At 42.0% G+C, this 144,179-nt stretch overlaps 2 protein-coding genes and 1 long non-coding RNA gene across 7 annotated transcripts; all 3 read left to right on the forward strand.

The window, feature by feature from the left end:
* The first annotated feature begins 2,858 nt into the window (after positions 1-2,858).
* Positions 2,859-52,646, forward strand: Zcchc4 (zinc finger CCHC-type containing 4). 4 transcript variants are annotated; one of them, XM_027939057.2, is made up of 13 exons: positions 2,859-2,990; positions 3,756-3,874; positions 5,161-5,243; positions 20,570-20,845; positions 21,343-21,423; positions 32,045-32,117; positions 35,067-35,217; positions 36,238-36,338; positions 43,236-43,357; positions 43,597-43,672; positions 46,434-46,485; positions 47,029-47,173; positions 51,294-52,646. In XM_027939057.2, exons 1-13 carry the CDS (start codon positions 2,864-2,866, stop codon positions 51,427-51,429), a joined length of 1,542 nt encoding a protein of 513 aa, XP_027794858.2. In that variant the 5' UTR covers positions 2,859-2,863; the 3' UTR covers positions 51,430-52,646. The 4 variants fall into 4 exon arrangements, with proteins under 4 accessions (XP_027794858.2, XP_071470297.1, XP_071470299.1 ...); XM_071614196.1 differs by lacking the exon at positions 47,029-47,173 and having other exon boundaries at positions 51,294-51,383; XM_071614198.1 differs by lacking the exons at positions 43,597-43,672; positions 47,029-47,173 and having other exon boundaries at positions 51,294-51,383.
* A 6,650-nt stretch (positions 52,647-59,296) lies between these two features.
* Positions 59,297-91,898, forward strand: Anapc4 (anaphase promoting complex subunit 4). Of its 2 annotated transcripts, XM_027939034.3 has the most exons (28): positions 59,297-59,575; positions 62,331-62,436; positions 64,499-64,631; positions 66,414-66,488; positions 66,641-66,667; positions 66,760-66,804; positions 67,309-67,393; positions 70,376-70,480; positions 72,093-72,176; positions 73,718-73,804; positions 74,527-74,591; positions 75,301-75,343; positions 75,454-75,530; positions 77,298-77,398; positions 77,479-77,530; positions 79,660-79,715; positions 81,802-81,848; positions 83,509-83,565; positions 83,883-83,939; positions 85,131-85,224; positions 86,853-86,950; positions 87,621-87,682; positions 87,762-87,800; positions 87,901-88,002; positions 88,782-88,856; positions 89,811-89,984; positions 91,038-91,161; positions 91,560-91,898. In XM_027939034.3, the coding sequence occupies exons 1-28, from the start codon at positions 59,447-59,449 to the stop codon at positions 91,785-91,787; spliced, it is 2,427 nt and encodes an 808-aa protein (XP_027794835.1). In that variant the 5' UTR covers positions 59,297-59,446; the 3' UTR covers positions 91,788-91,898. The 2 variants fall into 2 exon arrangements, with proteins under 2 accessions (XP_027794835.1, XP_027794846.1); XM_027939045.3 differs by lacking the exon at positions 91,038-91,161 and having other exon boundaries at positions 91,560-91,648.
* A 1,557-nt stretch (positions 91,899-93,455) lies between these two features.
* LOC139706493 (uncharacterized) lies at positions 93,456-94,810 on the forward strand. The gene is made up of 2 exons (XR_011708118.1): positions 93,456-93,757; positions 94,455-94,810. It is a non-coding gene; the product is annotated as an uncharacterized lncRNA (long non-coding RNA).
* Positions 94,811-144,179: the final 49,369 nt, after the last annotated feature.

Below are 144,179 nucleotides of genomic sequence, written 5' to 3' on the forward strand. Positions count from 1 at the left end.
CTTTCTAGGGTAGACTGACCTTTCTAGGGCACACCCCAGGGACCCACCTCCTCCAGCCACAACCCACCTGCCTACAGTTTCCAACCAGTTAGTCCATTCAAAGGACTGAAGAGGCTACAGCTCCTGCAATCCAGTCCTTTCACCTCTGAACACTCCTGCAACAGCACAGGAGTGCTCAGGGGACACCCTGTGTCCCAACCGTAACAATCATGGTGTAGTCTGGGCTGCGGACACTGCAGAGCCGCACCCCTCAGATGCGTCATGGATGTCCCTGAACTGATAAACCCTCGAGACATCACAGGTCTCTCTCTCTCTCTCTCAAAGCCATTTCGGCCCTGGCCCAGACCCAAGCAGTCCGGGTTGTTCTTGGTACCTCTCATACTGCATGGGCTAGAATTGGGGTGGGCTGGCTTCCCAAAGGACAACTGTCGTCCTGGGGGTCCTGGTACGAGAAGACAGAGAAGATGGTCAGGCACCAACTACAAAATGCTCCTCTGTCTTCAACCATTTTATCGGAGGAAGATTTGGGAGTTGGCAGTTTTCAAAACACACGTCTCTATTCTCTTAATAAAGTCAAGGGGTGAGACTTCCTGACCTCCACTGGAAGTTCACCAGATGGTCCCCAGCCTCTGCTGGAGGAGCTGCTGGATCCCACGCTGTGTGACGGGAGGGGTGGTTGGTGTTCACGTGTGCTCAGACCTCAAAGGCCTATTTTCAGCTGTGCCTCTAGTTTCCTTCTGGAACCCTGCTGAGTCTCTGGTGTGTCTCTGCTCCCGGATTTTCCCCATATGAACTAAAACCACTATTAGGCAGCAAAAGGAAACATTTACAACTAATTGCTCATCTCTATGACCTCCTTAGCCAGTAGCCAACCTTGACTATTGACCACAGATAGTCAGCCACCCCCAAAGGACCTCTCCATCATCCATGGGCCACATACATGACAATGGTCCCCCAAATCTATATCCCTAGTGATGGCATGACTTTCCCAGTTTGTGGAAGTACCCTCTATGATGTTTGCACAATAAAATCACTGAAGGATGTGTTTCTTAGAACATATCACTGTTTTTAAGCAATATGATGATGTATCTAAATATGATGTGAGGTTTTTCTTTTTTCTCTTCAAAGTTTTCCCTCAAAAAAGAGATAATTGCCTTATTTTTGTAAACTTTACTATCTCTGACTACTCTGTCATTTACTTGTATGGATTAACTTTGTGTGTGTGTGTGTCTGTGCCACACCGAGAATGGAAACCCAGGCCTTGCCCATACCAGGCAAGTGCTCCACCACTGAGCACCAGCCTCAGACCTGTTGGGATTTTTGCTTAGTAAGTTTACCACACTTGTTTCAACTGCTTACAGAGGCCACCTCACAGAATCAGCGTGATTTAAACAAGCAAATGAAATTTAGAAATTCAGAAACTAATTTTGTTGGTAGGATTTCATGAGTTCAATGGAAAATTTTGTAAACAAGTCTTTTGCAGATCACAAAATGTATACATAAGACATTTAAAATAAATAATGATGTGACTGGGTAGTTAAGTCTTGAGATAAAATTCCCCCAAGTGGCATCATGCTTGGGACCAGAAAGTTCCTTATCTCTCAGATGTAGAAGTACAAATAACGATGTCTGGAAACTTGTGCTGATACCTCAGAAAAACGTTACATCACAGACACAGATGTTACTGGCGCATGTGCAGAGTGAGAATGACAAAGAGCAATAGTTTTAAAATAATATGTTATAGTAATGGGTCATGTTAAATTTGTATGTGTATCAATTCTTTAAATAATATAGGCGACATTTGACTATTTCATTTATAGTCACACATGTGCACACATGCGGTGTGTCTTCATTACAGCAGCTGTAAGCCTTGAAATTAGGTAGATTGATTCCTCCTGCTTTATTCTTTTGCAAAATTATTGTAGCTATTCTCTCGTCTTTCCATATAAATTTCAGCATAAAATTGTTTTTATTTGGCTGGAATTTTGAGAGAAATTGCACCAAACCTGCATGCCCTAAACCTAGGAAGAATAACATATTTATAATGTTGAGTCTTCCAAATAAAGAGCACAGTATCTATCCCTCTACATTTATTTCTGTCATCCCTGATTTCTTCATCAGCATTTTGTAGTTTTCTGCTCATGACTTCTGTATATACTATGTTAGAGTCATACACATTTCCTTTATTTGAGCAATTGTAAATGATATTCTTAGTGTTAGTATATAGAACTACAATTGATGTTTATATGTTTATCTCATATCCTGAAACCTTGCAAAACTCACTTTTAACTGGAAGTTGTAAAAACTGTACATTCTTTGGCATTTTCTAGGTAGACAATTTTATGTATCATTGGCACATGGGGACAGTTTCTTTCTTTCTGATGTGCCAATGTCAGTGTGCATGCAATTATAATGGACATCTATAAATATCATCAGAGACTGAGGAGACGACACAGTCACTTGGTAAAAACAGAAGTCTCCATCAAGTGCAGCTGCTGCAGCTGTTTCAGCTTTTGGTTAGCTGCTCTTGGTGGGGACGCTGCCTTTTGGGCCTACAATCTGAGCCAATCTTTGTTCCAAAGATTCATCTCACCTCCTGGCTATGTTCTTATGGAAGAAGGTGCTTAAGACAAGGCAGATAGAGGGGAGCTCTTGTCACAGGTCCAACAAGGAGCAGGCGGCTGGGGACCCCTTAGGGACAGCCCAGGGAGGGCGGGGACGGAGTGTCGGGGCGTGGCCTCCGCGCGGCGGCCCCCAGCTCCTCCCAGACGCGCGGGGGCGCTGTGCGTAGCTGCGAGTCAGGGCGGCGCTCCTTCTCAGCCTCCTTGGTGCAGACTGAGGCTTTCGGGACGGCGGTGGGAAGATGGCGGCCCCCAGGAAGCGGTCCGTCGTCTTGGAGGCTGAGGCGGACGCCAGGCGGCAGGGAGACTCCGGAGTGGAGTTGGCGCTCCCTTCCGACACTGCCGCGGCTGCCCCGCTCTGCCCTCACGGTGGGTCGGCGTCCGGGCTCGGCCCCGCGGCCCGGCGCTGGGGTCGCGGGGCGGCTTGGACGTGCTGTGGGCTTTTAGCACTATTCTTTGGAAGAGATTTTGTCCTCTGCCATGTGTGATGCCGAGAAACGCCCTTTTTTCAGGACCTCGTGTTTGTCCACTTATTTGGGAAGCCCTCCCAAGTCCCCGCTGCAGTGGTTTTGGCTTCAGGGCTCTTAGGTCTTTGTAGGCAGTGAAGAGGGCCCAGGGTGGGCGGAGGGCTGCGTGGTGTTGGGTGACTCCCGGGGACAAGTACTTGGTGGCATGTTTGTGGATTGCTGTCTTAAGAAGAAAGTTAGGGAGAAGGGCAGAATGAACCTGGAAACCAGTTTTCCTCTCACTCGTACAGAGAGGGTGTGTCCAACCTTAAAAGCTCAGTAAAGCTCTGGAGGTGGCAGGTTCTCGATCCTTGGGGATTTTATTCTCAAGACCCGAAAGTTTGTAACGTTGACAACATAGGCAGCAGCTGTACAGGCCATGGCATGTTCTGTCTCGGAGAGACCACTTTTTAAAAATGATTTCTACTGAGTAGTCCGTGCCTGGAAAAAGAAAGTTTATTAAAGAGAGCAGACTACAACTAAAAAAATAAATATTAAAAAAAGAGCAGAGGACTTAGTTATGATAAATTGTGCATACAGCCTAAATAAGTTTTTATTTAAGGCAATGAAAACTAAGAACTTTGTAGATGACTGTCCTTTGACTTGTTTTTCCCTATTCTGGAATTAGGACCCACTCTTCTGTTTGTCAAGGTGAACCGAGGGAAGGAAGAAGCCCGAAGGTTTTATGCCTGCTCAGCCTGTAGAGATAGAAAAGACTGTAATTTTTTTCAATGGGAAGATGAAAAGGTATGACAATTTTCTGAGTATAAACTTTTTAGTTTTAGTGAATGTCAGTTTTACTGAGAATGTCTAAACCAATGGAAATACAGTTTGAACATTTAGTGAGTTGAATCCCTCTCAACCCCCAGTACTAGGGGACTGAACCAGGGCTTCATGTGTGCTAGGCAAGCATCCTACCACTAAGATGTAGCCACCAGTCATTTTTATATATTTTATTTTGAGTAATGGTCTCTCTAAATTGCCCAGGCTGACCTCCAACTTGTGATCCCTCTGCCTCAGCCTGCCTAGAAGTGGGGATTATAGACATGCATCACCACACCTCAAGATTTGCTGAGGTGTTAGTATTGGGTGACTGATTCTCTGTGTCTTAGCTTGGGCTTCTGTAACAAGAATGCTATAGATGGTGTGTTTAAACAACAAATACTTCCTTCTCAGAGCTCTGGAGGCCAGGAAGTCCAAGATGAAGGCCTGGTAGATCCAGTGTCTGGTGAGGGCCCACTTCCTGGTGTGCAGATGACTGTCTTCTCATAGCAGAAAGGGTGGGAGATGGATGAATATGAATATGAGATCATGTGCATGCTAGAGTGAGCAAGCTGTCTTTCAAAGGGTACTACTCCAATCCATGAAGGCTCAGCTCTCATGACCTAATTACTTCCCCAAACCCCTGCTCTAGATATGTATTGAATATCCAAATTAGGGATGCTCAACCAGTACCTCATTGAGGGCTAGGCTTCAAAATGTGAATTTTGGGGGGCGCACAAATATTCAATTCCAAGCATTCCATTTGCAAATACTGTGTAGATTTCTCCCAGAAGACTCTAGGTTATCATTCCTAGAATTAGGAATACATTTAAAAAAAATTTTTTTTTTAAATTTTTGCATTAAATATCCTTTATATCTACTAGGTGACTGAGGAAGGCACTTGGAGAAATAGTTATAAGTTTGGTATCCTCTTGGACTCAGTTCCCATTAAAGTTTCTGAAAGCTCTGACTAGAGAATTTTCAGCCTTTTTAGTTTTATGGGAAGATGCTCTCTTTACCACTCTTCTGGAGACCTGTTAAGATCACTTTGTAAGAACGAATTTCTCAGTGCTTTAATATATCGGGTGTTGCTTCAGACTGTCATAGAATCTTCCTAGTTTTATGTGATTTGTTTTCCCTAAAATGAATGCTGTTTATAACATTCTGCTGCTAAAATTTCTTGCTCCTGGATTGCAGAATGTGATACCAGTTTTTCTAGAGTGGTAACATGTTTGATAATTTGTTCAGTGGGTCTTATATTTGTCTTTCAGTTGTCAGGAGCTAGACTTGCTGCGCGAGAAGCTCATAACCAAAGATGTCAGCCTCCTCTATCCCGAACACAATGTGTGGAAAGGTACTGCTATGGCATCATCTTTCTTTATTATTTTGGCTGTTTATGTATATCTTTTTTATTTTTTTCTCTTCTTTTAAATTACTTTCCTTTTTTTTTACTGTGGAGATACACACACACATCATGGTAATATATATATATATATATATATAATCTCATAAATCTTATCATTTCAATGATGTTTAAGTGTACAGTTCAGTGACATTAATTATATTCACAATGTTGTGCAACCATTACCACTATATATTTCCCAAACTTTTCCATCACTTCAAACAGAAACTTTTTCACATTAATCAGTAAGCAGTCTGCTTTTTGTTGCCATGACTGTGACGGTTCTAGGTGTCTCATGTAAGTGAATCATACAATGTTTTCTTTTGGCTTATTTCACGCAGCATAACGTGTTCAAGGCACATCCATGTTGTAGTGTATGATAGAACATCATTTCTTTTTATGGTTGAATAATATTTCATTATATGTATATACCACATTTTTTTTTTTATCCATTCATCTGTTAACAAACACTGGGTTTGTTTCCACCTTTTGACAGTTGTGACAGTTGGCATACAAATGTCTATTTGAATCTGTTTTTTAATTCTCTTGATAGATAGATAGATACTTTAGGGCATTGCCTGGTTATGTGATAATTCTGTTTAGATTTTTGAGGACCTGACAAACATTTCCATAGTGGCTGCACCTTTTTAATATTCCTATAGCAATGTATGGGTATTTCTCCACATCCCTGCCAATGCTGGAAGTTTTTTTTTTGATGATAGCCATCCTATCATCCTAGTAGTTGTGAATTGGTATGTTATGATTTTGATTTTTTTCACTTTCTTTCTTTTTTTTCCCTTGTGGTACTGGGATTTGAACCTGGGGGCACTATACAACTGAGCTATATCCCTAACCCCTTTTGATTTCTATTTTGAGACAAAGCATTGCTTGGTTGCCTAGATTGGCCTCAAAATTATGATCTTTTTGCTTCAATCTCCCAAAAGCTGGGATTACAGAAGTTTTTTGATTTTAAAAATATTTCCCTAATTACTAATGTTCCTGATCATTTCATGTGTGCATTGTTCACTTTTATATCTTTTTTGGAAAAATGTATGTTCAAGTCTTTTGTCCATTTTTAACTGGATTGTGGTAACTTTTTTTTATTGAATCACAGAAATTCTTCATATGTTTTGGATGTTATATCCTTATCAGACATGGGATTTGCAAATATTTTTGCCCATTTTGGAGGTTTCTTTTGATGCGTAAGAGATGTTAATTTTGATGAAGTTCAGTTTATTAATTTTTTTCTTTTGTTGCTTACACTTTTGATATCAGAGTTGTGAATCTATTGGCAAGGACTGGGGATACAGCTCAGTGGTACAGTACTTGCTCAACAGGTGCCAGGTCTGGCTTCAATCTCCAGTGCTGCAAAACAAACAAAAAACAAAGAGACCTGCCCTTTGCAAAGTCATTGCCAAATCCAGTATCATGAAGATTTACTGTAATGTTTCTTTCTTGAAATACTAAACCAAAATAATTTTTTAAAGTTATATATATCTGTTTTTAAGAATCTGCTTTGTTCAGATGTTTCACTGGGTAAATTAGAGTTGAGTCATAGATTTAATTTCTTAGCAAATCTGTGAGTACAGTTCATTACTCTCCTGTGTCAAAGGCATGGTGTTCTATATGCTGAAAGAAGCTCCTTAAGAAGCCTGTGGTCTGAGCCAGGTTTGGTGGCATACACCTGTTATACCAGTGACTGGGGAGGCTGAGACTGGAGGATCCCAAGTTTGAGGCCAGCCTGGGCAACTTAGTGAGACCCTGTCTCAAAATAAAATAAGAAAGACTTGTGGTGTACTCAAAGGTGGAGCGCTCCTGGGTTCAGTCCTCAGTACTGCAAATGATGATGATGATGATGATGATGATGATGATGATAAAAATAGATCTGGGTTGCTAATGACAAAAGATTTTGCAGTTTCATGACAGTTCCTCCTGCTACCCAGGCTGCTTATATTCAGGGTTGTGGGGTCTCATTCTGGCTAAGTGCAAAGGAGTACTGAGATCTGCTTGAAATAATTTTCCTGAGCTTCTTTTTCTTTTTTGCTGTATTTGTTTTTGATACTGGGGATTGAACCCAGAGGTATTTTACCTCTCAGCTACATCTCCATTCCATTTTCTAAAATTTTGAGACAACTTAAGTTGCTTAGGGCCTTGCTCAGTTGCTGAGGCTGTACTTGAATTTATGATCCTTCTGCCTCAGCCTCCCAAGTCCCTAGGATTACATGCATGTGCTACCATGCTAGCCTTGAGCTTCTTAGCTTTTAAAGCCCTCTTAAGGACAAAGCTTTTCTTAAGATAATGTGGTCGCCTCTTAACTGCTATACTTAATCAGAGATGTCTTCTTACTGCATGGGAATTCAGTCAACAACAAAAACTGTTGAGAAGGAAATTAATGTAAAGTGAGCATTCTTGTGAGGTTGGCACTGTGCTTGATGTTTCATATGAGATGATATTTAATCCTGCCAAGGCAGTTTACTTAGATGAGAAAATTGAGACTTGCAGAAGTTAAATAACTTGAAGTTCATGCTGCAAGAATGACTGAGTTGTGACTCTGTGACTCTAAAGCATCATTTTAAAACATAAAAGCAGATAGTGATTAGTAAATGTTGTATAATGATTTCATGTTAGGAGATACAGAGAGATAAAAGATAAGGAGTGGTATAGTATTATACCATGATGAGATTATCATGAGAGAAAATAGAATATTGAAGATGTAGGAAAGAGGAAAAACACTGTGTACACCCCTGAACCTATTGCTTTGTTCATTTTGTAGAAATTCCGGCTGGCGAGTTTTGCTGTGCCAAGTTTTCTTTGTTTTACAAGGTTGTAGTCATAATGTAAACAGAGTCTTGTACTTTGCCCTTATCCCCTACTTTTATCTGATAAGCATGTTTTTCATGTTATTACAAAAGGATATTAGTGATTCAATTAAATTCAAAAAAATTTAGGTGTTCTTATTTCCCTATATGATAAAATTTTAGTCCAGAGCTAAACCACTGTTCTTATCTTTATCCTGTCAGAATGTGTTTTTTTGATAATAAAGATTTTTTTTTTTTTTTTTCCAGAGCTGGGGATCAAACCCAGCATGCTAGGCAAGTCTTCTATCAGCAAGCCATGTTCCCAGCTGTGATAATAAAGAATTTTTGAAATACATATATTAATTAAAACATAAATCACTTGCTAAATTATGAAGTTTTAGAGGATTTCCAAAAAATTATTTATTGGGGACCATAATTTAATGTATCTTGTGTTGATCCTTGAAAGCTTGTCTTAATAAAATTGTTTTCAACATCTTAAACCATTTTTTCTTTCATGGTGCTGGGGATTCAACCCAGGGTCTTGTACCTAGGGCCTTGTGCATGCAAAGCAGGGTACCTAGTGAGCTATATCCCCAGCCCTGAAACCATTTGTGACCTTGGCTTTTGTTTCTAGAAGCTTCCATCCATCCATCCAATCATCTGTTCATCAGGTATTGTTGAAGTCTCAATAAAGAACTTAAAATGCTAGTAATGGGTTGAGACATATATACATATTATATGTACATATACATATATATATATACACATATTCATATATATACATATATATACACATATTCATATATATACATATATATACACACATATTCATATATATATATATAAAGATTATACAGAATGAGGAAGGTTATGTTAAACATCAACAGTATTCATAGAAAAGACTACATGCTCTGGAAATTGAGGAACTTGTAAATTAGTTGATCGATACAGCTTAAGGACACAGTACTCAAACAGGTGCTGGAAGATGAGTAGAAGTTGAAGGTTTTTGAAATGTGCTGTCATTGATTTCACTGCGACACTTTCTAAGTGATTCTTCTGGGCTTTCTTACATGCTTTATGTGGGGTACAAGTTTGAAATCAGTCATTCTGAAATTTTGTGGTGCTTTAAGATAAATCCTACTGAAAATTGGCTTTTTAAAGTCAAATTCTTAATTAATTACCTATTAAAAGTGTCTTCAGTTTGAGACTAGCAGTTTATTCTTGTATGTAAAAGGACCCAAGTATGATGTATTCCTACTTGAGATTATTTTCTAATGTGTATAATTTAATTTCATACAACTCATTTATAAATTTAGCTTATTCAAGAGCTACTATATTTGAAAGTTCTAAACTGCATTTAAACTTTGTACCTATTAATGTAACACAAACTTCATCTCTTTTTGGGCACTAACGAGCTTTTTATTGACTATTTTTGAAATTTTTAGAAAGGCACGATGGTAACTGACAAGATAAGTTGACTTTTGTTACTATTTTTTTTAAATCATGGAATTTGCAGTGCTGCACAGGTTTCTAGTTTGCAGAATAGGATTTGATATTTATTTTTCTAATCTCAACTCCTTGAATCATGCTTTTTTTTTTTTTTGCCAGTGGGCGGGTGTGGAACCCACGGCTTGGTCTATGCTAGGTAATCACTCTACCATTGAGCTATATCTCCAGCCCTCTTTTAACATTTTGAGACAGGGTCTTGCTAAGTTGCTGAGGCTAGCCTAAAACTTGGAATCCTCCTGCCTCTGCTTCTGGAATCACTGGGATTATAGACATGTGCCACCAGGCCCAGCTTCATGCTTTATGTTTTATAGGAGTTCAATTGATAGATGTAAATCTTCTGTCTGAGATTTGCTTTTCCTTTTTTTTTTTTAAGCTTTTAAGCTGCCTGTTATGCTCTGAAATGTGTTAATATTCTATTATGTAGTATGTTTGCACCCTTATTGTGACCTATGAAGTCTTAGGAAAGACAAATTCGAATGCTAAAATCAGTGTTAATTTATGTGCATCCAGATAATTTTGTTTAGTTGGTATTTCATTTGGTTATTTTTTTTCCAGAGCTCATTTAACTTAGATTTTCAAGGTTTGCTATTAGAGAAATGCCATAAACATAATTTGTGTACTCCAGGAAAGGCAAATGGAACATCAAATGGAGATCAATAAAAATGACATTTCAAAATGCTAGCCTGCAATTTGTGATCATGCTGAGCCATTCGCAGAATGAATTTCCTCTCCCCCCAGGGCATGTGCTGTAAATACGAATAAGATGGGGGTGAGCACTGAGTAATCCTTAGTGCTTAACAGTCTCATGTTTTTCTACCAAACTTCAAAAGCCTTGTGTCTGAATATTAAATTTAAAGTAGTATAGTTGAGTGATGATGCTGTGAATTTTGAAGGGAGATATATGCCCAAGATCCCAGTTTATTTTTTGTCAAGAAAAGTTTAATAAATTAGCAGTAAAGCTTTCCTAAGGGCAATTTGGAAGTAACTGAAGGAGGTATCAACAAGGTCCAAAGATGCATCATGTAAGTGGAGGTTCGCTTAGCAGTGTTGCACTCTTCCTTCTTTTGAAAATAAACTTAGGTTCCTATGGTGGGTGAATCTTTCTACCTCGGGACTTTCTTTCCTCTTCTCCTAGTGTTTTTGCAGCTTCTGCCTTCATCTGGTGTTACAGTGTGTGCTGGCTAGTCCTTTTGCCCATGTTCGAGTATCAGAATCTGATGTAACTTCATCTGCGTCACCTGTGGGTGGGATCTTCCTACTTTTCTCAGGTCCTGCAAAGCCTGGTAGCTCCAGCTCCACGATGAGCACGTACTTCTCCAGCCAGATGCACGACCTGCTGCTCTGTCTGGATACTCAGAGCATGCGCAGTCATGTGTTTGGTACTGACAAGGTGGCCATGGCAGGCTTTGCAGGACCTGTGATTCTGGGGTTGCCCAGAGCTATCTGGAAACAGCGCAGTGTCAGGAGCCAGGACTAAGTTTGCATGTGGGCATACAGTCGAACTGCACCATCCCCTCTGCCTAGCTGATGGCAATTATCAACCATACCCAATATCATGCACGTGAAAAAGTGAAAAAATATACATCTTAGAAGTGATGAAATTGGGTGGTTAAATCTTGCTTTGTGACCCAGTCTGACAGGCTTTAGTGGATGTGTAATCTTAGTTTTGCTACAATGCTTATGTTCTCTATTTGTTTCTTTTTGCTCAAGTTAACTATGTGATCTGTGTTTTCTTTTTTCATGAGGTTTCTTCTGTGTTTTCTAGTTTTGCCTTCCTAACTTTCTATACTATGTTTAATCCTTTTCTTTTTTGTCTCCGTTCCTCTAAAAACTGAGAAATGATGGATGTAGTACATCTCTGCTTCCTGTCTTCCCTTCTCCATAACTACTGCTGATTTTAATTATTTATTTTCAGAGTTAACTTTTATGTCTTCAAAATTGCTTTTAACTTTTTTTTTTTTTTTTTAAGAAAGAGAGACAGAGAGAGAGAGAATTTTTTTTTTAATATTTATTTTTTAGTTTTCGGCGGACATAACATCTTTGTTTGTATGTGGTGCTGAGGATCGAACCCGGGCCTCACGCATGCCATGCGAGCGCGCTACCGCTTGAGCCACATCCCTAGCCCTTAACTGTTTTTAACTTGATTTTCAGCTTTCAATTTTATGTTTTGGCCCATGACCCATTTTACAACATGAGAAAATCACTGTGCTTACACTGGCTCCTGCCTTCTCTTCTCCTTTCATCTGGATTTGTCTTATCCACATTTTGTATTGCAGCTGTAGCTCCCTCATTTGCCCAGTCTGAATCTGGCTAAGTGGATTCAGGGCCCACTGATGCCTTTTGGCTGTAGTGTCTTCATTCATCTTCTGTTTGGCTAAGATTCAAAGCAGTTTTTACTTTTTTAAATACACATTCTTTTTTTTTTTTTTTTTTTTTAGAGAGAGAGAGAGAGAGAGAGAATTTTTAATATTTATTTATTTTTTTTAGTTCTCGGCCGACACAACATCTTTGTTTGTATGTGGTGCTGAGGATTGAACCCGGGCCGCACGCATGACAGGCGAGCGTGCTACTGCTTGAGCCACATCCCCAGCCCTGCAGTTTTTACTTTTTAAATAAAAAGTCTTTTATTAATCCGAAAGTTCTAGATAAAAATCTATATGTGGCTACTGTGTAACTCAATTTATGTGAAACATCCAGAGTGAAAATGTGTAGAGACAGAAAGTGAATTAGTGCTGCTAAGGGCTGGGGTGGGGCAGTGGGAACAGCTACTGATAGGAGGAGGTTTCTTTTTGTGGTAATGAAGATGTTCTGGAATTAGACTGTGGTGACCCAGCACAACGTTTTGAGTGTGCTAAACACCACTGAGTTGTATAGTGTGTAAATTATGTCTCAATAAAAATCAGTCTGTTGCAGTTCTGCTGTGAGGCTGGATAAAGAGTAACCAAGATCTCTTGTCTCCACGCCTGCTTTTTCCCACCAGAGGCAGCTGTGGTCAGCTCTCTGGCTTAGGCTTTTAGAATTCACCATCTAATCTTTACTTCTTTTTATATAACATGAAAATCTCTAATTGTTCACATTTGTGACCTTTTTTCCCTTTTATTTATTTATTTTGATACGGGGGGACTGAACCTAAGGGCAACTTATCACTATGCTACATCCCCAGTTCTTTTAAAAAACTTTTATTTTGAGATATGGTCTTGCTAAGTTACTTAGAGCCTCACTAAGTTGCTGAGGATGCCTTCGAACTTGTGATCCTACTGCCTCAGCCTCCCGAGTTGCTGGGATTACAGATGGGCCACCACACTGGGCTGTTCTTTGTGTTACTGGGATTGATTGATCATGTGTTCAGATATCAGCCAACCTACACCAGCCATTATACAGTTCATCATCAGCCTTTCTCCTAGTGATTTTTGAGGTAATTGATGATCAGTGCCTAGAGACTTATGCATTATGAGCTGTAATTCTTTTTGTGGTAGGGTACCAGGGATTGAACTCAGAGCCACTCAACCACTGAGCTACATCCCCAGCCCCTTTTGGTATTTTATTTAGAAACAGGGTCTCACTGAGTTGCTTAACCCTTTACCTTTGAACTCTTGATCCTCCTGCCTCAGTCTCCTGAGCCACTAGGATTACAGGCATGTGCCATCATGCCTGGCTATAATTCTTTTATAAAGAAACCTTATCTCATGAATTCTTAGCTTTCCATGTTACAGGTTATGTGGGAAAATACAAAATAAATGTCTAATTTCTGTTCTTTTTGTTGTTATTTTGCAGTGCTGGGGATTAATCTCAGGGTCTTGTGCATGCCAAGCATATACTTGACCACTGAGCTATATCCCCAGTCCTTTTCTTGTTCTTTTTAACCAGTTCTCAGAATAATGATTTGGTATTTCATCCACTTCCCATCAGGGCTGTTGTTCTGAGAGAACATGTATTTTAAAAATTTGGTACATTTTAAGTTCATTGAAACATTCTTTTTGATATAGCACTTTTCAAATTTGACTGAACTTTCACAAGATGATGGGGGTCCTATGCAGGATGACTGTATAATTTTAATCCAAATCTGGACTCTTTGAAAGTGAAAGGGGCACTAACCAGATAGAACTCCAGGATGGCAGATGTAAGCTGGAAATGACCTGGAAAAGCAGGGATTTCTGGTCACTAGTGATTTGTGGGTTGTTAGGGCTTTTTTCTACAAAAAGCCTTGTTGGGGTTGCGATTGAGACATCTTAATAATATTGAGTTTTCTGCATGGTTTATCTGTCTGATTACTATCTCATTTTTAATTTTCCTCCATAAATAACTTTTTATTTTTATCTCTTCAGCTTTTCTGGGGTATAATAATTTGTGTAAAATAAATTTCATATATTTAAATGTACAGTTTGATGAATTTTGACATATGCATTCACTTGTGACACCATCACCATGGCCAGGATAGTGAACATAACCATTATATCCCCAATTTCTTCCTGCTCTATTGTCCCTTATCCCTTCACCTTCAGGGTTTCCATCAACTACTGATTTACATGTTGTCATTACAGAATAGTTTGCATTTTCTTGAAATTTATATAAGTGAGATTGTAACAGTTTGTACCATTTTTTTTTAATGGGGGTTGTGTTCCTTAACTTAGAATCATTTTTTTCTTTTTAAGTTTATCTATGTTGATGTATTTGTCAATTGTTTATTCCTTTTATTCCCCAGTAAGATTTTATTGTATAGACATGTCTGTTCACCTGTTGAAGACATTTAATTTTCCTCCAGTGATTGATTTCTACATATAAAGCTCTGGTGAACTTTCATTTATAAATCTTTGTATGGACTCACACTTTTCTTTCTCTTGAGTAAATAGCTGGGAGTTGCATAGCTGGATCATATGATGTTCAGCTTTTTACAAATGGCCAGACTTCCCATGTGGTTGCCATTTTACATTCCCAATAGCTGTGTATGAGGATTCCAGTTTTGGACGTCTACAACATGTATTATTACCTATTTTTAAAGTTGTAGCCATTGTGAAGTGATATAATTTTGTGGTTTTACTTTGTATTTATGATGTTGAGCATCTTTTCGTTGTATTTATTAACTGTATTTTCTTTGGAGAAGTGTCTATTTAGTTCCTTGCTGTTTTTAATTGGACTAATTGTCTTTTTATTACTGAGTTTTGTTCTTTATATGTTGTAATGTCATTCTTTTACTCAATATATAATCTGCAAATATCTCTCCCATTTTTTAATTGCCTTTTCACTTTCTTGATGCTGTTCTTAGATGCACAAAAGTTTTAAATTTCAATTTATTTTTCCTTTGCTGCTTATGAGGTGTGTGTATGTGTGTGTGTGTTTGTTTATTGTGCTTGGAATTGAACCAGGGCTTCATGCATGCTAAGCATACACTATACCCAAAGCCCCATATATTATCTGTTGAAGAAGTTTAGGTCATTGATTCTTTTATACTTTGTGCCCAAGTCCTATTTAAGAAGTCTTTTCATGTTCACCTGTGTAATCCCAGCAACTCAGGAAACTAAGGGAGGAAGATTGCAAATTTAAGGCCGGCCTTGGCAAATTAGTGAGAGCATGTCTCAAAAAATAAGAAGGACTGGGGATTAGCTTAGTGGTAGAGCACCCAGGTTTAATTCTCAGTACCATAAAAACAAAAACAAAAACAAACCAAACAACAAAATACCCTGCCAAATCTAAGTCATTGTTATTTTCTCCTAGAAAGTTTGTGGTTTTAGGTTTTAGTCTTGGGTCTATGACTTAATCATATATACAAAGTCCCTTTTGTCATATAAGATATTTGTAAGTTCTCTGTGAGGATGTAGACATCTTTAATGGGCGGTGAGGGATGAGCATGATTCAGCTGGTTACAGTAGCTTTGTAAAACACCAGTTGACTATATGTGTGTGGCTTTTTCTGGACGCTATTCTGTTCTTTTGACAAAAGTCAAAGATCGTATTTGATTGGGTGCTGGCAAGGTGAATTTTATCTTGTTGCACATTGGATATTTTTTTCTTTTTATGTGAAAAGTGTAAGTGTATGTTTTCACATAAATACCATATTGTTTTGATTACTGTGACTTCATCATAACCTTCTTGAATTCAGGTAGTTTAAATCTTCCTAACTGTCGTATGTTTACAGAGTAGTTTGGGCTATTCTAGTTCCTTTTCATTTTTATATTAATTTTAGAATGAGTTTTTTGGTTTCTACAAAAAGCCTTGTTGGGATTGCGATTGAGACATCTTAAAATACTGAGTTTTCTCCATGGTTTATCTTTCTGTTTACTATCTCATCTTTAATTTTCCTCCATAATGTTTTTAAATTTTCATTGTGCTGGAGTTGTACATCTTTTGTCCGTTTTGTCCTTAATAAAAGGGCTACAATCATAGGCCTTTTTATTTTAATTTGAGACGGGGTCTCTTTGAGTAGCCCAGGCTGGCCTCAAATTTGCTATCCGTCTGCCTCCTATGTAGTAGAATTTTAGGTGTGTGCTACCACCCCTAGCCTTCATATATTTTAATGCTGTTTTAGATAGTATTCTTTTCAAATGTCAGTTTCTGATTGTCTGTTGCTGATCTGTAACAGTACAGTTGATTTTGTGTATCTTTTGTTCTGCAACCTTGCATATTAGTTTTAGCAGGTGTCTTGAAGATTTCCTTAGGACTTTCTACATGTCTGTGAATAAAGATGTTTTAATATTTCCTTTCCAATCTATGCCTTTTATTTTTTTATCTTGTTTCACTAGATGGTGAGAAACTCTATTGAGTGGGAGGTGAGAGCAGACCTTCATCAGTATGATGCTAGTTGTGAATTTTTCTTGGATGATCTTTATTAGACTGTAGAAGTTCTCTTTGATTCCTTTTTTTTTTTTTTTTTTTTTTAAGAATTCTTACAACTTTTATTGGGTAAAGGGGAGGGAAGGGAGGGGAGGGTGCACGGGGACAGGAAAGATGGTGGAATGTGTGACTACACATGGTGTGATGCTACATCAACCCAGAAATGTAAAGTTGGCCTGCAGTTGTATACAGTGACAGCATTCTGCTGTCATATATACCTAATTAAAATAAATAAAAAATTCTTACTGTCATAGGATACTTGATTTTTCAAGGGGTATTTTCTGTATCTGGTGTATTGGTTTTTCTTTTTTTTAGACTGTTAATATGGTGACTCCATTGATTGAATTTATTCATTAAAGCAACCTTGCATTCCAACCTTACATTCCTACCTTATGTTCTGAGATTAACTATATTTAGTCATGATTTATTACTTACTAGTACATTGCTGGTTTTGATCTGTAATATTTGTTAATTGTTGGGAGTTTGTGTTCATGAGGTATATTGGTCTATAGTTTCTTTTCTTTCTGGTTCTGGTGTTGGAATAATGGTGGCCTCATGGAATGCATTGGGAAGAGGCTCCTTCTCTTTAGGTTTCTGGGAGACTGTGTGTAGACTTGGTGTTTCTCCACTTCCCTTTGTTTGCATTGTTTTCAGTGGGGAACCTGATGTCATTCTTTGTTCCTCTGTACGTGAGGTATCTTCAAGATTTTTTGTTTATTGTTGAGTTTGAATAATTTTTTAATGTATATTGTAGTAGTTTCCTTTGTGTTTCTGTTGTGGTTGTCTGAGTTTGTTGGATCTTTTGAGAAGTTTTGAAAATTTTCATCCATAATATTTTCCAAAACTTCTGTTCTGCCCCATTTGGGGACTCCATTTATTCTTTTTTTTTTTTTAATTGTCAGTGCCTCACGCATGCTAGGCAAGCACTCTACCACTGAGCCACGACCCCAGCCCTCCATTTATTCTTATTGAGGCCCGTTGATGTTCTGTTTTGGATAGTTTTTGACAGCATTCCTTCACTACAGATCTTTTCTTCTGTAGGCCCTAAATTTCTGTTTATTTTTATTTTATCTAGAGCTTATTTTTTTTCCATTTCAGACAGTTAAAAAAATTTATAGGTTTGATATGGTCCTTTGCTATATTTCCGTGCATGTATTATTTTATTTACTTGTAATTTTTTTGGTGCTGCGGATGGCACCTGGGGCCTGGTGGGTGCTGAGCACTTGCTCTGCCACTGAGCTGCAGCCCCGCCTGTCAGGGTCAGGCCCTTGCTTTCCTGAACACATGGAATGTAGTTACGGTAAGGGCCTCTGTTTCTGATTATATCACCTGTCATTTATAGTTTGATTTGGATTGATTTATTTTTTCCCCATAGTCATAGTCATGTTTTCCTGTTTGCCTACCTGATAATATTTATTTATTTATTTGGCATAGAGGTTTATTTAGGAAGATAGATAACATTCAAGGGAGAATGCAGGCTCTCTTGAGAGTGAGAAGCAGCTTTACCTGGTCGTATTTGATTGGGTGCTGGCAACGTGAATTTTACCTTGTTGCACATTGGATATTTTTTTCTTTATTTCTTTATTTATTTTTTAAATTTGTGGTGCTGGGGATTGAACTCAAGGCCTCAACCGTGCTAGGCAACTGCTTTATCACTGAGTCACATCCCCAGCTCTCCTTTACATATTTTTGACCTTTGTTTTGGAACACTGTTAAAATACTTTTTGGTAGTTCGATATTCTTGAATAGGATCTCCCGAACTTTGTACAGGGTCCAGAATAGTTTGTCCACTGTCAAGCCAAGGCTGTAGGCCAGCCCCAGCCAGGTCTATTCATTTGCATTTACTTTGTGGTTGCTTTGTGCTAAAACAACAAAATTTCTCTGTTTTGACAGAGAAAATATATGGCTTGTCAAGCTCAAAATATTTACTGTCATCCTTTACAGACAAAGTATGCTTTTATTTAATTAAACAAATATTTTAATTTTGGACACAATACTTTTATTTATTTTATTTTTATGTGGTGCTGAGGATTGAACCCAGTGCCTCACATGTGCAAGGCAAGTGCTCTCCCATGGAGCTAGAACTGCCACTGGCCTGCTTTTGAAAATTTGTTTTTAAGCTTTTTAGGCAGGACAGAGCAGTTCCGGGACTGTTTTTTTTTTTTTTTTTCCTTTTCTGTGCAGTACTGGATATTAAACCTAGTAGTGCTCTACCACTGAGCTCTATCCCCAGCCCTTTTAATTATTAATTTTGAGACTGGGTCTCACTAAATTGCCTGGGCTGGCCTTGAACTTGTGACCTGACTACCTCAGCTTCTCAGGTTACTGGGATCACAGGGGTGCACCAGGGTACCTGCGGGGATGTTTTTCCACATCACTGAGGCAGGACCTGTCTGAGCACTTGACCCACTGCTTGTGCATTTTGAGGGTTTTGCACTCTGGCTTTTTGGTGGACAAACTATTTTGGGCCCCGTGTGAGTGTTCTGGCAATTTTTTCACTTGCTCCTTTCCAGTGGTTCTCTCCTTAGCCTTGGGTATTTCTCCACTGCCACATTCTCTACTCTGTCACATCAGTTCATTGAGCGTTACTTTGGGCTATCAGTTGTCCAATATTTTAAAACGGTTGTTTCATATATTTTGTCTGCTTAAAAATTTTTTGAAAATGAAAAAAAAAATTTTTTTTGAGGGCTAGGATGGTAAATCTAGCCTTAGCTACTCTGTCAAGGCTGAATGTGGAAATCTTCAATAGGTACCATTTAGTGTTGAAGGGGAGTACCAGTAAATGAAGTGTGTTTGTTGTTGAGGAGGGGCTTCTGATGCTTTCCATTTGCATTTCATGTCTTGGGGGCCCTTTCCTACTGACATTCTTACTTTGAATTACTAAGAAGTTTCTTTTAATATCCATCTCTTTTTCTTTCTAGTCATGGATAAATCTGTCAAAAGAACACTTATCATAGAAATCGAAACATTTAAATTGCTGGCACGGTAGCTGATTTCTCGCTGTAGCCATTCAGAATATCTATTTATCACTGCCGTGGGTGCTTTGAAATGAAATTGCTTGGGTGGAAAAAGTTTTAATACTCACTCAATTCCTTATTAAGTTTACAGGTTCTACATTATAGTCCCCAAATTTAGTTCCATTCAAACTGTTGGACTCTTGTGAAACTGTAGAATCCTTTAGTGCACTGTTTAAAAACATGCCTAAATTTAGATATTTCTCATCCTCTGTAGTCACCAATAATCTTATTTATATTCCTTTTGTGTTTTTATTCTGTTTTCACAGCTGGTATCAGATATGCAAAATCAGCATTTTTTAAAATATTTTTTTTTTTAGTTGTAGATGGACATAATATCTTTATTTATTTATTTTTTATGTAGTGCTGAGGATCAAACCCAGTGCCTCATACATGTGAGACAGGCAGTCTACCACTGAGCTACAGTCCCAGCCCCCCAAATCAGCAGTTTTTAAAACATTCTGACTTTGATTATCATTTTCTCTCTTAGGTGGTCTCTAATAAAATGAAGGGAAAAATAAAAAAAGAAATGGTAACTTTGAAATCAAGTATCAGAGTGACTTTTGAGAAAACACGTGGGACATCAGTCAGGTTCTTTTTAAGGCTTTACATATTGTCTTGCTGTTAGGGTTTGTGCTTGCTTCAGCCTCCATCAGTACTGCTGAGAGCAGAAGAGAACATCTTTTCTTTTAGGAGGTAATTTTTCTTGCTAAGTATGCTGTAAGAACTTGAAGAATGATCTTAATTTCTCATTTTAAAATGACTGTCAACTTGAGCCAGACTGTTTAACACTTCAAAGTTAGAACACATGGATTTGTCAATAAATTTAAACATGATAGTAGTTGCCATTACTACTAAGTTGTTTGAGTAATATATTATATTCACATTTTAAATGGATATTGATCTTCATTCAGTGACTAAATTGGAGCATCTCAATTCTTATGAAATTGCTGATTCGTTTCCACTTTGTAGCTATATAGCTAGACATAAATTCTAGCCATCATTCTACAGATTTTTCTTACCTTTGCTTCTTTATGCAGTATTCTTTAGGATAAAAATAAGAATACTTTTATTGTCTTTATAGCAACAAACCTAAAATATACTACTCTGTGTTTCATTGTGTCTTGAAGGTATTTGAGGTTTATTGAGTTGCCCTTGAGTCAGAGAAAGTTCTGTCGGAGCTGTCAGCAGTTGCTGTTACCAGATGACTGGGGGGATCATCGTGAGCATCAGATGGTGGGTGATGTCTCTGTCACCCAGTTAAGAAGGCCCAGTCAACTCCTTTATCCGTTGGAAAACAAGAAGACGAATGCCCAGTACCTGTTTGCTGATCGGACTTGTCAATTCCTAGTAGACCTCCTTTCTGCCCTGGGATTCAGAAGAGTACTGTGTGTTGGAACACCAAGGTATGTTCTGTGATTGTTAAAAACTTTTTTCTATCACTATTATTTAAACTGTAGGGAGATGCATGGAGTTGTTATTTGCCTGTGTAGGGTAGGGCATGAAGCTTTTGAGTATTCAAAGGAGGTGGAAAACAGGGTCCCTCTCTTTGAGTTTGCCACCTGTATTCCATTTGAGAGAAATCTTTGTAAATTTCTTTTTGATATACTTGATAGGAGACACTTCCTTATAAATAACACATACTCCTATAGGAGACGCTTTCTGATTTGAGATTAAAGTTGTTTAAAACATGAAATTATGAAACATCTCTGTTTCAAAAGAGTTCAGCCCTTTTAAAAGTATTTGCAAAACTAAAACCTTGGTTATGCCTGCCAGATTCTCCTTGGAGTTTCATTGAAATATCAGAGAGATGAGAGAAAGTTGATGGATTTTGTTGTTTGTTTGCTTATTAACTATGACATTTGTAATTTCTTACTGAATTTGCTTTTGCTAATTGCTTTAGGTTGCATGAGCTGATCAGGTTGACAGAACCAGGTGATAAGAAACCTCATATTAAAAGCCTTTTATTGGACATTGATTTTCGGTAGGTTTACAAAATGTAATATTTATTCTCCTTTATTGTCTCCTGTTTCTTTTTATGTTTTTCTCCTCTTAATTGTTATAATCTGACACAAGTCTTTTTTTTTTTTTCTGTTTTATTTTCAGCACTGGGATTGAACCCAGGGGTACCACTGAGCTACATCCCTGGTCCTTTTTAATTTTTACTTTTGAAACAAGGATCTTGCTATGTTGCTGAAACTGGTCTCAAACTTGCAGTCCTTCTGCTGGGATTACAGGTGTATGCCACCACACTTGGCCTGACACAACTTTTAATTAACAATTAAAAGTAGTAGTTGGTTATGAAGAACCTTTTTAATCATGTAAGCTCAACATGTGATCTTCCATATTTCAGTAGGGAAGCAGTTGATTTCTCTCTTTGCTAGTGTACTTCCTAGATATTTTTCTATGAATGTGTTTAGTTGTGACATAGAGGTGAATTTCCTTTTTTTTTTTTTTTTTAATATTTATCTTGTAGTTTTTTTTAATATTTATCTTGTAGTTTTAATAAAAAACATCTTTTTATTTATGTGGTGCTGAGGATCGAACCCAGTGCCTCATGCATGCTAGGTGAAGGCTCTGCCACTGAGCCACAACTCCAGCCCCTAGAGGTGAATTTCTGTTGAAGGAAGTTTCTTCTCATGTACTTAATTAAGGTCAAAGATAAACTGAACTTCCTCATTTAATCACATTTCTAGGATTTTGCTGGGTATGGTGGTGTACACCTGTAATCCCAGTGATTTGGAAGGCTGAGGCAGGAGGATTATAAATTCCAGGCCAGCCTCAGTAATTTACAGAGACCTTATATAATTTAGTGAGACCCTGTCTCAAAATTAAGATAAACAGTGGCTGGAGTTGTGGTTCAGTGGTAAGGGTGCTGACCTGGCATGTGTGAGGCCCTGGGTTCGATCCTCATCACCACATATAAATAAATGAAAAAAGATTCATTGACAACTAAAAAATAATTTTAAAAAAATTAAGGTGAACAGGACAAATAACCAATAAATAAAGATTTCTAGTACTTTGTTTTATCAGCAGATCTTTGAAGTGGGGTCAGACATTTTTAAATATATTTTACCAGATAATGTCATACTGGCTCACTGGCTACTCCTGATGTGAAGGGAATGGACAGGTCCCAAGGCAGAGGACTGGCTAGCATCTGAATCCTGTGGAAGAATGTGAGAATTAAGTCGCCTCTGATGTGTTGGGTCATACACGATGAGGCAGAGCGAGAAACATGCCAAGGTGCCCCGCTGGTGGGTGTTTCCAGGAAGCCGACCTTTGGTTGCTAACACACGGTACCTGTGTCCACCTCCTGTTCCTGTGTTCTGCAGAACTGAACATACTCCTCCTGGTTTCTATAATTGTTTGAATCCCAGGAGTTCATGGTGGCTATATATATACAATGTGCTCTTAGCGTCTTATAATCTTTCACAAGATTCGAGAACAAGAACATGTTCTTAATGCATTATCACACATGGTATATCTTTTTATTTAGATCCAATTGGAGCATATTTGGCCAATATTCTAGTATTTGTTGGCGAGAATCTATGAAATCAGATATCCTTTCTCTCCCTAAAAACAGGGCAGGCAGATTTTTAAAGTGTAAAATGTTACATTAAACAGTATAACTTTTGTAATTTATTTTTCTTTAGCTTTCTAAGTCATTGTTTTCTGCTTCTTTCTTCCCTCCCCCCCTTCCTTCCTTCCTTCCATCTTTCCTTTTTTTTGGGGGGGGGGAGTCCATACATGCTAGGAAAGTACTCTACCACTGAACTACATCCCCAGTCCCTAAATCAATTTTATGTTGCTTGAAATAAGCAACTGCATTTTTTAGACCTTACCTATACTATCTCATTCCTTATTAACAGCGTTTACCTGTTATCTATTGATTTCTTGTTAACAGGACTAGCACAGTTAGCTAAAGTCTGCTCAACACAAGTGATCCTTGGCAAAATGATAATACAGATTTCTTTATAAAGACAACTTATAGTTTTTTAAAGTTGAAATAGGATTCATATCATGTTCTCCATTTTTAAGTGGGTTTTGTGTGTATTCACTGTATGTGGAATCATTATCACTCTCTACTTCCAGAATATTTCCATCACACTGGAAATAAACCCTGTCTTCACTTACCTTGGTAACCACTTTTGTCTCCATGGCTTGTCCGTTATGGACATTTGGTATGGAATCACTCATTAGTGACCTTTGTGTCTGACTTCTTTCAATACTCATATGTATCTTAGTGCGTAACAACCTCATTACTTTTATAGCTGTAAAATATTCCACCCTATGGGTATATCAATTTTTCTAAAAATTCTATATTTGTTCCCTAAGGTTACTATAAATGCATTGTTTTAAAGGTAGAAGTTTGACTACTGGGTTCTTATCATGTCGGTATTAATGGTAGCTGGTATTTTCTAAATTGCGTGTCCCACGCGTCAGGCCTATTCTAACTCATTCCTCATAATGTATAAGATGGAGGCTGTTATCATCTTTGCTTTCCAGATGAGTAAACCGAGGTACAAAGAAGTAAAATAAACAAAGTCACAGTTTGTAAATGGCTAAGCCGGGATTCAAACCCAGGTAGTCTGGCTCTAAAAATTAGGTTATCCTCTGGGGATAACTTTACTTTTGAACTTGTATATAAGCCTCTCTTATGTAGTCCATCATCTCTGTCTCGTGATCCCCCTCTCTTTTTCTCCCTTTGCCCTCCCCTCTTGTGCCACAAAGGTTTTCAGATAAATTGAAAACTGTTTCCAGGTTATTTATATATTTAGAATAAGGTATTCATACAAGTTGGAAATCTTTGGTTGGTTCCAGAAATCTAATCATGTGCAGGAACTATTGGTTTTCATTCCTGGGGTCTAGGCCCAGCAGGCCTCAGTCCAGGTGAGAGCCCGAGCCTCACATTGTGTCGTTAGTGCTCTTTCTCTCCTGTTCTTTTTCTGTGTAGACAGTTTTCCTTTGTATGCTGGCACTTTGTTGACAACACTGTTAAACGTGTATAGTCTCAGCTTGCCAGTGTGATGGTGGAAAGAAGCCGTTTTTCCCAGGGTCTGCAGCAGCAGAACTCAGGGAGTAAAGTCAGCTTGCCTGGGTCACAGCCATCACTGTGACCGGGTCAGCCCTGGACCAGCCACATAGAGTAGGTTTTCCATAGGTAAGAGGTGCTTGACTGATAGAGGGGAGATTCAATTGCTAGAGAGAAGAAAAAAATAAATAAAACAAACCAGATGTCCATAATCAAATAATTCAGGACAAAATATACAGTTTTCAAGAACACTCTCCTACCTTTGGCACCTTCAGTGAAAAGCATACAGTGTTATCTTTCTAATAGTATATAGTTCTTTGAGTTACATTAAAAGTCATGTAATGATTTTGATTTCTGTAAAGGCAAGATTTCTTCAAGAGAGTTGTGATGGATTTGGGCATTATGCTACAGGCCTGTAATCACAGTACTCTGGAGGCCAAGGCAGGAGAATTGCAAGTTCAAGCCCAGCCAGGGCAACTCAGAAAGACAAAGTTTAAAAAATAAGGAAAAAAAAAAAAAAAAAGGCTGGAGAGCACCCCAAGGTGCAATTTCTAGTACCCCCAACTACCACAAAATAGTTGTGGTGGAATGATTTATGCAAAAAGAAACTAAGAAAATGCCTGACATGTGTCAAACCCTGGGTTCAATCCCCCATACCATACCTGTCCCCACCAAATGTATATATGTGTGTGTTTGTTTATATTTACATATGTAAGTATATAACATATATATATAAATTTATTCTCTACACACACACAGGCAGAGTCAAGGAAATTGTTCAAATTGCAGGACTGTCTGGTTTATATTATCTTAGTTTTTAAAGGAGAACGATCTTTAATTCACCCAAAACATTCTGGATTTGGGTTTTTACATTTTTTTAAGCATATAAACATTTTAAAAAGTAGATTCATATAGTATTTTTTTCCACTTGCTATATTTTAGGCATATTTCTTCTTTTTTTTAATATATTTATTTTCCAGTTTTCAGCGGACATAACGTCTTTGTTTGTATGTGGTGCTGAGGATCGAACCCGGGCCGCACGCATGCCAGGCGAGCGTGCTACCGCTTGAGCCACATCCCCAGCCTGGGCATATTTCTTTATTTTTTAAAAATGCAGATGTATTTCAACACTGACAAAACAGTAGTTTTCAGTATCTCGACAAGGTTGTAGAACCATCATCACTAATTCCAGAATATTTTTATCACCTTTGAAAGAAATGCTCTCCCAGTGATCAGTCTCTTCCCATCCCTCAACCCCTAGCCTTGGGTAGCCGTGGTCTAATTTCTGTCTTTACAGATTTGCCTCTTCTGAGTATTTCATATGAGTAGAATCATACAGTAGATGATTTTTTGAGTTTGGCTTCTTTCACTTAGCATAATATTTTCAAGGTTCATCCATGTATCAGTACTACATTTTTCTTTTATGGGTAAATAATATTCCACTGTATGGATATAGGGAATTTTGTTTACCCGTTGCTGTGGTTAGGGTGTTAAACATATCCAGAGGTCCATATGTTAAAGGCTTAGGCTCCAGGGTGGTGCTAGGGGAAGTTGGAGGAGTGGCCTTGTGGGAGTCCTTGGTCAGGGTTTGCCCTTGGAAGGCAGGTTTTGTGAGACTCCTTGGCAGTTCTCACAGAGGATTGTTATAAAAGCCTGAATTTGCCTTCCCACCCCCGCTTCTGTTTTGATATAGTCAAATTGCTACATTGCTCTGCACATGCAACCACCATTTCCATCTCTTTTAGGACATGATGTAACTAAGAGATGGCCACCAAATTACTTTCATCCTGCAAAACTATGAGTTAAATAAACCTTTTCTCAGTGTAAAGTTAGCTACCTAGGTATTTCATTGTAGTGACACAAAGCTGACTAATCATCCATTCATTAGTTGATGGATATTTTGGTTGCTTCTACTTTTTGACATAGTAATACTACTATGAACATTTGTATGAGTTTTATATTTGTATAAAATAGACATGTTGTCTGATCTCTTGTGTATTGTATTAGTTTGTAAGAGCTGCCAAAACAAAATACCACAGTCTGTGGCTTCAGCAACAGACGTTTGTTCTCTCGCAGTTCTGGATGCTGGGAGTCCATGAGGAAGGTGTCAGCACATTTGGTTTCTCTCAATCCCCTCTCCTTGGCTTGCCTTACCACCGTCTCCTCACGTGGTCTTTAGTGCACACTCATCTCTGGTGTCTTTGTGTCCAAATTTTTTCTAAAGGCCTTATTTAACCTTAATCATCTTTCAAAGGTTCTGTCACCCATAGTCAGATTTCAAAGTATTGGTGATTAGGACTTAACATAAGAATTTTGAGAAGACACAAACCAGCCCATAACAGGCATACCTAGAGGTAAAATTGCCTGGGGTCATATGGTAACTTAACTCTATTGAACCTTTTTTTTTTTTTTTTTTTTGTGATACTTGAGGTTGAACCCATAGATGAAATTTGAAATTTAACTACTGAGCTATACCCATAGCCCTTTTAATTTTATTTTGAGACAGGGTCTTGCTAAGTTGCCCAGGCTGGCCTCAAACTTGGAATCCTCATGTCTCTGGGATTGTAAGTGGGTGCCAATGTGCCAGGCTAGGTTTAACTTCTGCCAAACTGTTTCCCAAGGTGGCCATGCTACATTCTGTTCCCACCAGGATGTATGAGGGTTCTAATTTCTCATGTCCTTGTCAATGCTTACTATTCATCTTTTTGAATTACAGCTCTTTATGGTTTTGATTAGCAATCACTGATGACTGGTGATGTTGAGTGTATCTCCTCATTGCCATTTGTTTACCTGTTGGAGAAATATTTATTCAATTCTACCCATTTTTAAGTGTTTACCTTTTTATTGTTGAATTCAGAGAGTTCATAATATATTCTGGATATTAGACCTTTATCAGATTTACGATTTGCAGGTATGTTCTTCCTTTTTTGTGGGTTGTCTTTTCACTTTGGTGAAGTCCAGATTTCCTCCTTGTGTTTTAGGTGTCATGTGTAAGACATGATTCCTAAATCCAGCCATAATATTTATATCTATGTTTAATCCTAAGGGTTTTACAATTTTTGCTCTTATGTTTAGGTCTTAGATCTGTTTTTAGCCAGTTTTTATTCGTGTTTTGAGGTAGGAGTTCATCTTCTTTCTTTTGCATGTGACTCCTCATTGTTCTTTTCCCATTGAATTGTTGTGACACCCTACTAAAAACTAAGTGACCAGGCTGAGGAGTGTAGCTCAGTGGTAGAACACTTGCCTGGTATGTGCAAGACTGTGGGTTCAATCCCCAGCACCACAAACAAACAGAAAATAACTGAATGAATGAATGAATAAAATGACCTACATATCTTAAGCAAAACTAATGATCATAAGTATATGGATTTATTTTTGGACTCTATTCCACTAATCTGTTTCTATTTTTATGCCAGTCCGACATAGTTTTTATTTATATATTTTGCTTTATAGTAGATTTTGAAATTGGAAAATGTGAGTCTTTCAACTTTGTTTTTTTTCAAGGTAGTTTTAATTATTCTGGGTTTTTTGCATTTCCATGTGGATTTTAGGATCAGCCTGTCAATATCTACAATTTTTTTTTTTTTTTTGTGGTACTAGGGATTGAACCCAGGGGTGCTCAACCATTGAGCTATGGCCCCAACCCTTTTTATATTTTATTTTGAAAAGGGGGCTGGAGATATAGCTCAGTTGGTAGAGTGCTTGACTTGCATGCACAAGGCCCTGGGTTTGATCCCCAGCACCACACACACACACACAAAATGAATAAAACCAGGGTCTTGCTAAGCTTTGCAGAGGCTGGCCTCAAATTTGTGATCCTTCTATCTTAGCCTCCCAAGTTAACTGGAATTACAAGCAAGTGCTACTGTGGCCACCCTACTGAGATTTTTTTGCATGTGGTTTAAGATTAATTTGGAGATTATTGCCATTTTAATATTGTCTTCCAGCTAGGTGTGGTGGCACATGCCTTTAATTCCAGTGACGTAGGAGTCAGAGGCAGGAGAATTGCAAGTTAGTGGCCAGCCTGGGCAACTTTGTGTTTCAAAATAAAAAAAAAAGGCTTGGTGGAAGGGAGGGGATGTGGTTCTGTGGTAGAGTATTATCAGGTTCAATTCCCTGTACTGCACCCCTCAAAAAAAAAAAAAAGAAAGAAAGAAAGAAAAAGGTCTTTTAGTCCTTGAACATGAGATATTCCCACTTACTAGGTCTTTTATAATATCTGGGGGCATGGAGTATACCCCGTGTGTGGTCTGTGTTTACAGTATGATGGAGCTGTGGTTGGTTCAGATTTCTCTCAAAGACCACACACAGTTAAATCAGGAAAAGAATCTGGTGAGTATGAGTGGCAATGAATAATCACTTTGGATACTTTGGTTCTGGTTTCTCGTTGCCTGATGTAAGGTCTGTCCCAGGCTGCAGGACTGCCTCAATTCCAGCCTTCTCCATGTGGACTATAAATAGCCTTTTCAGGGGTTGTTAGATAAGAAGTTAACATTTGCTAAGATGGATTTCTATGTGCTCTAATTTTAGCATGAAAGATGTGAAACTCTATTTGGCAAACTATTATCCAAATAAAGTTATATCAAAAAATGAATTTCTTAGGTTCATTTTATGAACTAATTTTAGTCAGCTCTTGATTACATTTCCTGTGGGTAGAGCATGTTTCACACTTGGTAACTGACTCTCATTTAAAGAGAATGAATGGCCAAATTAAATGAATGTCCTTTTGAGCTGTTTCAAGTGCATGCTTTTCTGATTGGTTTTGTTTGCTTTATTCAGTGGAGAGAGTAATTCTTTGTGACCAATTTCATTTTAAGAGGGCAATGTTGAGTGATTTTTTTTTTATAATTTAAAATATGAATAATTATGCTCCCTCATTTGTACTTGATGGAAACTGAGAACTGAAGTCTCTTGGCTTTTTTTTTTTCCTCTTTCTGGCTCTGCACACTGCTGCCCAGAATGTTTTGGACAGGTGTGCTGTACTGAATTTTAGGCAAATCAAATTTTCTCTTTTAATTTTCAAAAACAACTCTTGTATCTCTGTCAAGAAATGAAAAAAATGAGATTAAATTAGAAGGGGATTGTATTTTCCTTTGCTCTTACTCCCAAGGCAGTGTAAGAAACAAGAACATCCTTGAATAATAGTTGACCCATAGCTGTGCTAGTATTGAAGTACTTTTTAAAAAAATCGGTATTTAAAATTTAGTTAAATAGGAAGATATATTTGTTTACTGGTGATTATTAACATTGCTTTACATATTCTGGAATGTTTATTAGGTTACAGTATGTGGTTTAAATATTTTTCAGTTATCCAAGCCTTTTGTTTATTCAGTGCAAATTAATGTTTTATGAAATTAGCAGATGTGCTTACAGTATCATAAATGACATTACAGTATATTTTACAGAGAATAGTGAACAGCTGTTACTCTATCTCTGCAAATTAGGAAGAAAAAAAAGTTTAGGTTGTATTTTGTTGAACATAAACGTAATTCTCTAACACAAGATACATTAAGACATAAATCTTCATGGCTGATATTTACTAAAAAAAATACTATTTAGCATTTTAGTATATGCTATGTAGCCAGTATGGAACACTTTACATACATTATCTCATTTATTCTGTGAAGTCCTCTGAGGTAAAAACTTATTTTCCCCATGTTTCAGATGAAGAAGCTGGAGCTCACAGAGGTTCACTAACTTCTTGTGGTTGCCCAATGTGTAAGGGAACTGCTCAGAGATTGAAACCAGGGGTCTGACTGTAGAACCTGTGCTCTTGACCTCAGTGGAACAGGAAGGGGATAAGCCTGGGCTGTCTGTCCTAAGTGTTCATGGTGGACACTCAGTTGGTAATGGGCGGGGCAGGTGACTGAGAGTAACCATACAAGCAGAGAAATGCCACTCTCATGGTTTGGAAGGAAGTCAAATGAAAAAGAATGTGGCTCTGATTTTTTCATTCTTTCCAATGGTTTATGAATTCCCAAGGAAGATGGTGTGATTCATCTATGAATTACTTAAAACAGACAACATTCAAAATTCTTTTATGATAACAAAGTTTTCTATATTGTATGAAAAACTTGGAAATCAGCACAAAAGACCATAAGACCTGTCTGCATAAATGGGGAAAACAATACAGATATAACTAAGAGATATAGAAAACTCAGCTTTGTAAGTAATCAGATAAGTGCAAATTTAAACCATAATTGGTAAGAGTTTAAGCCCGGTAAATTAGCAAAAATTTATAAAATGTTAATCCCCAAAGCTGTTATTCTCATTCATTGATGATGGCATTTTAAAGTAGTACATTAGAAAAATAAAATAGTTCATTCAGTAAATAAATGTCCCTCTTTTCTGGTACTAATTCAATAAACATGAATGCCCATACTTCTTTTTCTCTGATATTGAGAAGCATATTTTATTAAACTAATCTGCATTAACAAGAAAAACTGCATTATTTCTTTTTTTTTTTATTAACCACAGAAGAAAATAATTAACAGCTGGAACACAGAAATGTTGATTTAGTGTTTTCCTTAAAATTATTAACCATGAGAGATATATTTTAATTGCCAACCAACTGAAAGTTTAAATTGTATTATAATCTGTCAGTAATCCAGTTGCTTATATATAGTCTCCTGGTCCACAGGAACATGTGTGTTTCATGTATGAGGAGTCTATACTTTTGTCACTGGTTTATTAAACTTGGGAAAATAATTTCTGTTCATTATTCATTGTTAAGAGTCCCTGAAACTTTTAGAAAGTGTTATTTATTTCAACAAACTAAAAATCATGAAGTTCATTTTATGAAAGTGATTTGTAGTTTAAAAGTGTAGTTTAGGTGGAATTGCAAGTTGGTGCAACCAATATGGAAAACAGTATGGAGATTCCTTGGAAAACTTGGAATGGAACCACCATTTGACCCAGCTATCCCATTCCTTAGTTTATACCCAAAGGACTTAAAAACGTCATACTATAGTGATGCAGCCACAGCAATGTTTATAGCAGCTCAGTTCACAGTAGCTAAACTGTGGAACCAATCTAGATGCCCTTCAGTAGATGAATGGATAAAGAAGCTGTGGTATTATACACAATGGAATATTACTTGGCATTAAAAGAGAATAAAATCATGGCATTTGCAGGTAAATGGATGGAAACGGAGTATGTTATGCTAAATAAGCCAATCCCAAAAAACCAAAGGCTGAATGTTTTCTCTGATATGTGGATGCTGATCTATAGTGGGGATGGCAGGGAGCATGGGGGGAATGGAGAAAATTTAGATAGGGCAAAGGGGAGTGAGGGGAAGGGAGGGGGAATGTGGGTAGGAAAGGTGGTGGAATGAGATGGACATCATTACCTTCCAAGTACATGTATGAAAACACAATATGTTGTGACTCTACTTTGTATACAACCATGAAAAATTGTGCTCTGTATGTGTACTATGAATTGAAATTCATTCTGCTGTCATATATAACAAATTAGGATAAATAAATTAATTAAATAAAAAATGTAGTTTAGTTAATATTTACTTACTGTGTGGCTGTGGCTGGACAAGTAATTCCAATAATAAATTATTTTACAGGTATTCACAGTTTTATATGGAAGATAGCTTTTGCTATTATAACATGTTTAACCATCATTTCTTTGATGGAAAGGTAAGGATTATTACCCTTATTTCTTGCTTTTCTTATTTCAGAAAAACAAATTCAGGAGTATCTCCTTTGTTATCTTTCTATCAAGGCCCTAGGTTCAATGAAAACAAAAACTATATTATTGGTTGGGATTGAAAAATGAGTCTCCTGATTTAATAAATACAGCACTCTTTTCATTTGAAACAATTTAGCTTTGGGACACATTATTTTTCAGCCACGATAGCCATTAAAATAAAGTATTGAAATAAATAACATTTAGAATTAGATGTGTTTCATTGTTTCCCAGAGTTTATGTGGTTGGTGATAACTGGGATTTGAGAACTGATCAGATGAGTGTGAAGGAGGGTGGGGAGTTTAAAATTGCTTGACCTTGTACCACAAGGGACTCCTCAGCAAGGGCTGTGGCAGTGGGAAAGGGGGGACAAGGAGGGCACTGTGCAGGCATTGCCCCAGTGGAAACAGGACTTGCTGCGAGGACCGAGAGGGAGGAGCTAAAGCTGCCTTATGCACGGCCTGCAGTCATTTCTATCCCATCCTCCAAAACAGAGCAGGGAGGCTTGGAAGGGATGTCTGGAAACGTGGCTATTGTGGAGCTGGTGGGATATTGCTGTGGGGGAGTCCAGATGGCCATTTTCAAACTGCAGCCAGGAGGACAGGTCATGACAGTGATGGGAAAGTAGGCAGAGTGGTTTAGGGTGTTTCGTTATTTGTTTTTAATACCAAACTATGATTTTCCTTTTTATTTTGAATAGTAAATACAAATAAGGGTAAAATTACATTTAAAAAACTGTTGGCTAGAAATTTCACATATTTTCAAAAAGTATCATGTTGTTAGCCTTTTTCTAGGAAACTCTGCAACTTACTATTGAAAATTTATAGAATTACCTTGTAATAAATTTTTGAAATAATGAGTTGGATAAACTGCTATGGCTGAGCCCCAGTTTATCTTTGCTCAAAGAATATAGTGGCCCACCTCATCTTTCCTTACTCTGTATTTTAGCAGCAGCCTCTAGCTAGCCCTGCGACTGTAGAGATTGATCTACAGAAGACTGTTCATCAGTCTTTTCCATGGAGATTTGCCATCCCTTGGCAAAATAACTGCCTGTCCACCAGCATCTCTGTGGCTCACAGGGGACTCAGGCGCTGTACCTCAGCACTTTTTGGTCCAGTTGCTTAAAAAGCAGGAGTTCCCCTCACAGGGATTTATCATAGCAACCCAGTGTAAAAGATGTTATATGCCTTAATGTAAGGGGGCTTCAAGGCTGCCAAACTAATTAAGATGCCAGGCATGCCCTGTAGTAACTGAGGTGAAGGCAAGAGCCCAGTTGCTGTGGACCTTAGCTTAAGCAACTTCTGTCTCCTAGAGGTAGCCAACACTAGAACTCTCAGAACTCATGAAGGCCATGATTCTTGATTCTTACCTGCAAAAAAAATATTTTTTTATGTTTTCTAATAAGCTAGGAGTTTAGGCATTGCTAGCTTGTGTGTTAGTTAACTGTTTTGTCAGCCTAAGAACTGACAAGAACAATTAGAGGTGGAAGTTTATTTAGAGCTCACAGTTTCAGAGGGCTCCGTCCATAGACTGTCAGCTCCGTTGCTCTGGATCTAACATGATGCAGAACATCATGGCAGAAAGGTATGGAGGAGGAGGCAGCTCAGGACCTTGTCACCAGGAAGTGGAGACTCTCACTCAGCATGGACAATGTATAAACCCAAGGGCATGCGCCCAGGTACCCACCTCCTCCAGCCACACCCCACCTACTTTCAGTCCCCACTCAGTTAATCCCTTCAGGATTGATGTGCTGGTTTGGTTAGGGTTCTTGTAACCCAGTCATTTCCCCTTTAAACCTTGCATCGTCTCACACATGAGCTTTTGTGGGGGTACCTCACATCCAAAATAAAACAGCTTGTTTTATTTTCTTTCCTTCTATTTTTAACTCTAAGGAATTTAGAGGGTTTCAATTTCATCTGTGTCTTATGTCCTTGCTCATGTTAGTGAGGAAGTAAGTGCTGGGCAGGGGCTGAAAATGGCTATCCTTTGACGTGCGTCCTCTGCTTTAGGAGTTCTACCAGGAGGTCATCCTTGTCCCTTGAATCAGTTGGATCTTCTTTTGATTTAGTAGTAGAACAATATATATTTTATTAGAACGTACATGTAGTCATTGAAGTTTAAAATGCCATTATACTTTAAAGTCCTGTGCCAATTTACTTCTGTAAATGAGTACTTGAAAAGGGCTTCCAAGTGGACTGGAGATGATATGATAGGTGTAGCTCTTATTAACTTCACCCAGAGCAAAAGATGATAAAAATCCTAGCTAATGTTGGCTTTGCATTTACGGAACACTTACATCATCCTGTTGGGAAGGTGCATTTCCAGCCTGACTTTGTGTTGAGAACTTGTTTGTTTACTTACTGTGCATGTTCAAATAAGCCTGTCATTTACCTGATTCTCAAAAACATTTTTGACTGGTAATTTGTGGCTGTTATTGAACTGAACTCATGGTGGTGGACAAGTCAGATAGGAGAAAAACTTGTCTTATTCTTCTTTGTGTCCCCAGGGTTTAGCACTGTCCCTGCTCCTGTTTGTTGAATTGAATTGAACATTTTAGATAGTTTTCATGGGTAATGAGTTTCTCTCTTTTAGGTTACTAAATTTAGTTTTTTAATTTAACCATTTGAAATGTGTAGTTGTCTGATAGTGATGGTATTTGAATTTGCAATTTAAAAACCTGCTTATCAAGGAACCCAAAGATAAAATCTGAAAGGTGGGGAGGGCGGGGCAGGCTAAGACAGGCTTTGGATGTCACTGAGGGACTTTGCAGTGGCAGGGTGACTTGCTTAAGTTTCCAGGACTAAGAGTGAGACTGAGTCTAATGCATTCTCCTCCAAATAGGATAAAGTGCCTCTCTCCAGTCCTAATTTAGAAATGAATTTTTATTTTATTTGTTGCAGGCTGCCCTTGAAGTATGCAGAGCATTTTTACAGGAAGATAAAGGTGAAGGAGTCATTCTGGTGACAGACCCTCCTTTTGGTGGCTTGGTTGAACCTCTGGCTAATACATTCAAGAAGTTAATTGCTATGTGGAAAGAAGGTCAAAGCCAAGGTGTGTAATTTTTTACTGACTACAAAATAAACAAGTATCTACTTTCTGTCAAATTTTAGCCAAGCTCAGTGAATCAGAGCACTGATAGAAAATGCATGTCTCGGGCTATTCTCTTTTTAAAAAAACACTTGCTTGATGATGGGGCAGACTTCATTATCGTAGTACACTTTGTATTATCCTAATCATATGTTTTTAAAATGGCTTTTAGGTAAAATACCTTTGGAAGAACATCAGTGGCTTGTCATTTGTTCAATAAATGTTTACTGAGTGGCTGTTGTGTGCCAGATACTGTTTAGGTATTAGAAATACATAAGTGAATAAAGTAGACATATGTCTGCCCTACAGGCCTTACATTCCCTGTTCCTAAAGTCTTGCCCAGAGCTCTTGAGAGGCCACCCAATCTCAGGCCCAGATCTCTGAACTTTGTCAAGAGATGTGTGGAAATAGGACATTCAGTAGGCTAGTAGTAGTGGTTATTGAGGACACATAGATTCTTGCCCTAGAGATGGGTTAATGAATGGGGACAATTATTCAGTTTAGAGTGGATTAGGACTTCAAAATGCTTTGAAGTATTATCTAATTAGGTAGTACATTCATATTTTTAAGATACAGCTTCTAGCTTGTGAAATGATAAATGTGAGAAAGTCAGGAGTTGTGTGATCAATCTTCTACATTAATTGTGCTACACAACTATTGTGTTTTGGGGACACAGTACAAGCAAAATCTGAAACACTGTCAGACAACTACGCATTTCAATATTTGCTGTTCCTAAGACCATTAATCAGAGTGGATAAAGTCAGTGTTTTGTTTTAGATATAAAAGAATATTTCCATTAACCTTTGGGAAAGGTTAAGTTATAAATGGCATAGTAGTAAACATTCTCTTTTATGTATGAGAGAGAAATGTGTTGCATGATTGAAATTTCTACCAATACCAAAAGTTTTTCAATTAAAGTTGTTGGTTTTGTTTTTTCTTTAATATTGCTATCTTCTTTTCTTTTTCTTTTTTGTGATCCATTAGATGAGAGTCACAAAGAGCTGCCCATTTTCTGGATTTTCCCTTACTTTTTTGAGTCCCGAATTTGTCAGTTTTTTCCCAGCTTTTGTATGCTGGATTACCAGGTACAGTAAATATTTTGTCTTCTGGAATGGTTGGGGAATGGATATTCTGCTTAAATAAATATCCTGACAAAGACTGTCCATGATTTTAGTAATTTAAAATATTTTGAGCTGTGTCATACATTAAAATTATTGCCATGTATAACTTGTCCTGTGGTTCCTAATGTCTATAATCCCTAGGTGCTTGTTAAAAATACAGATTTTAATAATTTTAGATTATTTCATTAACAGGCTGTGTTATCATTCCATTTTTTTGGACTACAGGTTGCTTCTCTACCTTTAAGGTGCTATAAATAACACTGCTGTAAATAACTTTAATGCATATAATTTTTTCTAGTTTTTATATAACTTCCTTGAAATAGATTTCTAAAACCGAGATTACTTTCTCAAATTTAATAGGCATTTTTTATAGCTATTGAGCCATTCATATTAACAGGTTTCTTTCCAAAAATGCATAGCATAAGCCATTTTAACCTTGACTTTTTGAGCTCTGCTTCAGGCAAAAACCACATCATAATTCCTCTCAAAGCTGCTTACTCTCCTTTTTAGGGCATCCAGTTTTCTGTTTCTTGTCTTAGTTTCTGTTTCTAGAGTTGACATTTGTGATACAGAGATAGCTGATGTATCCTGGAGATGTTAACTAAGTAACTCCTTCCAGCTTCCAGTAGCACCTGCTGCCTCTGGCAGTAAGTCACCATCTAGTGCAATGCTTGGCACTTGGTAGGTGTCCCATGTATGTCAGATGGATAATTAAATGGAAAAAAGCATGAACTGTGGATTTGAAGAGATCTGGGTTTTAATCCTGGACCGACTACTTGACTTCTCTCAAGCTCATCGTACCTGTTAAATGAGTACACTGATAACAAATATCTGCTTCAGAGAGGATGCATGAAAAGCCTGAACCCCGTCCTCAACACTTGCAAGTGTAGAGTAGAGGCTGTTGCTGTCAGCAATGTTGTCATTTAGTTAGTCCCATGATGAGGCAAATCTCTTCTTCTGGCCCTGTTTTTACATGACATCTGAGACGTAAATTTAGCTGAGCTGGGTGCGGTGGCACACGCCTATAATCCCAGTGGCTTGGGAGGCTGAGGCAGGAGGATTGAGAGTTCAAACCCAGCTTCAGCAAAAGCAAGGTGCTAAGCAACTGAGTGAGACCCTGTCTCTAAATAAAATACAAAAAAAAAAAAAAAAAAATAGGGCTGGGAATATGGCTGTCGTTGAGTGCCCTGAGTTCCATTCCCCAGTACCATCACCCCCCCCCAAAAAAAAAAAATTGGCTAAGACAAGGTCCCTCAGATAATGGTTGCATTTATACTTAGATAAGTGTTTTCATGATAGACAAGAGTTTGAAATGGTAACAGGGGCAAGAAAAGGAGCTCTTTAAAGCAGTGGCTGAGAGAGTTTCATATGGCATAACCTCCTGTGCTGCTTGCTCGGGCAACCTGTGTTACCAAGAACTTGAGGAAATATCCAGGGATAGTTTGATGAATAGTTGCAAGGCCCAAGTTTATTAGAAATAACTGTAGGGGCTGGGGATGTGGCTCAAGCGGTAGTGCGCTCGCCTGGCATGCGTGCAGCCCGGGTTCGATCCTCAGCACCACATACAAACAAAGATGTTGTGTCCGCCGAAAACTAAAAAGTAAAAATTCTCTCTCTCTCTCTCTCTCTCTCTCTCTCTCTCTCTCTCTCTCTCAATCTCTCTTTAAAAAAAAAAAAGAAAGAAAGAAATAACTATAAACAATTCAGTGTATTGAAGAAAAATGGTTCTGGTCAGCCGGGCACAGTGGCACATGCATATAATCCCAGTGGCTTGGGAGGCTGAGGCAGGAGGATCAAAAGTTCTAGGCTCCTCTGGGCAACTTAGCAAGACCCTCCCTCAAAAAGAAAAAAGTGTGATGTAGCTCAGTGATAGAGTGCCCCTGGGTTCAAACCTAGTGAGTGTGCACATGTGTGCGCACACATATACACACACAGGTTCTTGTTAGATCATATGTGTCTGACAGGGTGAAAAGTCTTTTTTTTTTTTTTTGTAAAGAGCCAACTTTTGGAAAGACGAGTGAGAATAAAATCTATAAAACCTAAGTTTTTTCATGAATCCTACTAAGAGTAAGAATAGTTCTGCTCATTATGTGTTCATGTTGGAGAAACTGATTTCACTACTGTTTCTTGTTTACTGTTTCTCCCTTTGTGATTTTTGCATTTCTTTTTTATTTTTGAAAATGTCTCTGGACCTATTGTTGTTATTTCATTTCTGAGCCTTTTGCTTTCTTCTTTTGTTACTTTAACTTCATTTTCTGGTACTTTTTTTTCTTTAATATTAGCCTTTATCAAATGAAAAATTTGAAAGTCTTCTCTCCTTCTTCACAGATCTTTCTCCATAGATCTTGATTAAGCATGTTTTCTGACATTGCTGAAAATGATTGTAAGCCCTGAAGCCACAGTGCAATAAAAAAACCAAAATCATTAAATCTCTTTTTTAGGAATACTTTTCAGATAAATGGAAGGAATAAATGCTACAAATATTAATAAAATATAAATTATGTAGGCTTGCGATAAAGCACTTGATAAGTGCAGAATAAAATAGTTATCAAAGACCTAGAAAACCAGGAGTTATTATTAAGGACAGATTATAAAGGAAGGATGTAATAAAGAAAAGAAATTTTGATTTAAAGTCAGTGTCATTTAGAGGCTATTTAATCTTGGGGGAAGTCACTTGATTTTTCCAGATTCCTGTTTCCCTACCTGTAAAATAAAATGATTGAGCTAAGGATAGTGGCACTACTTCGGAGGCTGAGGCAGGAGAATCACAAGTTTGAGGTCAGCCTCCGCAATTTAGCAAGACTTCGTCTCAAAATAAAAATAAAAATATAAGAAGAGCTGAGAATGTACCTTACAGTTATAAAGTCTCTGGGTTAAATCCCCAGTACTGGAGTGGAGGGGAGAGGAGTTGTGTCTGGGAAAAAGAAAGATTTAACCAGAAAAGGGATGGTAAATAAGTTTCACTTTTAGTGCTAAATCTGATAAATGGAAGTGACTTTCTGGATTTGTTGAGGCTATCAGCCTCAAGCAGCAGAGTAACATGATTGAATAGTGATGTCTGCCATCGGCTCAGAGTCAGGGAGTGGCGGTGTTCATGTCCTACAGTTACCACTTGTGAATTCGGTGATCTCAGGTCTCTTCCTCATTGAACGTTCTCTTTTCTCTTGTTTCTGTTTAACCTGGGACACTTACCTGGAGTGTGGAAGGTACAGCTGTTTGCTTTTGTCAAAGCTACTCTTTTGTGAAGTGAGCCTGCGTAGAAAAGTTTCAACATTAGCTTCATGGTCAGAAAAGAAATTCTTTTGACAGAAATTTCTGGGAAATTATTGCACATTAAAAGATGTCAACTAAAACCTTGAAACTCAGTGTATAATAAACATTTATGAAAGGGGGGTAAGAGACACATGGGAATTTTAACTAAGGGCTACCTAAGATATGGGGAATATGACTGATTTACTAGAAGCTGGTGGGTGTGTGGAATGCATTTGGGACCTTTGGTGTCTGTTGAAGTTCAAAGAACAGTCCTCAGGGCGTCGTGGGAGTACTTGTATTCCATCTTTAATCTTTGTACCTGACATAATGCCTGGAGCACAGTAGGTACAAAACAAATATTTGTTGACCTGAATGTCTTGGTTCTCCGTATAACTAGTTTCACCCTCATGTTACAGAGGATATTTGCGTATAGATCAAATTAAAAGCTAGGAATTGCAGAGATTTTGTGCTTTCCCTCATTTCTATACAGTACTTCATCACATTAATCAGTTTCGTGGGAGAAATTTTCTATTTGAAAATGCCTCTCATCATCATTGTGAGTGAAATGTCAGGGATAATGATGGGAAGATGGTGTATCAGCTCTACCACTAGTGATGTGCAATTTGCAAAATTGTGTTTGCTTTACAGCACTTCCACAGGAGGTTTATTTGTGTGGATGAAGCTATGAAATATGGATGTATGTTAGAGGTACATTAATTTGTCCTAGCAGCATGCATTTTACATACCATATGTTTATAGTTAATTAGCACAACAAACCCGCATTTAAAAATAATAATAATCTCAATTAGGTTATGCAAAATCAAGCAATCAGCCACCTTCCTGACACATACATTCTCTGACTCCTTGGGTACCCATAAAGAAATTGTTCTTTTTTTCTCTGTCTTACATCTGCTATCTGTTGTATTGCATAGGATGGCCAAGTACCAGAAACCTTTCCACAGTATTATTTTCCAACATTGGAAAATGTTCTTAAGATTCTCTTAGAATTTTTTTCTTATGACATTCATAAATTTATGTTCAAATGTCTTTATTGAATTTAAATAAGGAACTGTATATTCAAATCCACAGTGGTACATTAGGGAAAAGTTGTGAATTTAAATCATTATAACGATTTCAAAGTACTTATGGTACTTTTTAAAGGTGATTGTGAAGTAGAATCTATTTTCGTATCTTAGTCTGTAATAGGTAACATGTATTCACAGAATTTTGAAAGATGGAAAGAAACAGAGGTAACCTGGGCTGACTTCCCAATGTAATGATCCTCTCTGCTGAATGCATGACGAGCAGTCATCTAGCTTCACTCGAGTGCTTTCACCAGCGGAGTCCTATAGCCTTACAAGGCAACTCAATTTATTTAATAGCCCTAATCGTTAGAAAATTTTCTCATATTGAGATAAAATATGCTTTCCATTAACTTCTAACCATTGGTCCTAGTTGTATTCTCTGAGGCAGTAAAGGATAAGTCTAATTTCTATTCCATATGACGCCCCTTCAGTTGTAAAATAGCTGTCCGTCCCTCCCAGTCTTCTCTTTTCGGAATAAACACCCCCAATTTGTTAACTATAAATCTGATTCATTCCCATTGTTTTCAGTAGAAATGAGCCAGTTTTATCAATGTGTCTCTTAAAGTGTAATGACTGAACGCTGGGCTGCAAATGCCGTCCCACCTGTTACTTCCCTTGTTAGGATACTACACTCTACAGTTAGGCGGGACTGAGGGCTCACAGTGCTGGCAGTCAGCCAGAAACCCCTGGGGGTTTTGCATCATCCCTTGGGGCTCCTCGCATCATCCCTTGGGGCTCCTCATTTTCTACCTAGCTTCTTCCACTACTGAAGCTTGTTGACGGGCCTTCCTAAATGTGTTCATCTGTAATTTGATGGGCATTGGCATTAAACTTGCAAGGCCCTAGAGAGAGAGCCTAGGAATCTACCTTCAAAGATCTCCTTTTTCATTGTCAGTTCCTTATATTTTTGTGATTTATTAAATAGCCAATCTGCAGACCAGGTCTCTTGTACATTCTTAAGTGTTCAGAATCAAAACAATTCGTTATACCTTATTTGAAAGTTAGAACACACCTGTATTGGGCCGGGCGCAGTGGCGCACACCTGTAATCCCTGCGGTTTGGGAGGGTGAGACAAGAGAATCTCAAATTCAAAGCCATCCTCATCAAAGGCTAGGTGCTAAGCAACTCAGACCCTGTCTCTAAATAAAAAATACTAAATAGGGCTGGGGATATGGCTGAAGTGGCCGAGTGCTCCTGAGTTCAGTTCCTAGTACCCCCCCCCCCCCAAAAAAAAATACACCTGTATTGGGCTCCTAAAAATGGTATTCTCACAGTCTTCTTGTGAATAATCTAAAGCATTGGTTCTCCAATTTGAGTTTGCTGGGGAGATGTGCTGAAACCGACTACTCAGCTCTACTCCCTAAGTTTCTAATTTGCTAGGTCCTAGGTGGGGTGAGAATTTGCATTTCTAATAAGATCCCAGGAATGCTAATCTAACTGATCTAAAGAAAGATGGATTGAGGAGCCAAGTGGATTTGTAAACAAGATTGAGAAGTGTGTGGATAATAGACTCGAGGATAGAATAAGCTGAAGAAATCATGCTTGTTAGCTTCAGTTTACCTTTTTTTTTTGGTGCTGGGGATTGAACCCAGGGCCTTGTGCATGTAAGGCAAGCACTCTGCCAACTATCTATATCCCCAGCCCAGTTTCAGTTTACTTTTAAGATAATCTGAAACTGCCAGTTGAGTTAGGGATCTTGCGGGGAGAGGTACATGTTTGAAATAGTCTTTGTGGGGAGAACACCTGTTACTTGTGGATCCTTCCCTTCATCTCTGCCTTTCTACCTTGTGCCCCCACAGGATTAAGTGTTTACATACATAATCCCACTTAACCTTCACAGTAACCTTAAGGCAGGAACCAAAACCCTCCTTTTACTGATAGAAAATATGTAAACTTTCCTTAGGTCACATAACAGGTAACTGGGAAAGCCACTGTCTGACTCCTGAGTCTGTGCTCTGCCTGAATGCTAGAGGGCCTGTGGTGAGTGGAGGTCACAGTGAGGCTGCCCTGAGACCTGGTGGACTGAAAGCTGACATCTAGCCAACTTCACATGCAAGAACTCAGTCCCCAAAAAGCTAGCATATATCTTTGAAGGCATAGTCTTTTAAGGCCAAAAGCTAAATTCTTCTTTCTAATAAAGTCTGTTGTGTTAGGTAAAAGATTAGTATTGTACCTTTAGTATTAGATAACATGAGTTTGTCATGAAAGATTTTACCTTTTTATGATGAAATTGTACTGCCATAGAGGACTCTGTGGGCTGTTAATTATTAAGTAAGAAGCTCTTCCTTTTTTTTTTTTGTGGTGCTAGGGATTGAACCCGGGGCCTTGTGCATGCAAGGCAAGCACTCTACCATCTGAGCCATATCCCCAGCCCGTGAACTGTTACTTTTAAGAATTTCTTATTAAGTACCTTGATTTAACCTACATCTTGGCATTAGCTTGTTTGTTTATTGGACTGAAAAGCTTTGTAAATGTTGGCTCATTTGAGTAAATTTTCTTACCTTAATTTTTTTCAAATTTCTAGGTAGATTATGACAATCATGCACTTTATAAACATGGAAAGAAGGGTCGAAAACAGTCTCCTGTGCGTATTTTTACCAACATTCCACCCAACAAAATAATCCTTCCTACTGAAGAAGGGTACAGGTAAGATCACAATAGGACTTTGAAATTCACGTCACTGAAAATATGGTTATGTGTAACTAAAACAGTGAAGTGCTTTCAATATTGAGTCATTTCATTTTTCTGTTGTTGTTGAGTTTGGTCCATAATTTCATATTGAATTGACTTCTGATTACCTCCAATTCCTGGAACAAGTGCTTTGTAAACTTTTATCTACTCTGTGAATCTCAATAAATATATGCAGTTGTTTCATATCTCTTTAGATTTTGCCCTCTGTGTCAACGATATGTTTCTCTTGAGAATCAACACTGTGAGCACTGTGATTCTTGCACATCCAAGGTACAATTTGGTTATATAATGTATTTCTTCTTAATTCTTTTTTTTTTAATTTTTTAGTTATACATAATACCTTTATTTTGTTTATTTATTTTTATGTGGTGCGGAGGGTCGAACCCAGGGCCTTGCACGTGCTAGGCGAGCGCTCTACTGCTGAGCCACAACCCCAGCCCAAAGCCACAACCCCAGCCTTTAATTCTTAGTCTGTAAAAAGACTCCTTTTTAAATTTTGTTTTTAATTGATACATTGTAATTATACATAGTAGATTGATGTCATATTTGTCCATGCACATAGTTTGCTTATTCTCCTTCCCCAATACCTTCCCTTTCCCTTCTGTCCTCCCTCCCCATTCACTTGTTCTACCAATCTTTCTTCTATTATTATTATTTTATTTAGTACATTGTCATTATACATATAAGTAGAATTCCTTGTGGTATATTTGTACCTAGATATAACATACTTTGGTAGATTTCATTCCTCAATACTTCCCATTCTGTCTCACTGGATTCCCTTCCTCTCTTCTATGGGTCTCCCTTCTATTTTTGTAAGAATATCCCCACCCCTTTATTTCTTTCTCTTCCTTGTATGAGAGAAAACATTTGACCCTTGACTATCTGAATCTGACTTATTTTAGTTGGCATGATGTCTCCGGTTCTATCCATTTACCAACAGATGACATAATGTTATTCTTTGTAACTGAGTAAAACTTCATTTTGTATATATACAACATTTTCTTCATCTATTTGTCTGTTGATGGTACCTAGACACATTCCGTAAGTTGGCTGTTGTAAATTGTGCTGCTGTGAACATTGGTATACATGTATCACTATTGTATGCTGGTTTTAGTTCTTTTGGATAAATACCAAGGAGTGGGATGGCTGGATCATATGGTGGTTCCATTCCCAGTCTTTTGAGTAATCTCTATACTGCTTTCCAGAGTAGTTGTACTAATTTGCAGTCCAATAAGCAATGTCCTTGAGTGTATATCCCCCCCAATCCTTGCCAGCTAAGTATATTTTAATACAATAGTACTTTATTTCTAGTTATAGAGTACAAAAGGCTTTTAAAAGTACTTAATAGCCTTCATCATCGTCAACAGTTACTTGAATTCATTTTCATATGATAGTGTGTAACTGATAAAATTAGGAGTGTTTTAAAATAAGTCACTAAGTGAGTACTAGATTTGTAGTACTAGGTTTGTATGTCTGTTGAGGGAAAAATTATTATGTTTCAAATAAGGCATTGAACTATGGATATCATCACTGTTATTAATTGTAGTAATAATTAATAACATGTGTGGTGCACTTTTTACATGTCAGGCCCTTGCCTAAGAGCTTTGGGTTTGCATGGATTAATGCATTTAATCCTCACAACAGCTTTATGAGATAGGTACAGTTACTCTTCACTTTTTACAGATAAGGAAAGACTATAAGGGTCATGTCTCCTATTTATTATTTTGTCTTAATAAACTTTATTTTTTAAAATAGCTTTAAGTTCACAGCAAAATTGAACAGTGGGTACAGCAATTTCCCATGTTCTTTCTACCCAACTTCCCAAGCATAGGCCCCACTGTCAGTAGATGCACGCACCCATCAACACTTCATAACACCATGAGTCATGACTTACATGAAGGTTCACTCTTGGTGTGGCACATTCTTTGGATTTGGATGACTGTATAATGACTGTATCCACCAGATAGATACCTACCGAAGGACATCTTCTTGGTTGCTTCCAAGTTTGGGCATTATGGATAAACCTCCTATTTCATTTTTAGGAAGATAGAATGCCCCTTCAGTTTTGTTTATTTCCACTAAGTCCATTTAGAAAAAGGATGCTAGTTTTTTTTTTTTGGAGGGGGGTACTATTAAACACAAATTATTCTCCCAAGAAAAGGCTGTATTTATATAAATATTAGAAAAATTATTATTGATCATGCTTGTTTTTTCCCCCACTTTTTTTGTGGGTGCATTATAGTTGTACTCTACTTGTTTTTAACTATAGAAATACTTTTGATTATATATTTTCACTTAGTTTAGAAATGATCTGTATTTACGCCCAGATTGTGTAGAGTTTAAAATGGAGGAATACAAAACATTATTATTTAGAGATGCACATATAAATGGCAAACGTAAAAAGAGCAGGGAAATGACCATCTCAAAGACCAGAATAGTATTTGTTGTTCTTGGGGAAAGAGGGACACTGACGGGAAGGGGCACCTGGGGTGGGTCTGGGTGCTGGTGATATCTGCTCCTTGACCTGGTGGGTTTCCTTAGTATTGCTTTAAAATATGCCTTAAATTAGACATGTGTATTATGTACTTTTCTTGATATATTTTACTTCACGTTTTATATTACTCAAATAGTAATCCATAATCTATCTTTGTAAGTTACTTAAAGCTCTCAAATATGAATGTCATTAAGGATTATATAGTATAGACACATAAAATTATGAATCATTAATTCTCTTGAAATTTTCATTATGAATCCTTCTTTGTACAGATTAGGTTGCTTCAACTGGAGTGGATTTTAAAGATCATTTAGATAAATCTCCTAATTTCACAGTTAAGGAAATTGAGGCCCGTCAAGGAGGCATTTGAATTGAGTAGAGAAATGCATAAATTAAAATCAGAGTATTTAATTGTGAAGCCCAGGAAAGAGAGAAATAAGGAATGAATAATTTACATAGATTTTAATAAGGCATTTTAATTTTTAATTGTGGAACTTGATTTTTAATAACAAATATAATTTAAAAATTTTTTTGTAGGATGGCAGGAAATGGAACCATTGCTTTCTCTGCAAAAAGTGTGTAAAGCCTTGTAAGTATTGAGACTGGTGTTTGAGCTCTCTGTAAACATTTTTGAGTTCTTCCTTTATCTAAGTAGTATTTTTATTTCATTGCATTTAAAAAGAAAAAGTAATTAATGTAGAGACCTGATAGAACTTATTTGCTTTTTAATCTTTATAATTACCAACCTGTATGTTTTGTTTTCTATGGGGAGAGATGACTGCTAACCTGTTTCACTGTGGCATTTGGCTTGACTAATTGTTTTATTATTATTATTATTATTTTGGCTTGACTGATTTAAATAGGGCACTATGCTACTCAGTCAGCTACCACTGTGACTGGCTCTCAGCTCATGACTTTTGAGGAAGGGCTGAATTTCTTGCCTTGTAAATCAGAGAAGTTACCTGGTTTAAGTGGGATTCTACCCTCTTTGGTTTCTTTAGCCAAATTAAACTAGCTGTGCAAACCAGCCACAAATTTAAAATAAATGCTATTCTCGCATTCTACCTTAAAAGTCAATAAAATTAAAAGTTATATCGAGTGAACTTCTAAAACTTCAATTTTTATTTTACAGCCTGGATCCACTGTAGCATTTGCAATCACTGTGCTGTTCCAGATCATTCTTGTGAGGGCACGAAAGATGGCTGCTTTATTTGTGGTGAATTAGATCACAAACGCAGTACTTGTCCTAACATTGGCACCTCTAAGAAAGCTAACAAGTTAGTTGAATTTTTTAATTACTAGAAAAAATTTTCTTTGTGTACTTTGTATGGAACAATCTACAAAGTACAGGGCATCCAGAGGATTCAAAAGTGCCAACTTGTTATTGTTGACATGACATTGTTCACAGAGATGGGGGAGGGAGAATGCCCAGAGGTCTGAAAGGGTGCTTTCAGGGAGCTCCCAGCTTTACAGGTGAAACACAGAAATAACCAAACATGAGGTGAAAGGTGATTTCACATCTGTGGTTCATATAGAATCATAATTTTGAAATTAGAGTTCAGGCATTATGGAAGGACAAGATATTTAGGTCAGGCCTTGAGGCACAGATCAGATACAGACATACAACGGTGGAAAGGATAGAGAAGGCATTTCAGGAGGCATTTCATTTGATTCCACGCAGTGGGAAATGAAGTTATTTCTTTAAATTACATCCAGTTTCATCGAAAATATTGAGACATGTTTAATACTTAAATATTTAAATTTCTATTATTATTTTTCCTGTGATTATTTTCACTATTCCCACCATTATTTCTTACTGATTGTAACTCAGAGCAAAAGTTATACCAGTGACAGTTCCTTACTTAGAAAAACTACTGTTATTGCAATGGGGTGAATTTGAATGATTATACTTTAAAAAAAAAAAAAAAAAAAAACAAAAAACCTAAAAGAGGTTCTAGGGATTAAGTTGTCTTGTTTTATCGATTTTTTTTTTTTTAAAGCAAAAACAACAAAAACTTACTTAATATCACTGTTATTAGTTGCAGGTTACCAGGTAGCCAGATTTAACATTTATGTCAAAATCAAAATTAGGATAAAAATATGGAACTGTATCATATGATTTGTGATGAAAATCCATTAGATTAGTTAGATTAGTATTACAAATATCTGATGCTTTAGTAAGTTTTTATGATTATGATTATTTTCTACTTGTTTATTTATTTATTTTTCCCCCCAGTAGAAATTGGTATTTTTTGTGGTACTGAGGATGAAATCCACAGGCTCTCTACCACTGAGCTATATGCCCGTTTCTTAGGGTTTTTTTTTTTTGTATTGTACCTTTATTTTATTTATTTATTTTCATGTGGTGCTGAGGATAGGCGGGCCTCAGACGTGCGAGGCTCGTGCTCTACCACTGAGCCACAATCCCAGCCCCTCCTTAGCTTTTTTTTATGAAACTAAGTTTCTGAGGCTGAGTTTGAACTTGCAGTCCTCTTAATTCAGCTTCCCTAGTATCTGGGATTACCGGTGTATGTCACCTCACCAGACTGAAAATTTTTTTCCATTAAAGTCCAGCCACTTGAATTCTGCCTGCTATTTAAACTGCCTCTTTTCAAATTTAATTATTTTCACTAGGTAGACCAAGATAGAGTAGAATCTAAAAAACAATAATTAAATGAATCTTTTGTTTTTCCCTAGAAACCTCTGACTTTTAGTCTGGAATTATTGCATAATTTATGGTGTAATTTTGGGTGGAAACAGGAGTGACAGGTTCAGCCTTTAATTCTGAGAACTTAGTATACATAGAAACTGAGTTGGCATTTTGGTAACTGTAGGCTCTTTGTTGCTTCTTAAATGACTAGTGTATTTGATACTAATGTTGTTTTCATTGGGGGAAATCATCTAGTATATTTCAATGTTAGATTATAACAATTTTAATTCTAAGAGCAAATCCCTTGAAATGTGGTTTTCCTGATAATTCTTAAATAGTATTATTACTTTCTTCTCTAAGAAGAGGACTCCTAAACTTGTTATTTCTTTTAAAAAATGTTCATAATGAAATTGGCAAGGCAAAATTATTTTTTCATCATAATAGTATTTTATTTATTATTTCATCAAAATAGTTTTAATAGCCTTTTATCGCATGTGTTGTAAAAGGTCTCCCAAACTTACGCTCTTTACAACTGTCTCATTCTTTGTTTTTTCTAAGTGGTAATTTTCCTTTAGGTGTGAACTGGAATGGTGCTGGCTCCCTCTTGTGGTTAAAACTCATTTTATCAGTTACATAAATCCTTGCAATTAGAGGACAGATACTAGGTCAATTTAATTTTAAGGTAGAATAAAACAGTTAAGTTATTATACTCAATCAGTTCATCACAGTTAAAAGACTTTATCTCTGGAAGGTTTATTTATTTACATTACAAATGAATATTTGTAAATATTTTCCTTCTGGTTTTGTTTACTATATTCCCAAGTGAGATCTGGTTCATTTTTAGTCTTACTTATGGGTAGATGAACTGAAGAGAAATTTAAATTTTGTATATAGAAACACATGGTTCATTGACTTTGCTAATAGTGAAAACACTTTACTTCATTAAATTTGCTAAATCATTACTTATCTGGAAATTATCCTCTTTAAAAAAGAAGGATGGGGAGAGAAGAGATTTATAAGGATTTTTTGTTATGAACTGATGAGATATCCGAGTCCATAGTGCAGAATCTAAATGTGGAAAAAAGTAATGTTGTCAAGCAAAATTCCACATAATGATTATGTGAAACTACTAATAATAGCCAATATTTATTGAGTGACTACTATCTGGTTAGCATTTTACTTCAGTAATTTAGAGTATATGTATCAAGGTGATTAAAAGCACAGGGTCTAAATCAGCTGGTCCTGTTGTTTCCTCTTTGGATGATATAGGACTTCAAAGCCTCAATTTCTTCACCTAAAAGTAGTTGGGGGAAGGGTGACATCTGCCTTGCTTAGTTTCCTTCCTAGCTCCTTAAAGATGATGTCCATTCAATTTTGTGTTCCTCACACCTAACAAACACCATGCTGATTGAACAAAAAGTGAGGCTTAAGTTTGATTCATTAAGGATTATGTGCTATTAATGAAGTTCTTCTCCCAGGTTTTGTCCTGGGACGACCAAGAAGGGCAGAGTTTGCTGTGGCTTATGAGAGGTAGACTCTAATGATTGATATTCCTGGGCAGCCAGGGAAGTTTCCATGTGTGCCAGTGGCTATTAGTGTCAGCCCATTCCTTGGTTCTTGATGTTATAAACAGCATGATTTTGCTACCCTGGAGACGTTGAATGAATGCACCATAATCTTTCCAAGACAAAGATTGCATGTAACTTAGTTCAGAGAACACCAGAAACAAAAAGATCTGTTTTTTTTTTTAAATATTTAATCTTAAATTTTAGGTGGACACAATATCTTTATTTTACATTTATGTGGTGCTGAGGATCGAACCCAGTGCCTCGTGCATGCTAGGCGAGCACTCTACCACTGAGCCACAACCCAAGCCCAGAGATCTGTTTTTGTTTTGTTTTGTTTATACCAGACATTAAACGTAGGGGTGCTTAACCATTGAGCCACATCCCCAGGCCTTTTTCCTTTTAAATATTTTCTGTTTAGAAACAGAGTCTAAGTTGCTTAGGCCTCGATAAATTGCTGAGGCTGGCTTTGAACTTGTGTTCGTCCTGTCTCAGCCTCCCGAGCCACTGGGAATACAGGCGTGAGCCACTGCACCCTGCAGAAGGGATCTGTTTTGTCTGATGTAGTGTAGTGTTTTGAGAGGGTGAAGTGAGTTCCAGCCTGTTCATTTTGAAACTAGTCTTCAAGAAGATAGGGACCACAAAAGGTGGACCTCCTGTGTGGCACTTGTCAGGATTTCTATACCTGCAGAGGGAAGGAAAATTAGCTGCAGGGTTTATAAAAATAGGCCTTTTCAAGTGTCAGTTTTTCCAATGTGCTCTTTCATTTTCCTACCTGTGCTAATGCCATATGTATTAATCCCTGTTCTAAAAAGTATAATTCAGGGATTTGGAGATTGAAGTGCTGAGTTGAACAGTGTAGATACACCAAAAAAAGCAAAAGCCAAAAACGAACTCACTCGTTGGTGTGGTTATTTACCTTCGTGGTTTGTTTGTCCCAAATAGCTTGTTCTAAATCTGTAGTAGTCATCTTTTAAAGAAATGTCTTTTCTCAAGCATTTTGCTCGGTCAGGCCTCTGTTTCTTTGTTGTTATGGTTGGGATATTGAGGATTTATGCTTACGATACAGCAAATTGTTTCCCTTCTATTCTCCTATTTGGTTAGCTAGTTAATTAAACTTCACCATAATTACATAATTCACTGTGCTCATTCTATAAAATAATTTAGCACCTTGTTTTTCAGAGCTGTCAGAAAGCAGAAGCAAAGAAAAAGTAATAAGATGAAAATGGAGACCACAGAAGGACGATCCATGAATCACACATCTGTTACAGGGAGAAAGAAGAGGAGGGAGAGAGCCCATCAATATCTTTGCTCTTAAATGTCCAGTGACTTGAGAATAAGAAAGATTTATAGTCCAACCTTTGATGCCATTTTCTGCAAGTGCTACACTGGACTTAAATTCAGTCGCTTTAAACGAATGCACCTTTCTAAGCTCAATAACAGGCAGGTGGCATTTGCTGGCTTCTCCTTCCCCTTCTGCCTCTCTGGAGACCTGGGGAGCTGTTCCATCCTGAGCTGGGTTTACTGCTGCACTCTGCATGCCTTTTCTCTTCTAAATCTCTCCCAATCTTATTATTTTAACCTCCTTTGCCTGAAAAGTGGGCATACAGCATTCTTTTGCAGATGATTTCAGAAGAAAGTGAAAGTAAAAAGCTGTAAAATTTTGTTTATATTGAACATAAAAGTGTGCTTAGATATGAAAATATTCTGTTAAATAGTAATCAGTGGCTTAACTCCTCTTGCAAAGAAAAGTACAATTTACAGTTATTTTTCAGTTGAATCTGATGATGGAAAGAATTTTTTGCAAAGGCACTCTACATACATAAAGGTCACAATGATATTATTATTAAATGTTTATTTTTCCAGTACTTCTTGTAGTTGTCCTTGATGGTATAGACTCACTTAAATATTGGGTGAATTAGATGTTTAGAACCATGACTTGCTGTCACTTCAATGCTGTAAGTTTCTCTCTTTGGAATAGCGGTTGGTAGCAGAAGGGAGCATTGTAATTAAAATCCTCACTCTTGTCTTGATGAACACTTCCCGGCTGCATGGCCGTGGCCAATTTTACTCACTCTCTAAAAACTCCAGTTTCTTCATTCTTCTAGTGTGGAGCATAATAGCTATAACTCAGTATATATTAACTCAGGTTCGCTCCCCCAGTCACCACCGCCACCATACTAAAGATTGAACCCAGGGCACTCCACCACTGAGCTACATCCCCAGCCCTTTTTATTTTTTATTTTGAGACATGGTCTCACTAAGTTGCCAAGGTTGGCCTTGAACTTTCGATCTTCCTGCCTCATCCCTCTAAAGTTGCTGGGATTACAGGTGTGTGTTACTGCACCTGATTATGTTTTTTTTGTAATTATGTTAAATGAGATACATGTGCCTGGCTCTCAGTTTTCCTCTGTCATTGACAAGTTCTGTCAACAGATGAAGATTGCTCCTGGGACTTAATGGCATCTGCTGGTCCAATAGCCTAGCTCTGAAGGGAGTCATTTGAACTCCCAGAATAAACATTATCTGATATTATCTCCTTAAGACTGAATAGTTTTGAATGACTTATATTTGCTTAGTGACCTATTCCCAAACAACTGCTTTAAATTTGATTTGAAGGCATCTTTACTTTTGGTTATCTCAAGCCCTGTGAGTACTGCACCTCATCTGGTATTATAATTTTAGGTAAGATAGATTGTTTAATGCATGATGTGAAATACTCAAGCATGGCCCAGAGCAATAGGGTAGTGGTGTACATCAGGCAACCTCAAAATAGGAGTTAAAACTCTGGAACTTAATAAGTCAGAGAATTCTTCTTTGCACTCTCCACCCTTGGCAGTGCTGGGGATGAGCCCAGGACTCTGTGCATGCTTGATAAACATTCTACCACTGAGCTACACCCATAGCCCTGCCTTGTTCCCTTTGGTATGTGATTGCTGTGATGACAGGAAAGGCAGGTCTGGAGATGATTGGATGAGACATAAACTCTGTAAAATCATTGTGAGTTCCCCTCTCTGAATCAAGCCTGGATAGGGATATTGCCTGACTTTTATGGTGTTCACTGTATATTGGTAAAATACTTTGAATTCTCCTCTGAAAATCTCAGACATACCTGAGTGACTCTGACCACTAAACAATTGGGTCCTTATGGTCAATGGTTATTTTCATCTACATGTTCCTTAATTTTAAGATAACATCAATGTAAAGTCACCACTGAAGCCTGGTATGTGTGGTTCTATCTAGTTACGTGGGAGACTGAAAAGGAGGACTGCTTGAGCCCAGGAGTTAGAGGCTAGTCTCCAACATAGCAAGACCCCTATCTCCAAAATTAAAAAAAAAAAAATTATCATAGCTTTCCTGGGGAGAAAAATAGAAACATTATTCTATAAATTATACATATTAATTTTTTAGATTTTTCTGATTTTAGAAATATTGAGATGCAGAAAGAGTACAACTTTAGAATTGAGGAAATAGAGTATTAGTTCTAATGAGGAGTGATTTTTCTTAAAACTTTGTTATCTTAGAAAATTAGAATTAGGGAATTAGGTGAGTCTGTTCTTGTACTCAATACCGTTTTTTTTTTTTTTTAGTTGTTGATAGACTTTTATTGTATTTATTTATGTGCGGTGCTGAGAATTGAGTCCAGTGTCTCACACATGCCTCACACACGCTACTGCTGAGCCCCAGCCCCACTCAATACCAATTTTTAGGACTTAATCTCTGAACATTAAGATACCTACTAAAACAGCAATGGGAAAAAAAAAAAATGTCTGAAATTTGACAGATAAAAATTTGTAAGCTTTTTAAAAGTTGACATTTTAAATAAATAATTACAGGTAAATTTCATTCTGTTTCTTACATTACCAAATTTAATGAATTACCACATCATATTTTTAGGCTCTCCATGAGACTTTGCAGTTTTTTCTTCATCAGTCTGATCCTTAGTCTGTAATATGCTGCCTTCTTTTCATGCTATACTACTCTTCCTGCTTGGAATGTGGGCATCTGTTGAAAGCTTATGGAGTCTTCAGGTCCTGGCTTCTGAATCCATGAGTCTATATACTATCCAGTATCATCTTCTCTGAACCCCTCACTGTTCTACCATTTATTTTATTTTCCCCAAAGAGTTGAGCTTTCAACGTTAGTACACATTTTATCTATGCTTATTTTTTTTAATTTTTATTTTTTAGGTGTAGATGGACACAACACAATGTCTTTATTTTTATATGGTGCTGAGGATCGAACCTGGGTCCCCCCTGTGCTAGGCGAGCACTCTACTGCTGAGCCACAATCCCAGCCCTTATCTATGCCTCTTAAATGCCTAGTAGGTACTCAATAAAAATCTGAGGAAAGAATAGAATTGTCCAGAGGCTTTGAGATGGTAGGCATGCCTAAGATGTGGAAAGGACTTGCTCCTGTCTGTTTATTCTAAAGACTGAAAAAAGGAAAACAGACCTAAATAATATTGGATGGGATTAGAAGTTGATATGTGGCCCATCTTCACATGAGGTTCTAAATGTGGGCATGTGCAGGAAGGAGGATTGGTAGCCTCATCTGGAAGCCTTTGAACTTAGACAATAATTCAGTTTGGGAGTAACTTGAAGAAAAACCCTTGAGTTGATATCTGGCCCCTTCAAAGCAATCTATAAAATACTCGGCATCTGAGAAAGATTTGCCTAATTCTGAAAAATAAAACCACAGCTTAAAAAGGGTCCAATGTGCTGCCACCTCTTTTGCAACATCCTTATTGGTCTCTTCAGGGGAGCAGTACATCTCTGTCCAGTGTGTTAAAGTGTGTGTTAGTGGGTTTTCATTTTATATTTCTTTTAAGGTCCTTAAATCCTGCCCTATAGTAGAACGACTTTATGGACTTGTTTACCGTATAGGTATTAGAAACTTGTTGATGGCAGGGACCTGTGGGTGTCATTGGGCCATTGGGCTTGTTCACTAGAGCTCCTAGAACTGTGCCCTGCACAAGGTGATACCAGAGATCTCCAACTGCATTGTATGTGATATCAGTTAGTGGGAAACAGTCAGCCAGATTAACACGTTTTCCTGGAATTAGTAGGTGTTCCCAAATACCAACTCACTAAGTGGAAATGCCATTATAGACTACTTTATGCCTCAGTATCCCGGCTGTGCTACTTAAGAAGCTAGTACACTTAGAGTGCCTAGGTAAGGAAAGCTTCCACAAATTCAAAGGACAATCTGATTTTACTTATTTAATGTGATTTTAGTTGGAACATTAAGACATGGGTTTAATTACTTGAGAGTCAGCTTAGAAGGTCATTGCAATAAAGTGAAGGTAAAATCTCTACTGTTTGATTTCAGTCGTTGTAGTATAAATGTTAACTCAGCAAGATTGAGGAATATAGCAACAAAAGTGAGCAAGAAGATCTCAGAGCTCAGAGAGGTGAGTTTAGCCCATTAGCCAGATGGTCCCAAGAGTCTCAAACTGTTGAGTTGCCTGGTACATTGCAGGCTAGCAGAGGGATAACAGCAGGTGAGCTCTAAGAAACCAAGCCTGAGTAGACGGGCCAGTGTCTTTATCAGCAGATGGGGAGGCCAGGAATGGGAGAGAATGAGAGGAACTCCGCCTAGTCATTCTGTATGCTTTAATGAGGATTAATTTTAAAAATTAATTTAAATTATTTTTTTATTAATTTTCCAGTTAATATATGAGCCATGAAACCAGAGGAAATTGAAAGCTCTGTACTCCCACAACCAGGGATAACCACCATTAGAATTTCCCTCTTCTTCCGAATATAGTTCTTATATGTAGTTGTACAGACTCAGCTGAAAGTACCCCCAAAACTTGAATTGTAAATATATACTGTTTGCAACCCAGACTTTTTCACAGACATGTTGCAAATACCAATTTATGTTTATAAAGATAGTATTATTCTTCAGGGTCGTTTTATTGTATCCACCAGTAGTTAGTTCTGGCTAGGCTTGTGATAGGGGTGAGTTCAAGGTCACAATGAAGCTCAGGACTTTTGTTTCCTGGTTGAGGAAGTGTTCATTCTCTCTCCAGTGGGGGAGCCAGCCTTGAGGTGCTGCTGCTGCTGCTGCTTGCAGCCTGTCTTCAAGTCTTTGCTACTGCTGGACTTTTAATTTACACGAGGCAACACATACTACTTGTGCCAGGATTTTTTTGGGGGTACTAGAACCCAGGGCTTTGCACACACTAGGCAAGAGATCTACCCCTGAGCTACACTCCTAGCCCTACTTTTGTCATTTTGAATCAGTTGTCCCCCTACCCATGAATGTAACTATGGTACAGCAGAGAGCTTCCAGCATCAACTATTACATTTATTTTTCCAGCAAATTCACAATTTGTTTATTTTGTGTGTTCCACCCATTTCATGACTTCAGAATAGCCTTTCACATGGCTTGCATTGGTCACCTCCCATACAACTCCATCTTCCATCTCTGGATGTGGGAATCCCAAATCTTTGTTCAGACCCTGACTTTCCCCCATCATGTGCCTCTCGAGTTGCCTAGGGCATCACAGATAGATTTCCATGCTACATCTCTGCCTTAACACAGTCCTCACTGAACTTCTTTTCTCTGCTCTACTCTCTCCCTCCCATGCTCCACTATCCCCGCTCCTGGAGTCAGTAACAGCCAGCCCTCTGCTCCCTGAGCCTGTGCACTCACATACTCCAGCCTGCCTCTCAACTATTCCCTTCCTTTCCATTCCTCCAACCTGATGAATAATCAATTCTGCTTCAGGAATGTTTTTGGAAGCTGCCTCACCATCCCCTTAACTAGGCTTCCTGTGTCTTTATACTTCTAGTCCTTTCCATTCTAATTCTCTGCCCTTGTCCTAAGAATTAAGGCCTTAACTAATCAGATTCTGTCACACTCTCCCTTCCCTCCCAATTTCTTTTGCAGCTACCTAGCTAACCCTTCAAAATCCATTCCTGTACTATCATGGTATGAAATATACCACTGGCATGAGCTAGCCCAAGAAAAATAATTATTTCTAGAAAGGTAGTTCTTGCACCCCCCTCCCAACACTTAGAGGAGAATATAAAGAGTATGGAATTACAGAGTCCATTTTTCCTTCTATTCTCCTCCCCCGTCTGCAGATATTTCTACTCTCCTGCCCTGGTTTCCTTAAAAAGCACCACCTGAGTCTTGGGTTTCCTTTTTTCTTGATTGTGTGCCACAAAGGTGCAAATGAGCAAGTTTGACAAAGCACTCTTTCCTCCTGATGGGAAAGACAAATAAACAGAGTAAAACCAAAATCAATCTTTTTTTTTTTTTTTGGTACCAGGGATTGAACACAGGGGCCCTTAACCACTGAGCCACATCCCCAGCCCCTTTTTGTATTTTATTAGAGATAGGGTCTCACTGAGTTGCTCAGGGCCCTGCTAAGTTGCTGAGGCTGGGTTTGAAATCTTGATCCTCCTGCCTCAGCCTCCCGAGTTGCTGGGATTACAGGCATGTGCTGCTGTGCCCAGGAAACTGAAATCTCTTTTATGGGGTCAGAGGAAAAAGAAAAGGCTGGAAAACACTGTATTAACAGTTCTTGTCCACTGGGAGCATTTCCAGTAACCATTACACAGGTGATTCTCCTATAAGGCTATTCATTGTTTCCTGTGTTGAAAGGCCTTTTTGGAAATTCATACTCTTCCTTGAAGGTTGGTATGCAGGTAATTATATTCTCTTCTGTCCTTTGATACCTCTTGGAACGGTCACTTTTATGTGTTGTATGGGGGTTCATGTTGAGGTTAAATTCCAGAAAAATGGCCGTTCAGTTTCCATAAGAACATTAAGTGGAGTATATTGGACCCCCACTGTACTAGTAATATTTGTATAAATAATATAATTATCCATTTTTGCTGCCCCAAATCATTAATGAAAACAACACATGAAAATGTATTTCATGAATAACAAAGGCAAGTCCATTTTTACCTTGGATAGGTTGAATCTAGAAAAATTGGGGAGACATGTTAAGGTATTTGCAGCAAAGGCAAGGGTAGGAAAGCCTATGTCTGAAAGGGAGCAGGGAAGGCATTGAGTCAGAGATAAGAACAGTGCCTGGCACTGGCACATGTAACAGCTACTTGCATATTTGCTGCTAGAAGAATCTAATGCCTGCTCCTCAAGGGCCAGATTCAGAAAAGGGCAGGAATATTGGACTTACTGAAAGATGGCTGGCTTTCTCCCATAGATGTCAATTCAGGAGTCCCAGTGGTGTTCTCTTAGGTAGGATCATCCCGTGAGAACTGGGATGTTGACTCTTTCTTATTTTTATTTATTTGTTTGTTTGTTTGTTTAAAGGAGCACCTGCCAGGCTAGGAGCCTTCTGGGTTGAGTCCCTGTATCCATGTATTTTTACATAATAAAACCTTAGCTGAAGGATCAACCTGTCAGAGCCCACAGCCCTCATTTATTATAGTGGGCTGCTACCACCAATAACGTGAGGTGCATATTTAAAGAGGACGAAGAATCAAAGTATTATTTGCACATGTGAAGGAGTTTAAGCAGGCTCTCCCCCAACCTTAGCTGCAAACTGGAGTCATTTAAAGGTTTTAATAAACATTGGTTCCCGGGGTTGGGATTGTGGCTCAGCGGGAGAGCGCTCACCTCGCATTTGCGAGAGCCTGGGTTCGATCCTCAACAACACATTAAAAAAATAAATAAGTGAGGTAAAGGTATTATGTCCAACTATAACTAAAAAATAAATATTTTTTTAAAGAATAAATACTGGGTCCCATTCGGTATTAATCCCTTTAATTGATCTGGGAGGGGGGAGGCGAGCTTTTTAAAATTCTGCTGAGCAACCAGGACTGAGAACTAAGACCTGTTAAAGGACTCCCGGCTGATAAGGACCTAAAGTTTACAGCGTCTCTAAGGCCTTGCTCCCAAATCCTGGACGATCTTTTTCCCTACTGCAATGAATTACTCTGAAGACTGCGAAGACCTGAAAGCACACCCACACACAACTGGCGGGTGGCCCGAGAGACACGTCCCTATCAACCCTGGGGCCAGCCCCCGTACTAGCTCCGCCCCGAGCCCGCCCTCGCCCCGCCCCCGCCCTTGCCCAGGCCCCGCCCAGCTCCTCCCCCGGGCACACCCGTCAACACGCCGACCGCCCCAAGCCCTCCCTCCTGCTCGCCACCTCTTTCCTCTCGCGAGGACTCCCTGGCGCCGGAAGTTCCCGGAGCGAGCGGCGGGGCGGGGTGGAGAGGGAAGGGTTGCTGGGCCGCGTTGGCCGAGCAGGGTGGCTCTCCCAGGGACCCGGGGAGTCTGGCTTTTCGCCCAAGGCCAGTGCCGAGGGCTCCGCCGCCCTCTGACTGGGGTGTGGTTGCAGGGCCGCCCCTATGTTGCGTTTTCCGACCTGTTTCCCATCCTTCCGGGTGGTGGGAGAGAAGCAGCTGCCCCAGGAGATAATTTTCCTGGTCTGGTCGCCTAAGCGGGATCTCATTGCTTTGGCCAACACCGCGGGCGAGGTAAGTGAGCCGGCTGGGTCCACTGGCATTGGGTCGAGAACCCCAGCCCAGCCCGGCTCCCGCGGGCCAGACTGCTCGAGTGTCATCCGTTTCCTGCGCTTGGCGGCCCACCTGCGTGCCCCGCCCCTGCTCCAAGGCGGCAGTCAACTTTTAAGTAGTGGAAGTGTGAAGGACTGTATCTGCCAAAGACGGTTTATTTATATGCCAGTTTCCTGTATTTTTGGGTCATGAGAAATTTTCACTACAACTACACAGCCCTGCATCCTCAAGTCGCCCCCATTCGTTGATTTGTTTCTTGAAAAGCCCATGCATGATGTGCCACTCTGGAGCAAGGAGGTGGTAGATTCTTGAACCCTGCCCTGAGTCTTTTTTTCAGTTTAATAGCAGAATAAACATAAATTGTTCTCAAGCCTTATTGCAAATGTGCATGGTGTAGCTACCAATAGGGGAGGTTTTAAGGCTCTATGTCCTGTTGTCCAACTTTTTACACCTGGGTTGGATGGCCACTTTCCACTTGCAGGTACCTTTAAATTGAAAAAGAATGGTGTGTCACTGGATTCCTGACAATATGTGTGAACGCTGTCAGCGTTTCTAGTCATTTATATTATGCTTTATCATGTATAACCAGTTTGTAGACAATTTTCTACTAAAGGGTAGTAGTATTTGGCAGCCATTTTGTAAGGAAACCTTCACTTATTCATCTTTCCTCCTTGGGCAGGTAAAGTTGTGTTATGTGTAGCCAAAATTTGAAAACTAGGTGGTAAGGCAATCCTAGCAGCCGCGGAAACTTAGTAGCCTGTGAAACTGCATTACTATGTTATCTGCCTTGACTCATGTATCAGTATGTTGTCTAGTTTCTTAAGGCTCTCCATGAGTCTTTAGTCTCTCTTCTGCCAGGGTGCTTTGGAATTCTATCATGATTCTAGAGAGCTTTACAGGTAATACAGTCGTGGTAGTAGGAAGGAAGGTAGATATTGGGGCATCAAGAGAATTCAGATCAATATGTGATAGTGGGCACTGTTGTTTCCATTTTCTCTAAGCAGCAGCAAAGGGCATTGTCTGAGTGAATATTGAGAAGTAAATTTGGAGGAGAGCGAAGAGGTGTGAAAAAGGTGACAAGACAGGAGGGTTTGGGAAATGTAATAGGATTGCTTGTCAATATTAAGGACTAAGGAAGGTTAGTGGTCTAGTAATTTGAGAAAACAGTGAGTATGGTTGTACTTGTTTCTTCATTCTGTTTGGCTCTATGGATGCAGACATGATTGGGCTTAAGCAGGATTGTTGTTTCACAAGTGTGGCAAAGAGATGCAAAGGAGTTGAAGTTCATGCAGAAGCAGTGACTATAGTGATGAATCTTGGATTCTAACCTGATCAAGGAGGTAAGTGAGGGTATGTTCAGGGTGAGGGACATTGAATAGGTAGTAGAATCAAAGGATTGTATACCCTGATGAGGTTGAGGAATTAGAGTTGGATCTTGTAGAGATCAGCTGGAAAGTGGGAATGGAAGTTTGAAACAGATTTTGGCAGCATTGTGAACTGTTGGTAGTGACTAGGCCCTGGGCGTGCACCTAGGAGTGGCTGTGGTGAAGTAGGGAAATATGATCATTGGAGAGAGATAGCTGAGCACGGTCACCAAATGTAATAATGAGTAGTTTTGGAAAATGTGAGTGAGCAAGGAGACCAGCTCTTTAGGGAATGAGAGGAATGGCCCAGGGGTCTGTCATATGTTTGGAGATTTTAAAGAAGTCATCCAGAAATGGTATTGAGAATCGAGGAGGATACCTACTTCATCTCCTAGCCCAGTAGAAAGACTGCACAGGACATGGGATACAAAACGGCCACCAGCTGCAATGTTACAGGGAAGCAGTAGCCTCAGGTGAGAGGTGCATTTCAGAGAAAAGGATGAAGATAGTGTTTTGAAGACGACCGATTGATCATGAATTGCAAAGGACGTGGAGGGAGAGTGTCAGAAGTAAGAAATAGTGTAGGTAATTCCAGACAAGAGGATCAAATCTAGGGTGTGAGCGATTCCTTGGGAGTCCTAGGTTCCCAATGGTGACTGATATTATCAGGAATGAAGGGCATTCTGACCTGTGAGGGAAGGCAGGAGACTAGTGAGGCTTCATGTGTGGGGACTAAGGAGATGAGGAGTGGTTCTTTCATGAACACGTGCAGTCCTGAGACTTTTCTTCTTTTTTTCCAATGGTTGGTTATATAAAGAGGCTAGAGTAAGGACAGGTTTAGTTTTGAGGCTCCAAGGGGCCCCGGAGCATCATAGTGACCTTACAAGGTGGGCATTTATTGGTGCGGAAACACAAATGTAGACTGGGGTAAGTGACTTATTCAAGATCCATGGCTAGAATACAGCTGAAATTAGATGCCAAATTGTCTGATCCAAAGTTTAGTTATTTTACTATTTATAGCTACTTTTTAAGTGCTATTTATGTTCTTTGTTTCTTTTTTGTTGTTGTTGTCTTTTTCTTGGACAGTCTTTTTATTCCTTTCTAAAAGGTAAATCTGTTGATATAAAAGAAAAATGTACAAGTACGGGGTTAAATTGAAATACTTTTTTTGTTGTTTTCTTTCAAAATGCCTTATGTTCATTCAGCTACTTGTCTTCTGTTCCTCTGATAGTTAAATATTTTACTCAGTAGATGTTAAGTATTTAAAGTCTTATGATGGAGGGGGGGGTCTAGCTTTATTTTGTTTTTTGAAATAGATTTTTAATTCTGACATTTTATCTGTTTTATCTTAGGTTTTACTTCATCGACTTGCAAGTTTTCATCGAGTTTGGAGTTTTCCACCAAATGAAAATACAGGAAAGGAAGTAACCTGTCTGGCTTGGAGACCAGATGGCAAACGTAATAATAATATTATAAAAAAATAACTTTCTTATTTTCATAAAGAGTGTTCTGTATAAAAGCTTATTTCAGAAAGAATTAATTGTGTACATTAAAATTTGGGGATTTTAATTTTTTAGAATGCTTTAACAATTTTTTATAGAACTCAGATGAATTTTACCATCTTCCTTCTTTGGCAGATATCTCTGGCAAAGATAACTTTGAAGTGAGATCTAATGGACTATACAAAATGTTTTGGTTTGATTCTTTCCTTTTTGTGCTTGTGCTGCACCATTTGATCCAAGTACCACTTGTCATTTACCAGTCAGTTCAGTGCCACCTTGGCCTTTTTCTCCCAAGAGTATATTTTAGCACTAACTATGAGGCTCATAAACATTCTCTGTGTGTCTATTTACTGCATCTAAACGACTGTTAGCTCTGACTCCATTTCTTGCAGTTCTGTGCTATCTTTTTCCTCTTGGTACCTTTTCTGTTGTTGTTTGGGTATGGCTTTGATTACTGAACTCTTCTTCCATGTGTTATTTTATAGTGACAGTCCTTATAGGAACTGTTGTACACATGTAGACTGTACAGTAAAATGCTGTAAATCCTAAAGCCTAAAGTTCATTTGTATTATTGGTGTTTTAGGAAGAAAGTATATTGTTTTTCTGAAGTAAATGATATATGCTCCTCACTGTTTGTTTTTTGTTTTTTTCTAAATAAACATAAGTACTAGAAATTCCCTGAAAGCCTATCACTTAGCAATTGGTGAACACTTTTCTGACATTTTCTGATAAAATATGTACATATAGAAATCTGTATGTAGGGTTTTAGCAAAAGAAGTTATTTGATGCATGCGGTTTTACTGTGTGATTTTCTTTCTTTTTTTTGTCTCAGCATGAATAAATTTAACACATTAATGTTAAATGACAACATGCTAATTTATTATATATTGTAATTTACTAAATATATCCCTCTTGATGTACCTGTATATTATTTCCAGTTGTTGGCTTTTATAAAGCAGTGCTGTATAAACATTCTGAACACTGACTGGGAAGAACTTGGTATGATTTTGTAAAATGCTTCCAAAACACTATACTCATTCTATAGTCATTTTGCCCAGAATGTGTATAGAATATGTGTAAAATTAGGGGACTTTTATTGTGGTGGTTTGTTATTTATTTATTTATTTTTGGCCATAATGGGGATCAAACTCAGGGTCTTGCACATGTTAGTGAAGCACCACACCTCTTCCCTTACACCCAGAGCCTTAAAATTTGAGGACCTCAAGGTCTTCAAGATGTTACTATCATCATAAAACCAGGATCTCAAAGGTGGAAAGCCAGTGTGTAGAAATGTGCTTAAGTAGATGAGTTTATCATTTTCTTAAAGTACATTTCATGTTTTTGGACAGTAAAATGTGTTTTTTGTTATAGAAAGATCATTTCAAGATACTTTTACATTGTTTTTTAAAACAGGAGGCTCAGATTGCCCCACATCCAGCGGAGTTATGTGTAGCGGTGTGCAGTGAAACTTCATTGCTCTCTGTTTAGAAATTCTTAAATTGGATATGTTAGGAAGATAGTAGTGACTTATGTAGAGAAACTACAGTAGATAATTATTCAGCCACAGTCAAAGGAGGAAGACTCATCAGTATTCGGGGGTGGTGTTTACTATTCTGGGTTAGACACATAAGTAGACTTTTCAAGAACACAGCAGATGGAATCACTTCCTATCTTTTGGACATGTTTATAGGACCCATATGTCTTGATGATAAGTTAATTCTTAATCTATTAAGACCCATTTTGTATTTTCTGCTTGACAGTAAGATTGCAGTCCAGAGTTTTTGATGTTTAAGATGTTAAGGACAATATGTGAGAAAGTAGATTGCTTATGAAATTTGAGCACTTGAAAATAAACTTGGATAATAATGTATATATGTGCAAAGATATCTTTAGTGTTTAATTTCTATGATTAGGATGTGCTTAAAATAGTCCAACTGGGCATTAAGTGAAATACCCATTTATTTTTTTTGCAAAGGTTACATAATCTTTTTTTGATTTTTTTTTTCCCCCTTGTTTAGTTTTGGCCTTTGCTCTTGCTGACACCAAGAAAATTATTTTGTGTGATGTAGAAAAGCCTGAAAGCTTGCATTCTTTTTCTGTGGAGGCTCCGGTTTCTTGTATGCATTGGATGGAAGTGACTGTAGAAAGCAGGTACAGTAATCAGAAAAGAATACTACCAGCAGTAACAATAGCATACCCAGGAAATTTTCATGTTTTGAAATGGGGAAACACTTGTCTTGAGTGTTCAGTGTACATTGCATTTAAATTTTGGTTTACGCCAAGTATGGTGGTATATGCCTGTAATCCATGTGACTCAGGAGGTCGAGGCAGGAGGATCATAAGTTTGAGGCTGGCATTTCTTAAAAAGGAGTGAATTAATCCCCAGTACCTAAGTAAATAAATAAAATTAAGTAAATAAAATAAATTGGTTTTAAGGTTATCAAGATAAAATGCTTTAATATTGTGCTGGGTATTTTTTCTTCTAAAATAGTCTATTATTGGAGCAGCAGTGCCTGAATAGTCATGATTTTTCTCTTCAATCATGTTTAGTAGTTTATATCAATGATTTTATACTTTCAAGTAACATTAATTAAAATTGAGATTCTGTTTTCTGTTTCACTTTTTTTTTTTTTTTTTTGGTCTGGAGTTATGTCTTTTGTGTCTTAGTTGAGCATTCTGTTGTGACACTGAACAGGTTCCTTCCATGCCCATGGTTTTCATAGTTTCCTTTGTTTGGTGAAAGTATTTTGCCTTAGTGTGTGTAGTGAAGCAATGCACCAGGCTTGCAGTGAAGGTGGACTGAAGGGTCACTGAGTTATGACTAATGTTAAAAAGAAGAAAGGAAGAAAACTGTTTTTCTTTTGAGGGAAATTAGCTTTCTTTTCATTAGCTTTTCCTTTTTAATTAAGTTTCACTAGGTTAATATCAAATGAGTTGTAAGTCCTAACTGTTAAGAATTACAAATGAGATGGTGTGAGGGGGGGAAAAAAAGAAAAAGAAAATGCTAAAGTCTAATCCAAAAAAAAAAAAAAAAAGAATTACAAATGGTTATGTGACTTTCTAGAAGTGGGAGGAGCAGAGCATGCCTTGCAGTTCACGTCCCAGCCCAGTTACCTGCAGAGTGTATTCCTAACACGGTATCTGCTAACAGCTTAGAAATGTTATGTGGAGATTCTGGGATCTCTCATCTACAATGTGTCGAAGTGGGAAAAAATACTTCGCAAGTCACCCCAAGTCACTCGTTTCACTTTTTCACTCATTTGTTTCCAACCTCATTTGGAGGTAGACTTGGGAAAGAAAAGTAGTACGTAAGACTATTTCAAAATTCATGGTATTTTCTCACACCTGCTGGGTTATCCACCCCCCCCGGGTGTATGTAAGCCATAAACCAATAATCAAATGATAGAATGATTGAAATGTTCCTTAAAATTACCCTTTACACTTGTACATTTAGTGTGGTTTCTTATGTGAGAGTTAAGACACCTCAGTTGGTGTCTGAATACTGAAAGTAATATAAAAGCATATTATATTTGTGGAGAAATTGCTTACTATTATTCATTTCTATAAATGTGAAATGTATAGGATGATTTATTTTACAAAAATAACAAATTCCTAGTTTTGCATTTCTCATTTGTGATATTAGAACGATTGTTTGATGATGATAAGATATTGTGGCATCTTTTTACTTGATAAGTTTTATAAAACGGAGTCTTTTTGGGCTGGGATTGTGGCTCAGTGGTAGAGCACTTGCCTCACATGTGAGGCACTCGGTTCGATCCTCAGCACCACATAAAAATAAATATATTGTATCCATCTATAGCTAAAAATATTTTTAAAAAACTGAGAGTCTTTTAAAAGAAATGTACATTTTTAGCGAAAAAAGAATTAAAATCTTTGATATTTTTATAATGCTTGGTTTTTCCTCCTTTTTAGTGTATTAACATCTTTTTATAATGCTGAGGATGAATCAAATCTTCTCTTACCTAAGCTGCCCACCTTGCCAAAAAAGTAAGTATCATAGTTTTGTTTCTTTGGAATTAATCTTCCACATTTCTCTGTCCTCTATTTTTAATACTGTGGCAATTTTCTTATGCATTAAAATATATATATATATATATTTCTTTTAAGAGTATTTTTTATCTTTATCTGTTTTCCCCCAGTTATAGCAGCACCTCAAAAATATTTAGGTAAGATAAACCTTTTTCATTTTCAAGTAAGGTAATATTTTATTATTTGAAGATATAGTTGAAAGATGACCAAATTTATTTTTGTATTTTAGTGAAGAAAATTCTGATGAAATTATAAAGCTCTTGGGAGATGTCAGGTAAATCTTGCAGATACCTTAAATAAATCTGATTTCTTTAAGTTGATATTTCATATTTGAGTCAGTTTTCAGAAGTTTCAAGCAAGTCCTTTGTCATGTTATTTCATTGTTGATATTAATACCACTAAACAACATAGTGATGTTAATATCTGTTGTTTTTAGTAGAGTCTATCAATGATAAAACTGATGACAATTTAAATAAGCCAGAAAAAGGATTGTTTTGTTATTGATTGCATATAAATATGATTTTTAATGTTATTTTACTATAAACTGGTTTTTCTTTAGGCTGCACAGAAAATTTATATTGTTCTTTTGGGGAAAGAAAAGAAATAGCCTGGATGCAATAAATCTTGAGTGGTAGTAGATTTGTCTGGTTTTTGTTCCCTGTGCGGGGCATAGTTAGCATGTGGGTTATGTGGGAACAGTAGCCATGTTTTCTGGTTTAAGAACTGAATCGTCTCTGTTGTTGGTTGGTCCTCAGCTTTTTGCATTATTTTTAATTAGGCTGAATATTCTTGTCCTTGGAGGAAGCTCTGGATTTATTGAGCTCTATGCTTATGGAATGTTCAAAATTGCTCGAGTCACAGGGGTAAGTTTTTCTTTAAAAATGTTCTGTATTGTTTATCATAGAATATATAGCAGTTTACTTATGGAATGAGAATAAAACCAGGATTTTTCAGTTCTTAAATAGAGGATACAGTGGATAGTGGGATAGTTTCTTCTTTTTTTAAAATTTATTTATTTTAATTAAGCTTATATGACAACAGAATGCATTTTGATTCATTGTACACAATTGCAGCACAACTTTTCATTTCTCTGATTCTACATGATGTAGTGTCACACCGTATGTGAAGTCATGTGTGTATCTAGGTTAATGATGTCCATCTCATTCCACCATCTTTCCTGCATTCATACCCCCCTTCCCATCCCTCCCTCCCCCTTGCCCAATCAAAGTTCCTTCATTTTCCCCATCCCCCCACCCCCGCCCTCCCCTTATGGATCAGCATCCATGTATTGGAGAGAACATTTGGCCTTTGGTTTTTTGGGATTGGCTTATTTTGCTAAGCATGATATTCTCCAACTCCATCCATTTACCTGCAAATGCCATAATTTTATTTTCTTTTAATGCTGAATAATATTCCATTGTGTGTGTGTGTGTGTGTATGTATGTATGTACGTGTGTATATATATATATCACAGTTTCTTTATCCATTCATTTATTGAAGGGCATCTAGGTTGGTTCCACAATTCAGCTCTTGTGAATTGAGCTGCTAAAACATTGATGTGGCTGCATTACTGTAGTATGCTGATTTTAAGTTCTTTGGGTATAGACCAAGGAGTGGGATAGCTAGGTCAAATGGTGGTTCCATTCCAAGTTTTCTAAGGAATCTCCATACTGCTTTCCAAAGTGGTTATACCAATTTGTTTTCTTTCTTTCCTTTTTTTTTTTTTTTGGTGGTACGGGGGATTTAACCAAGGAGTGCTTTACCACTGAGCTATATCCCAATCCCTTAATCCCTTTTTATTTTTTACTTTGAGACAGGGTGGTTTTTGAGGCTGACCTTCAACTTGCAATCCTTCTGACTCAGCCTCCCAGGTTGCAGGTATTATAGGCATGCACCACCATTCCCAGAAGATTCAGAGGATAATTTTCTTATTAAGATTAAATAGTAGCAAAATATTGTATATAGACATCAGGAGCTATTGGTGGAACTAGTCAAGTTTTTATCTTTAACCAAAAGATCATACTCATCTACTTGATTATGATTTTTTTCTAGCTTGCAGAGGATAGGAGTTAGAATTTGTGATTGGAATATAATGAAAGTCATCAGAAGTAATTTTAAGCTTAATACCAAATCTACCACTATTACTAAATCTTGTTGTATTAGTGTTCTCTAGAGGAACACAATCAATGGGAAATATAATTATTAAAAGAGATTGGCTTAGGTTGGCTTATATGACCAGAAGCTGGATAGTCCACGGTGGCCATCTGTAGGTTGGAGAGCTGGAAGAACCAGTAACTGTGCGGTGCAAGAGGCTGAAAGCCTCAGAATAAGAGGGACCAATGGTTCTACACTGGCTCATCAAATGCTTCTGAAAATTCCTTGGAGAATTGCTGGCAGAGTCCGCTTTGGAAGAGTGTGAAGAGGCGAGAGTATGATATCCTCAGATAATCACAGCTGCAATCAAGAACCATTCACGGACTGGGATTGTGGCTCAGTGGTAGAGCTCTTGCCTAGTATGTGTGAGGCACTGGGTTCAATCCTCAGTACCACATATAAATAAAGGTATTGTGTCCATCTACAGCTTAAAAAAAAAAAAAGAACCTGCCGCAGTCCGGCTGCAGCACCCTCCGGTAACGAAAAGTATTCAGTAATTGCCTTTTGCTGCAACTCTTTTCCTGATAATCCTTCTTCTTCTGAACTTTCTTTTTCTTTCTAACTAGAGTTCCTGGGCTTTTATCAACACATGCCCTAACTGCTCTTGGTTCCACTGGGGTGCCTCCTTCCCTTAGTAATTTACTTAACACCCCTTCCATATTTTCGTCACAAAGACAATACAACATTTCAACAAGAAACAAGACACAAACATACTGTATCAATCTTCTCCATTTTCTCAAAATGGCCATTTTTCCTCTTGCCCTATCTGCCTAGGGACTAGCAGATTTGCTCCTGTCCTATCTAGGGACGGGCAGCTTTTTCTCGTCAACTTACCCCCGAGTGTCCCGGAGCTCCCGGTACGGGCCACCATCTGCCGCAGTCCGGCTGCAGCAAAATAACCAGGGGGTGACAAGCAACTTGTGTACATTGATACAGCAGGAGTGGGAGCCGTTTATTGTAGGACAGGAGGGGTATATATACATTCCACACAGCTTATCTTAATTAACATAAACTAGATACAGCAGTCAACCAATAAGGAATCTCCACACTTAATGGCTTGCTGGTGTTACTTCACAAACCACTCCCTCTGGCAAAATGCCAGGCGCCATCTTGACTTGTTTACAGACCCCAACAAGAACCATTTAAGAAGAATCGAGCTTGTATCTGCTTATGCTTCCTTATTCGCCCAATTTTTATTCCATCCAAGCCATCTTCCTATTGGAAGGTGCTGCCCATGTTTAGGGAAGGTCTCCATTTCAGTGTGCTATGCCACATGCCAATTTCTAAACACACTCTCATTGACACACTTAGAAGCCTCTTAATCATTGGCATGTCTTAATCCAGTCTAGTTGACAGTTCAAATTAGCCATTTCACTTGTTCTTCATAGTTTTTTTAAATCTACTATTCCCTAAAGGGGTAGAAAATACAGGCACTTTGGAATAGTTGGTTCTTTTAACACTTAGTATGAGGAGGAGCAGGAATCAGGGTATTTGTGTGTTCTTTCAACTGGGAATGCCCATACAGGCAGACACCAACCTTCACCTGCTACCTGTGTCCTGTCTATGGCAGGGACCAGGAGTGTGTGTTTTTAATTGTTCAGAACTCTAAATGTTTGCTTTCAGTATTATAAGCAGATGAGACCTAGTGGTAATACCCCGTGTACTCAGGGTGGCTGATAACTATTTTACAGATTGCTGGTACTTGTCTTGCATTATGTTTATCAAGTGATTTGAAGTCGCTATCGGTGGTCACAGAGGTTTCTACCAGCGGTGCTTCAGAAGTTTCATACTTTCAGGTGAGTATTGAAATTTGATACAGTAGAGAGCAATTATATATTTCTTAGGCCTTGTAGGGGCTTTTTTGTTGTTTTGGGGGCGAATTTTTCTCCTTCCTTCCTTTCTTTCTTTTTTTTTGTGTTTGTGTGTGGTGAGCATTGAACCCAGAGCTTTGCACATGCTAAACATGCTTTCTACCACTGAGATACACCCCCAGCCTTTATAGGTTTTTTATTACCTATATCTCAGTATACTTTAATAGTCACCAAAGCAAAATTTTAAAAATACTTGGAATTTCTGAATTTTACATATTGACTGCTCTTACATTAAATAGTATATTTTCCCTAAGTACTTCAATATCATTTTCATCAAAACAGTGTTTCAATGGTCTGTTAATGACCATATTAATTGCTTTCTATACCAGTGTAACTTTGGTCCAAGTGCTTTCTTAAGATTCTGTCCTAGATAGTTCTAAAGGCTAATCGTCACTGATCATTTGACATGTGCTATGACTGAGTGCTTCAAACACAGCACTCTAATGGGTAAGTACTGTGATTATCCCTGTTTTATAGATAAGTACATGATCACTCAGAGAAACTAGAACTTACTCCATGTCACAGAATTAGAAGGTGATGCTAAGCAGTCTAGTTCTAGCATCTGTGCTCTTAGCCAGCACATAACCTCTTGGGCAAAGTGAACATTTAATATTGGGGAAAACCCATTTTTTATTGTTTGCTATTCATATTGTAGATGAGAAAATTTTGAAGGGTCTTCCATAGGATACTTGCATTATAGCTTTGCCTGCCAAGAAATCTTCCCCAAATTTTCATCTTAAATATCTTTTCCACTTAACCTAAGTACAGGTGAACTCTCAAAAAATAGAAAAGATGCAACATGTGGTATGTGTGGTGCATTCCAGCAGTCTCTGTTGCATCCAGCAGGTCAGAGAACCTACCACTGCAATGGCTGTTTGTGTTTGCTCCTCATCATGAGCCTGAGAAGCTATGATCACCATGATTTCACTTGGACTATGATAAAAATGATCACTTTCTATGAGTTTTGTAATAGATACCTTTTTTAAAAATATTTTTTTAGTTGTAGAAGGACACAATATCTTTATTTATTTTTATGTGGTGTTGAGGATCGAACCTAGTGCCTCATGCTTATGAGGCAAGTGCTCTATCACTGAGTTACAGCCCCAGCCCCATAATAGATATCTTTTAATGACAACTTCATTGAGAGATAACTCACATATCATTGATATTTTCTGTATATTTATCAATAGCCTTTAATTTTTTTACTTCCATTTAATTTTGACATACATTTTTGATTATTTTTAATTTCTTCATAATTCTGTTACAAAATAGATTATCATATTTATAGTTACCTAAAAGGGATTGATGACCAGAGAGTGATCTGGGCACCATCACACATAGGAATCCTGAGGTTGTATTCTGGTAGTCTCACTGTGTTATGCTCAAAGCAGGCAGAATTCTGATATGGTCTTTATAATAGTTAGGTCTAGACTCTCTTTAATTACAGAATTATTTTTAGCTGGGCAAGAAAAGGTTTGTCTTTTAAAGAAGCAAATGCATCTGATTGTGATGTACTTTATTTCTTTTTATTTTATAGCTTGAAACCAATCTCTTGTACTCCTTCTTACCTGAAGTAACTCGAATGGCCAGAAAGTTTACTCACATTTCAGCTCTTTTACAGGTATTTATAGTTACTTTTTGTATTTACTATACGCTTTTAAAGTTTCATAGAGAGAAAACTTAAAAATTCTATTTTGTAAAGCTATCTACAGTAGGGGATGTCTACCAGTCCTCTCATAATGTTCATGAATTCAAGAAAATGAAATTTAATTGAGAATTTATTTCCACCCAACCCTATTTACCACTTCCAAAAGAAAAGGAAAAAGAATGGTTTTAATCTTTTTAAATGTTCCATAAATAAAATTTCATTAGCACTTTATTACAAATAAAGTATTGTGGAAACATAGTCTCCAAACTAGTTAGCTTCTGCTTATAGTAAACCCATCCTGGAGTAGTTCACAGTTCTGGAGATTAGCAGTTTGGATGGGCTCAGCCAGCAGATTCTGGTGATCTGGGCCTGGTGCAGCTTCTCTCATCCAGGTTGGTCATGCAAGCCAATCTGTGGCCTAGGCTAGAATGGCTGTGTTCTGTTTCATGTCTCTCATTCTCCAACGAGCCAGCCTAGCCTTGTTCACCTTATGGTAGTAGCAGGGGTGGTATCAAGAGTACAGTTTTACATATTGTCTGCTCTTACATTAAATAAAATATTCTTAAAGCTTTTTTGGGGGGGTGGGGGTGGTACATGCCTGTAATCCCATCTCCCCGGAGGCTGAGGCAGGAGGACCTTGAGTTTGAAGCCAGCCCAGGCAACTTAGCAAAGCCCTGTCTCAAAAATGACATGACATGACATGATGTGACACAACAAGTCATGTCACAGGCTGAGAGTGTAGCTCAGAGGTGGAGTGCCCCTGGGTTCAATCCCCAGTACTGAAAGAAAAGAGTGCAAGTGGAAGGGTGCAAAGACTCGAGTCTTTGTACCCAATAGTGTTTTTTCTGCAGTGTTTTGTTAGAGTGAGATGCAGGTTAGGCTAGATTCAGGGCTGTATGGAGGAGCCACAGAGAACTGTGGACATGGATTTTGTTCTGTTATGATCCTTAATTTACTTGGCATCAGAGGTTTCTAGAGATCAATGCTTTTTTAAAAAGTCCTGTTTAATAGTTGGATAGCAGAACAAATCAGCATTTTTACACTATGCATTAAACATATAAAAAGCTTGAGGATATTTGTTTTACCAGATACAAACTTAAGAATGAGCCAGGTGTGATGGTGCACGATTATAATCCCAGCTGCTTGGGAGGCGGAGGCAGGAGGATTGCAATTTCAAAGCCAGCCTTAGCAAATTAACAAGGTCCTAAGCAACTTAGCAAGACCCTGTCTCTAAATAAAATATAAAAAAGTGCTCCTGGGTTCAATCAATGGATACTCAGCCCCACTTCCCCAAAAAAGCTGTAAGAATATTTTATTATAAAGTTCAAATTAAATGTTTTATAGTTAAGGGATTACCAAAGATTAGCTCTGATTTCCTCTTTTTCTGGCTTAACTGAGATAAAAGAGTGATTGAAAGTAAATACTGGATTTCTTTGTGACTCTTTACATAAGAAGCACATATTATTTAAGTATTTTTTACTGTTTTAATTTTTTTTTTTTTTTTTTGCTAATAGTATATAAATTTGTCACTAACATGTATGTGTGAAGCATGGGAAGAAATACTGATGCAGATGGATTCTCGTCTCACTAAGTTTGTGCAGGTAATGTAATTGTAGTTTCCCATGGAGTTAGAGTGACTACTATCTACATATACTCTATCTATCAGGGACATAAGAAAAATCAGTCTGATTTATAAAAGGCTAAAAATCATTTGTTTCAGGTAGCTTAGTCTAATCTCATATGTTATTTTCTCAGATTTGTGAAAAGGACTATGTATTAGTTTTCTGTTGCTATAACAGCTCCCAGTTTTGGATGCTGAAAGTCCAAGGCTGTGCATCCCCACATGTTCTTCCTCTCATGAGGAGAGTCTCATGGCAGCAACATGTATATGAATAAGAGGAATCACACAGCAAGACAGGAAGCCAAAGACTGGGGAGGGATCAGTCTTACCTTTTAGGATAACTTACTCTTGCAAAAACTAGCCAGAGTTCCAAGAGAACTACCTTAAATTAATGTCTTTCCAGGGCAGTATCTGTAATGACCTAACCAACTCCCACTACACCCTATCTCTTAACAGTTCTACCACTTCCGCATCACCACACTGAGGACCAAGCCTCAATACATGAGCCCACAGGGGACAAGTCACATCCAAACCATAGCAAACTCTCTTCCCATTGGTACTACTTAAGTGGGGATAGGATTGTGAAGTGGAGCAGGTGGGGCTTGAGGAATAGCAGATGTTGAAATAGGGTTGTGTTCCCTATGATTTTGAATAAACATGCTTATAATTTATAAAGTATATATCATAATTGTTTTTGTTCAGGAAAAAAACACTACCACATCTGTGCAGGATGAATTCATGCATTTGTTGTTGTGGGGGAAAGCAAGGTAATAAAAGCAGGATAAGTGCTCCTGCTCCCACCCCCTCACCCCCCTACCCCCTGCCTTTGTTTTCCTTTTCTTAACAGTAATTATTTCAAAAATAACCTGATTCCTTTTAAAAAGTAGAAAATTGCAGTACATAAGATCCCCTCAGGTGTATATCTTTTGGGGCTTTTTCATGTATTTTTTTTATGTAAATGTGGTTGTGTATATGCATGTGTATTTATTAAATGGATAAACATTTTGAAATTTTTATGTAGCCAAACTAATCTTTCTGGTACCTTAAAAAGATTTATCTTAAAAAATTCAATTATTGATCTGTATCTTTATCTAGAGTTTTTTTTTATGGCGTGTGGGTTTTTTTCCTTTATGTGTTTTAAATGTGGTTTACTGGTTGTATGCTGTGAAAGGTTAGCTTCTTTCTTTCTATAAGTGATTAGATCATTGTCCATGTGATTATTGAGTATTCGCCTTCCCTTCCTGATTTGAGGTGCTGGTTTGGCATACGGTGTATTCTCTTACATTTTCAGTTAGCTTCTGGGCTGTATCGTGTTTGTCCCTTTGTGAATATACCAAAGCCCTCATTTTTGTTGGGCTAGTTCCTTCTGTTTACTTTGTTTCAAAATCTTGTTTCTATTTTGAAATTTAAGTTTTAAACAATGGATTCTAGTTTTGAATGGAAAAATGACTAAAAATACTTTCTTTTTCATTGTAGTGCTGAACTTCAGACCCTCTTGATGAACCAGTTAACAGTAAAGGTGCTGTTGAAGTATTTATGTATTATGAATACCTTCTTCAGTTTCTTCTTTTTTGGAATGGCATATAGTGTCCTAGTTGTATGCTAAATATATTTTCTTCTCTTAATTAGGGCTTAAAAAAGCTTGGCCAGTCTATAGAGTCATCATATTCCAGTATACAAAAATTGGTTATAAGTCACTTACAGAGGTATGAAGGTGATGTAGAATTTTTTGGTATTTTATCCATGTGTACATGTCATTAGTCTCTCTGTGCAGCCTTTCTCAATTTGGCATTTTTGTTTTTGAGCCTTTCTAGCTAAAATTGTTCCATTGCCATTTGAGGGGAATATTGGCATACCCCAAGATTTAGAGAGTCAACAATGATAGGTCTGCTTTGTCAGATAATTTTCTAATATGTTTCTACCAGCCTGAATCTTGTCTGGGCCTTTTTCCAGTTAAGCATGAGATATATTTTAAAATAGGTCATACACCCTTTTTTGAGCAATGAAATTAAGTAAATGCATAGTGTGTGTTTTTTTCTTTTAACACCTTGGCAGTTTGTTCTGGTTATCCTCATTTTACACAGGAAGAAACTGAAGTTCAGAATTGGTGTTACAGCTGGCTGGTAGTTAAAGTCATAGATAAAACTTGCTCCCGGATCTTCTAGGTCTCATGCTATTTCTGTCCACAGCTACTTTAGTGAAGCAGTCAGCAAGTGGATGCTGAATATTCAAGTTAGTTTTATGAACTGTGCTGAGTACCTAACTCCAGTCCTCTTGTAGCCCCATGACACTTTTTGCACTGGTCTCTTCAAGCCCACACTTTATCCCTTGAATGTGTTTTCCCCAGTGGATCTAATGACGTTTTGAGAACTTTGCCAACTTTTTTGAGAACTTCCCTTTGCTCTTAGAGCCAAGACCTTTGCATGGCCATTAGCATACTACTTCTCTGCTTTGCCCACACTAGTGGCCTTTTAGTTTCCCACCCAGGGCCTTCTTAATGCCCTTCTCATTTTCCAGAACACTCTCACCCTGCTCTCGGCTTGCGGTCATCTGTTCTCCGGGTACACTCCTTCAGAGAAGCCTTTCCTGGACCTCCAAATTAGATCATGTTCTTCGGTTATGCCTTCACCCACTGCCTTTCCTTCAAGGCAATCGTAGTAGTTGGGACCTGTCAGTGCCAAGGGGACACCATCGTTCATTTTGTCCTCAGCATCTAGCACAGTGCCTAACATCAAGTCAGAGCTTAAGAAATATTTGTTGAATGTTGGATAGTCAGGTGAACAAAATAGCCAAATGGTTGTGATAAAAGTACCAGGTAGGACTGGAGCTGGAGATGTAGTTCAGTGGAAGAGTGCTTGCTCAGCATGTGTGAAGCCCTGGGTTCAATCCTAGCACTACCCCACCCCCCACCCTGTACTCCAGAAATGACTGGGTTAAACTGTGGAACATAATCTGATCATCTAACAAAATCTAATCTTGTGGTTGTGTATATTATCTCAGTCATGACTGGATGCTTCTGCTATGGTTTTGTTTTGTTTTGATACTAGAGGTTGAACCATGGGCACTTGACAATTTTGCTATATCCCCAGTATTTTTATTTTTTATTTTGAGATGGGACTTGCTAAGTTATTGAGGCTGACCGCAAACCTGTGATGAGAATTTGAGAATTCTTTTTTTTTAAGATTTTTAAAATATTTATTTTTTAATTGTAGTTGGACACAATATCTTTATTTTGTTTATTTTTATGTGGTGCTGAGGATCGAACCCAGGGCCATGCATGTGCTAGGCAAGTGCTGTATCCCTGAGCCACAACCCCAGCCTGAGAATAATTTCCTGTAGAAAGAAAACTAAAGTTCCCTTCAGTTTTTTTTGTTTGTTTGTTTGTTTCTGAAAACTTAGACATATTCAGATAAAGTAGTTGCTCCCTACCACTTTGATGATAGTAATGATATTTATTTTTGCTGTTTTACTAGTGGCTCAGAGTCCTTATTGTACCATTTGAGTGAATTGAAAGGAATGGCTTCATGGAAGCAAAAATATGAGCCTCTTGGACTAGATGCTACAGGAATTGAAGGTGATGATTTAATTTCTCAGTAGAATGCATTAAACATAGCTGACTTATTCAATAAGTGATACTTATTTATTTCTCTTTAGATGCTATTACTGCTGTGGGTTCTTTCATACTCAAGGCAAATGAACTTCTTCAGTAAGTAATGGGGTTATATAGGATCATTGATCTGAGAACACTCACTTTTCACTTAAATAAGAATCTAGTCTTTAATTCTCTGAAAGTGAGGTTTTAAATTTTCATCAAAATTATGCTTATAAGTAATTAAAACATACATAAATAGCACAGAGATCTTACAAATTAAAACTGTGTTTTCCTGTCCATCCAGCCTCACCCCTGAGGGAATTAATCCATGAAGTCTGATATCTGTCCAAATAGATTTGCAGAACAAAAATCTAGTTAAAAAGACTGGGAGGAGAGTAAATTATCAAAATAATAATACAATAGAGTTCAATGTAAAATAACTCTTAGTTTCAATACAATGAATGAAAAGACCCACATCTTACAGATGTGTTGTAAAATTCCAAGATACCAAGATAAAGACTAAACCTCTTAGAGTGATCTTTGAGATAAGAAACAAAAAACAGCCCTTCTAAGAAGTGAGAAATCAGGAAGCAAGAAATCCTCCATCACCAACAGGAAATCTACTTTAATGGAGCAGTGCTTCCAAAGTTACATGAGAACATATTTCCCCTTTAGAATTTTAAATCCAGCTAAGATCTTGAATTAAGAGTGAGGGTCAGAGAAATAACCACCAAAAAGTTTATCTTCCACATCTACTTTCTGAGTGAAGTTATTGAAGGATGCGTTTCAGGAAAATGATTAAGGAAAGAACCAGGTGATCCTGAAAGCCCTGAGCTAACCCATGCAAGCAGTAAAGTAGGTACGGTGTGGCAGCTGCACAGGAACAGGAGTGCAGTGCGCAGACAAACAAGGATGCAGGCTACAGGAGGCCTCTGGGCAGAGGGGTTTCCAGGGGTGCAGTATTGCCCTTCAGACAGGGAAAGAATGGAAGGATGTAGCAAAGACAGCTGATGGAAGAAAATAAGAAGGGCTTACAGAGTCCAGGGAACTCAAAACAGGTAAAAATAGGTACATGCATTAGCTGTGATTCAGAAATACAGAAGCAACCTATAAAAGAAGTAAAAACAGACTCATAAGGGTTAAAATGATACTACTTTTCCCTGTATTTTGAAGTATTCTTTGGTTTACCACATTTGCTGAAAGCAAATATATTGGTTTTTTTGTGTGTGATCACCTTTCAATATGAATGAAAAGTACCTTAATTTCTTGTTACTTTCAGGTAAGTAGGATGTAGCATTTTTATTATAGGTTACAAGTAGAGAAATAAATCAGCAGTGATAATTTTGATTGTTAGCTTGGTTGCTTGGGAAGGGGATGAGGGTATTATTTGGGAAAGAGAGGCTTGTAAGAGAGGCTTGTTTTTGTTGTCTCATAACATAGGAGATGTTGTGGTATTTTTTATTTCAAGTAATTTATCTTAATCAGAAGAGTGTATAATACTGACCCCACCTCTCCAGTTATGTTATGAAACTTCATGCTTGGAAAGAGTCCTGAGACAGGAGTGAAAAGTGGAGGTATAATTTGTTTGGAGTAATTATCTTATAGATGTGAGCTTAAAGAGATTTTTAAAAATAATGCCAATCTTTGCTTTCAGAAATAGTTACATCAAAATGAAAATGACTTTTATTTATAACTTAATTTTGGTTCATTTGTATAAAGCCCATGAACATTCAATTTTTGAGATATTATTGTCGGATTGGAAAATCAACTCAAGAAAATAATATTTGTTGATATCAAAAGTATTAATGTACTACAAACTTATAATAATGATTTTCTTGTTGGAGTTAATATTTTTCTAACTGACCAATAGTATTTGTTTTAAACTGAGAATGATGCTGAAAACTCTTTTTTTCCTGATTTCTTTTATTTGCAAAGTTACAAAAGGATTTCATACTTTTCTGAATGTCAGGAAAGACTATTACACAGTTTATAGCCAGGAAGTTAGAACCAGTTAGAATGTGAGTTATTGGTTTTGTTTTTAAAAAGAATCAGGATTTGCTTTTTTTGACATTTTATTTTTAGGGATGTGTTTGATTTGTAAAATCTGCTGTTCCAAAGATTTAAATGTCATCCAGATAGAAAAAAATAGAACAGTAAGGATTTTTATATTCCCTGACAAATTGAGCAATGATACATGAAACCCACATAATAATCCTATTTCTGATTTATTTTTATCTTCTTAGAGTTATAGATAGCAGTATGAAAAACTTCAAAGCATTTTTTCGGTGGCTCTATGTAGGTAAGTTATGTTCTTGTTATTTTAACATTTTAAAAAAATGTGCGAGTATCATCTTAGACTGTTTCAGTTACTCCAGTGAAGTTTCAAATAAACCCCTTTGTCCCCTTCTGCCACCTTCAGTAGTTACTAACATATGACCAGCCCTACCTCCCCACAGAAGGAATAGAGCTAACTTGCAACATCTTTTGCCCCTGTCACTCATTGATGACCCATCCTTTTTCTTTTTTTTTTTTAAACCTTCGAATGCTTTGTGGGTTGAAATAACATTTTCAGACCCTATTATATATTGGGCACTTGTTTTTTTGTTTGTTTGTTTTTTTAATATTTTTTAGTTGTTGTGGCATGCTCGGCCACTGAGCCACAACCCCAGCCCCCAGCACTTGTTTTTTTTTTTTTAAAGCTCTTGAGTAGCTCCTGTTTTATACTTTGTTCTTCTGTCTCTAGATCAGTGCTGCCCTTGGCGGTAGCCACCAGCCACAAGTGGCTTTTAAATTGATAGAAATTGTCTAAAATTACTTAGTTTCATAGTCGGTCTGACTGCACTCAGCTCTTAGGAGACGTGGTCATTGGCAGCACAGAACTGAACATTTCCATGGGCGCTACCCTTGGGCAGTGAGGCCCCAGCTTGATAGCTTGCAGACCACAGTGGTCCTTGCATCTCCATGCTGCCTTTGTATTTATGTTGCCAGTTTAGTTAACTTACTGATTTGATAGCAAATGTGTAGATATTTACTCTGCAGTATATATACATCTTATTTAGTTTCATTTATACTGCTATTTTTGTGAACTCTTAGTATCCTTGAAATAACACTCTATACATATCCCTCAGCATATGCAAGATTTAGCTACAAATGGAATTTATCCCATATTTGTTCAAATTCTAAAGAGTGAAATAGCTGCTAAATTACTTGTAATATGCTGGTGTCCTTTAAATAGATGTCCTTATCTTCAGTTCTGTTATTACAAAAAAAGATTTGATGTTTGTCATCCTAATAAAATTGCTTTTGTTTAAAGATTGAATGTGATCTTGATGCTTGAAATTCTTAGATTTTCCTAAAAATTGTATAAGCACTAGTCAGAATGGGGAATCAGAATGTGATCCCGGTTGTCAGAATGAATTACATTGTTAAAACTGAGATGTTAGGAGTTTTTGTTTAACAAAAGTAATAGTTTGGTTTGAAAAGTTATAGTTATTGGAGGTAATTTACTTAGTTTCTATAATTGCTTGTCCTGACGGCAGTAGGAATCAGAATTAGAAGAGAAATGGATTACTGTTCAGTCCTTCTCATGAGACGATAACATTGGGGAAGCACACTGGATTGCAGAACTGGACACCTAATTGTAATACTGCTTCTGCCACCAATAGTAGCTGTTAAACCTTGGTGGTCTGTTTTGTAAACTGTAATCTCCACAAAGGCAGAGCCTAAAATCTGTATTTGCAGAAGTCCCTCTGACATGCTTGTTACTCACCAAACACAGGGAAGAAGTGGATTTAAGCAGACAGGACCCTGGGTAGTGCACCTGCTTAGTCTTCATGTAGGTGAACACACACCAAGTACAGTGCTGAATGGGGACAGCCCCATGAAAGGACAGTCAGCTGCTGCATGTACTGAATTAAAGAGAAGTATATAAATATGTGTGTGTTTTATAACTCTTGTTGCAAATGTCTTTGTGTAAGTAAAAAGGCCAAGGGAAATAAGCACATTTCTTTGGTATCATAAGACTTTGGAGGAAAGAATTCCTCGATCTGAAGACAGAAAACATAACAGGCAAAAAGAGGAATCCTTGCACACAGTGTTAACACAAGACAGCAGGTAGACTTGTGTGGAATGGCAACAGGTTGAGTTGAAGGAGAAAAAGAAAAATAATAGTTTAGAATGGTTAGACTGGTTTTGACCCTGGAAATATGAATCAGAATTAAGTTCTTCATGCTTTTAGCAGAAAAATAATGTTTTTCTTAGTAAAAGAAACTGTTGAAAATAGGAGATTTAGTCCAGGGAAACACATTTCTATCTTTGAAATGTGTCTATAATTGAAATTATGTACCTAGTTTTCCTTTAAAGGTAGCTTTTAACTTTGTTTCCAGCAATGTTGAGAATGACAGAAGACCATGTGCTTCCTGAGCTGAATAAGGTAATGTACAGACTCACAGTGGGCCCTGCCTATCCTCTAGTTAGTGGGTTCAACCACCTGCAGATTGAAAGTATTCTGCATAAATATCACATCTGTGCTGAACATTTGCATACCCTTTTTCTTGTCATTTCCCCCTATACAATATGTAACATCTTTATATAGGCTTTACATTGTATTGGGTGTTCTAAATAACCTAGATATAATTTAAAGTATATAGGAGAATGTATATGTGTTATTGGGTTTATACCATTTCATATATGGTACTTGAGCATCTCTAGATGTCGGTATCCAAAGAGGCCTGAGGAGGACCCTGTGGGTACAAAGGGACAACTATATTTTTCTAATGTATTGGTAATGTCCTGGTTGAGCTTAGTTTTGCTGGTCATCTGGTGACCAGCAAAACAGTTACTGGTTAGCAAGATGTCAGGCTGTAGACATCAGATAGATCTATTAAGACTTTTTAAAAAGAAATATGTATATTCTTTCATCTTGCAGAATACCTTTTAATTATGGCTGTCTAAATTTATAATTTTCATACGGTTTTATAATCTATATAGTATATTTGTATTCTTTATGTATTTTGTATTCTTTGGCTCCCTTGAAACGTGTGTGTGTGTGTGTGTGTATAAGTAACGGGACTGAATCTAGTGGTACTCTGCTTATGTCTCCAACCCTTTGTATTTTGAGATGGGGTGGGGGACAAGTTGCCCAAACTGACCTCAGCCTTCTGAGAAGCTAGGATTATAAGCATGCGCCACCACACCTGACTGGTTCCTCTTATTTATTGCTCTTTAAAGTTTTTCCTATTCAGTCAAAAGCTAAAGACACTTAAAACAAAATTTATATTGCTGTTAACTTTATTTTGAGAGATAAAACATGTAATCGTTTGGAGGCATCTTAATGTGCAAGTTTTTGAGTGCTAGAAGAACTAGGGTGGGGTAAAGGTCAGATCGCTGCCAGCAGCCAAGGCCCACAGTGTCACATGCATGACTGTGGACTTGCAGTCCTTCACCAAGGTTGAGGTGACTTGTCAGGGTGGAAGGGTTTATGATCTCCTTTCCCAAAGGAGGGCCCCCAGCACAAGGAGTTTTTTGCACAAGGCCTAAAATGACAGCCTTAGGTCACAAAGAGTTCTGTAGGTGTTGAATTAGCTGATTGAGAAATAGAATTAAAATGTTTAATTACATTATCAGAATTTTAGAAGTTTGTATTTTCACAGCTGCATAATCTATTTCTTTGAAGGAACTGATTCCCCTCATGCCTTTTAGTAGATAGTAAAAAAGTCACATTTATTATTATATAATATTCCTTTTATTGGGAGGCTTTCTTTACAGAGACAGTAACCATTTTTAAAATTTATTTTTTAGCTGATACATAAAAACACAAAAATTGTACAAACTGAGTACCAAGTAATGTTTGATACATGAATACATTGCATAATATTAAATCAGATAAAACATACTCAGTGCCTCAAATTTTTATCATTTCTTTATGGAGAAAATGTTCAGAATCCTTCCAGCCTTTCAGACTCTTGAGTACATTATTGGTACCTACAATCACCCTCCTGTGCAGTAGTGCACCAGAGCTGCTTGCTCCTAACTGTAATTTAATATGGGAAGCTTCCTTTTATCTTGATTTGTTTTCTTTTTGTCGTTGATAGATGACTCAAAAAGATATCACGTTTGTTGCTGAATTTCTTACTGAACATTTTAATGAGGTAGGAATTTGGTGTTACTGTAATGCTGCTTTTTTGAAAATAATTGCAATAAACCTGGCAATGATAAGAAATAATCAAATTTAACTCAATTAAAGTCTCTAACAACTCATTTTTTAGACTATTAAACTAATCAATGGTAGTACTTATTTATTGAACACAGTATATAATATGAACTTCTATTTGTGTATATGTTTTTTAATCCATGAAAGAAAAGAGTAACTGCTACTTACAGCTCCTTCTAAAGTTTTTGTCTTAAACTTTAGTTTTTTTCTTTTCTTTTGAGCTTACTTAAGAATTAAACTGTGTGTTCTTTCTAGGCTCCAGACCTTTATAATCGAAAAGGAAAATATTTCAATGTTGAAAAAGTTGGTCAGGTATGGATTTTGGATTAACTGAGATTGGTTTTTAGAAACTGACTTTTAATCTTCATTAATGTACTATACTGTCCAAAGTTTACACCAAGTTGTATAGTGGTTTTGCCCTGATAGCTTAATAACTGCTGCTCTTTGGTTATTTTACTGTTTGGTCTCAGAACTCTCTTACATTCTTAATAATTATTGAGGATCCCAAAGAGCTTTTGTTTATGTGGGTTATGTGGTTGTTGTCTGTAAATGGTAGATATTATTAGGAATTAACAGAACATAAAAATTATCAAATTTTTAATTCATTAAAAATAAGAGCTCCATTTATAATTATATGTTAATATAAATATTTTTAATGAAATAATTACAAAAATGTCAGTCAAGAATGGTGTTTTGTATTTTTGCAAGCCTCTGAAGTTCAGCTTAACAGGAGACAGCTAGAACTCCATTTTTAAAAAAGTGCCTGGCTTAATAACTAAAATGGTTTCATTAAGTGCTCTTCCTCACGATAATTTTCTTGCTTTGGAATGAAACAAAAGTGCTTTGTGTATACCTCCAAATTCTATCCCATAGAATAATAAAGGTTTGTAGTCAAGTGTTGAGATTTGATAAAATTAACAATTTAATAGTTTCATAAAACATAAATGAAACAATGTATGATGTGGCAAAAAAGGGTACAGTGCTGCTGGTATGATTTGGGGCCACTACCCATACTCAACAAAGGCACTGGCAGTTTTTCCCATCAGTGCAAACACCAACACAGTGAAAAGGTGAGTGGCTTCTTGGCATTATTATAACACTGGTATTGACTTCATGATCCCTGAAAGCATCATGGGATCTGTGTCTACACCTTGAAATCAGCCGCCACAGATCATATTGATAGTTGGTACTTGTAAACTAATTTATAACTTATACATGTAAAATTAAAATAAGCTCATGAAAATGAAACACAAACTTTTAAGCTCAATTTATGCATTCTGTAACTATCACATTCTAATATTTTAATGATATTTTAGTGTTGTGCAGTCTGTTTAAATGTTTGACATGTAGCAAATTTTGGTCACCTCCTATTCTCAGGAAATGGTGGTAAACTTTCAGAGTTCTTGGCAGTAAAACAGGTTAACTGATTACACAGAAAAATATCAAATATTTTGGAAGGTCTTATTGTTTTCTTTATTAAGTTTAAATTTTTATCTCTTGTAGTATTTGAAAGATGAAGATGATGATCTTGTGTCACCCCCTAACACGGAAGGAAACCAGTGGTATGACTTTCTCCAGAACAGCAGCCATCTTAAAGGTACTTCATGAACTAGGTAGTCTTTGACTATGTTTATATTTAATTAAGACAGGCTAATAGTTTGTAATACTTACCTAAGTTATTCAGACCTATTCTTTGTGTTCATTTTATTTAAAGAAACAGAAAATAACAAATAAGGCATAACCCATTACTGTGATAGATAGAAAACACTCTATTACTGCTGACACTGAAATATTTTTTTCCCTCCTGAAACCAACTGAATGTCTTGTAGTTCACTTCAAGTCTTACACTGACTACCTGGAGTTCACACAGACTCCACAGAGTTGAGGGCTCAGTCTCACCAGACAACCTGCCCTCACTTCAGGTGGCAATCACAAGTGCCAGGTCCCTTGGTTACCCACATCTCTGATGTGGCTACAGGGGACTCTCATATTCCCCTTCCCTTTCAGGTTAAATAATCTGCAAGGGTGGCTCAAAAAAATCGGAAACACTGTGGTTTCTCACTGTGTTTATTATAAAGAATACAACTCAGGAAGGGCCAGCTAGAAGGAGACGCACAGGGTAGGTACGGAGGGAGAAGCTTCCATGCCCATCCAGCACTCGGTGTCTGCAGTGTCAGCAGGAAGTTCTCTGAACCTCATTGTTTGGGGGTTTCGTGGAGGCCCCATCACATGAATGTCATTGATTAAAACACTGGCCATTGGTAGTTGAACTTGATCTCCAGCCCTTTACTTCTCAGAGTTTGGGGGATAGAGCTGAAAATTCCAAGCGTTGGTCATAGCTTGGTCTTCTTAACAACCAGCCCACAGCCAAAGTCTGTCTAAGAGACTCCAGAATTGCCTCATTGAAACAGAAGACCGCCTATCACAGCAGGAAATTCCATAGGTTTTAGGAGCTTTGTTTCAAGACCTGAGGACAAAGACCACATGTCTTTCTGTGTGCCACAGCATTGTCAATGGCTGGGGACTTAAAATGCTAACATGATGAAAATGCATCTTGGCCAGCTCAGCTGGGACATGGGATGCTGTATCAGGTGACCTACAGAGCACCGAGGAAGACACTGGGCTGCAGAGTCGGAATGGGTAGATTTGAAGATCTAGACACTTCTTCCACATCAGGCAGTTGCCTAAACCTGCTCAGCCCCTTTGTTTTTTTCGTCTGTAATTTGGAGATGATGATGTGTACTTCATACGGCTGTTGTAAGCAGTAGAAATAACTATATCTAACTTTCTACTGATAAAGTAGCCTTTTTAAAAGTGAGGAGATTGTTTACACACAGCTGGTTTCTTGTCTCCTTTTTGGTTTAGGACCATACTCTTCCAAAACAGCACTGCACTGCCTTTATCTTTCTCTCATGGCCAAGATAGAAAGAAGGAGCTTATGGTTGCCAAGTCATTCCTTTCCTCTTATGGCCAACAAAACCTACTGTTGGATTTTGGTGGGGCCAAGCTTGCACTAGTGTGGTTGCTTTTAGTACCTGGGGGAAGGGGGTGAAGGGTGGAAGGTGACGGGAGGCAGAAGGCCATGGTCAGTTTTAATGAGGTGTGTGAAAATATAGTGAGAATTCCACCACGAGATGGGCAGACCTGCTGTAAGAGTAGATCACTTTCTCCTACTCATTGGTTTGCTGTACCTTTGGTTTTGTTTCTGTTTTTGTTTGAAACCAGAAAGTCCTTTGCTGTTTCCTTATTATCCTCGAAAATCGTTGCATTTCGTGAAAAGGCGGATGGAGAACATTATTGATCAGTGTTTGCAAAAGCCAGCAGTAAGTTTGAAAGAATGCATGTCTTTGTATAGGAGCAAGAATATCTGCACAACCTGACTCACTGTGTAAAGGACCACAATTACGCCAGTGAACAATATGAAAATGCTGACGTTTGGCTGGTTTTGGCTATCAAAAATGGCAGTTTCATGTGGTTCAGTCTTACCCATCTTGTGGTTTTCTTATGTAAATTAAAAATATATATATTAAAGTGTTGGCATGTGTAGTATTTTATTCTCCCAGAACAAACTCAGTATAAAGTCTTAGTTACAGAGCTGATGTGACTCATATTTACTACCAAATAAACAAACCACTGATGCTCTGAGACTAGAGGGAGGTGGTCCTTTACTTGCCATGTGCTTGGCTCCACGGTCCTTTTCAGCCTAAAATTGCCTTTCTTTTTTTCTTACTGTTGTAATTGTCATTAAGATTTCTTGTGTGCAAGGTTTGGTGACATGGATCATTTTTCTTTTTTTACTACCCTTGAACAGTGATGTTTAGTTACACTTTTCTGTAGAATATCTCTGTGCATGTAAGTGCTCTTAAGTATATTTTTATTTCATTGCAGTGCTGAGGATCAGACTCAGGGCCTCACACATGCTAGGCAAGTGCTTTTCCAGTGAGCTACCTACTTAGACCCTCTAATCATGTTTTTAAATCTTATTTTATATAGGATGTAATTGGAAAATCAATGAATCAAGCAATCTGCATTCCCTTATACAGAGATGCAAGAAGGTAATTCTGTTGTCCTGTTGGTAGTATAATTTAGCAGCCCATTTAAATTTTTCTTACCTTTTTTCCCTTTTTGTTTTAGTGAGGACTCTACACGTAGATTGTTGAAATTTCCTTTTCTGTAAGTTTGTGTTTCTCCCCTAGCTTGTGTGAACAGTACAATTTTGTTCCAAGCTTAGATAACTAAATACTATATTATAATGTTAACTTTTTTTCTTTAGGTGGAATAATAAAACTTCAAATCTACATTATCTTCTTTTTACTATTTTAGAAGATTCACTTTATAAAATGTGCATTTTAAGGAGACATACTGATATTTCTCAGTAAGTATTAACTTGAAGTTGTGTCAAAGAGATGGGATTTTATTATAATAAAACATAGACAGCTTTCCTTTCAGAATTTCCATAGTTAGCCTATCTCACGCCTTTAGGTTTGTCATTTAACTGTTCTCAGTCACATTTTTCACAGTAACATTAAGATCATAACACTGAATTAGGAGGCTATATGATTCCTTTTTGTTCTAGGTTACTGAATTTTACATTGGCATCTTACCATTGTATGTGGTATTTCCCCCGGGTTAGGAAAAATATGACAGCAGAATCAGGAGGATATCTCATGCACTTCTAGAAGTTCACAACTGAATTAGTGAAAGAATTTTTACCTCAGGTTAAGTGTGCCTTTCATTGGACAGAGGCCTTTGCTCACGGAGACTTGTTTTGAGAACCCAAAGTGAAAGTTCTAAAGGTTAAATCATGTTCAGAATGCCATTAATACCTTAAATAGTTTTAAATCTCAATTTAAAGAAAAATTTTTGAGACCAAGATGTAGCCAAAGAAAAACAATTTGGCCATTCCAGAGGTCCTTAGTTAAGGAATCTAGCTACTTTGGGAACTATAGGATTTTAACCAAGTTGGTTTGACTATCTAGGTGTTTAAATTAGTTACCAGTATTCTGGAGTGAGAACAGTGCTGTTTTGCTGTGAGATTTAGGTTTTAGGTAAGTGTGCTAACACTGCCAATCAGTGTACTAACACTGCTAAGCATTTAGATTATTGGCTTTATCCATTTGTTCCACAAAGTTTTTTCCCTTTTCTTTCTTCAAGATCTGTAAGTAATGGACTAATTGGTATTAAATTTGGGAGCTTCACATATGCCACAACTGAGAAAGTCAGGAGGAGGTAAGCCTTGACCTTGTGTGGATGATGTGTACAGATACTGGTGAGGTGGGCTTGTATGTGTCTGTTTAGTGTAATGCAGTCACAGAAGAGTGTGGACAGACTTTTGTACAGAGATGATATGGGCAGAAGGGCTCTTACTTTCTGCAGAGGGGCCAGGTTCTTTACATATTTATATGCAGAAAATAATTCGACTTTTACTATCCTGCAAGAATTTATGTGGTGTGTTTTCATAGGAAGAATTCATTCTTTTGAGTTTCCTGTCTACTAAGAAAGTAATGTTGGTTCCAAGGGCCAGATGGCCTGCAGGGCTCAGATTCATGTTGCCAACAGAAAAAGTGAAGTGATAGTCTCACTGAGTTGGGATTTTTTTTTTAGGATACAAAAGGTTAACAGTACCAAAGCCATCCCTGAGGGTTTCCAGGGTAAAGAGCTGACACAATCGCAGGCTGGTCTTTTTCTCACTCTTTTCTTCCTTACACACAAGGTTTTTTTTTATAATAAGGTCTTTGGAGTTACTATACCTTTTTCATGTGTGAAATCCTATTTTTACTTTTAAGTCTGGTTTTACTCTGGTTTTCTATTTACTTAAGGTGTACATAAGGCATCACTGGGGGAATTTTCACAGGCTTAAGGCTTAGCCGTTGATGTGGGGAGTTTTTTAGTATTGTAATTAGAACCCACAGTTGCCACTGGTGCCACCCCTTGTGATGCAGGGAGAGAAGATCCTTTTGATTCCTGATTTTTTTTTATTACCTATTTGTAAGGCCTAGTTATAGTTATGAAAATTAGTACAAAAGGTTTTATTACAAACTGATGATGTTTTAATTGTCCACTATAAAGAATATCCCTTAATTCTTTACCTTTTTTCTGCTTGGTACAAGTATAATGTTATGCATACAGTATTTTCAGTAGTCCTGATCATTTTTGATATAACAAAACTGATTTCACTTCTAGCACCTACAGTTGTTTAGATGCACAGTTCTATGATGATGAAACTGTAACGGTGGTTCTTAAAGACACTATAGGACGTGAAGGAAGAGACAGGCTCTTGGTCCAGTTGCCATTGTCTTTAGTATACAACAGTGAAGATTCTGCAGAATATCAGTTCACTGGGACGTACTCTACAAGGTAACTAGCTCTTTAGTAAGACTGTCTACTTGATACAAAAATTCACTATTTTTTGACATATACCAAAGATTGCAGGTTTTTACAGATATGGTAGATAATGGTTTTCTAGTTCCTAGGGGTAACCTTAGAGGCAGCTGAGGGGGATACTCCCACTTTTTTTTTTTTTAATGTATGTTTTTTAATTGTAGATGAACACAGTACCTTTATTTTATTTGTTTATTTTTATATGGTGCTGGGGATTGACCTCCGTGCCTCACACATACTATGTAAGTGCTGTACCACTGAGCCATAGCCCCGGCCCGATACTCCTACTGTTTATTCAAAAATGCTGACTTTGATTTAGCTCTCCTTGTCCCTTTGCTTTAATAATAAATCCAGAGTATTTGCTGAGATAGTATGGGAAATTCCTTGAAGTAGAGGATGAATGGGACTTCTCTTTAGTTTTATTTTCAAGGGTAATATTAACCTAGTTTGGGATTAATTATTTTAGGTGTGCCTTTAGTACTTTCTAGTACTAAATGTACCCATGCAGAGAATACACAGCTAATTCTGAGATAACTTTAGTTGACTGAGATTTTTAAGTAACTAGAGCCCTTCTCTAATTTAAAAATGTTTCCAGCCTGTGCCATGATGCACTCCTATAATCCTAGGGGCTCAGGAGGCTGAGATAGGAGCATCGTGAGTTCAAAGCTAGCCTCAGCAATGGTAAAGCGCTAAGCAACTCAGTGAGACCCTGTCTCTAAATAAAATGCAAAAAATACGGCTGGGGATGTGGCTCAGTGGTTGAGTGCCCCTGAGTTCAGTCCTCAGTACCTCCACCCAAAAGTTGCCATTTGTTTTCCTTGAAAAGGAATCAAAATCTTACAAAGATGATACAGTGCCTGTTTGGAATTACAGTATTTTTATAGAATCATATACCAACCGCCCCCTTTTCAATACATTGGAAATGAGAGTATGGGTACAATTAGAACCCACAGTTGCCCCTGGTGCCACCCCTTGTGATCCAGGGAAAGAGGATCCCCTTTTGATTCCTGGGTTGGTTTTCCCCTCCAGGCTAGATGAACAATGTAGTGTCATTCCCACACGTACCATGCATTTCGAGAAGCACTGGAGGTTACTGGAAAGTATGAAAGCACAGTATGTTGCTGGGAATGGTTTTCGAAAAGTGTCCTGTGTGGTAAGTATTTGCAACTTGTTCACTAAGAGTTCCAGCAGGAGGGACCTTGCTTCTGTGGAAACTTCTTCAGATTCAGATACATGATAAAAAGCCTTTCTGTTGAAACATTGTGTGATTTACAGTTTAATTGATGATGAGCTTGTGGTGGCCTTAGCTATTTAATTCTCTTGTTGTAAAAAAACTTAAAATGTAGTTAGGATAATAATCTGCTTCAGTTGCCCCTGTTGTATGTTTTATATGAAATGAAGACTGAGTTTAGTAGTTTTATAGTAAATTGGTAGGAATATAACTTTCTGTAAAACCATTCTTCAAGTTTCTGATTTCTGATTCCTTTTTTATGTAATGTATTTGTTAAGTCATTAATTTAAAAATTCTTCATATTGCCTTTTCCTCTTTAGTTAAGTTCAAACCTCCGTCACGTGAGAGTTTTTGAAATGGACATTGATGACGAATGGGAGCTGGACGAGTCTTCGGATGAGGAGGAGGAGGCCGGCAGTGAGCCCGTGAAGATCAAGGAGGAGACGCTGTCCGAACCGGAGGTGGGGACCCAGCACACGGCCGCTTCTGCTCTGGCCCCCGAGATCGTCATCAAAGTGGAAAAACTTGACCCTGAGCTGGATTCGTGATCCAGCTTGCCAGTGGTGGTCTGGAGCAGTTTCACAAGACGTGGACTGAGATGTCTTGGACCATTTTTCTTTGTGTAACAAAGAAATAAACAGTAAATTTAATTTCTTTGATATTCTGTTTCCTCTTCTCTTAGTGGTGTGGTCACTATGATAGACAATTTTTTTGCTAAGGTTTCTTTTTAATACTGTGTGTGGAGCTAGAGTTTAAAGAAAACACAAATTGAATGTGAATAAAAAAGGCAAATTTTCTGTCAAAAAGATGTCCAGAATTATTCTTACATGAGGAAGAATTGAAATAGTCATTTATTACTGGAAATTTTAATGAATTAATATTTTTTAAAAACTTATTTCCATTTTACCCTTATAGTTCATTCTAGAATACATTCAAATTTGTTTTAAAATAAATTATACCAATTTACTCTAAGTCCATGATGAATCTTACCTTTTATGACTTAGATAGCAAAAACATTGCTTGATACCTGCAGGGTTATCTTTTCTCCTTACGTTCCTTTGTGCTCGATTCTCTGAATCAGCAATGTTTAGATGTGTCTCTTTCCTATGACTTGGTAGCTCCCTGTTTGGTGATTACCTGGGAACATGAATAATATGGATCCATAATCTAGCATCAGTGCAGAGCCAGTGTTGACTTCCTAATGCTGATTCCAGTAGAGTAGTATTCTTTTTTTTTTTTTGTACCAAGGATTGAACCCAGGGCCACTTAATCACTGAGCCACATCCCAGCCCTTTTATTTTTTATTTTGAGACAAGGTCTCACTAAGTTGCTGAGGCTGGCTTTTTTTTTTTTTTTTTTTTTTTTTAAGAGAGAGAGAGAGACAGAATTTTTTTAATATTTATTTTTTAGTATTTGGTGGACACAACATCTTTGTTTGTATGTGGTGCTGAGGATCGAACCTGGGCCGCATGCATGCCAGGCAAGCGCGCTACCACTTGAGCCACATCTCCAGCCTCCTGAGGCTGGCTTTGAACTCGAGATCTTCCTGCTTCAGCCTCCTGGTTTGCTGGGATAACAGGTATCTGCCACTGCAAATGGCTCAGAAATATAGTATTCTTATGTGACCTTCAAAGGGTATTCCATTTTATATATGATTTATTATTTTTAAACAGGCAAAGTACAGATTAATTGAAGATGAGAGTAGCACTCTATAAGGTAGAGCAGAGTGAGCCAAGCAAGAGAGAGAGGCTCAAGGCCTGTGTATGAATTCTTATACCAACTCACTGATAAATGAAAGAATCACTTGTTAAATCTTTAAATATGTCTAGCTTCTTTCCTGATTATATGCTGTGTAGTTTGTCATTTGAATAGTAGGTAGGCAGCTTACACTTGAGTTTTAGGTACTGTTAAAAAAAAAAAAAATTACAGGAGGCCATTGTTTTGGACTAGGCTCCTGTACTGGCCCCAACAGACTGCCCGTATTGAAGTTCCTTGTCATCAGACTGAAACCAATTTGTTATCTGACCTAGAGAAATCAGAAGAGCCTGAGGTAATAGCCAAAATTTCCAAACAGGCTGGTTTCCATTCTCATGGCATCTGGGATTCTCTCTGCCTCGATCCTTACCAAAAAGTAACCTGATACTGTTTTTCTGTCTCCCTGTAACTTTGAAATGATCAGTCTGCTTTTTGTTCTTTGCTTCTATTTTTTTTTTTTTTTTCAGCCCTTCTTAGGCTTTATAATCAACTTCTTCTGCTCAGTGGAGTGGAGCTTCACTGTGCTATTTTATGGGATGAAGTGGTGCCCAATTCTAGAATTATAAAATAACACCTTTTAAGATCTTAAACTAAAGTTGTACTTTCATCCTTTGATGGGACTACAGGGCACCTCCACAGGGGTTTGAGGGGAACCCTGAATGGAAGCCACTGCGGTGTGTGGTGTGCAGGTGCAAGGCCGACATCTTCAGGAGACCAAGCATATTGAACACATTATAGGCGTTAAACTTGATCAATATGTAAGGTACATAAATGTCTTGATTCATAGTCGGTGTTCATAGTATAGCACAGAATATCTGAAATGAGCTTTTGCAAACAAGATAACGGTCAGACAATGTTGAGAAATGATAGGCTGCAGAGCATTTTAGAATTAATGCATTGCACAAATTTACCACATAATTGTGAAGATTAGGGACAAAAAATTATAGCTTGTCCTTAGAATGAAATACAATTTCACAATAAGAAGTGAGTTATTACTATCTGTCCCATATGACTTCTACATTCAATAGATTTTTTTAATATATGCACATTTGCTTCCTGTGGTTTTGGCATTGGCATAAGTTGAAACCTAAACTCCCAGACTTCTCTTTTGAGCCAGCGATGGGCGTTGAGGGCGACTCTCTCGTAATGTCAAATTGAAGTGGATCATTCCTATTGTGACAGAGTGGGTTTTCATTACTGCTTTTAATATATGTAACAAATATTTAGGAACTGGATTTGTATTAAATCCAAGTAAAGTTTAAATTGATAACCAAAGCTCTTTTAAGTTTTAATAAGACGTATAGATAGAGTTAATTTTCTGTTTATCGTTGTATGTTTACATGTATGCTATATTTTTTATACCACTAGGCACTGCTTTAATATTTAGAATCAATTTGATCATTTTAGACGTCACTTTAGTATATGTAGCCACAAGTACTGCATTTGAATTTTGAATTTAGTGAACAAGCAGATGAACTGTGGAGACATGGAGGAACCTGAGAAGTGGAGCTTCACTGTAGGTCTCTCGGCACCTGGCCTCGTGCATTGGGCCATCGAATGCCTGTCTCAGGATGTGAGGACTGAACAAGGGGCACTTGTAGAGCAAGGTGGTTGATGACTTGGTACCTGATCAACACTGGCACTTCTGGCCTGGGTATGTAGCTCAGTTGCTAGAGTACTTGCCTCGAATGCATAAGGCCCAATCCCCAGCACCACCAGGAAAAAAAAGACTGGCACTTCATACTTATAGTGTTCTGTGTTGTTCTTTTCCAGAATAAATTGTGTTGATTTAAATAAAATTATTATTTTGGCCAGACTTAACTGTGATAAGTCTTTTCAATTCTCTGGCTTTGTAGCTTTTTGGTGTTTCTTTTTTTTTCCCCCCTATTGTGTTCTTGATTTTCCTCCAAAATAAAAATCTAACATTCAGCAAAATTCTAAAACATTCTATCTTCTTAATTCAGAACATTTTAATATAAATGTGACTATGGCATAGCCTTGAGTTTAACAACATGACTAGGGGAGTTATACATGCATCTAATCCAATTTTTTTCATACTTTTTAGGGAATTCCAGCAAGCAGATGTGGTAAATCCTTATTTCTAAAAGATGCTGTGAGCCAGGCACACGCCTGTATCCCAACAGCTTGGGAGGCTAAGGCAAAGGCAAGAGGGGATCACAGGTTCAAGGTCGACTTCAGCAATTTAGCAAAACTCTATCTCAAAAAGTTAAAAAGAGTGAGGGGAAGATGGCAGCGAAGGGAGAGCATTACTCCCGTGTACCGCGTCACTGTGCGGGAGAATGACGAGTTAGAATGGCTAAAAGCTATCTTGTTAGGAATTTCCAGCAAAATTGGGGTGCTCCAAAACCTAGAGGAAGGATTTCCATCGCACAAGGATCAGCTACGGGGGCTCAAACGTGAGAGATTTGTCTGCACGGAGGGTCACGCTGCTTATTCAGCAAATCGCTCTGCGGCTAGAGTCTGCGGCGCGCACTGGGAAACGAGGAGATAGCAACGCAAAGATACAGTGCTGCAGTTTCTGCGGGCTTCTGCCAGCTGTGCAATCACCGTACTCAGTGCTGAATTCTGGGTTTGAGACGGGGGAAGGAAACGGTCCAATTCGGTTCTCCACACCGGTCAGACCACAGAGGAAGCCAGCGGCCACCATCTTGTAGAGTTGACGTCACCATCCCTGTTTTCGACTGATCGCAGCTCATTCAGCCATAGAACACGTAATTTCAGGCTGCCATTCGCCTGCGGCTCACAGACAAATTACTCAGGCTCAGTGCTAAATAACCCGCGGAAACTGCTTCTTGGAGCCTGCTCCTATCAGAACATACACCGAGCACGGAGCAGCCGAATTCAGGCTCCCGGAACTGCTCTGGCCCAGGGATAAAGAACCTGCGGAAACTGCTTCTCGGTCCGGGTCCTGCTGAATACTGTGGAGGTAAATACCAACCGAGCCTTCATAGGCAGTGGCAATAGGACTGAGACGGGGCTTGTGAGGGCTGGTCAGGACTCACCCGTTGCTTTGGTCACCTGGCAAAGGGAACGAAATGCTGCCATTTGCATGGGATACCAACATGGCAGAGATCTGATGTCATCAGAAAGCGGCGGAGGAGAGAACTTCATCGATACCAGCAGCGACAGAAACAGTTGGTCTCCTGGTAAAGAAAGTGAGTCACAAACACCCGAGTCTCTCTCACTTTGTCATCAAGCCAGAGGGGCAGAGCAGAGCCACCGCCCGTGCCCGGAACAGGCCCAGCGGCCCACCGGCGTGGTAGTCACGTAACCCCAATTGGAGTAGGGGCAGAGCAGAGCTGCCACCCACGCCCGCATGGTAGGCAGACCTGCGACCGACTGGCAGAACAGGCCCAGTGGACTGCGGGCGTGGTAGGAGGGGCAGGGCAGAGCTGCCGCCCGCGCCTGCAAGGTAGGCAGACCTGCGACAGACCGGCGGATCAGGCCCAGCGGCCTGCCGGCATAGTACACACGTCACCCCAATTGGAGTAGGGGCAGAGCAGAGCCGCCGCCCGCGCCCGGAACAGGCCCAGCGACCTGCCAGCGTGGTAGTCATGACATCCCAATTGGAGTAGGGGCAGAGCAGAGCCGCCACCCACGCCCGAAAGGTAGGCAGACCTGCGACCGACCAGCGGAACAGGCCCAGTGGCCTGCCGGCACGACAGACACGTCACCCCATTTGGAGTAAGGGCAGAGCAGAGCTGCTGCCCGTGCCCGCAAGGTAGGCAGACCTGCGACCGACTGGTGGAACAGGCCCAGCGGCCGGCCGGGGTGGTAGGCACGTCACCCCAATTGGAGTAGGAGCAGAGCAGAGCCTTCGCCCCGCCCGGAACAGGCCCAGAGGTCCGCGGGTGTGGTAGACAAGTCACACCAATTGGAGGAGGGGCAGAGCAGAGCCGCTGCCCGCGCCTGCAAAGTAGGCAGACCTGCGATAGACCGGCGGATCAGGCCCAGCGGCCTGCCGGCATGGTACACACGTCACCCCAATTGGAGTAGGGGCAGAGCAGAGCCACCGCTCGCGCCCAGAACAGGCCCAGCGACCTGCCGGCGTGGTAGTCACGACACCCCAATTGGAGTAGGGGCAGAGCAGAGCCGCCACCCGCGCCCGAAAGGTAGGCAGACCTGCGACCGACCAGCGGAACAGGCCCAATGGCCTGCCGGCGCGACTGACATGTCACCCCATTTGGAGTAGGGGCAGAGCAGAGCCGCTGCCCGTGCCCACAAGGTAGGCAGACCTGCGACCGACCAGTGGAACAGGCCCAGTGGCCGGCGGGGTGGTAGGCACGTCACCCCAATTGGAGTAGGAGCAGAGCAGAGCCTTCGCCCGCGCCCGGAACAGGCCCAGCGGTCCGCGGGTGTGGTAGACAAGTCACACTAATTGGAGGAGGGGCAGAGCAGAGCCGCCGCCCACGCCTGCAAGGTAGGCAGAACTGCAACCAACCGGCGGATCAGGCCCTGTGGCCTGCCGGCGTGGTACACACGTGACCCCAATTGGAGTAGGGGCAGAGCAGAGCCACTGCCCGCGCCTGCAAGGTAGGCAGACCGCCGCCTGACCCTGCAAGAGAGACTTTTCAACTATACAAGAGCAATATAAATATATAGGGGGAAAAAATTTTCAAAAACACAACAGTTTCACCAAGCAGAAAGAAACGCAAGCAGTATGAAAAGACAAGGAAAGAAAGGACCACAAGCAATGCAGGTCAACTCAACTTTAGAAGAGGTAACAGCTGCAGCAGATGGAATGTCAGATAAAGAATTCAGGATATACATGCTTCAGATGATCTGGAGTCTCAAGGAAGACATTAGACAGCAAAATCAGACAATGAAAGGTCACTTCAACAATGAATTACACAAACAAATCCAGGAAGCAAAAGATAGAGATAGAGGTATAAAAAACAAACAAACAGAAATCCTAGAAATGCAGGAAGCAATAAACCAACTTAAAAACTCAATTGAGAATACTACCAGCAGAGTAGAACACTTAGAAGATAGAACATCAGACAATGAAGACAAAGTATTTCAACTTGAAAAGAACATAGACAGCTCAGCAAGACTGTTAAGAAACCATGAGCAGAACATCCAAGAAATATGGGATAACATAAAGAGACCAAACTTAAGAGTCATTGGGATACAAGAAGGTATAGAGGTTCAAACCAAAGGAATGAGCAATCTATTCAATGAAATAATACGAGAAAACTTCCCAGACTTGAAGAATGAGACAGAATCCCAAATCCTAGAAGCCTACAGGACGCCGAATGTGCAAAATCATAAGAGATCCACACCTAGACACATTATAATGAAGATGCCCAACATACAGAATAAGGAGAGAATTTTAAAAGCTACAAGAGAAAGGAAGCAGATTACATTTAGGGGTAAGCCAATTAGGATAACAGCTGATCTTTCAACACAGACTCTGAAAGCTAGAAGATCCTGGAATAACATATTTCAAACACTGAAAGAAAATGGGTTCCAACCAAGAATTGTGTATCCAGCGAAATTAAGCTTCAAGATGGAAGATGAAATTAAAACCTTCCACGATAAACAAAAGTTAAAAGAATTTGCAGCTAGAAAACCATCTTTTCAAAACATCCTCGGCAAAACATTACAGGAAGAGGAAATGGAAAATAACAATGAAAACCAACAGTGGGAGGTAGGACAGTAAAGGGGGGAAAATAATCAAAGAGGAAAACAAACCATGTTTAGTAACATAAATAAACAAATATGGCTGGAAGAACAACCCATATCTCAATAATAACCCTAAATGTTAATGGCTTAAACTCACCAATTAAGAGACACAGGCTAGTAGAATGGATCAAAAAACAAGACCCAACAATATGCTGCCTACAGGAGACGCATTTGATAGGAAAAGACATACATAGGCTGAAGGTGAAAGGTTGGGAAAAATCATATCACTCATATGAACTTCGGAAACAAGAAGGAGTGTCCATACTCATATCAAATAAAATAGATTTCAAGCCAAAGTTAATCAAAAGGGATAAAGAGGGACACTACATACTGCTCAAGGGAACCATACACCAACAAGACATAACAATCATAAATATATATGTCCCAAAAAATGGTGCAGCTATGTTCATCAAACAAACTCTTCTCAAGTTCAAGAGTCTAATAGACCACCATACAATAATCATGGGAGACTTCAACACACCTCTCTCACCACTGGACAGATCTTCCAAACAAAAGTTGAATAAGGAAACTATAGAACTCAATAACACAATTAATAACCTAGACTTAATTGACATATATAGAATATACCACCCAACATCAAGCAGTTACACTTTTTTCTCAGCAGCACATGGATCCTTCTCAAAAATAGATCATATATTATGTCACAGGGCAACTCTTAGACAATATAAAGGAGTAGAGATAATACCATGCATCTTATCTGATCATAATGGAATGAAACTGAAAATCAACGATAAAAGAAGGAAGGAAAAATCATGCATCACTTGGAGAATGACAATAAGTTACTGAATGATCAATGGGTAATAGAAGACATCAAGGAGGAAATTAAAAAATTCTTAGAGATAAATGAAAACACAGACACAACATATCAGAATCTATGGGACACATTGAAAGCAGTTCTAAGAGGAAAATTCATTGCTTGGAGTTCATTCCTTAAAAAAAGAAAAAACCAACAAATAAATGATCTCATACTTCATCTCAAAATCCTAGAAAAGGAAGAGCAAAACAACAGCAAAAGAAGTAGAAGGCAAGAAATAATTAAAATCAGAGCTGAAATTAATGAAATCGAAACAAAAGAAACAATTGAAAAAATTGACAAAACTAAAAGTTGGTTCTTTGAAAAAATAAATAAAATCGACAGACCCTTAGCGATGCCAACGAAGAGAAGAAGAGAGAGAACTCAAATTACTAGCATACAGGATGAAAAAGGCAATATCACAACAGACACTTCAGAAATACAGAAGATAATCAGAAATTATTTTGAATCCTTATACTCCAATAAATTAGAAGATAGTGAAGGCATCGATAAATTTCATATGATCTGCCCAGATTGAGTCAGGAGGATGTAGACAACCTAAACAGACCAATATCAATTGAGGAAATAGAAGAAACCATCAAAAGACTACCAACTAAGAAAAGCCCAGGACCGGATGGGTATACAGCAGAGTTTTACAAAACCTTTACAGAGGAACTAATACCAATACTTTTCAAGCTACTTCAGGAAATAGAAAAAGAGGGAGAACTTCCAAATTCATTCTACAAGGCCAACATCACCCTGATTCCTAAACCAGACAAAGACACTTCAAAGAAAGAAAAACTACAGACCAATATCTCTAATGAACCTAGATGCAAAAATCCTCAATAAAATTCTGGCGAATCGGATACAAAAACATATCAAAAAAATTGTGCACCATGATCAAGTAGGATTCATCCCTGGGATGCAAGGCTGGTTCAATATACGGAAATCAATAAATGTTATTCACCACATCAATAGACTTAAAAATAAGAACCATATGATCATCTCGATAGATGCGGAAAAAGCATTCGACAAAGTACAGCATCCCTTTATGTTCAAAACTCTAGAAAAACTAGGGATAACAGGAACATATCTCAATATTGTAAAAGCAATCTATGCTAAGCCTCAGGCTAGCATCATTCTGAATGGAGAAAAACTGAAGGCATTCCCTCTAAAATCTGGAACAAGACAGGGATGCCCTCTCTCACCACTTCTGTTCAACATAGTTCTCGAAATACTGGCCAGAGCAATTAGACAGACGAAAGAAATTAAAGGCATAAAAATAGGAAAAGAAGAACTTAAATTATCACTATTTGCAGATGACATGATTCTATACCTAGCAGACCCAAAAGGGTCTACAAAGAAACTATTAGAGCTAATAAATGAATTCAGCAAAGTGGCAGGATATAAAATCAACACTCATAAATCAAAGGCATTCCTGTATATCAGCGACAAATCCTCTGAAATGGAAATGAGGACAACCACTCCATTCACAATATCCTCAAAAAAAAAAAAAAATACTTGGGAATCAACCTAACAAAAGAGGTGAAAGACTTATACAATGAAAACTACAGAACCCTAAAGAGAGAAATAGAAGAAGATCTTAGAAGATGGAAAAATGTACCCTGTTCATGGATAGGCAGAACTAACATCATCAAAATGGCAATATTAACAAAAGTTCTCTATAGGTTTAATGCAATGCCAATCAAAATCCCAACGGCATTTCTTGTAGAAATAGAGAAAGTAATCATGAAATTCATATGGAAAAATAAAAGACCCAGAATAGCAAAACCAATGCTAAGCAGGAAGTGTGAATCAGGCGGTATAGCGATACCAGATTTCAAACTATACTACAGAGCAATAGTAACAAAAACAGCATGGTACTGGTACCAAAACAGGTGGGTGGACCAATGGTACAGAATAGAGGACACAGAAACCAATCCACAAAACTACAACTATCTTATATTTGATAAAGGGGCTAAAAGCATGCAATGGAGGAAGGATAGCATCTTCAACAAATGGTGCTGGGAAAACTGGAAATCCATATGCAACAAAATGAAACTGAATCCCTTTCTCTCACCATGCACAAAAGTTAATTCAAAATGGATCAAGGAGCTTGATATCAAATCAGAGACACGCCGTCTGATAGAAGAAAAAGTTGGCTACGATCTACAGTCGGTGGGGTCGGGCTCCAAATTCCTCAATAGGACACCCATAGCACAAAAGTTAATAACTAGAATCAACAAATGGGACTTACTCAAACTAAAAAGTTTTTTCTCAGCAAAAGAAACAATAAGGTAAATAGGGAGCCTACATCCTGGGAATAAATCTTTACTCCTCACACTTCAGATACAGCCCTAATATCCAGAGTATACAAAGAACTCAAAAAATTAGACAATAAGATAACAAATAACCCAACCAACAAATGGAGCCAAGGACCTGAACAGACACTTCTCAGAGGAGGACATACAATCAATCAACAAGTACATGAAAAAATGCTCGCCATCTCTAGTAGTCAGAGAAATGCAAATCAAAACCACCCTAAGATACCATCTCACTCCAGTAAGATTGGCAGCCATTATGAAGTCAAACAACAACAAGTGCTGGTGAGGATGTGGGGAAAAGGGTACACTTGTACATTGCTGGTGGGACTGCAAATTGGTGCAGCCAATTTGGAAAGCAGTATGGAAATTTCTTGGAAAGCTGGGAATGGAACCACCATTTGACCCAGCTATTCCCCTTCTCGGTCTATTCCCTAAAGACCTAAAAAGAGCATGCTACAGGGACACTGCTACATCGATGTTCATAGCAGCACAATTCACAATAGCAAGACTGTGGAACCAAACTAGAGGCCCTTCAATAGATGAATGGATAAAAAAAATGTGGCATTTATACACAATGGAGTATTACTCTGCATTAAAAAATGACAAAATCATAGAATTTGCAGGGAAATGGATGGCATTAGAGCAGCTTATGCTAAGTGAAGCTAGCCAATCCCTGAAAAACAAATGCCAAATGTCTTCTTTGATATAAGGAGAGTAACTAAGAACAGAGTAGGGACGAAGAGCATGAGAAGAAGGTTAACATTAAACTGGGATGAGAAGTGGGAGGGAAAGGGAGAGAGAAGGGAAATTGCATGGAAATGGAAGGAGACCCTCAGGGTTATACAAAATTTCATACAAGAGGAAGTGAGGGGAAAGGGGAAAATAATACAAGGGGGAGAAATGAATGACAGTAGAGGGGGTAGAGAGAGAAGAGGGGAGGGGAGAGGAGGGGAGGGGGGATAGTAGAGGATAGGAAAGGCAGCAGAATACAACAGACAATAGTATGGCGACATGTAAATCAATGGATGTGTAACTGATGTGATTCTGCAATTTGTATACGGGGTAAAAATGGGAGTTCATAACCCACTTGAATCAAAGTGTGAAATATGATATATCAAGAAGTATGTAATGTTTTGAACAACCAACAATAAAAAAATTAAAAAAAAAAAAAGTTAAAAAGACAACCCCCTACCAGGTCCCCATTGCCTTGCAGAAGTTCTGTTCCCATTTCCACTTTAATAAATTCTACTTTTAGACTCAAAAATAAAAAAAGGACTGGGGATATAGCTCAGTGGTAAAGTGCCCCTAGATTCAATCCCTAGTGTAAAAAAAAAACAAGTAAATAAAGGGTGCTGTATCTGAGATTGCCTTCCATGATTGCACTGGAGCTAACCGGTTTCTCTGATAGCTTTTGAAGTTGTGACAATTATCTATCTCTGTAGACTTCACATTTACAGCGTCTGCTTTTGACCCTCCATCTTAATTTTACTTCTCATGGAGCACAGGGAGCTAGTACTTAGGATCACACTGTCAAGATAATAAAAATAAGGTGAAAGTAAGGAATATATTAGAGCAGAAATGATCTCTTAGGAATTGTCTATTCTTGGGGCTAGTGTTAGAGCTGAGTGGTAAATTACTTGCCTAGTAGGTGTAAGGCCATGAGCTCAATTACCAGCACCGAAAAAAATTAAAAACTTCAGAAGCTTGTGTTTATTGGCTCTAGGAAATGAGTTGTTAATATGGTAGGTAATTAGTGTTTACCTTCTAATTTTTTTTCTTCTTTCTTAGCAAACTAGAACTTCTAGAAACAAAACATTTCTATATCAAAATTGCCCAGACAAATGAATAAAAATGCAAATTCATGGATTCCACTTCAAGCTCATGCAGAGCACGAGGGTCAGGCCCAGGGCTACATTTTTTTTTTAAGAATAAAATACAATTTATTAAAGGAATATTGGTTACATACACATGGGACATCTTAAGTAAATCAACACTATAGCAATCCTAAATTCTATTTGATTTCTGCTTGTATAAGAAGTTTGGTGATAGATGCATGCTTTATCAGTTTTGTTGGGTATGGCTATAGGTGGCATCCGACACCCTACACCTCATCCTGTGGAATACACACATCTTAAGTTCATTCACACAGTCCATTTCTCTTAAGCTGCCACTGAAATTTAAGTGATTGCTCAATTTAAAACAGTGAAGAAAATGAGTTTCTCAGGAACCTAAATGATAATTTGTTCTTTTAGAACTAACTTTCCACTTAACAAGTGTTTTTGGTATATTTCTCACCCACATTAAGCCCTTTGCTGAAGGAACCACCTACTTTAGATAGCCTAAAAATAAACTACTAGATTCTAGAGTATTTTTCAAATGTTTTAAAAGATTTGTCATTTATGATAAAAACATATACGAACATTGTGGAAGCATCCACACACAAACATCATGGAAGCGTAGACAGGTTCTGCATCACACATTCCTCTCAGCAGGGTAATTTTTTAAAAATCATTTTTTATTGTTTATTTTTTAATTTATATTTTAATTATATTGGTGGTGGGGATTGAACTCAGGGCCGTATGCATGCTAGGCAGGTGCTTTACCACTGAGCTATCTCCCCAGCCCCCGTAGGATAATTTCTAGAGTGTATATAACCCTGGTATTAGATGTTGATGGAAATAATTTGTCTTTAAATACCTACACATTTAAAAAGGAAAGAAGCTAAGCTGGATGCCCGTTTTCCATAAGAATGAATTTGTGCAACATTGCTTTCTACTCTGCAAATACATAGCCTGGCCTTAGCTGACTGCACGTTATAGATAGCACTGTACAGCATTTAAAAAATGAAGAGAAGCCGGGAGTGGTGGCACACAACTGTAATCCCAGCAGCTGGGGAGGCTGGGGCAGGAGGATCGTGGGTTCAAAGCCAGCCTCAGCAAAAGCGAGGCACTGAGCAACTCAGTAAGACTCTGTCTCTAAATAAAATAAAGAGAAAAACCTAGCTTGTTCCATTAGATCAAATAACCTGCTGATACTTAAACATGGTGACATTTTTATGAAAGTTGTACCCAGATGTAGGGCAGGATGTAACGTGGGACATGTTGCATCAGAAAAGAGGAAACCTAACTTGGTGGCTGCTACCCGCTTCCCAGTCTTGGGGCTATATGTGGCTAAGAGAGCACCTAGCGATTAGCCAGAAGGCATTGCCGTGGGTTGTGATGAAGCATCAGACCACCTCTAGGATAGGCTCAGAACCCTTCTGCCCTCACGGACAGCTCATGTCTCTCATTACTGCCTGTAGGATGGGTGTACGCGTGAACTCTCCCCACCCTGCTGATGTTTACCCTGATTGGCTCCTGTACATTATATTAGCTGTGTGTGTTTTCTCAATAAACGAGATCCTGCTTTGACTGTTCTCCCTGGCTCATCTGATTGTCCTCTGGCGAGGAAGGGCTGGGTGTGGGCGGTCAGTCGACCTTTACCTTTCTTGGCCTGTCCTGGTCCCGGCATGCTCCCACAATCTCTCCTGCAGGTCAGGAGAGAAGGCGGGGGGGGCGCTAAAAACCCCGGCACCCAGAAATCCTCTCAATGTCCAGGGCTGCATTTTGAACCATTTTAAAATGGTTTAATCACCTGATCATTTTTGTGCCCACTAAGGTCTATAATTTTTTTTAATGTAAGCTGCTTTTTTAGAAATTAGATGTTTGTGATTACTTCGTTGTAAGATCATAAGTTGCTCTCCAGATTGCATTGAAAATTGGTGTATGTTTTTCTTTAGAAATGAGCCTAACTGGTAATTAATCACACAGGCAAGATGCCCATATCTGTACAAATCTGTGTAGATGAGGGAGGGTGTGTTGTGCCCCAACTCTTTATGTATTGCGGCATGTAGAAATGAATCCTTTAGGGCCACATTCCAGCCCTAACAAGATTATGTTCAGCTGAGTAGTGGATGCTGAGTTGGTATTTAGGGGCCATTCTGGTAATAAGTCATTACAGTCCATGAATGTCACCTTTCCTCTGGTGTATGCGGGCTGAACTCCGCGCTCCAAGACAAGTGTGATGTGGAGTTATCACTGTATGGATGATGAATCTGTCCTGTGACAGGACTAGGAATGAAACTGGTACTTACTCACTTGCTGTATTTTAAACATTAAAAGGAGGACACTGGTTTGTTCCTGTCTCCTGCCATAGTTGACACTGTTCTCACATTCTCCGATAAGACCCAAGACTTTTGTTGTTCTTTTCTGCCTTCCTGATTCCTGTTACAGGGTAGATGTTATTGTTATTTTAAATTGTGTTTGTCCTGCAGTTTGGGTAGTAAAACTGGGCGTTTAGGAGCCCCGATCAGATGCACAGCCAGGTGCTGAACCACACTCACGACTGCCACACTTTAGTTGATTCTGCAGAATGTCTAACGTTGGAACCACGGCCCTGCCCTTTCTCCTTCACACTGCTGTCTGCCCAGTTGTTGCACAAAGAGGTCTAAAGGGTAAAGTATAGATAAGAAATGGTCTCTAGCCGGGCGTGGTGGTGCACGCCTATCATCCCAGCGGCTCGGGAGGTTGAGGCAGGAGGATCCTGAGTTCAAAGCCAGCCTCAGCAACAGCGAGGCGCTAAGCAACTAAGTGAGACCCTGTCTCTAAATAAAATATAAAATAGGGCTGGGGGTGTGGCTCAGTGACCGAGTGCCCCTGAGTTCAATCGTGGGTACCACCCTCCACCAGCCAAAAAAAAAAAAAAAAAAAGATAAGAAATGGTCTCTTCTCATGGGATGTGAATTCAGATCTACGGTCAGTGTGGATGGTGAAGGCGCTGACGCCATTGTTCTGTGGCCCTACGAGGTGCAGGCCCTGTTTTCTGCCGTGCTAGAGCAGGAGCTCTCAGATGGCTTGGGTGGCAGAGGAGACCCAGGTGACTGGTCATCACTGGGGTTCCATCAGCCTGGAGCAGTCTGGCTTATCAAATGCCGCCAGGAAGTGGAGAAAGGGTGACAGAATTGGCTTTGATCTCTGAAAAGCTGTAAGTGAATGGTGACCCTGCAGGCACTTCCCAGGAGGTGGAGGGCAGGAGCCTTCTTGGAATGTCTGTGAGCTGGACCTGGGTGAGGGGTGGAGACCAATGCTGTGAGGGGGCGAGAAACGGAGTGGCCGGAGATGGACGATACGGTGCATGTTTAAACCTCAGTTGAAGGAATTCACTGAAGTGGGGGAGAAATCGACCATTCTAGAGAAAAGGGGGGACACGTGAGACAAAATCTTTTTTTCTTTAATTTTTCAAATGTATTCTGACAATATCTTTGTATCGAGGCAAAAGGGGCTTAAAATGTGACAGTGGAGGTGCCGGCTTTAGGATGGAGCAGGTGGTGGCAGATGCTGGCATTTCTACACCTGGCAATAGGTGCAGTTTTCTTGGGAAGCCACTGCTGGGATCTCAGTGGGGACTTCTGAGAGGAAAGACGTGCAGTTGCTGCCTCGGAACAGGAATGGATTCTCTGCAGAAGTGTCAGCCTTGAGCCATCCAAGGTTTGTGGTATAAATTAGAGCGAGCCCAGTGAATGGTGTCTTCTCCAGCTGCTCAAGTGTGAGGCTGGACCGGGGGCATGTGTTGAACTCCTGTGTTCATGGACGGTTCAGGGGCGAGGTGATGAGATGAGGAGAGCTGCGATCTGATCAGTGAGCCCGTCCCCTTGATGGGTCACAATTCGAAAGGACTGAGAGGCAGCTGGGACACAGCTGGAGGAGGAAGGTCACTGGTGTTTATGTTGAGCCCTTGGTGTCTCGGAGCAGTTTCCTCCATCACTCCTTCCGCCATGATGTTCTGCCTCACCTCAGGCTTAGAGCAGTGGAGTTAGATTTAATTTGGGTTGGATTTTTTGCCCCCCTTCAAATTACAAAGACTATTTGCAAAAGGAGTAGGTAGGGTAGTGGTAGTGACAGGGCCTGTGGGTTAGAAAGTAGGAGAATTGTGCAGATTCAGAATAAGAGAGATGGAAAGTCAGGGAGAAATTATGGCCAGAGAGCAGGACACTGGCAGTGAAGATTGCGGAGGTGATATTTGGTGATGACCGTATAACCACAGCAGTGGGTAGCTGGCAGGGGGTGCAGGGCAAACACTGGAGCTGAGCAGGCTGCTGCAGTTTGGATTGGAGGTTCCCCAAGGCCCATTGTTAAAGGCCTGGGGTGCTACTGGGAGGTGGTGGAGCCTTTAGGAAGTGGGGCCTCCTGGAAAGAAGTGAGGTTCTCCAGGAGAATCCTTTGAGAGTGATATGGGGATCCCCTTTCCTGTTTCTCGGTTTGCTGCATGAGGTGAACAAGACTCCTCTACCCCTTGCTCCCTCCATGATGTACTGCACTGCCACAGGCCCAGAGCGACAGTCAAGCAATCATGGACTGAAACATTTGAAACCATGAACCAAAAAACCCTTTCCTCCTTTTAATTTAATCATCTCAGGTATTTTGTCATAGTAACAGAAAGCGGACTGGCACATAGGTCCAGAACTGGGTAACCAGGGTTTCGGATGGCTTGTGCATGTGGCTGTTAAAGTCACCAAAAAAGAAAACAGCAGCCATGGTGGAGAGGATAATAGTGAGTAGTGGCCAGGAGAAGCTCGTGTGCCTCCAAGGTCCCAGGGCTTTGAGAGGTCAAGGGGAGGGCCAGTCACTTACTCGAGGTCACTTAGTACATAGTGAGGCTGGGATTGAAGCCTGGGGGGGCTAAGGCAGAGTTATTATTCTCAGCCCCACACCAGCTGCTGAGGAGCAGGTCACAGACACAGTGCTTATAAAGGATATAAAAGCAAAATCAAAAGGCCAGCCGACCTCCAAGCACGAGCAATGCCTTCTAATCCCTACCAGCCATAGTTGAGTGCTTCCTACACCTGGAAGATAAGATGAGGGACTGGACAGAGGGGGAGGCAAGCTCTGGCCTGATTTTAAACCTGGAAGCCACACTTGTCTCTGAGCGCCCTGGGAGGTTGGCATACACCGCTGCTCTTCTTATCTTTAGTGCACTGATCGCAGAACCAATGTCATGTGACCCAGGGAGGAGGCAGCCGGAGCTGACTGCTCAGGAGAGTGGCCTGAGCTGCCGCTGCCCAAGGACCAGGTCAGGACAATGCGGGACGTGTGGACATGCCTGTGTGAAGGCACATCAGGGCCTCCCAGCTCTGGGTCAGTGTGGTCCAAGTTGCCAGCCGTCTCCCAGGTTGTCTGAAGCCCTCAAAAGGAAGTGCCTAGCCCAGCAGCTCTGGCCATTGTAGAATGAGGCAGGACAAGCCTGTGCTTTGTCCTTGTTTCCAAGAGGTGGCACTGGGCTTCAGCTCACCGCTCAGCAGACCCACGAGGGCCTAGACCCAGCAGGACCTGGGAATCTCTGGATCTGCCAAACCACACCCCAAAATGCTGTGTTGTGTGGGAAGCCATTCTCGCATGTGATTGGGCACCTCCCTGACTGGGTGTGAGGCATTCTGGCTAAACTGTGTGGAACTAATCCACACCCCCTCTAGGTGCGGGAGCCCATCCAGAGCCCATCCTGTAGGGGGGTGACTGACCATTGACCCTGAGACCAATCACTGACCCTGACCTTGGAATGCTGTCCCCCTCGACCTTCATTAGATGAAATTTTCCCCTGAATTTCTTGTTCCCCAATAAAAGGCCACTCCCTGGCATGCTCTCTCTCTCTCTCCTGCTAGTCCTGAGTAAGCCTCGCTGTCCCACTGGGTGGCTCGAGGCAGGAGCCAGAGGGAGGGCCGTCTCAGATCTGGTCAAAGGAAAAGGTAATCGAGTCGAGTCCTGTGTGTTTATTTCGATCCCACTATTAACTTCTATGCTACAAACCTCTTGTATGAAGCCAGCGTGCTGGTCTCGGGGTAGAGTGTTGTGTGGGGCCAGCCCAGCCCCCAGGCTTCTGGTGGCCTAAGGGCCTGCCCCTGCCCCTGCTCCCCACCCCAGGCTTTCTCCTTGTCTCCATTTGGCTTTTCAAGGTTCTAGGCAGAAGTCGGTCATGGGAGCAAAGCGTTAGTAGCCATCCTCACATGCTCTGCACATGCCTGCAGTGAAGGAGTTGCTGACCTCACAGGAGTTCAGAGAGGTTGCTGTGACTTGTCCCAGATCACACAGCTAGCAGGGGGCAGCGCAGAAATACAAACAGCTTGTCCGACTCCAGATCGCGCTGGTTGCTGATGGGGATGGAGCCCCTGCCAAGCACGTCCACCATCACTTTAGTAAGCCTCGCCCTAGTCCTGCAGGCAAGGGCTGCTCTTAGCTTCACTTCACAGATGAGGAGACTGAGACGCGGTGGGCACTGACCAACAGCTTCTCCATGGCCCTGGGCGGAATGGGATGTGCAGGGGCCCCAGGGCAGGGCCTGGGCATGAAAGTAGCACCCCACACCCGCTGCCCGCTGGGCGCTGGTTCCTCCCTTCACTGCTCCCCCCGACGGCTGCCTTGCCCTGGGCCTCCTCCCTGCCTGGGCTCCTGCAGAGGCAGGACCACCATTGTCTGTGGCACAGGCCAGTGATAGTGACGGCGGGTTGTGTTCACGAGCTCCCCCATCAGCTCAGCAGGAAAGGTGGCCTCAAGAGGGGTTAGGACTTTTGTCCCCTGAAGCTCCGGGAATGCCGGGAATGGGGAATGCCGGTGTGGGCCTGGGAGGGACCTGGGCGTCCCACCCCGCCGGCTGACTGTGTCCCCTGGGGCTCCTCCTCCCACGGGCTTGCTCCATCTGCAGAAAGGCCACCAGCTCTTCAGGCGGGGACGAGGGTAATGGCCTGAGTGTTCCCCAGCCCCGGTTCCCCATTTGTCAAGATCATTTTGCATTTTGCAGAGGAACAAACTTCCAGTGAGAAATGTCCTGGGGAAGGCAGTGAGTTTGGGGAGAGGAAGAGAAATGGTTCTGAGGAAGAATACACGAGCTAAGCAGGAGGCAGGTGGGCAGTTTGCAGTAGGCAGACCCTCGGGGACCAGAGAAGGCTCAGTCCTCAACACCGCGGGGACGACCGTGTGAGCCTGCGAAGTAAGGACCAGAAAGGCACTAGCGGGGCCCCCTCACTGGGGGCTGGGGACCAGATGATACAGTGACAGAGAATAATTAACAGCTGAGCATCACGCGTTTTAACACCCAATTAAGCATCACGAGCTCATTATCCTGTTTCTCCATCCAACACATAAAAGGGACTCGGCTGGGTGAGACCATCTTGGGCTGGAGCAGGAAGTGTCATAGTTTGCATCTGAGAAATGGCAATCCAAGGGGCACATTTGAGAATTGGCTCAGCAATTCAGGAAAACAAAAGCCTTCGATCCTCCAAGCATCTAGTCCAGTTTGTCACTTCCTAGAAAGTTCCAAAGTGAGCACGATGGCTCTGAATTAAGGGTCCTGTATGCCTAATTAAATGTCCTGCTAAGTTATAGCTAGTCTTGCTCCATCTGGAAACAGGCAGGTGACACATCCCACCCGGTCCAGCCCATTTGCAGAGACCAAAGGGTTTTTTTTTCTGGTGTTTGCTGCCAGGAGACCACTGAATAGATGACGCGCTGTGAATCCTGAGGAAAGACGGTCACATGTTCCAGGTGAAGCAAACCGCAAAGGAGCGGCAGCCCTCGGGGAGAAGGGTATCACTTAAAGTACAAGAATAAAGGTTCGTTGTCCCTTGCTCTCACTCTTTCTGTCCCCAATGGAGAAATTCAAATGCCTTCCCAAAGCCTCCCTTCACTCCTCCAAGCTTTCTCCCCAACATCCCTGGCTGGCCCGCACCTGCACCTCAACAGAGTTCTCATGGAACTCATTAAGCATCGACCAGGATGACGCCCTAAATTAAATGCACTACTCATGAGGAAGGAAGCCTTATTAATTTTTTGTGCAGTGGAAGACAGAGAGGCACAGAGAAGTTATGTAACTTGACCAAGGCCACACAGCTAGTGAGGGATAAGACCAAAATTCTCGATCATTTGCTCTACATCTCTGACATCTACCACCTGTTCCCTTTACTTGTGGTTCATGCACATTTCCTTTCTGGCATGTGAACTCCTTGAAGTGAGGACAGACACTTCCAGGTGCCTGGTTGTTGATCCTCACTAATACCAGTGCCCTCTGGGTGGTCCTAATTCTGAAATTGATGGGGCCTGTGCCTGAGTCCTGTTTGGAAGCTGCAGCGCCTCCTGGTGCCTGAGAAGCCCACCTTTGGCTCCTGGCAGGCAAAGCTGCAGGCTTCTCAGCCCTCAGCACCTGGTCAGAGGAACTGAACTACCCAAGGTAAGGGGGAGCCGCTCTCTGCAGCCACGTGGCCTCGTGAGGATCTGAGGGTGCTCTGTGGGAGAGGCTGGCAGCAGGGTTAGAAGCAGGGAGTGGAGAATGCTTCTGTCCAGGAAGTCTAGGCACAACCCAGACCTATGGCTACTCCTGGGCCCAGCAGTCTAGCCCTGGGCCTGGGGTCAGGAAGGAGCACAGACCAATGACAGGGGCTGTCTGTGCGCCCCTTCCAGAGTCTGCGGATGTGGCAGGTGGTTGGAAGTCCCTGCAGAGGGCAGCAACTTGCTTGCTTGTGTTGCTTGTGCAGGGGGTCTTCTAGGCATGCGACCTGCAGCCACACAGGGCCCAGCTCCTAGGGGCCATGCTTGGTTTAAACCCTTAAGACCTATGAGAACAGGCCCAAGCCCTGGGCTCAGAGCTGCCCAGGGAGGGAGTCCGTCACCATCCCTTCCGAGACTCAGGCCGCCGGGGAGGTGGTGCCTCGCGGTGGAGGAGGTGAGCCCAGCAGGAGGCTGCAGGCCGGGGAAGCTGCAGGCGGCGGAGCGTATGGTTGTTTCAGGGAAACTCAGTGGCTGTCTGGTTGGAGCAAAGGTCAGGGAGGCTGTCAGTTATTAATCAGGTCTGTGGAGTTTGGGGCGGTTTCTACAGAAGTTATCACTTAGCTTCCTGGGTGGTCACTAGAGCTCATCCAGTCCCTGCCGGGTGACTCACAGCGGGCTGGCTTCGTGGGCTGCTCCTGTAGATAAGGGCTCGGTTTCCTGGGCAGGTTGTGGGTCAGAGTCCTGTTCTATGTGCAGTCCCACCACTGTCCTCGTGGATCTTCTGTCTCTCTGTCTTGAAGTCCTGGACAGCAAGCCCTGCTCTTCCTTTGACATGGGACCAGCAGTGTCCTGGCTGCTCCGGGTTCACCCTGGGGCTGGTGACCAAGGGAACGCCCCTGATGCTCTGTGGCTTCAGGAGGCAGCCAGACAGAAATCATTTCTCCTGAAGGACTCAGGGCCTCCCGGCCACATCCCGGTGAATGTCCCGGAAGGTCTCCCTGACATGCCCTCTCCTTCACAGGCCGGCAGCTGCTCCACGGCACTGGGGCTGTGTTTCCTCCATCTCGGTGTGGCCAGGTGTGGAGTGGCCGTGAGCGCAGGCTGGGCACAGAGCCAGAACTCACAGATTCAGATCCTGCTCGCGTTTAATAGGGAAGTTTTGATCTTACTGTTGAAATTTTTAGAATTTTTAAAAAGATTTGCTAAGCAAATGTACTGCGCAAAAAGGTTTGTGGGAACAAGGACGGCGCTTAATCTGTTGAGAGTGAAATTATCAAGGACCTAAAGAGTCCCATGATCACCCCGATCACCTCATAGACGAAGTCTGGTTTCAGTGCATTCTTGGCTGCCCATGAGAGTGGCTCTTCAGGCTGTCTACTTGGAAACTCACCAAGACACCCTGACATGCAGGAGCACCCCCTTCCTCTCGCCCCCTTATTGGTGGTGGTGGTTGTGTTCCAAGACCCTCCAGGAGATACCTAGAATCTCAGACAGTACTGAACTCCAGGTATATATATGTTGTAGATGGACACAATATCTTTAATTTGTCTATTTATTTTATGTGGCACTGAGGATCGAACCCAGTGCCTCACACATGTGAGGCTCACACTCAACCACTGAGCTACAACCCCAGCCTGAACTCCAAGTTTGCTGTTTTAACCATACATACATGCCTGTGGTGAAGTTTTATTAGACACAGGAAGAGATTTAACAACAACAAGTCATGTGAGGGAAGTCTCTTTCTAGAACTTTCCATGATATTTTTGGACTGTGGTGGTTAACCTTGGTAACTGGAGCCTTGGAAAGTGCATCCTCAGAAGAGAGGGACTGTCGCATTCAAAAGCCAGAAGCCAACTCTCTGGATGGCTTGCTCCCGAGGGTTCTAGGCACAACACAGACCTATGGCTACTCCTGGGCCCAGCAGTCTAGGCCTGGGCCTGGGGCCAGGGCTGGGGCTCCTCTGGGCTGTGGTCCCCCCTGTTGCCCACAGGCTTCCTGAGCGACCTCTGCCCATGGGGACGCGGGGTGCCTGCAGCATGAGCACCTTCCCTCCCCTCCTCCAGGCCAGTCCTCTGCCCAGGATGCACGTCACCCTCCTGCTCAGAGGGGCCTCCCAGGAGCCGTCCCTCAGCCCAGGCCCCCATCGCACCAGATGCTCAGGGAGCTCGGCCCGAAGGCCACGCAGCCACAGTGCCCTGAGAACCCGACCAGGCCACCCAGCCTCCTGGAGCCTCAGCCTCCCCATCTTTGACATGGGGCCGGCAATCCCACCCCAGCAGCGTTCAGGTGGGAGCCGAAGCGGGGCCCCATCCGCCTTGCCTTCATGGGGACCTGCCACCGCCTCTCCGTGTTGCTTGGGTTCAATTATTTATCTTTCTGATCAAAGCAAATTTCCCTGTTTAAGTGTCAGGCACCCTTGGTGCTTGCTTGGTTCAGGGCCTTCCTCCTGTTGGTGGGCGGATGGTGTTTATTGACCTGTGTGTGCTGTGTGCTGTGTGTCTATCAACCTGTCTTTGCATTCCAGGTGTGAATCCCACCCCCTCATGGTTGCTGTGGTTTAGCTTAGGTGTCCCCCAAAAGCTCCTGTGTGAGAAAATGCAAGAAATTTCAGAGGTGAGCTGGCTGGGCTGTGAGAGTCTTGACCTAACCAGGGTGCTGACCCGCAGGAACGGATTAGCTGGGTGGTAACTGTGGGCAGGTGGGTGAGCTGGGAAAGGTGGTGCCCTTGGGTCACATTTTGTCCTTTCTGAGTGGAGCATGCTCTCTCTCTGCTTCCTGGTGGCCATGTCCTGATCCCCTTTCCTCCACTGCACCCTTTTGCCATGATGGTCTGCCTCACCTTGAGCCCCGAATGGAGTCGGCCATCTGTGGATTGACCCCTCTGAAACCCTGAGCTCCAAGAGAAACCTTTCTGTTTCTAATTGTTCTTGTCGAGTCTTTTGGTCACAGTGGCCAAAAAGCTGACTGAAACCACGGGGAGTGATCTTTACAGTGGGCTGCTGCTGCCTTTGCTTTGCTGCAATTGTGCTGACCATCTGAGCATCTGTGTCGTCAAGGGTATTGGCCGACAGTTCTCTTTCTTTGTTATGTCTTTGTCCGGTTTTAGTATTGGGGGAATACTTGCTTTGAGCATGAGTTTGGAGGAATCCATTCCTCTTGAGCTTTTTGGAGGAACTTAAGAGGAACTGGACCGGGTGCAGTGGCACATGCCTGTAATCCCAGCAGCTCCAGAGGCTGAGGCAGGAGGATTGCAAGTTCAAAGCCAGCCTCAGCAACTTAGTGAGGCCCTAAGTAACTCAGTGAGACCCTGGTTCTAAATATAATGCAAAACAACAAAAAAAAAAGTGGGGGGTGCTGGGGATGTAGCTCAGTATGTACCCCTGGATTCACTCTCTAGTACCAAAAAAAAAAAAAAAAAAAAAAAAAGAGGCGTTGGTATTATCCTTTCTTTGGTGCTTGGTGGAAGTGAGCATTGAGGTCATATGGTCCTGGGCATTTCTTTGATAGAAGATTTTTTAACTGATCCAATCTCATTACAGGTTACTAGTCTGTTCAGACTTCCTGTGTCTTCATGATTCCGTCTGGTAGGGTGTACGTGACCAGGGACTGGCCTATCAAGTCTGTTGACAGGTAGGTGACCCTTTGCACCCTGTGCTGTCAGTTGGGAAGCCTCCTTTTTCGACTCTGATTTCATCTGAGTGTGCGCTCTCTCTTTTTTTTTTCTTGATTAGTCTAACTACGGATTTGTCGATCTTCTTGGTCTTTTTGAAGAACCAGCTTTTCATTTTGTTGATCTTTCACATTGTCTCTATTTCATTTACGTGGGCTCTGATTCTTATTGTTTTTTCCCTTCTACTAATTTTGGTTTGGTTTGTTCATGTTCTTCTGGTTTCCACCGGGTGCAGCAATGAGCTGTCCATTGGGATCTTTCTGCTTGTTTTTTTGATTTGGTGTTGATTACTGTGAACTTTCCCATTAGAACTGCTTTTGCTATATTGGAATTTTTTTTAAAAATTCCTAATTTTTTGACTCTCTTCACTGGTCTGTTTCCTTTTTCTGAAATTCATATAAAGGGATCCTCTTCCTTTTGTTTTTGGTCTTATCTCTCTCATTTTTCATATCTTTGCCTTTCTGCTCTGTCTTCCACCCACTGTTGATGGCATCAGGTTGCTTCCAGCTTGGGACAGCTGTGCCATTCTTTTTTTTTTTTTGTCGAGGGGATACTGGGGATGGAACCCAGGGGCACTCGACCACTGAGCCACATCCCCAGCCCTACTTTGTATTTTATTTAGAGACAGGGTCTCACTGAGTTTCTTAGCACCTCACTGTTGCTGAGGCTGGCTTTGAACTCTCAATCCTCCTGCCTCAGCCTCCCGAGCTGCTGGGATTATAGGCGTGCATCACCGCGTCTGGCTAGCTATGCCATTCTCATAGGTGCACTTTGGTTAATCTACTTAAGCATTTCTGTTGGGTATATACCCAGGAGTGGGTGGCAAGGTACACATTTCAAAATGGCTACACCAATTGACACCCCCTCCCGAGGTGTCTACCAAAGCACAGCAGGAAGGCGGTGGGGCCTCTCTGGCACTGAGAGCCTCTGGTACTTGGACTGACTTTAGGTCCCTGGGATCTGTCCTCAGATATCCCTAGTTGGGAAATTCCTTGTTATGATGACCTGCCTGCCAGGGGCCGCCATCTGTCCAGGGCGCTGGAATTCATGAGGAATACACTGGAGAGTGTGTCCCACACAGCTTCACGGAGGGCTCTCGTTTGTCCCAGGCCATTTGAATTCCTAGTTCCAACCACCAGTTGGGGCAGAGCTTGCTTTTACAATACCCTGTATGTCATGGAATTTAGCACTAACAGACCTTTCTGAATCAGCCCCTCAGATGTGGTGAGAAGCAATGTAATCCTCTCTGATTATACTGTCTCATTTAAATACTTTATTCCCCCATGTGATGTTGATAAAAGTGACAAAACTTAACTCCTCTTTACTACTTCTCTGAATTTCATATTAATAGTTAACTTCCCCCTTTCAAAATCTGTTGTAGTGGAAATGGAATCCTTATCATTTGGACTCAGACTATCCTAATTTAATTCCTAGTGCTATGTTTAACTGTGTGATTTTGAGTAAGTCACTTTACCTTTTTGATATTCAAGCTGCTTGACTGTAAAATGAGTTTATCTACCTTACAAGGATAGGATCAGACAACTGAAGCAAAAGCAAATTATAAACTTTGGTTACTGGACAAATACAATTTATTATGCACATTAAAGTTTGGACTTGATCTATTTGGTTATTAAAAACCTATGAGAGGGGCTGGGGACATAGCTCAGTTGGTAGAGTGCTTGTCTCGCATGTACAAGGCCCTGGGTTCAATCCCTGGCACTACACACACACACACACACACACACAAAAAAAAAAAAAAACCTATGGGAGAGGATGTTGATGAAGTGGAGTTGGGGGTTAGAAAACAGGGAAAGTAGAGGAGTGACGGTGAGAAAAAAAGTAGACTCCAGAAAGCTAGTGACAGGTCTTAGTTCCTGGGCTGCCTTGTGGCAGAAATTGGGTCCCCAACACCTGTGAAGTGGCCAATGCAGAAATGCATCCGGCCACTAGGGGGAGCCACAGATCTGGCTGGGTATCAGCCTCATATTGAGCTAAACTCCTTAGAAGTTTTGCAGATTTATCATTTGTAAGTCTGGAAAAGGCACCAAGCCAGACATGCCTTTTCTTGGTTTTTAAAAATCATCTTACTTTTCAACATCACCACCACCATCACGTTAAGCCTGGTCTTTGCTCGTCTATCCATTAGTCTTGTTATCTCACCGGCTTCTTTTCAGAGTGAAAATATCACCTTTTAAAAATCACAATATTCAATGGAAAAGACGATTTTCTAACAATTCAGAGCCCATCAGGGCATCTTTCCTCTGTAGTGGAATTACATGACAGGCCAACTTTTTTCTTTCTTTAGGTGCTTGGTCTGAGACCCAACACACTAGGCCAATGCTCTGCCACCGAGTCCCCAGCCTGAGATGTCACCTTTTAAACCAGAAGTTTGCCGGGTCAGGACCTGACCGGGGGCCAGGCCTGCGGAGGGACTCGTTATTGCATTTGATTTCCACAGAAGCGGAACACCAAGGCCAGGAGGGGTCCAGGCTGGGAAAGAATGTTTGTTTTCAGGGTTTCTGATAAAGCCTGAGAAACCACACAGGTCGAACATTCAACCAATTCGTTTCACTACGTTACCAACTTTTCTGGGAAAATCTGTATTTGGCCACTCTGCTGTGATAAGCAGCAGCCCCCCCCCCCCATGTTTTTCTCAATTCTGGGAAGAGGGGAAAGCCGAGGGGTTTTCCTCCTAGAGGGGAGAGGTCAACCCTGTGGTGAGCACAGCCACCCTCAGCCCTCCCTCCTCTGCCCAGCACCCAGGTAGGGCCCTGCCAAGAAGCCACTCCCTAAACCCCTGGCCGGCTGCCTAGGAGGAAGAACCCGGGTCAGAAGCAGCTGGGGAGAGTCCTGGGACATTTAGGAAGGCTCCATCTGGACACTGGGGTGTTGGCATTGACAACAAGCATGAGCTACTCTTGCTGTGTTAAGGGTGACAATAACAGAAGTAGGACTTGGTGGAGTTGGCTGGTCCCCTTCCTTCTTTCCTCCATTCAAGCAACACCTGGGCATGCTCTCCCGCTGGACTCCAGTCTGACTCCCACATGCAGGATGAAGGAGGCCCAGGCCTTGGTCAAGGTCACAGATGGAGTATCTGAATGACATGAGAGGGGCAAGGACCAGGAGAGGGTGGTACCAGACAAAGGAGCCACAAGGCGGCTCTGTCTTCAGGAGCCTGGGGAGGTGCCATGGGAAGGTGGCACTTGAGCTGGGCTTGTAAACGTTAAGTCCTCCTACAGACCCGGCGAGGAGGAATGTTCCAGATCCACGGCACATGTGCAAAAGCTTGGAAGTGTCAGTGTTTGGGTCACTTCCTGTGACCTGCAAGTCAGCTGAGGATGGCTGGAGTGGTCTCAGGGAGAGGAGCAAGAAACCCAGCCAGAGGCCTGGGCAAGGGTGGGACCTGGAAGACACCATGGGCCATGTGGGGAAGGTGCAGTGTCGTCTATTCATTCGGCAGGCATTTAGTGCTCCTGTCTCTGGGGACACTGACCAGCACCCAGTCCTTGCCCTGTGGTCTTACATTCTAATGGCTGAGGATAATAATCAATAATCGATAACAATCAAGTGAATAAGCAAACTAATTTCAGGCAATGGTGCCGTGTATGAAGGAACGCAAAGCAGACTGAGGAGTGAGGGAGGGAGGGAGGCAGAGGGGAGATGGGTTCTCGGTTAGGTGGGCACTTGAGAGGTACGAGTGAGGTGCGGGGCCAGGTGAGCGCGGGATCCATGTCTTCCTGGCGGAGGGAACAGCAGTGCGGAGGCCTAGGGTGTGCAGAGAGGGCAGGAGGCATGGGCTGGGCCAGGTGGACCTGGAGCACCAGGCAGGGCTGCAGGGTCTTCCCCAGGGGAGGATGGTGGAGGGTTTGGCCAGAGGAGCTTTCTGTTTCAAGAACTGCGCTCGCTGGAGGGGAGACTCAGGAGGAGGCCACTGGCTGCGGAGTCAGGTCCTGGGGCTCCTCACACTTGCTGAACCCTGGAGCAGGGCTCGGGGCCTCCACTCCAGGGTTTAACCCGCTCTCTGGGCAGGAGCTCCGCCAGGTGAGGGGCCGCTGTCCATCAGGATGATGAGCCCCGAGGAAGCTGGGCCAGAGGCTGGACTAGATCTGACATTGGCCCCTTGAGCTGGGTGACACCATGGGGGGTGCACTCAATGTGGGGACGTGTTAGTCATCGAGAGGGGGCCAGCGTGCCTCGAAGGTGTTCTGAGCAGGAGGGGCGCAGGGAGGAGGCCTCCTAAAGCAGCTAATGTTTGCTGGGTTCCTGGTACAGGCCGGCACTGGGTCCTCCCACTTGGACTGTCCTATGTAATCCCCGCGGTCAATGAGAGAGCCGGGGCTTATTGAAACTAAGGAAGAAACACAACAGGGTGAAAGTAACCAGCACCACTGAACTGGACACCTAAAACGGCCAGACTGGCACCTTTATGTTCATGGTGACTACAATTTTAAATGTTTTTTTTAAAAGAAAACAAATATAGCAAAGAAAAACCGCAGTTTTGTCAGTGAGAGGGCCAAATTAAAACAGAGGCAGTGGGGATGAACCCAGGCCCGGGCTCTTGTGCACGGTGACCAACGGCCTGAGGTTGGAGGATGGGTCCCTTGCCCGGTGCTGGTACCCTGTCTTCAAGACTCCAGCACCTTTGCGTGGAATGTTTGGAATTGACATTTGGGTCTCCAGGCGAGCACAAAAATTTCTGTTGCTTTGTTCATTGACACATCCGAAACTCCTGGTGCCACAGACATCTGTAGAATGAATGATGGATGTTTCCTCCACTTTCCAAGGAAATCCAGAGTTACATCATGTCCCCCGCCTTGGCTGCCCACGAGTCTACACGACTGTTAATGCTGACCAGGGCAGAGGTGAAACCTCGGCTGTGGGTTGCAACCTGACCTTGGCCGGGAGGCTGCTTTTCCCAGCTTGAGGTGCAGAAGGAAGAAGGGGCTCCTCTGCTCCCCCTGCAGCAGGTGCTGTCCCCGCCAAGGAGCTGAGTGGGGAGGGTGGGTAGCACAGGGAGGGAGGTGGTGCCCCAGGGGATCAAGGAATTGCCTTGCATCTCCCGGGGGACCAAGACTCAGAAAGGAAGGTGGTTTTGTAGAAATTTAAATTAAAGTACTTTTCTGTGTCTGTCCCTAGGACTTCTCTGCTCCGGCGAGGTGTTCCAATCCAGCCCAGGACCAGCCAGGCACAGCGAGCTAAGAGGGAAGTTCTTGGGGTGGCCTCTTCCATGAGCTGGGCCTCCCCCAGGCCTTTGTAAACGTGGCCCGTGGACCTGCACCTCCCTTCCCCTTTCCTCTGCCTGCTGCCAGCAGCCCAGGGCTGCCCCTGCCTGCCTGCCAAGCAGGAAGTGGGCACCCAGTCCCCGCCCTGGCTGCTGACTGCAGGCTGGGCCGTGCCAGGATGTCAACGCAGGTGGCCTGATTTCCAGGGGGCTTTGCTCCTCCGGCTTCACAGAGCCACTGTTTCTAGAACTCACAGAGCTGCGCCTTCACTGTAAATGCAGCCAGCACTGAGATCCAAAAGTCAGTTGGCATCAAATGTGACCTGGATTTGGTGGCTCAGCCTCACCTGGACGGAGACTGTAATAGGCTGCATTTAGCCTACTTAGTGTGCCGACAAGCGGGTTTTACAGCAGAAATCTTAATACGTTTCATTGTGGTGTGCTCTGCCACGTCCCCGGGGCCGTCCAGCCAGGTGGACCAGCACTGCCTGAGCTTTCTAAAATGTGAGCATTTAAGGGACATGGACCTGTACCTGTGTGTACCAGTGTCCTCACACTGGTAGACAGTGGGGAAAGGCCTGGCACAGCTCTCAGAGTCAGACTAGGTGGCTTCAGCTACACCTGCTGGTTGTGTGGTCTTGGTGAGCCCCACAATCTTCTAGACCCTCTGTTTCTTCTTCTGTGAAACGGCAGCCATGACATTGCTTTCCCAGCACTGTGACAAGGTCTGTCACCTGTACCTTTTGTTACCTCCTCGCAGGTCCTTCTTAAACGGCTTCTCCCCGGTTGTCTCCATGACAGGACTCAGATGTCCCTCTGCTCAGGGCTCTTTCCCAGGGAGGCCCCCCATGCCTTCCCTCGTTCTCCTGCCTGTGTCCCTGCTGATGTGATGTGGCTCTGTTCCTTGATCACACCTGTTGCTCTGAGGGTCAGTTCCCGAGGGTGGGGTTCCTTGGCCTGGCTGGCTGCTGCCTGGGCAGAGTGTGCAGCAGCCTGTTGGTGCTCAGGGTGGGCGCACAGGAGTGGGGACACCCGGCAGAGTGGATGGAGAAGGGGGTTCAGCACGGGGGTGGGGCGGCAAGACCAGGGCCGACACGGCTCCCCGGCCCACTCCAGCCTCTTGTCTTTCCCCCCCCATGGAAAGTCCCCCCTGGAGTTCCTGGGTTCTCATCCTACTCTTAGAGGGGCTGGAGGAGGCCGAGGTCCCCAGGGGGCTGGGGATGTGTGGGTGGGGGTTGTGATGATGAGAGATGCTTTTGGTTTTCAAGGGAGGACACAGAGCCAAGCCGGTGAGATCTTTCCTTAAAGGCCTTCTGCATGGGTTTCGGGGAGTCGCGTGGAGGGGTGCTTGCTGCTGCCCCCACCATGCAGCCCTGGAGCCCTGGGGCTAGGGTGTGCTCTGCGGGGAGGCAGACCTCTCCTGGGGTGTAGACAGGGCAGGGCCCAGCAGGGGTGGACAGAGTGTCCCCGACCTTCTGGGTGCCACTGGGTGCCAGTTCCTGGGGCAGCTTTGATTCTGGACAAGTGTCCTCAGGCTGCCCGGTACCTCTGACTGAGGAGAGTCACTTGCTGAGGAAAGGAAGTTTTCTCTGGTCCTTTGGTCGCCCTCGAAGGCTCTCCAGCACCTCAGTGGCTGCCCAAGGGCTCTCAGCGGCTGTGGAGCAGATGATGCTTCTCAGCCGGAAGCAAACGCCTTGTTGAACCTGGGTGGACGCCCCAGATGCTGGCCGCGGGGCTGATGACGGCAGGCTGGGGGTGTCCAGGACAGGGGAGGCAAGGGGGTGACAAGAGGGTGACTCAGGTGTTGAGTCCAAGGCTCCCAGGATGGTCTTCATGAGACATTAGAGACCGTGACCATCGACGTGTGAGGAAGGAATCAAGTGGGCACCTGCATTTCTGCTCCCAGGTTGATGAAATTTTAATGTTGTGTCATTTCCTTTAGATATTTAAATAAGAAACAAAATGTCAGGGAGACATTCTGGGTGGGTGACTTCTCTCCGCCATTGCTGCTGTGGTTCCTGGCCCTGCCCCACCTCCTGGCCTCTGGAGGAGGATCTGCTGACCAACAGCTGCCAGACGTGTGCCCAGTGGGGCACGCGCACACCCGGGCTTCCTCCCTCGGGCTTCTTTGTACCCATCAGGCTGGTGACAAGGCCAGGCTCTGCCTGTGTGGGGCTTCGGGCAGAGTTCCCACCGGCCACCCCCTGCTGCCGACTGTGAACCTCTGACACGGCCTCTGTCACCACCGAGGGCCCGGCGTCATCCAGCACTAGTTATAATACCATTAGCTGCCGCCGTATGTCATCCAGGGTTCTTGGATCTTGCTCCATGCCCTCTTCTGCCCCGGATCCCATCTAGATCTCACATGACATTCAGTCATTGTGGGTCCCCACCCTGCCCTCAGCTGGGACAATTTCTCAGATGGCCTTTTTTTTTTTCTGGCCATTTTGAGGAATATCCCCCGGTGGTTTGAAGTACGACCTTTGACCCCGGTGTCTGGTGTCTTTCCTCTGGTTAGATTGGCTTCTGGGCTTTCAACAGAGACCACAGAACTGAGGTTTGGTCCTCATTTCACTGGACCAAGTGTGTGTGGTGGGGCCAGGTCATTTTCATTGAGGATGTGGGTCTGGTCCCGAGCTGAGGTGGTGCTGGGGAGTTTCCTCCACCCTGAGGCAGCCCGCGGCCCCCCATTTCCATCCTGTGCTTGTGAGAGCAGACACTGTTGGTTAGTTTTCTGCGGCAAGACAAAATACCCGAGGTGATCATTTTATAAAGACAAAGGTTTCCTTTGGCTCATGGTTATTGAGGTTTCAGTCCATGGTCACCTGGCCCTGTGGCTTTGGGGGCTGAGGTGAGGCTGCTCCTCGTGGTGGCCCGCACCCTCTTCCTCACCCTCTTGCTTTGCCCTCCCTCTTCCTTCCCCTTCCTCTCCCAGGCCACCCTGAGCCAGCTGACCGTGCTGGGTGCTGGGGATGCCCGCGCAGCACCGCTCTCCCCGACGGCAGTGCCCAGCGGGGTTCCTTCAAGGCCCCCAAAGGGAGATGCCTGCATGGGGGTCAGTCTGCGCCTGGGGAACAGCCCCTGGGGCCGGCTAGGTCTCCCCGTGGCTTTGCCCCCTGCTTGGGGAAATAACCTCAGCAGAGCCTATGGCCTCCCCAGCCCCTGCCCAGCCTCTGCCCTGGAGGTCTGTGGAGGAGAAGAGCTGGTGAGGGGTGGGGATAGCAGGTGAGGGGTCGGGAGAGCGCCTCCTCCTCCCCGGTGGGGTCCGGCCGGTTCCCCAGAGGTGGAGGGAGAAGACCACGCTGTCCAGGGCCCCCGGGGACCTGCTAGGCTAACCTGCCGCCTCCCCGGCTGGGCAGTTGGTTGGCTCAGTGGACAGCGGGGCAAGGTGAAGGCCCCGGTCTTGTAGCTTCAGCGTGCACAGATCGTGCACAGATCGGTGCCTGGGCTTCGGGAAGGTGGAAGCTGTGAGTTTGCCCCCAGCCAAGGCCAAGGTCTCTGGAGCCGTCTTGCGGGGGCAGGCGCTCCCTCTAGCGGCCGGTCGTGGTACAGGCATTAAACGACGCCGCTGTGGGGAAGCGGGTCCGAGGCCGGAGGACCAGGCCTTTCTTGTTTCTCCTTGGTGGAGACAGGTGCAGGAGGAGCTGCGCACGTGGCTTCTTTCTCCTCCGGAGCCTGTTCCACTCCCTCATGGCTTCCTTGACAAAGAGGCCCCTGTGCTCCCTAGTGTGTGTGGACATTAGCCACCCATCAAGTTCTAAGTGCATTATCAACGTTAATCCATTTAATTCACTCAACAACCCTATGAAGAATGAGCCTCATTTTGCAGAAGAAACAAAGGCACAGAGAAGTTAAGGATCTTGCCCAAGAACACACAGGGAGTAGGCAGAGAAGCCCTACGTAAGTGAGAAGTGAGGTGCCAGGGCTGCAGGCTGGGGTCCTTCTTTGTACCTGGGCCCTGATAACAACTCTAATGATGTCTGCCAGCTCCTTGTCATGCCTAGAATCCCTGCAGCCAAAGCCCTTTACTCCATGTCCTTCCTCACAGTGGGCAGCCCAAGGACCATCATCAGCTCCTCTGTGCAGAGGGACACTCAGGCTCAGAGAGGGCCAGTGACCTACCCAGTGTGGCACAGCTGGCCGGAAGGCAGAACTGAAGGTCCATCTCTGTTGCTGCACTTCACTGCTCTCTCCCAAGGGCTGGAGACAGGCCCCCTGCCCCTTCTAACCTGTATTGTCCCCCTCAGGACCAGCTTCCTCTGCCCCGCACCCTCATCTTCATGCTGCCTATTCTGAGGTCACTGTCCTGCCTCCTGAGGTCCCGTTCTGCCCTCTGCAATGGCTCTTGTTTCACTCGGTGGCCCTTCTCTCTCGTCACACCCCGACTCTGACCCTGATTTTCTCCGAGGCTGTGTTACCCCTCCCCTCTCCCAGCCCAGGGAGGAGCTCTCAGAACCACGGCATGTTTGGGGCTGAAGATGGCAGGTGGCACATGCGTCTTAGCTCCTCCCTCCTCCCTCTGTTCAGAAGAGGCGGCAGGTGACTGTATTCATGCCGATTCCCAGGCTCCCAAGTCAAGGGGATTGGCCTGGACTCAGGAAACGTGCATCTTGCACAACTGTCTGAAGTGATTCTGGTTCACAGTTTGAGAAACCAGGCCCCCACCTGGGTGGGGATGGTCCTGGTGCGGATTGGGACACAGTGCTGGCCTCAGGGGTGGGGTACTGGGGACAGCCTGGCCACAGACCTGCAGTTGCAGCAGATCTCGGAGCTGGGATGGGAGAGGGCTTGCATGGCCAGGGGGCACTGGGAGTCCTAGAAGTCCTGTGGCCATCAGCCGTGGCCTAAGTGGCCGTATGGGCCAGTCTGCCGAGGTCGCCGGTTAGACCTGGTGGCTGACTTGGTCCACGTTCCCTGTGTTAACCTAAAGTGCTTTTGGCTCAGGGTTCATGGCTCCTCCATTTGCAAGGCAGAGTCAGGAGTCCTGAATTCCCAGCTGATATTGCTGATGAACATTGATAAGTTAAGGATCAATCATGTGACCTAATGTAAGTTTGATCCCTGAGTAAGCTCTGGGAAAGGGACAGATCAGGTGGCCTTGTCACCTCTCCATTCTTTGTCAGGGTTCCTTGTGATTGTTGGTGGGCCACGAATTTGTCCCCGTGGGTGGCTTTGCAATGCCACTGCCCCTTCTGAACCCACCCAGGTGAAGCCAGTCCAGGATAGAAACATCGAGATGCTTTTGGAGCCTCCGAATACAGCTCAGGCGGTGGATGGTGGAGTAAATCTTCCATTATCTGGGCACAAGCTCCGTGGATAAGATGGAATCATCTGGCGGCCGCCTTTTGCAGGGGATTTTGTTGCCATGGTGATGGAAAACTGGGGACCAGGTTGAGAATATATTATGACACCAAGACTTGAAAACCTTCGTGGAAGTGGGACCTGTCTCTGATTCCACGTTGGCCCCGGGGCGTGCCTGACTCTGGCTGCCGGGTGGGTGACATATGGGCAGTAATGGCCCTACCTGGGCTTGGCCAGGTGGACTCTGGCTCCTTTAAATGGCACCTTGATGACCCCAACACGGGAGGGGGGTCCTGCCAGGTGCTGCCTCCACCCCTTCCTGTTCGCAGGTTTTAGCTTCCTGGCTCCTCCCACTTCTACCTGTAGTGGCTGTCCCCTCCTTGAAATTTCTGTAAGTAGAGATTTTCTGCTTTGCCCAGAAAGGTAACCGGAAGTCCTCCCCGCCCCCACAGGTTGTGTCTGCACTGGCGCTGTCCTAGATGTCCTGGGGGCTGCAGGCCTGATGCCTGCGCTCAAGGAGAAATAATCTCATCGGAAAAGTCGTGTTCAAAAATAACCGCAATGTACAGGCAAGGTACAAATTCAGTCCCCAGGGAGGTTTATTCTGTCTGGAGACGGAGAGGCCTCCTTTCAGGGCCAACTGCGGGAAGGTCACGATCCAGGTGATTTCAGCAAACGTTTATTGAGCATTTACGAGAGACCAGGTGCTAATTCACCAAAAGTTCTCAGCACAGACCCCTTAGGCTGGCTACTGTCAGGGAAGAAGGAAGAAGAAACCCTCCTCAGAGAGTTTTCAGTTGAAAAGTAACTGAAAAGAGTTCCTCATTATTTTGGACCTACCTGGGACCCCCTACTCCTCCCTCCCTGTGTCTCCACTCTGCTCCCAAAGTCTGTCAAACAGGACGAAGAACCCAGGGTCCTGGGCCCTGAAGGGATGGACTTAGTGTCAGGTACCAGCAAGTGCGCCCCCACCCTGCAGTGGGACCCACCCCAGGAAGGCTGCAGAGCGTTTCCATCAGCCTCTCGTTTCCTGTGTACTCTGTGCCCGGGGATGCTTCAGTCTCTGTGGAGCCTGATTCCAGCTCAGTTGGGTTTGGACTCCATCAGTGATGATGAGAATCACCGCAGATGTACTGGGAACAGATGGGCTGACGTTGACTGAGCTCCTCTGCCTTGGTGTTCAAAGTGTAGTTTGTGTTAAAAATGGAGCCCCTGCAGTCACCTGAGTGGTAAGAAGGTGAGTACTGAGAATATACTCATTTAGAGACGAAAACCCTGATGCTCAATTGGGTTAGGTCACTGCTCAAAATCATACCTGATGGTAGAGTCAGTTTTACTTGTTTTGTTGGATACCAGGGGTTGAACCCAGGGGCACATACTCACTAAGCGACATCCCCAGCCCTTTTTTGTATTATTATTATTATTATTATTATTATTATTATTATTATTATTATTATTATTAGAGACAGAGTCCTGATGAGTTGCTTAGGGCCTTGCTAAGTTGCTGAGGCTGGCTTTGAACTCACAATCCTCCTGCCTCAGCCTTCCAGGCCACTGAGATTACAGCGGCACACCACGGCACCTAGAGCCAGTTTTTTGTTATTCGACAGCCTTGGTATGCTGCCAGTGAGGAGGACAGGTCTCCCCATCCTGGCTCTTCCTGACTCTTCTGAGCACCTGGGTGACTTCATGCTCTTTGCCCTGTAGAACATGCTCCTCGAGGAGCAGCAGCAAAACCTTATCAGGTGCAGGACATCAGACGGCCACCGTACTGGTTGTTTTTTTTTTTTTTTCCCCCTAAAGCCTGTCATAAGATTATAAACCACGGCTCACATTTGTCTTTGTTTTCATCAACTGGAATACAGCTAAGAGGACGCTGGGTTTTGCTGATAGACAAGTGACCTGGAACCATCCTGTGGAGGGGAGGCACTATCTTTCTCTTGGGGGGTTTGTGTCTTTCTGCGGGGCTTAGCCGAGAGGGGCTGCAGCTTTCCCATGGGCCAGACGGCAGAGCTGCGGGGGAATGAGTGGGCCCAGGTGTCAGGGGTCTGGAGCTGGGGTGGCAGATGCAAATCACATTTAGCCATAGTGAAAATTCCCAGGTACAAGGTGGAGAAAGAGAGCATTTAAAATCCAGAAGTAGACAGAAAATCGAATCCCATCTTGATGTCTGATCAAACCATGTAAATGGACACCCTCTCTGTGTTGGTCACTCTCAGTTCTTGTGGCTCTCTTGACATGCGGGCATTTCCTAGGGGTCACCACATCAGTGGCCTCCTCCTTCTAGGAAAGAGCCCCCTCTTGGTGGTTCTGGGAAGGCAGAGAGCTTTGCGGTTCATGTGGGGACAAGATCTTATTCATGATCAGCCTGGGGAGGGAGAAGGAGTCGAGGTGCCCAGGGGGACCCAGGATCCACCCTTGGTACCTGCCTCACTAGTTTGTTCCTACCATTTGCCCACCATCTGTGGGCTTTGGTGGCAAAGCTGGAGGGGACGCTGCCCTGTGTGAATGGGAAGGAGCTCTCAATGGCTTGCTGACTACACTCCTGCCGTTTCCCACGTGTCCTCAGAGTCCCCCGTGGTTGGTTCCCCTGCCTTCTCCGCCTTCTCCCTCAGGTGGACACTGGACTCTGGCTTTCCCCCGAGCTCTTGAGAGGAGGAGGAGGCTCCTTTCTCTGCACCTCACAAGCCAGCTTAGAGTGGGTGCATTCTCCGGGCCTCCCATTGAGCCTTCCCATTTCCTCAATGCCCACCTTGCCCTTTCAGTGTCCTTGTCACGGGCTGACCTCTGGGTCACCCTGAATGCATCCTGGGCACTCTAGGCCCCCAGCTTACCATTTTCTTCTCCAGGTCAACTGCATCACCCCCTGGCCCCGTTGTTCTCTAGGTCCCCCCCCTCCAGGTTCTCCTCCCTCCTCCCTCCTCCCTGTTCGCCTCCCTCCTCCCTGTTCTCCTCCCTCCTCCCTCCTCCCTCCTCCCTCCTCCCTATTCTCCCTCCTCCCTGTTCTCCTCCCTCCTCCCTCCTCCCTCCTCCCTATTCTCCCTCCTCCCTGTTCTCCTCCCTCCTCCCTGTTCTCCTCCCTCCTCCCTGTTCTCCTCCCTCCTCCCTCCTCCCTATTCTCCCTCCTCCCTGTTCTCCTCCCTCCTCCCTGTTCTCCTCCCTCCTCCCTGCTCTCCTCCCTCCTTAGCCTCCAACACCACCTTCCCCGCCCAGGCTCAGCTGTGATGTGCTTTCCAGTTCACTGAGAAGGTGGACCCCAGCCGCGGACGCCCCTGCCCGTGCATCGGCCCTCCCTGCCTCCCTCTCAGAGCCGGTCATGCCCTTCCTGGGCCCATCCTGTTTGCCTCTGCCCTGCAGGGACCTCCTCCTCCTCCGGCTTCTCCAGTTCCCCCCCTTTGCTGGCTCATTCCCGTCAGCACACAAGGGGTGATAACAGGGCCCATCTTTCAGTTCAGGACCCTCCTTGGTGGCCCGCCTCCAGCAAGCACTCTCCCCAGCCCTCTCCCCCCAGTACTGCTGGGACCTGCTGTCCCCACCCCGCCCCTCCAGGTCTCTCTGCAGCTCACCCCAATACACGTTATTCCTATGGCTTCCTGGAAACTTCTCTTGTCGAGCACCCAGTGACCTCGCTGTGACCCATCCAGGGCCATCTCTCAGTCCTGCCTCCTCCCACCCCCAGGCGATGAGCCACCCCTCCTTGTCAATTCTGCCCCTTTAGCCTCTCTCCCTCTGTCCCCTCCTCTCCATCTCGGTTGCCCCTCACTGGTTCTGACCCTTTATCCTGCCCTGTGGTAACCGTGTCCTATCTACCTCCTCCCTGCGAAGCTGTTCTGTCCAACTATGCCCTTCTCTCCCCCAGCCTCCACCCGATGCCAGAATGACCCAGGGTCTTCTCCTTCTTTCCCCATAGGACGATCAGCTTCTTTTTGTTGTTGTTGTTGTCAGGGATTGAACCCCGGGGTGCTTAACCACTGAGCCACATCCCCAACCCCTTTCTATATTTTATTAGAGACAGGGTCTCACCGAGTTGCTTAGGGCCTCGCTGAGGCTGGCTTGGAACTGTGATCCTCCTGCCTCAGTCTCCCCAGTGCTGGGATTATAGGCACGTCTCACTGCACCCAGCTGATCAGGAGTTTTTAAGCTCATTTTATTTTGCTTTGATTTCAGACCACGCTACTGCGTACTCCTTCTCGAAACTCTCCTAACTTCCTTGTGTCTCTCCCTCAGACTGAAACCACAGACTTAAACATTTCTGACAAGAAAAGGAAAAGAAAAATCAGGAAGAAAGCCAAGTTTAACTGTAGCCAGTGCCCACGGACATAGCAAAATTGGCATAGCTAGAAAGGATAAAGGAGATTAGTGTCTCATTCTTTATCTAAATGTTCAAGGTACAACTGGAAAGACACCTATTACATTTCTAACAGGTAAATGATCGTAGTAATGTGTGTTAAAGTAGTATATTAACTTGAAGAACTAGATAGATACAATCCTTCAGTGCCTACGAGTCTCCAGCCCCTTTGCCCAGCATACCAGGTTCTGTGAGCCGGCTCCGGGCTCCTGCTCAGCCTTGCCCCTCCCCTGCACCCCCTTGAGCTTCTCTCCCGGGCCCCCGGTCCTCCTGACTGGCCGCCTCCCCTGCCCACGGTGCTGTCTGCCTGGGGTGCTCTCTTCCCTGTACCCCTCCTCTCCTCCTTGTGAGACTCAGCTAGGAAACCGCCTTGCACGCTGTTGACTGCAGCCCTGTCTGTGCCAAGCTCCGCGAAAGCCGCAGAGGGCTCCTTTATTGTCACGGACGTGCTCTCTGGCCTCCCTTCCCAGGGATTTTCATATTGCATAATTGGCCGCTTGTGTTTCTCTCTGTCCACTAACCGCAACTTTCATCTGTGCGCCTCCAGAGCCAAGTCTGCGCTTGGCCCATGGTAGGTGATCAATCAATATTTGTGGAAAGGATGAGTGAGTGGCCTACAGTTGAGGCCCTGCAGGAATTAGGACCCTGGTACCCGAGGTTTTTCCACATGGCACGTGGCAGGAATGTGTCATCGCCAGGAGCTTCGTGGGGGATTCCAATCAGGTTTCCAGAAACCGGCAAGGATGCTTCTAAAGCTTTTTTCTTTCTTTTTTTCTTTTTTATATGAATGCCATCTCTCTGCTCCCACCCTGTCGGTCCCTATTGAGAGACAGAGCCCAGGTTCCAGTAGGATGAGGTTAGGAGGTGAGCTTGGATTTTTGAATCCATTTAAATAGTTGCGTGCCTGAAGATGCCGGAGGACTGCCCAGGGTCTCGGTGAAATGGTGGCACTCAGTGGGTCCCCCAGTAGAGGTTTGTTGAATGACTGATGAAGCACTTTTTTCTGGTTCCAGGTAACTTAATAGACAGTATGGGAGATGTTTAAAAAAGTGACTCAAAAAAAAAAAAAATAAAAAATAAAAAAGTGACTCAGATATAGTTCCTCTTTCAAAGATCCTACAATCTATTGAGAAAATAAACGTGTTGATCAGAACTAAAAAGAAAAAGCCAAAAACATTTGCAGAAAGCTTTCTTAAGTGCAGTTTACAACCCAGCCAAGAACCAGGGAGAACTGAACTTCCGAGTCCTTTCAGAAGCAGAATAGAACTCCAGAGCGGGCTGGGCCCTCCGAAGCCACTCTGCTCTGTTTCCCTCAGCAACAGTGAAAGGGAGGAGAGAGGATCTGAGGCAATCGCTCAGAGGGCCCTGCGCTCAGAGGGTCCTGCTGGAGTTTGGGGAGCTTTCTGGGGTGCTCCAGGCATGGCAGGGTGGCTAGAGGGAAGTGAGATGCACGGGCCTCTATTTTCCTTCTTTTGCAAGAAATCACTTTTCATGGTTGAAATTTGGAAAACAGAGAAGAACACTTTAGATTCTGGTGTACCAGAATTTAAAACCAGAATTTAAACCCAGCCGTCCTCATTTCTTCAAAACAACCCACTGGTGGGGCTGCAAATTGGTGCGGCCAATTTGGAAAGCAGTATGGAGATTCCTGGGAGAGCTGGGAATGGAACCACCATTTGACCCAGCTATTCCCCTTCTTGGACTATTCCCTAAAGACCTTAAAAGAGCATACTATAGGTATACTGCTACAACGATGTTCATAGCAGCACAATTCACCATAGCTAGACTGTGGAACCAACCTAGATGCCCTTCAATAGACGAATGGATAAAAAAAAAATGTAGCATTTATACACAATGGAGTATTACTCTGCACTAAAAAATGACAAAATCATGGAATTTGCAGGGAAATGGATGGCACTAGAGCAGATTATGCTAAGTAAAGCTAGCCAATCCCTAAAAAACAAATGCCAAATGTCATCTTTGATATAAGGAGAGCAACTAAGAACAGAATAGGGAGGAAGAGCATGAGAAGAAGATCACCATTAAACAGGGACGAGAGGGGGGAGGGAAAGAGAAAGAAAAGGGAAATTGCATGGTAAAGGAAGGAGACCCTCATTGTTATACAAAATTACATATAAGAGGAAGTGAGGGGAAAGGGGAAAAAAAACAAGAGAGAGAAATGAATTACAGTAGATGGGGTAGAGAGAGAAGATGGGAGGGGAGGGGAGGGGAGGGGAGGGGGGACAGTAGAGGATAGGAAAGGCAGCAGAATACAACAGACAAAATAATATGGCAGTATGTAAGAAAGTGGATGTGTAACCAAGGTGAATCTGCCATATGTATACGGGGTAAAAATGGGAGTTCATAATCTGCTTGAATCAAATGTATGAAATATGATATGTCAAGAGCTTTGTAATGTTTTGAACAACTAATAATTTAAAAAAAAAACAACCCACAGGTGACTCTGTTATTGTTCAGAAATCAAGCAAAGCCACCGGAGAAGGAGAAGACAATGTAAATGAGATGAAGAAACCAGAAGAAAAATTGCCCTCAGGCTCAAGAAATGAACGCCAACAAAGGTTGATGGTGAAATCTCTTCACTCCCTCCCTCCGCCCCTTCATTTCACGCACAAGACAAACAAGTAAAACTCCAGAATCTTTTTTTTTTTGTTTCATATTTTGTGCCAAACTATAAACCACAAATAGGCAGATAAATGAATGTTAACTAAAGTGAAAGAAAAGGGCTTGGGGCAGTCAGTGGTGCAGCCTGGGCTCAGCAGCACGAGGCCCTGGGCCTAATCCTGGTTTTAAAAAATAAGAAGAGAGAAAAGAAAAATGACCCCTACTCCCACCAGCGCCTGTGCTGCATGGGGGTCTCTCCTCCTCTCTTTCCCTCCTGCTCTTCTTTCTCTTCTTTAAACAGGAGCGGGACCCCTGGGTCAGGAGGAGGCGGGTCAGTGGGCACACGGAACGCCCTGGGCTTCGCAGCTTGCTTCTTACTGATGTGGACGGAAGGAGATGGGGGTGGACAGAGCCCACTGTGTCTTGTCACTCGCTGCAGGGACAGGGATCGGTTTGAAGAGGCTGTTTCCCTTTTTACAAAGCCCTGGAGAGGGGACAGGCTCAACCTTATCCTCACCAGTGAAGGGTGCATCCCACTTCCCCGGGGGCACTTCGCGGTTTTCTTTGGGGTAAAGAGAAGAGGAAGTGCCTGTGTTGTCTCAGACCCCAGTCAGACGCCTCCAGCTCCTGAGCAGCCTGACTCCCCGTGACAGGAGGCTGGGCCCAGGAAGTGGGACGAGGGTCGTGGAGCAGGACACCCAGTTTTTAGGGAGCCCTGGGCTGATGGATGAAAGGCTCCAGATCATTTCCAGTGGCCTGTGGCCTGAAGGGCCCCAAGAGGATGTGTTGGTGCTGGCCTGTGTCACCAAGTCCTGGACCTCGACCATTGACATGGCCCTGTCTCATCTGTCCTGCGTTCACTAGGACCCGCCATCCGGCAGGGACCTTGTGCTGGGCTCTAGGTGGGAGAAGGAAAGGGTGGCCTCTGCCCTCGAGGACAGGTGTGGCCTGTTGGCTGTCTGTCTCACTGGGCCTCCCACTGGTATTGTTCGGGCCGGGACTTTCATTTTAATTTAGAGTATGAACTGTCAGTCCTTCTAGAAGTTAAAATATTTTAATTTAATTGGAAAACATTTTTCATAGTGATATGAAGTAAGTAGCTTAGGCCAAGGAGGCTGCCTTCTTAATGGAGGGAATAATGAGGAGAATGGTCGCATAAGCGACAGTAAAGCTGAGGCCAGGTGAGCCTCGCAGGAGCAGGAGGCTACTGTTTTCCCCGGGAGAGACGTGGGGAGCCAGGCTTGCTGGAGCCACTGGGCGGTGCTGATGGAAGACGCCACATGATGGATTCAAAGCAGTGAGGAGGGAGGGAGGGAGGGAGGGAGGGAGGGAGGAAGGGAAGGGGGGCAGTGGGGAGGGAGGGAGGGAGGGAGGAAGGGAAGGAGGGCAGTGGGGAGGGAGGGAGGGAGGGAGGAAGGGAAGGGGGGCAGTGGGGAGGGAGGGGGAGGGAGGGAGGGAGGGAGGAAGGGAAGGGGGGCAGTGGGGAGGGAGGGGGAGGGAGGGAGGAAGGGAAGGGGGGCAGTGGGGAGGGAGGGGGAGGGAGGGAGGGAGGGAGGGGGAGGGAGGGAGGGAGGGAGGGAGGAAGGGAAGGGGGGCAGTGGGGAGGGAGGGGGAGGGAGGGAGAGAGGGAGGGAGGAAGGGAAGGGGGGCAGTGGGGAGGGAGGGGGAGGGAGGGAGAGAGGGAGGGAGGAAGGGAAGGGGGGCAGTGGGGAGGGAGGGGGAGGGAGGGAGAGAGGGAGGGAGGAAGGGAAGGGGGGCAGTGGGGAGGGAGGGGGAGGGAGGGAGGGAGGAAGGGAAGGGGGGCAGTGGGGAGGGAGGGGGAGGGAGGGAGGAAGGGAAGGGGGGCAGTGGGGAGGGAGGGGGGAGATCCCCCCTTATCTATTGGATCACCTTCTAAAATGTCCAATTCATGCCTAAAACTATCAAACTATATCAAAATATCAAAATATCAAACTCTATACATTTCTATATTTTTTACCTATGATGAAGTCTATAGATTAGGCACAGTAAGAGATTACAACACTCACTAATACTAAAATAGAACAATTATCACAATACACTGTAATAAAAGTTATGTAAATGTGATTCTCTCTCAAATGTTATTGTACATTCACCTTTTTTAATTTAAAGGAATCACTTTATGTCTTCTTTGCATAGCTCAACTACCAACATAACTACTCTTGTGCTTTGGGGTCATTAAGTCAAATAAAGATTACTTGAACCTGAGATACCATGACAATCCCTCTGATAACTGACATAACTACTCAGTGACTAATGGGTGGGTAGCATATACAGTGTGGATACACTGGACAAGGGGATGATTCACATCCTGGGCAGAATAGAGTGAGACAGCAGGAGATGTCATCATGCTACTCAGAATGGGGCTCAATTTAAAATGTATGAATTGTTTACTAGCCTTTAAAAATCTAAAAATGTTGCTCTTTGGGAACTATTTTCTTCTTATTATTTCTTTAATGATTTTTCCTGCTTTTTTTTTTCATTTTCTTTTTTTAGTTCAGTTGCTATATTTGTTTTGCTCTTCTGAGTGTTCCTTTTTCAAGCGTCCTGTTCTTTTTCCATGGGTACATTCTACTCTCTTTTACCTCTGAGATAGTGTTTGTGGACTTTCAAGTTTATTTCTGCTCTCTGAATTGTCTCTTCCTGTGAGTTTCTTGGTGGGATTTGTTCTGGTCTCTGTCTTTCTTGTGGAAGAACTTTCTTAAATGGCTGGTGTTCCTTGGCTGCCCATCCATCTTTAAGGACAAGGCACTAAAAAATTGGTGGGTGGAGCTTGTTGACCAGTGAGCATCACTATAGGACAAATGGGTCTCATTGTAAAGCCTCCAAATATAGTATCTGAGGTTTCTTTTCTCCTGATCTGGTTTCTCCGACTCCTCAGGGTTTCAGCCCAAGCCTGCCTGTCCGTGTTTGGGAAGCTGAGGGCACGTGGGTATGTGGAAGCCTTCCCTCAGTAGATCTTCACTTAACACCTCTGTGTTCAATGGTGCATGACTTCTCAACTCTGCTTGCTCTGCCCAAGCCAAGACGTCTTTCTGACTTGACTCTATTTCTGAATTTCTCTAATTTATGGCAAGTGATTAAAACAGGGAATGGGCGCACAATGAGCCATTGTGATGCTGTGAGAGGTGACATCAGAGCCTTGCAGAAAGATCTCGGAGAGGTCATTGAGATTTCCTGGAGGAATCTGGTAAAGGGCAGGTGGGGGATGGGGGGGTCTGCTTGGCTCTAAGTCTACGGGGGGCTTTGAAATACTTCCCTTCCTCTTCCGCTTTTCCTACCTTTTCAGACACAAGCAGCTCCCGAGCTGGGCCCAGGGGCCAATGTGTCTCCTCCAGGGGACCTGTGATGCCTTGGCTGGGATCCACCAGAGAGACGCATGCCCACGTGTCCTCCACCATTCCCCTGCACCCCTTGTGGGTGGAGGGAGTGTTCAGAGTGGGGTGAGGCCAGGTTCCCATGGCCAAATGACCCAGAAAACTTGGCCTCTGGGGTGAGGTATGGGATTGCTATTTCCTTTAGCTGGGGCACCCCCAGGGTGCATTTCTTGCAGCATGCTAACAGCCTGTGTTTCACCGTGTTATGTGTGCCACGCCGTGACCAGGCCGCTTCCATGTGGCCTTCCCAGTGAACCACAGCTTGGGGCTCTTTGAGGGGTGACAGTGACTTAGAGCATCAGCAACACGGTGACTGTATGCCTTGCTTTAAGAGTCGTGGTGGGGTCATCTCTGGCATGCACCTTGCAGGGTGTGTGAGGGAATGAGTGTCAGGAGAACATGTGTGGAGGGACGCTGGGGACATCTTCAAGGACACACTTGCAGAGCTGGAGGCTTGGCTCTTACTATTGACCCATCTCAGAATTGAATTCAACTGGCACTCGGGTCTGGAAGGGAGGTGTGATGGGGACTCCAGGCTTGGCTGTGTCCCCGGAGGAGCACCTGCCACCAAGTCAGAGTGACTTGCAAAGGCTTTCAGAGGTGGACAGGACGCCACTCCTGGTTTACAGATGGCCATGCTGCTGGAGTCGACAGGGTCCGTCCAAGGCCATAGTGTTATCTTGAAAGTCAGATCCAGGGCTGGGATTGTGGCTCAGCGGTAGAGCGCTCGCTTAGCATGGGCGGGACCCGGGTTCGATTCTTAGCACCACATAAAAATAAAGGCATGGTGTTGTGTCCATCTACAAAAAAAAAAAAAAAAAAAAAGTCAGATCCAGGTCTCTTGCCCGCCATTCCCCTCTTCCAGCCAAGCTTAAGTACCTTTCTATCATGATCGTCTTCACCATCAAAGGACACCAGCAACACCACCACCAGCAATGACACCAGTCCCGCCTCGTGCTTTGCAGAGTATTTTTTATCCGTGGCCTTTGTGACAATTTTGGCTGGATATTTTCAGAACAGAGAGCAGGGACTCTTGTCTGTATATTCAGGACCAAGTTTACAGATTCAGCACTTTTTTTGAATCTGTAATTGGGAAACTGGGTTTAAAAATAACCACGCCACATATATTTATGAAGCTTTTACTCTATTTGCAGCACTGGATTGGCACTGTATATGTGTATGTGTGTGTGTGTGTGTGTGTACATATGTGTGCATATGTGTGTGTAAAAGGCCATTACCTACCCCCCCAGGAAGGTCACTCTAGTGAGACAGGAAGACCAGGAGGCATGTGGCTGCCACCCAGGAAGCCAACCTCAGGACAGAGCACGTCACATGGTGGGGCCATGTAGCAACACAGTGGTGGGGCGTCCGGATCAGGAGAGGTCACCATGAGGAGGTGGATCTGAATTTTGTCCTGAAGGATGCAACTAGGACGATGAATAGGGGCTGTGACGATGGAGAAGCAGTGAGGGGGACAAAACCCTCGAGGACATTCTGAAACCCACAGTGACCCCCCGTCAGCCACCCTGCACGTGGAGGCTCGGACGAATCCGCATTGGGCAGACGAATGCTCCAGCCTGAATTGGATTTGATTTGAAGGCTGACCCCTGGGCAGCTGCTCCTTGAGGAGCTGGCCCTGAGAGACCTGGGGTGGCCGTGCCAGCTGATCTGGGGCACGAAGGGCGTGGCCCTCCTTCTTCATCTGAACATTAATATTAATTGGCATCTGAATGTTGGAGGCAGATTTCCTGCAAAACCAGTCACAGGTGTCTCACGGGTGCAGGGCGGGGCCCCTGGGTTGGGTGGGGTGTTGCTGAGCTGCTGCTTTGACAGGTGTCAGGCTCAGGAGAGTAGGTCACGGCAGTCACAGCCAGCTTGCCCCTAATGGCCTTGGACCAGCGTGTCTGTTTCCCGAGGACCTTCCCCTGTGCCCTCGCATCCTTTCCTACATTCATCTTGCTTGGTTGTCACAGCCACTCCATGAAAGGAGTGCTGTCTATGGGGAAACTTGGTCCTGTAGAGGTGACACAATCACCTGGGGCCACTCAGGTGGCAGATGGCAGAGCTGGGTACAAGCCTTGGCCTTTTTCTTTCTAGAACCCATTAGCTACTGAGTGCATTTGGGCTGCTATAGCACAGTGTCATAGGCCACCCAGCTAATAAACTGCAGATTTATTCTGAGAGTTCTGGAGGCTGAAGTCCTCCACTGAGGGTCCGTTCAGTGTCTGATGAGAGTCGGCTCCTGGTGCACAGAGGGCTGTCTTTTTGCTGTGTCCTCACATGGGAGAAGGGACAAAGGAGCTCTCTGGGCCTTATTTATTTATTTATTTATTGGTACCAGGGATTGAACTCAGGGGCACTCAACCACTGAGCCACATCCCCAGCCCTATTTAGAGACAGGGTCTCACTGAGTTGCTTAGTGCCTCGCTGTTGCTGAGGCTGGCTTTGAACTCTCGATCCTCCTGCCTCAGCCTCCTGAGCTGCTGAGATTACAGGCCTGCACCACCCTGCCCTGATGGGGCCTCTTTTTAAAGGGTAATAATCCCACTCATGGGCTGGGACCGTGGCTCAGGGGTAGAATGCTTGCCCAGTACTGCAGGAATCATCATTCCATCCATAAAAGTCCCTCATTTCCTCATCACCTCCAAGCACTCACCTCCAAAGGCTAACACCTGAGGGGTCAGGCTTAACGTGGGATTTGGGGATGCACAAGCACCCTATAGCAGCAAGTCCCTTTGCCCTCCCTTCCAAATTCCAGCTGAGCCCTCTTCTGCGGTGTGATCATTTCATTTCTGTCTGCGTCTTAGTGTCTTCATCCTCTGAAGAGTGCACTGCTCCCTACAGCTGGGACCCCATGCCATGCCAGCTGTCTTGTGCCTGGAGCCTATCAGAACACCTTGCTGAACTTGGCCTCCGTTGTGGGCTTGACATCTCCTTTGTGCCTGGAATGGTGCCTGACACACACGTTGTTGTTGGGTGACTTGATGAAATTGGAGGAACAAAGTTGAGACTTTGTTCCAAGGCAGATGATAGGCAGGAGAACAAGCATCGTGTTTACCCTGAGGACCTCCCCATGGAGTGGAGGGGACAGGAGATAGAGGTGGACGCCGTAGCAGGAGAAGGATGCCCCACGGCCAGAGACCCCTGGTGACTGACCACTGCCCCCACATTGTTGGCTCTAGGATGTCCATAGGTGATTTTCTGGGGGCTCAGGATGTCACTAGGAAGAGGGCAGAGAGGGGCTCGGCTTGCCAGGAGCTCACATTCCCCTGGAACCCTGTGGGTTTGAGTTTTGCTGCCAGCTGGGGACAGTTCATTGATGAGTTGGGTGTGGCTGGTGCAAGGACCCCTTCCCTCAAGACAGCCAGATGGTGAGTCACCTCTGAGGCCTCCGAAGACAGAGCCTGTGCCAGGTCCCCAGTCCACAGAGAGGGAGCCAGAGCATGTCCTCAGCCTGGCCAAGTCGGGGAGAGAGGAGACCCCAGTCGCTGCCCAAGGAGCAGAAGACATGAGGACCGAGTCAGGACGAGCTGGCCAAGGGCAGAGAAGACCCACAGCTGCTCACAGGGCTTGGGCCAGTCACCAGGAGGCAAGGCCCCTGGTGAGCTGGGTGGCCTGGGGTGCTTGACTCCACCTCTCTGAGCCTTAGCTTCTTCACCCAGTAAAATGGGGCCACGGTACCTCTTGGGTTGAGGCCAGGCTCAATGCAGAATGGACACCAGGCACTTAGCGCAGTGCAGCATGGGAGGTGCTCGGGAAGCAGGGGTCAGGGTTCAGGGCTCAGGGTTCGGGGGACTCAGGGTTCGGGGGGGCTCAGGATGGGCTGTGCTGGCCGCACTGTGTTCACATCTGGGCTGTCAAACCTGGCTGCTGACGACAGCAGTCTACAGGGGGCAGGGGTCACAGGGGTGGATGGGTCTGGTAGAGCTGGGCGGGCGTGTTGCCACAGTATGGGTGACGGGGTGCACTGGTTGGTGAACATAGCTCTTTAGGGCTACATGATGCAAATCCCAACCCCAGCGGCTTGGCCCGTGTTGTCTGAGCCATTGCTCTTATGTGACCCCATGATGCTGCTTGCAGGTCACCTGCTTCTTGAACCCCCTCCATAAATGACTGTATGAGTCTGCTAGGGCTGCTATAACAAAGGACAAGGAACCGGTGGCTTTGCTTTCACAGTGCTGGACCGGACGTCTGAGGTCAGGTGTGGGTGGGTGGGTGGGTTCCTTCCAAGGCTGCGATGGGGGATCTAGCCCAGGCTCTGTCCTTGCCTGGCGATGGCCTCTGTCGATGGCCGCAGTCCCACCGTGTTCTCACACCCTCTTCCCTCCATTCCAGTTTGTGCCTCAGTTCCCTCTTCCTCTCACAAGGATGCCCGTCACGTAGGATGAGGGCCCAGCCTAATGACATCCTTCCAGTTCAGTGCCTCTTCAATAACCCTCTCTCCCAATATGGTGGCCGTCTGTGGTTCTCAGGGATGGGATTCCCACATCCGAATCTGGGGAGGGAGGGACACATTCAGCCCATAACCGTGAGCCACCGACCTGGGAGGGGCTTGGTGCTGGTTCGTCATGGCTGACCTCAAGGGCCCGGGGTTGGGGAACTTCCTCCAGCAGTGGCCCAGTTTCCGCCCCTTCCCTGCCTGGGTGTGGAAACCTTCCATGGACCCAGCGAGCTCCTGCAAGCAGCCCATAATTTCTCTGTCTGCCTTCATCCTCCTTCATTATCTGGGAAGCCCCGGCCGTGGGTGGCACTTTTACCGGAAGGGAGGGCTTCTCAGGGTGGATGTGGCTTTGTCCTCAAGCTGTTTCCTAAGGTGTAAAGACAGATCCCTGGGGACGCGGGGCTCTGGGGCTGTGGGAAATCTGGGGTGCTCTGGGGTCTTTCCATGTTCTGGCCATCTTGGGACCAATCTTGTTTCAGTTCTCTTTTGTTGATGATTTTGACTTTGGATGAGCAGATGTTCCACTGTGACAAGGCAAAGTGTGTCAGATGCTTCATGTGGTGTCTGGTGAAGGACAGAACCGCGGCAGGCTGCCCTGTTATGTTTATAGTCTTTCTCTAAGAAAAGGGCGCGGAGATAGCTTGGGGTTAACGACTATAGTATTTCCATCATCTGAGTCACCACCACCTTGTGTTACTGTATGAGGTGGATTTTTTAAAAATATATTTTTAGTTGTAGATGGACACAATACCTTTATTTATTTATTTATTTATTTATTTATTCAGTGGTGCTAAGGATCGAACCCTCACATGTGCTAGGCAAACACTCTACCACGGAGCCTCCACCCCAGCCCCAGAGGTGGATGCCTTTGTTCCCATCTGAAATATGAAAAATCTGAGGTTCAACTTGGTCAGGGTCACACTGTTAGAAGGGGAAGAGAAAGAATTGGAAGCCAGGCCCTGAAGTGAGAACCCATGTCTTTATTCCACTGATCCCTTCCTTGTCTGATCCAAGGAACTTTTATCTTGGGTCCCCTCATGCAGAACCAGCCCAGCCTGGGGCTGCCGAGGGGAAAGGCCACCTGATGATTGAGAAAGGACCAACTTGGAAGACTTCCAGTGTCTTCCAGCTACGTAAGCCTTCTCTTCCTGAGGATCACACAAAAACAAGGCCAGGAAATACTTCTCTCCTAATCTCTAATTCTCCACTTAGTTTACATTTCCAGATAAGATAACAGGTGGAAATAATCCATAAACTCGAAAATGTCTCTAAGGGCAGCTCAAAATATCTGAGGTGAGAAATTTCATGGAAGGACGTACATCGTGGAGATCCAAGGTAGCAGAGTAGAGGGGGTCCAGTTCCTGGTACTCCACGGCCTGACACCAAGAAAGCCCACGGGCAGCTTCTCTGAAAGGTGGGTGAGCAAAAAAAGCAGCCGAGGGTGGGAGGGACTTTACCGGAGCCTAAAACTGGATCTTCAGAGCAGACCATGGACATGAGATTTGGATATAATAAAATAAGGAAAAAATACCCAGCAGGAGAGCTGCTGCGGTAGCCGGCCCAGTTAGAGAGAGAGGTTCCTCCATGAGCAAGGATGTCCAGAGCAGCACTGGGGTGGCAGAGTGGCTCAGAGGAGGCACATCTCAGAAAATGTCAGCCACAATATGCTTCCTCAAGGAAGGGCTTACTGTAAAGTGTGGAAGCTCCAGGCTGGGCTTGTGACTATCTGCGAGGAGGTGGGACATATAAGCTGGAGCAGAGGCTCTCCTAGGCCCAGTTGTATTCAGAGAAGCAGTGGAGGAGACAAAGTGGTAGAAAGACAAGGGAAGCCATTTGGGCAGGAAGCTGTCTGCTTAGGTGGAGGCAGAGAAGAGGAGACTTTTGGGGGATTTGAAGCCTGGAGAGATATCCTGTCCCCTACCATCCCCTCCCCAGTGGATAGTCCAGGAAAATTCAACCCAATAAATGTTTACTATTTTTTTTAAAAAGTAATTAGCACAGCATTTAAATAAATATCATACTAGAAAAAATATAGAAGAGGGGCAAAATTTACTACTTGTCAAAGAACATTTACAAGAAAACCTTATACCAGGAAAATTCCAAAAAGATAAAAGTCTTATTGTGTAAAATAAAACCACAAAAATATAGAAGAAAACATGGAATAACATTTCTACCTTTAGATGTTATTAACATCATTAGCAAAGATGAATAGTTAACTTGGTGAGATTTTAGCAGAGGTGATGATAATCTCTCTAATGGACATCAAACCTCTGGAAATGAATAGGAAAAAGGAAATTATTAGCAAAAAAGGCCAAAAAAAAAGGTAAGTAAATAAATGAATGAACAGGTAGTTTAAAGCAAAGGGAGAACAGATGATTCTTCAATCAAGTTGAAAAATGTTCAACCTTGCAAAAAAATAAGAAAAATAGGGTTGGGGAAGTGGCTCAAATGGTAGCACGCTCGGCTGGCATGCATGAGGCACTGAGTTCGATCCTCAGCACCACATAAAAATAAAAGATATTAAAAAAAATTTAAAAAAATAGAAAAAGTGACACTGAGATGTCCTTTTTAACCTCAGACTGGCAAAATGTCTCAAATTGGCAAGGACATGTCCTGTTGGCAAGGCTTGGGGGAGACAGACACCCTTTTACCCTAACCCTAACCCTAACCCTTCCTAAAGGAAGGGCTTACTGTAAAGTGTGGAAGCTCCAGGCTGGGCTTGTGACTATCTGCGAGGAGGTGGCTCCCGGGGGGACATGTGGGAGCATGGCGCTGACACCTGACTCAGCCCTGGACTTCTGAGAATTGATTTGTAGAATTGATCTATGACCTTCCAGGTCATCCACTGGGGCATGGTTTAAGCTTCAAGAGATTGGAAACCAAATTCCTGGATAGCATGTGTTAAATGATGGTTGATTTATACAAATGAAGTGAATAAATAAATAGATGAAGATAATCTTTATGGAATGATATGAAAAAATTCTAAAATATATTGCTCAATGAAAAAACAAGGTGCCAAAGAGCATTGTGGGAATTGCTATGTTTTGGGTAAGG

Source organism: Marmota flaviventris, chromosome 7, assembly GCF_047511675.1.
Source record: "Marmota flaviventris isolate mMarFla1 chromosome 7, mMarFla1.hap1, whole genome shotgun sequence".
Lineage (NCBI taxonomy): Eukaryota > Metazoa > Chordata > Mammalia > Rodentia > Sciuridae > Marmota > Marmota flaviventris.

Excerpts from the sequence above, each read along its gene's own strand:
- Anapc4 (XM_027939034.3), top strand. The coding sequence starts at position 59,447 with ATGTTGCGTTTTCCGACCTGTTTCCCATCCTTCCGGGTGGTGGGAGAG. Across the intron at positions 72,177-73,717 it reads ACATTTCAGCTCTTTTACAG|TATATAAATTTGTCACTAAC; the intron begins GTATTTATAGTT and ends TTTTGCTAATAG. Across the intron at positions 79,716-81,801 it reads TTTTCGGTGGCTCTATGTAG|CAATGTTGAGAATGACAGAA; the intron begins GTAAGTTATGTT and ends CTTTGTTTCCAG.
- Zcchc4 (XM_027939057.2), top strand. The coding sequence starts at position 2,864 with ATGGCGGCCCCCAGGAAGCGGTCCGTCGTCTTGGAGGCTGAGGCGGAC. Across the intron at positions 3,875-5,160 it reads TTCAATGGGAAGATGAAAAG|TTGTCAGGAGCTAGACTTGC; the intron begins GTATGACAATTT and ends TTTGTCTTTCAG. Across the intron at positions 5,244-20,569 it reads CGAACACAATGTGTGGAAAG|GTATTTGAGGTTTATTGAGT; the intron begins GTACTGCTATGG and ends TGTGTCTTGAAG.